At 38.9% G+C, this 144,179-nt stretch overlaps 1 long non-coding RNA gene across 1 annotated transcript; it reads left to right on the forward strand.

The window, feature by feature from the left end:
* The first annotated feature begins 5,562 nt into the window (after positions 1 to 5,562).
* LOC110695522 lies at positions 5,563 to 7,816 on the forward strand. Its single transcript, XR_002506090.1, has 3 exons — positions 5,563 to 5,935; positions 6,176 to 6,276; positions 7,525 to 7,816. It is a non-coding gene; the product is annotated as an uncharacterized LOC110695522 (long non-coding RNA).
* Positions 7,817 to 144,179: the final 136,363 nt, after the last annotated feature.

Genomic DNA, 144,179 nt, shown 5'->3' on the forward strand with positions numbered 1-144,179 from the left:
CCTGTAATGGAGGTAGTATATATATGGACTTTTATATAAATATAATTTCTAGTATATATAGTGAACTCTATTTAATTATAGTGATCATTTATATAGTTACCGATGTATACAAATGTTGATTCTTGTAATTACTTTATTGTTAGGGAAATTATATTCGGTAACATCGAAGCTTTAATTTTTCTTTTTGGTGAACTGCAAAAAAAAAAAAAAAAAAAAAGAAAAAAAAAACACTTATTATTGTATTTGATAATCATGAATTTTAATAATAAGTTAACAATAACAATAATGATTTATTTTAATTAAATATTTAGCTGTAGTTGGTTAATTATTTCTCATTGTTTTTATAATATAATTATTATAGAAATAAAATTTTCATTAAAAAAATTCACTTCTTTCTCCTCACTAGCTAGTTATCCCCCCCACCTTTGTCGTGCCTCTCCCCTTCCCGCATCCCCCCATCCTCGAACAACCTGAGTTGTATTTCTTGTATCATATTTTTTGGATATCCTACGGGAAAGTTATGTCACTAAGTATGTATCTGATGGGTGTCATAATTGGCACCCATTTGATGAGCATTTAAGTTGTTTTTACCTTTTTTTCATGGCTTTCATGCTTAATAAATGCTTAGTTTTATACTTTTGGTCTTAGTCTTACCTTTCCTCTCTTATTTTGTAGCTTTTTGCGCATTTCTATGGTTTTTCTAGTCTTTTCTCCTTTATTTGTTCTATTTTCGTGGTTGTAGGTATTGTACGAGGTTCCAGTCTTGATTATGGTGATTTACTAAGGTGGAGGAAGCTTTTGGAGCAAGCTCATGGTAATTGGAAAGCTCAAGATGCAAGGAAGTGGAAATTCCAAGTCTTAGCTCTTGCGCTCTCATGCCGTGCTCTCATGAATATGGGGTGTTGAACCCACAATCATGGTGTTTAGGGACTGCCTACCTTAGTGTTTATCATCATCATAATCGTGCGACCTTAGCGAATGCACGAAGCCGCGAGAAAGTTGGAGAAACCCAGGGATGCGCGGGCGCGCAACCCCTGTGCGCCGGCGCGCCACTTCTGCTCGCGGGGCCACGCCTCTCTGGGTACTTCCTTGCTCGGTTTTTGTTCGCGCCTCTTATATATACCTTTGTAACCCGATTTTTAAAGCAAGTTTAGAATAAGCTTCATTTCACATTTTTGATCATTTTACTTAGCTTAGTTGAGAGCTTCTCTCTCTAGTTTTAGGGTTAGTTTAGGAGTAGATTTTAGAGAGAGAAAGTGAGGAATTTCAATGGTGATTGAGAGATTGAAGATTCAATGTTGACAATTGTGTTAAAGATCATCTCTATTATCAATGAGCATTCTTAACTCCATCTCATTTTATTGCTTTGTTTGATTTCATATTTGTTTGGTTTGATTTTGATGTTTGATTGTCAATTAGTGTAGTTGTTCATCATATATTGTTGATTCTTGATTTCTTTAGTTGTTAGTTGATTAGATGATGATGTTAGAGTAGTTGTTTGCTAGGAATTGGGTGAAACTTGTATGATTGATTGATTGTGCTTAATTTGGGAAATATGTCGATTAATTGTTGAGATTAAAGTTGTTTTGGGTGTTTTTGTCCCTTGGGAGAGTTACGTCACAAAGACTGGTCCGGCTGAGTTGTACCTGCAAAACAACGGAGACTCCGGGTTTTTGGAGCTCCGCCTCCAAAGATCAAGTTAGTAACTTGAAAGAGAATAAAGAGTACGGAAATTTAGGTGGGGATCTGCTTGGATTCCAAGCTCAGGTGTTTCTCTGATGAGAGAGAATGTAGGTGTAATAAATGATTGAATGTGTCCCCAAAATGGGGAAATATCTCCCTATTTATAGGGTCATTGGAGAATGTGCCCCCATCTAGGTCACTTGACCTAGATTTTAGTGGGCTGCGCAGTTTTACGGCGCTTCTTATGATTTGGGCCCTTGAAGGCCGCCATTTCAGAGATTTATCCAAGGGGGCCATGTGTCAAGGGGATATTAAGCCACGTGGGCCATCCTGAACTCGACACGTGGCCTCCTCTCATTGGTCCACGTGTCTAGGGTATTTTTACCCTAAACATTTTCCCCTCACAGGGCTCACGTGCGTATCACATGGGTCCTGTGACACGTGTCCACCTATTAGAGGTGAATAGTAACGGATAGTAAAATTTAAATTTCAAACAAGAATTTTCCCCCCGTTTTCACCTTCTATAAATAGAAGTTTACCCCCCCTTTTTTCTCTCGCCTTGCATTCATTTGACTTTTTTAGAGAGAGAAAGAGAGAGCTTTTAGAGAGAGATTCTCTGCCTCCGTCTACGTCAGAGCATTTTCGAGTTTCCGTGTGCTAGCAGTTCAACACCCGGTTTACCGGCTGTAGCGGTTTTCAAATTTTTCATAGTTAAAGTAAGGTAACCGCCTGTACCATTTTAGCTTTTCTCTTTTTCAACTTGTATACAATTCTTTCTCCGTCTGTATACATAGTTTTAGAAAATATAAATGAGTTCTCAATCCACACACTCGGCACTGCCTAGGACACTCATCCGGTCCCCTAGGACGGCTGAGTCTAGAACAGGGGGTGCTTTTTCTGGACTTTCAGAACCGATGTGCTCATCCCCGAATTCCTCTCTCTGTGTCTGTGCAGGACACAATGGCCAGAACGAAACAGACGACCAAAAGGTCTAGGAGCCGGCGCACTATATCAGTGCCAGCCGATGAGGTTGTCCTAGATGAGGAATAGAGGGATTTGGAGGAGAGCAGGTCTGATGAAGAGGCTCCCTCTACTTCCGGGAGCTCGGGGGTACGAGAGGTAGGCGGCGAGGGAGCCGCCTCCTCTAATGAAGCTGGCGACGCTGAGGCCGGCGAAGGGTCAAGGGACGAATCTTCCGGCTCTGACCAAGATAATTTTGCGGCTGACTATCAGCAGCCGCCTAAGGTCGCCGACAACCCCAACCCCAAACGGACTAGGATGATGCCGGGTAACATTTCCCTACTAAAGAGCGGCTTTAAGGCTTTTAAAGAGAAGCACCCCTTTGGAAGGGGCTGGGATATCATCATTCCGTCGGCTGACGCAGTAATGACCTGGAGCGATGATATTGATAATGCAGACCATTACTTTTTCTGCTACGAGGCGGTCATCAAAGCCGGCCTCCGGTTCCCCCTCCACCCCGGGATTAGGAAAATCCTGAAGGGGTACGATGTAGGAGTTTGGAAGCTCACCCCCAACTCGTGGGTGAACATTCTAAGTTACATCGCCGCCTGCGAGCTCCTGAATATAAATCCAAGCTTCTCCGCCTTCGCTCACATGCATTATTTGAGCAAGGCCCCAGGCGGCCATGGGGCATGGTATACTCTGACTACCTTGCCCCAATATTTGATGAGTTTGGACGAAGTGTCCAAGTGGTCCGGGTGGAAGGACAAGTTTTACTTTATTTCTTCCCCAACTCTAAGGCATAATCGGACACTACGCCGGTACAACACAGAGCCGGCTCTTCTAGGCAGGAAGTGCCCTCTCCCAGAGCTGTCTACTAAGGCCCGGGAACAAATAATGGATCCGGGATTTTTTGAGACAACAACCGAGCCCATGAGGGATGGGACTCACATTATAGTTCCCAAAAACTGGATCCCCCATCCAGACTTCTTCAAGGACGAGTGCTTCTTGTCCGCCTGCGGGCTGAGTCCCATGTTTCCTATGGGTAGATTACCTTACATCCGGAGTATTTGTTATTTTGTTATTTTAGTAATACAAACTTTCCATAACTTCTTCTAATCTTGAATTCCATTCATGTAGCCGATGCCTTGAAGATGGTTGATCCGGCGAAGACTCCGGTTAAGTCGGCAGCGCTGCTGCGCAAAGAGGCTGCACTGAAAGCAGCCGTCGATACAAAAGAGTCTAAGAAAGGCGGGGGTAAGACCGCCTGACTTTATATGTGTATTTTATTTATTTATTTATTTTTTACTAAGGCAATTTGCCGGTTGGGTATACTTAACCTTGTTCACTTCTCAGGACTCTGCTAAGCGAGTGCCACGATCCTTCTCCAAGCTTCTCAAAAGGAAAGGAGAAGATCTAGAGAAAGCTTCAGCTGCGAAGGCCGCCAGAAAGGACCCCTCTCCCCAGACACATTCTGCTGCCAAATCCGATCGTCCAACGACCGGAGGCAAATCTCCTGCTGCGATGAAGATTTTGAGCGAAAGCTCAGAACGCTCACAGCAGAAAGCGTCGGATGCCTCTACGGCATCGAAGGGTGGCGAGCCACCTAATGTTGCAGCCGGTGCGGCAACAACTGGGGAGGAGCAGAAGCCTGCGCCCCATCCGGATACCCAAGGTAAGGGAAGGATTGAGATACCTTGGCCACTTGACTTTATGAGAGTCAAGACTAAGGTAGACCCCTCTAGGGGTTCAGTCAGCAGCCGACAACGGATGAGTGCCAACTATGCTGCCTCTTACTCACAGAGTACTACTTTTGGTGCAGATCTGACATTCGACGAGCCGGATCTTGTGGGTTTCGCAAAACGGATGGTGAGGACCCTCACCCGGTCGGAGAAGAACTCCATACCTGACCTGCAGGTGGTGGACTTCGACCAGATAATGGGCCAACTGGATGAGGTAAAAAATCCCACAACCCCAATAATTTTCCTTTATGTTAACTAAGCATATCATAATCTGGCTGCTCTTTTCTCAGGTAATGCTGAGAGTGGATGGCCTCCGGGGCCCCTTCAGGCGGAAACAAGAAGAGGTTAATGACGCCAAACGGAGGGCCCTTGAAAACCTCAACTCTGCTGAATATGCTAATTATATGTGTGATTTAAAGATTAAAGCAGTAGAGTTGAAACAGGAGGAGCTGATCCGGAGCTTGACGGCTGCGAACAACGAAGCTAACAGCCGGGCTGATGACCTTGAGCAAAAACTGAAGGATACCAAATTTGAGCTCAAGGCATTAGAAGATGCTGATCAAGAAAACACTCAACTCCGAGCAGACGTTTCCCGCCTCGGGGTTGAGCTTGTCACTCTGCGAAATAAGCAGTTGGACGAGCTCGCCCAAGAGCAAAAGAGGTTGATGGAGGAGAATGAGCGCGATAATCTGGCCCGACTGAAGATCACTTGGAGCCTCCTCTACCCATTTATAGACTTTGAGGTCTATAAACTATGGTATGATTACGCCACTGAGGTGTATGATGCCCAAGTACTGGGTCAGGCTCCTCCGCCTCGCTTCAAAGATTGGACTGCCGAGTAGGGATATGAAGTCTCTGATAACGAGGAGCCGGCGGGGGATGAGCAAAATGAAGGCCAAACCAGCCAAAATCAGCCGGACACTACTACAAAACACCCTACGAAGTCGCCCTTTTGGAGTCGCCTCAAATTAACAAGTGATGCGTAAAGTTTTATAGTCGCCTCTTACAAAGCATGTGACACATAAAGCTTGATAAAAAAACACCTAAAATAAAATTGAAAGGCATATGCAACACCTACTCTATAACAAGCGATACGTATACTATACACATCCCATCTTTCATCATGTGTAACTCATAAAGTATTACTTTACAAGTCGCCTCTAGTTCTACATTATTATAGGCGACACCTTTGGTCCTTTGCCAAGTTAAGAAAGCAGCTTAAAACAACAACCCTAGAATCCTCATTCATTCATTCCCTTGTCTTTTTTTGTTTCATCCTCGCCTCCCTTATTCATTCCCTTGGTGTTTTTGTTCCTTCCTCTCATCGCCTCTCACCGACAATGACTAGCACCTCCTACTTGTCTCCATTGTCAGCCGCGAATTTATTTCTCTTCTTCAATCTCTCATTCCTCTTTCTCACCTCAAAAGGATCAACAAAAGAGGAGAGACAAAATCCCTTACAACTTTCGCGTTTTCTCTAACTAATTCATCATTTCATCTTCACTTTCTTTCTCCTTTTCGACTACGACGATGACTTTCTTCAATTTCTGGTGATTTTCCCCTTTTTTGGTATTAATTTGTCAATTTCTAGGTTTTTTTTAGTTTTTTATTTTTTGTGAATTTTTTCGATTTTTTAGTTGAATTTGCTGATTGTATTGTGATTTTTTGTATTAGATGAGTTTTTGTTTGATCGGTTTGTTTGATTTTTGAATTTTGGTTTTGTTAATGGTGTATGATGAACAAAAATTTATGAATTTTTAATTAGTTTTGTGATTTTGGTGAAAATTTAGGTTACTTGAGTATGAGTTACAATCGTTAGTTGTGGCAGTTGAGGTAGATATGTCGTGGTTGATCTTGCAGCTGAATAATGGATTTGGTGGCTAAATGTAAGGTATACATTTTTCGCCGTCTTTGTGTATTTGACACTATATATTGTTTTATGTGATTGAAATTGATTGATTTTTATAAGATTGTAATATTTAATGGCAAAGTGACAGTAAGATTGTTGTTTTTTTTATGCTTGTATAGCATTTCTTAGCAGTCTTTTATGGTTAGAAATGCCGAGAAATCCCGCATTATGTTGTTGATGATTGTCCATGACTGGTGCACTTAAGTATAAATGGGTTGGTGCATTGAAATGTATTTAATTTTTCATATTTGGTGGCATGAGGGGTTATGAGAGGTGGGGAACATATCAAGCTGCCTAGTTTTGTAGTTTATTCATTATTAGCTTGTTTTTCTGTCGTATTCCTTTATTGTAATGTTGCCAGAATATATACAGGGAGCTAATGTAGAGAATGTGATTTGGCCTCTTGGTGAAGGGCTTATTGTTTGGGTATTATAGGGAGCTAATTTTCATTCCTAAAGGCAGGGCAACTGCACAAATGTACAATTGTATTAAAATTTAGTTTAGGGAGTTTGAATTTATCATGTTTCACATGAGTTGTGAAGTTGCTTGAATAGTAGTATAGTAGTGTGCCATTGTCTTATAATTTTGGTCTTTTAGAAAGGGAACATTGCAGATTTCACATTGGAATAAAGCCTCTTTAATGGACGTTCTTTGGTATGCTTTTGTATGTGTGTGTGTGTCTGTTTGTTTTGACAATAACATTGGAATAATGCCTATTTTTTCTTGTAAAAAGTTATTGCTCTTCTAGTTGGTTGTTGGGAAATTGGCTTCCAGAGAATTGAATGTGACACTACTATAGCATCTCCTATGAGTCCTTGAATTGAAATTGGTTGTTGGGAAATTGGTTTTCAGAGAATTGAAATGCAATAATTATAAGATAGGTGGAGGTTGTTGTTTAAGATTTCACTTGATCACTTGATGATCACTTGTAGTAATTATAATGTCTTTCCTTATCTTTGTGATACTTGTTTAATTTACAAGAAGGAAAGTATGAAGAATTTCTGAATTTTATGTTAAGCTTTGGAGGAAGAAGGATTTTATTGTTTTTATTGCTTCTATATGGACTTGGCTGCATAAGCAAATATTTACCTCAATGTATGACATTCTTGGGGTTTACATAACCACATATTTAATAATAATATTGAAGATGAATTAATTTACTTCATATTGAGTCATTAATTTTTCTATTGCTGAGAAGTGTAATTTTTTTTTAAGTTTATTTTATGACAGGACAAATCACAAGGTGAGCATGAAGCAAGTAGGAGACTTAAAGACTCATATTCTCATTGAGATTGAAAGATTTGATAGTTAAGTGATAAGATTCTGTTTATAGGTGATTGTTCATATTTTTATGGCAGATTCCTAGAAGTTTTACCATTTAAGTTTTTGAAAGCCTATTAGCTCAAATGGTAGAGCAATGTGCTATTGCACATAGATGTAGGTTCAAGTCCTTCATAGGTTGTAATTATATACAGTAGCAAGCTAAGTGTGAATTTAATGAGGAAAAAAAAAGTATTTTGTGCATCGCCATTGGAGAATTACAATTTTCGTAAAGTTACTTTACACGTCGCCTCTTTACAAGAAGGGGACTCATAAAAATACCTAATGTGTCGCCTATAATGAAAAAGATACTCATAAATCTACCTAATGTGTCACCTGTAATGAAAACGGTGACTTATAAAACTACCTAATGCATCACTTGTAATGAAAAAGGCAACTCATAAACCAACCTAACAAGTCACCTGTAATTAAAAAGGCGATTCATAAACCAACCTAATGCGTCACATGTGATGAAAAAGGCGACTCACAAACCAACCTAACGCATCACATTATAGGCGACACTTAAGGGGGTACCCTATTGTGTCGGTGCTTGTAGTGTCGCCCTTGAAGCGATGCGTAAGATGGTTTAGAGGCGACTCGATAAGGATTTTTTGTAGTAGTTGGAGCAGCAGCATCCACCTCAGCCTTAGGCGGGCCTCCCCACTTTCTGGGCAGTATGCCATTTTGTTTCTTTACCGGCTTGTATGCCGTGTATTGTTGTATCTTTACCAACAAAGGAGTTGGGTTAACATTTTATTTCTTTCCTTCTTCACCGGATGTGTCCGGTTAACACTTATTCTGGCCTTTGTGCCATTATTAATATGAATGAGGTATTTCGACTCAGTCGGTGTTTATATATGTTTGTGTTTGAATTTTTCAATTTGAATTTTGCGTATATTTGCAATTCTTTAATATTTTGCCTAACTTAAAAAAGCATGCGACAATTTGCAATCCGGGTGCTCTTGCCCTTAGACGGCTGGTGTGGTTGGTTTTATTTCAAATTGATTGATTGGCTTGAAAACACTTGATACTAGGAGAAGTATGGAGTGTTTTTAGGACAATCAATCACAATGGTGATTGCCCAAAACCAAGTGCACAACCAGCCATTAGAGCGGGTGTTTTGAGCTTCTAACCCAGGCGGTTATATTCCGTCCGGGGTTATCACATAGCCATTACACAAAATCTTTTGCCCCAATAGGGAGAGAGAGTGCAACTTTGGAATAAATAACCTAAGTGAGAACTTCAGCTGGTGATCGACTGATGCCTCAGGGCATCCGGTATTCGGTAACTTAATTGTTCTTCATAGATTATTCTGGTCAGACGGCTATGAGTTGACCAATTCGGTCGTCGACTTTCGCCGTCTGCATAGGTACGTAGAACCGACGAATAGTCTATTCTCTGCGACGATTGCACCCGGAGGGGTGTCGCCGGACGCCTTTGTCCATGTTGGGACAGGCGGCTTTATTAAATAAGCAACCATCCGGCCATTTTGGCCTTTGGTCTTGTTTGAGACCAGTTGTATAGCCACTAAACGTTTTTGTGCTTAGTTTTTAATCGGACCATTGGCCGAATGTTATTACAACATTGAATTTACACTAAATTTCGAACTTTGTTGGTTGAACGAATAGTCCGTCTGAGTATTACCCAGGCGGACATGCAATTATTAAATTACACTAAGTATCAAACTTAGTTAGTTAAACAAAGAGTCCGTCTGAGTATTACCCAGGCGGACAAGAAATTATAACATTAAATTACACTAAGTATCAAACTTAGTTAGTTAAACAAAGAGTCCGTCTGAGTATTACCCAGGCGGACAAGCAATGAAAATAGCAAAATAAGTCTGTAAACAAAGTCTGAATTCTCATTAATTGACTTTCTGTTTACAAAAATTTACATTTCTCAGAAATAGTACTTTTTTTAAGTTATCTACATTCCAAGTTCTAGGCAGACGCCGGTCGTCTGGGGTTTCCAGATGGTAGGTGCCATCCCTGACTTCTTCATAAATCCGGTAGGGGCCTTCCCAATTAAGGGTTAGCTTTCCAGCCTCATTGGCCCTACCGGTTGCCTCCATTTTCCATAACACAAAGTCGTCGAATTTCAAAGGACGCATGTGCACTTTCTTGTTGTAGGCTCTGGTCATTCTTAAATGGTATATCTCTTGGCGCAGGGCAGCGTTGCCCCTGTGTTCCGGGAGAGATTCCAATGCTAGCCGCATGGCCTCCCAATTTGCCTCTTCATCATAAAGCATGACTCGTAGAATCGGCTCGTAATGTTCAATGGACAAGACGGCTTCAACACCGTAGACCATAAGGAATGGGGTTTCACCGGTTGCCCCTTTGGCAGTAGTCCGGATGGCCCATAAGACATGAATTAGCTCTTCTGCCCATAAGCCACCGGCTCTTTCGATTTTATTTTTTATGCCGTCTGAGATGAGTTTGTTGAAGGCTTCAACCTGACCGTTTTCTTGGGGTCGACCGACTGATGCAAAACAATGTGAGATAACCTGGTCTCCCAACCAAGTGTTAAGATGAGGGGTTTCAAACTGAGGGCCATTATCAAACACCATAGACATAGGTACCCGAAACCGGGTGATGATGTTCTTCCAAATGAAAGAGATGACATCCTTTGTCTTGATATTCTTGATCGGCTCAGCTTCTACCCATTTGGTGAAATAATCCACAGCCACCAAAATGTAGCGCTTTCCTCCTGGAGCAGGCGTATAAGGACCCAAGATATCCATGCCCCATTTAGAAAACGGGACTGGGCTGTGGATTGCCATCAGTCAGTAGCCGGGTGGTGAAAAAGTTTGCCAAACCTCTGGAATTTGTCACATCTCTTCACCAACTCTTTAGCGTCTGCTTCAAGAGTAGGCCAAAAGTAATGTCGCCTGGCTCTGACGGCTAGAGACCTACCGCCTATATGAGAGGCGCAGTACCCAGCATCAATTCTTTGAGAACTTATTTCCCCTTTTCTGGGGTAACACACTTCAATAGAGGTTTAAGGAAACCCGCCTTGAATAGCTCTCTGTTTCTCAACTCAAAGTTTGCTGCTCGCTTCTTCATGACGACTTCTTCTTGTGGTGAATCAGGAAGTATGACGTCTGACAAATATGCCCGGATGCCGTCCATCCAGGTAGAGCTTTGGTCTAAAATTCCAATGGTCTCTTAATATATGCTTCTCTTTTCAAGAACTTCCCAAAAGACCGACCGAGGCGTATCGCAGCAGGCGGATGAAGCCAATTTGGACAACGCATCCGCCTAATTGTTATCCGACCTGGGCTCTCGATTCAGACGGAATTCCTAGTGCCCCAACCTCTTCTTTGACTGCCTGAAGGTATTTGATCATAGCCGGATGATTTGCCTCATATTTTCCCTCATACTGGCTAACGACCAACTGTGAATCAGAGTAGGCGTCAATTTTAGTTGCTCCTGCTGCCTTACAAATGCGAATTCCGGCTAGCAGGGCTTCATACTCCGCCTCGTTATTTGAGGCTTGAAACTTAAACCGCAGTGTATATTCGAATCTGTCTCCCTCAGGGGACTCATATATAATTCCTGCACCGCAGCCGTTCTTCGTTGAGCTCCCGTCTACATACACTTTCCAAACCTGGTCAATGTTATCTGGTTGCACCGGTTGTGTCATTTCAACAATGAAGTCGACAAACGCCTGACCTTTCACTGCCTTTCTAGGTTCCAAAGTGATTTCAAGACTTTGCATTTCAATAGCCCATTTTAACATTTTGCCGGATGATTCCAAGGTAGACATTGGCCGCTTGAGGGGCTGGTCGGTGTAAATTACCACTGGATGGGCCAGAAAATACGGTTTCAACTTCTTGAAAGCCATATACAAGGCAAGGCCAAATTTTTCTACCATGGGGTACCGGAGCTCAGCATTTTTTAGAACATGGCTAATGAAATAGACCGGGAGCTGAACGCCGTCTCTCTTAGCAAGGAGAACAGCACTGAGGGCATGATCTGAGACGACTAGGTACACGTATAACACCTCTTTAGGTAGTGGACTAACAAGCCTTGGCAAAGAGTGCAAGTGTTCTTTCAGCCGTTGAAAGGCCGCCTCAGCATCATCCCCCAATTCAAATCTGGTATTCTTCCTGATTGCTTGGAAGAAGTAAAGGCATTTGTCACCTGACCGGCTAAGGAATCTCCCTAAGGCCGCCAGGCAACCGGATTTCTTAGGATTTAACATAACCTTGACAGTGCGGGGTGACTTCATATCAATTACCGCCTGTATTTTCTTCGGGTTAGCCTCTATCCTCCTTTGATCAATCAGGAATCCGAGAAACTTCCCAGACTCAACACCAAAGACGCATTTCTTAGGATTTAACATAACCTTATGCCGCCTGAGTGTGGTGAAGGTTTCTCGGAGATCAGCAAGGTGATCCGCCTGCTGCTTGGATTTGACTATCATGTCATCAATGTACGCCTCTACATTCCTCCCAATTTGATTAATGAAGATCGTATTAATAATCCGTTGGAATGTAGACGGCGCATTTTTTAAGACAAGCGGCATCACAGTGTAACAAAATAACCCCTGATCAGTGACGAATGCCATCTTTTCTTGATCCTTCTTCCACAGGGGCATCTGATGGAAGTCGGAGTAGGCATCCATGAAACTCATCAAGGCAAGCCCGACTGTTGAATCGACCAAACTCTCAATCTTTGGAAGCGGATATCTGTCCTTAGGACATGGCTTGTTGAGGTATGTGTAATCAACACACATACGCCAGGTACCATTTGGCTTCTTTACAAGCACAACATTCGCCACCCAGTCGGGAAAATGACATGGCCGAATGAACCCAGCGTCCAACATCTTTTTAACTTCAACAGCTGCCGCCTGACTTCTTTGTTCGCCGTGATTTCTTTTCTTTGCCAGATGGGCTTCTTTTTAGGATCCACGGCGAGTTTGTGGACAACAAGATCCGGGCTGACGCCCTGCATCTCTTCCACTTCAAAGGCAAAAATGTCTTTGAATTCTTTCAAAAGAAGGTGCAAGTTTGCACCCAACTTAGCATAAGCAACCATCCCAACCTTTACAGTACGCTCTGGACGATTGTCGTCCAGAGGTATATCAAAATGTTCTCCGGCCGGTTGGGGACGGAGCTCATCTGACCGTTCACCGGTTAGTGATTGCTATTTTTTCTCTTTTTTCACCTCCACCAGCAGAGGTGACTTTCTTTTCTTTCCGGCTGCAGGTGGAGCTGGGGCTGGGTCACCATCCTTGACACTGTCAAGGTCTATTGGTTCCTGGTCGTCTGGGGCCATAGTATCTTTGACGGGTAAGAGATAGCACTCCCGAGCCGTCTTCTCATCCCCATTCAAGGAACCAACAGATCCGTCATCCCTCTCATACTTGATGAGCATAAGGGAAGGGATGATTACAGCCTTGGCTTCGTTGAGGGTTGGGCGACCCAGAATAATGTTGTAGGCGGTTAGCTCCTCAACGACCAAGAACTTGACGACCAGGTGCCGCCCTTTTCCTTTCTCACCCTGCCGGATTGGTAAATCAACCCTTCCGACTGGGTAAACCATTCCACCCCCAAAGCCAACCAAGGGGTGAGTAACCGGATGCATGCTGCTGACATTTTATTTCAGCTTTTGCAGGCACCGGAGGCTGATGATGTCTGATGAGCTGCCGGTGTCAATAAGGATCCATCCAACCAGCTGGTTGGCAACCTTACATTCAATGACGATTGGGTCGTCATGCGGACGGCGTACGCTGCCCCTGTCCTTCTCAGTGATCAGGACGTGTGGGAAGGAGGATCTAGCAGATGCCTGCTCATCATCATCTTTGTCCATCTTTCGAAGATGGCTCTTGGTGCCCCGGATGGTAGGGCCACCGCATGAGAACCCGCCTGCTATTGTGTAGACCGGTTCCTTGTCAGTGTCCGAACTACTAGCAAGATGGGGTGTCTTAGACGACTGCCCTGGATTCTTCTTATTAGTCCCTTTGGACTTAGAAATGTAGGACTTTAACATCCCCTTATCAGCCAGACGGTCCAACGCCCGTTGAAGGCTGAAGCAGTCGTTGGTGTCATGGCCAACTTCCTCATGGTATTGGCAGAATTTATTTTTGTTCCTTGATTGAATGGAACTTTTCATTGGAATCGGCTTCTCTAGGGACAACCGGTCCTTAATTTCCATGAGGATAAAGTTGCAGTCCTTGTTAAACTCGTACTTGGGAACGTACGGTTTAAATTCTTTCTTCTTCTTCTGGGACGGCTGGTCAGAGTCACTAACCGCCCAGATTTCTTTTCTTTTCTTGCTCTCTTCTTTCTTTTTGGCCGGCTGAGCAGGCCGACTGTCTTTCTGCTTGTCAGACTTCTTTGAGTCCGATTGATTACCAGGCGAGCAGAGGTCGGTTGCTTGAATGTAGCTTTCCGCCTCCCTCAGGGCCGCCTGTAAAGTGAAAGCCCCTTTTTTTACTAGGTCAAACTTAAAAGTCGACCCGTCTCTCAGACCCTTGAAAAAGTCTGTAAAAGCTACCTCATCAGACAGTCCTTGGATCTGAATTCTAATCAGATTGAACCGCCTTACATAGGAGCGCAACCCTTCTCTCTCCCCTTGCTTAATAGTGCTCAAGTCAAGACTTGTTTTCTTAGCATGGATGTTCATTGAGAAGTTGGAAGCAAACAGGAAGGCAAGCTTCCTGAAACTATCGATGGACCCGGCTGGCAGGTTGCCAAACCATTGTTGGGCAATGCCCTTCAATGTAGCCGGGAAGCATCGACACCAAGTGACATCATCCAACCCTTGCAAGTACATGAGGTTGGTGTATGCCATGAGGTGCTCTTCCGGGTTGGTGGTACCGTTATAGGTACCCACCAACACATTTTTAACCTTGGTCGGCTGTGCCGCCTCGGTTATCTCCCGGGCGATCGCAGAAGGTTGTTCACCCAGGCAGAGCAGACAGAGCTGCTAATCCAGTGGCTGGACATTGTTGTATGTCGCCTGACCTCCGAAGTAGATCGGCTGCATGAAATAAGGAGGGTACTAACCGTAGACCTGAGAAGGTACATAAGGTACAGTCCCAATCATCTGAGGGCTAGAATGGACAGTATTACCGCCTGTCTGGCTCTCATGCAGGGAGAGTGCATTCCCTGCAGAGGTGTTGTTGAAGTTGTCTGAAAAGTTCGACGTAGAAGCCGACTCAGACAACTGCTGATTCCTCATGCGGGTGATGATCTCCCGGGCATCAAGAGTTGATTTTTTGCTTCCCACCGGCTGTTGAGTCTGGTGGGGATTGTTGGTATTTGTCTTAGGAAGAAGAATTTTGGACCAATCAATGGTCCCGGATGTCTTCTCCTTTGGATGAGGAGTTGGCTGTCGATCTCTGACTGAATTCCCCTTTTCCAGAGGAGTCTTCTAGGCCGACTGACCCCTACTTGGGCTAGCCCGACTCTTAGTGATCGGCTCTTTGATTTCACCCTTGAAACTTGTCATGAACCTCATGATTTCGTCTCGGGTGACAGGAGCTGATCTAGCTGCCGTGTGGGTTTCCCCTTCCGGCTGCCCAGGAGGTCGATTTGTACCCGCCTGGGTGGCACCCCGCTCTAGAGTGTCTCTATGCCGGATGCGCTTGGTTATTAGAGAGCCATCATCGGCTGAATAGGTTTCAACCTGAGGATCTTCATCCTCTTGGTCTGTAAAAATTTTCGGGTCATCGCCCAGATGCTTAGGGGGTGGTACAGACTCTTGAACCATCTTCGAGGTACTTTCCCCACAGATGACACCAAATGTTTTGGGTGTTTTTTTCTCTTGGAAGAGTTACGTCACAAAGACTGGTCCGGCTGAGTTGTACCTGCAAAACAACGGAGACTCCGGGTGGTTGGAGCTCCACCTCCGAAGATCAAGTTAGTAACTTGAAAGGGAATAAAGAGTACAAAAATTTAGGTGGGGATCTGCTTGGATTCCAAGCTCAGGTATTTCTCTGATGAGAGAGAATGTAGGTGTAATAAATGATTGAATGTGTCCCTAAAATGGGGAAATATCTCCCTATTTATAGGGTCATTGGAGAATGGTCCCCCATCTAGGTCACTTGACCTAGATTTTAGTGGACTGCGCCGTTTTACGGTGCTTCATGGGATTTGGGCCCTTGAAGGCCGCCATTTCAGAGATTTATCCAAGGGGGCCATGTGTCAAGGGGATATTAAGCCACGTGTGCCATCCTGAACTCGACACGTGGCCTCCTCTCATTGGTCCACGTGTCTAGGGTATTTTTACCCTAAACAAAAGTGAATAATGGAAGTTTGCGTGTGTGTAATTCGATTAGGCCTTGAGAATTATGCTAGATTGCATTGTGAGTCTACATTGATACGGACCATTGATTTGTAGCTTGCAATTGTCGATTGAGCTTGATTAGTGATGCTCCTAGTTAGAGTCTCTCGTTGTTGGAACTAGTTTGACCTCTAGGAGATAGCTTGTTGACTCTTTTGATTGAGCTTGCCATTAGTCTTCACAACCATTGAATTGCATATTGTTCCTGAGTTGCTACAATTGTCATGATTACTTGTTGATCCCCGTTCCTAGTGCTTTATTTGTTTGGTTTCTTCGTTTGGTAGTTAGTTAGTGTACTCTCTTTATCTTTGTCTTCGACCTAGCTTAGGCGCATAATTGAGAGCGCTTGAACATTACCGTTCCTTTGGGTTCGACCCTTGACTTGCCTCTATACTAGTATATAGGTTTGTTAAGTGTTTAAAAATTTAGTTTTACCGAGGCAGGATTAGTTTCAATGACCTAGTTCCACCCCTCGTCAGTATCCTCGCTGTTTGTGCACCTGAAACAAATTGAAGCTCCGGCTTTTCGGAGTTTCGCCTCTGACGGTCAAGTTAGTACGTGTTCGGAGTGTAAAATGCGGAAAGTAAAAGTATCTTCTCGGATTTTGAGATCAGGTGTTTTCTTTGTTGTAAGAGATTTTATTGTAATGGAATAAATGAATGTGCCCTCAAATTGGGATAAATCTCCATATTTATAAGGTCAGCGATAATTGTGTCCTTACCTAGGTCATTACCTAGGTAACCTTGACCTAGGTTTGGTGGGCTGCACCGTTTTGCGGCTTTCTTGGGATATGGGTCTTGAAAGCCCTCATTTCCATTTGGGTTTTCCGTATGCCACATGTCAAATCCAGATAGGTCTATTTGTATTCCTTCTACGATGACATGTGTCACACTCTGATTGATCCACGTGGTCGGGGTAAAAATTCCTAAATCTCCTTTATTAAAATATAGTGAACAAATATAACTATCAATAATTAAATATAATGACCCATTATTTAGTGTTTACTCTTTAAAAGTAACCAATTTAGCATATACTCATAATAGCTATATAGGATTCAGACCTACGTTATTTTGACTATGTAGTTACCTAGCTAAGTTTTTTGTGGAATGTTTCAATAACTATGTCAATTAAAACGTGGTTTTAATTTTGGGAGAAAGGTTACTAGTTAAATTTTGTTAGAGAAATTAAAGAGTGACTTTCTTATTTTCAACAATTTTTACGTAAACCCCATTTATAACAATATTAGTGTACATCACACGAATTTAGGATAACTTTTAGTTAATTTGGGTTAACTTTTAACTATGTTTGGGAAACTTAATATGATTTTAATAGTGTATATAAACAATGGTGGAATTTTATAAATGATACTCCCTCTGTCCCCTATTGATAGTCCCTTATGGATATTTTTTATGGGAATTAATAAACACCAATAAAAATAGTAAAAGTACATTGAAAAAGTAATTTAACATTGGGTATGCAAAAAGTAGAGAGACAAAGTTATAGAAGTAAATGGGAAAACAAAATTTACATGGAAAATTTAAATTTGCACAAATATTTTTGCAAATTGGAAGGAATTTTGGTAAAAAATTAATATTAATGATTGTTGGAAAAAACAAAAGGGGTTAACATTTTAGGACTAAAATTTGCCTATAAGAGCTATCATTTGGGGACGGAGGGAGTATTAATTATTTCACTCATTTTAATTTTACTAGGTAACTTTATCCTTCCCTCCAGGTTTCTCCTTGGGAGGCTGTTTTCCTAGTTTTTTCTAGGTGCAGAAATAATTTCAAGCATCCTACACTTGAGCCCCATTGTGATCATACACTTAAGTATGGTGGCGTCCAAAAAGAAGGAAGCTAGAGCAAATGAGTCGCCGACAAGTTTTAGAAACTTGTAAATCGTTCATAAGGTGAAGGTTACACTCCTTCACGATCCATGAGATCGCTAACTCCATAATGGTTTGGATCCATGATTGGATATTTGGGGATAAAGGTACAAATCCAACCTAAAAGAGATTGAACCTGCCCTAAAAATAGTCCTCTAATTTATTCTTCTCATATTCATGTGCGCTTTCTGACTAACATACAATCAATATATTAATTCTAAACCTGTTTATCTATGTTGGTTGAATATTAATGCACGAACAAAACTATTATTGGAGATCACTTAAATTATAATCATATTAGCCTTAACAAGATTAGTAATTATCTTATTAAGCGTTATTACAAATACAAATTCCCTTTAAACATGCAAGAGGGTGTGATCCAAAATAACAATAATAATGTTAAGCAACATAACAAAAATCATTATCATCATAATATTCTCAAAGCATAATAATACTAGCAAGATCCTAGGCATGATACCGATAGAAAAGAAATCAAAGCATAATAATTCTTTTCCTAATATAATTAAGAAATTAGACTTCGCCTTTATCAATTATAAAATCAGATTTATCATAATACTTATTTTTATTCGAAATCAAATTCTTTATTTTTCAAAGATATAATTATTAATCCTAACTCTATTAGAACCTTCTAGATTATTCTAAAAGATTAAAATCAATTCTAATAACTTAAGGAATAATAATTAATGGGCCCTCCTCTAGATCATTGGGACATAAAACCATTTCAAGCCCAGCTTAGTATTTTGGCCATAACTTCCTCATTTTTCACCAAAATTGGGCTTATAATATATCATTGGAAAACTCTTTGCGTGCCCAATCCAACTACACTATTATTGGAACATTGTCATGGATCAAACTAAATTGTACATGCTATTTTCATAAATAGAGTAATTTTCAAAAACAGAAAGAAGGATATTTTATTAAAACGATTGCATCACAAGACTTTTCGCACTTTTACTTTGTTAGATAACCAATGACGTGAAAAATATTCATCACTTGGTTTGGTTTTTGGGGAGACACATTTGGGTGTCAACAGAAGCCCCCACTTTGACTGAGTTTGGAGAAACCCATGTTTCGAAAACAAAAGTCAAAGTAGCGTTGGGGACGGAAAATAATTCAGAACGTTCTGCCATCCCAAATAATTCTTCTAACGCCGATACCTGCAAACTAGCGTCATTTAATTTGATAAAATATTTAAGAAACGCGTACCTTGCACCGTCGAGCACACGTCTCTGAGGTAACCGATTTTATTGTTGTATTTGTTGTGGCGATCTCCATAGTGCCTCGTGAACACCATTTGAAGGTAAAACTGCCTCATTATCTTCATTTTACTTGTGACAATCCTCCACAGTACCTTGGGAGCATCGTCGAAGGTTACCGTACCTCGTCATCTTCAAGGCTGTGGCAGTACCTCGCCACGACAGTACCTCGCCGCTGTAGACAATTTCCTCCTTGCTTTGGGACATTTTCGAAGATTGCTGCTTGTATCTATCTCCAATTTTGTGGCAGTACCTCGCTACGGCAATACCTCACCACTATATAAGACTGCTGCTTGTAGCCGTCTCCAAAATATCGTTTATGCCTTAACTTGATTTTTTATTTGACAACTTTCTTATCCTAGTGAAAGTCGTCGAAAACCATTGCTTGTAATGATCTTCAATTTACCAATGCTTCGCTTGCTGTTCTTGGTTGTTGTGCCAGTACCTTGGCGCATTTTGTAAATAGGCCGGTACCTTGGCGCTTGTGCTAGCTTGTGAACCATTACCTCGGTGCTTGTAATGAGCCAATACTTAGGCGCTTTTACCTAAGTGAGACGATCGTTTCCAGGTCGATCACTTACTGCGATTGTAATCGAGCCGACTACAAATCATGTCAACTTGCTTATAGGGGCTAACTAGTGTACCAAGGAACCCAAAAATTCTGAAATAGGTCCGCATAAACCATTATTGGGGCCATAGGTTGCGTCGTCTAACCAGCGCACGCTGCTACATGTTGTCGCAGAGCATTAAGGCTGTCGCGATGTGACAAGAATCAAGCAGCGCGTGATTTCTATCGTTTTGCGCTGGAATTGGGTTTTCAGAATAAAACCCCTTCTCCTTCCTCATTTCGCTGTTTGCTGTTCTTCGTTCGAAATTTCGCAAAAACTTTGAATCATTCGTTTTCGCTCATTTGTCAACCAAATTCGCGCAAACGTTTTGCAAATTAAAGCTCTTCGTCTCTAATTTCCTTATCTATGTAAGTTTTACTCAAACTCACCTCGGTTTTTGCAGAATTTTTTGTGTTTTGTTCACGAGTTATTGAAAATTTCGAACACAAATATGCGTAATTTGATTTTTCGTAGAATCTTATCCCATGAATTTTCTTGTTTATGCTTGTATATTGTCTTGGGAATGATTTGAGACTTGTTTAACTCGATTTGGTGAAGAAATGAACACTTTGCCATTGCTGAACCCTTTGAGTTCGTGAGAACAATGTGGCTTGTTCTTCATGTTTTTGCTAGCTTTACATGCTTAATTTGTCACAATATTTACCATAGTATTGCAAGAAATTGTTTGATTGCTTGAAAATGCTATTTTTGCTTGAGTATAAATTATGCTCTGTTTTAGTACTACGTACTCTGTTTTTTTTCGAACATAGTATCATGCGGCTAGGCAAACCTTAGATTCTATGGAACCTTTGATTTATTGTTGCTTTGCATAATTTAGCATGTCTCGACGTCGTGGCTCTGGCTCTCGTTCTCACGAGGCTCAGACGAGCCTGTTGACGTAGGCGAGGAGGCTTCCACCGGTCTAGGGGAGTTCCCAGAGTGGGACGAGCGTACCCTCTACTTTGCGCTCGAGTTTCACATCTCGGAGCTGATACGGCTTGGGATGACTAGCGATTGGATTCAACGCCATGGTTCGGGCAACGAGACTATTGGTTAGCTATACGATCTTCACTTTCGCGACAACAATGTGTTGCGTGAGTTATGGGAGTCTTGTGGTCTGACTCCTTTGCTTCAGGCCACTCGAGCTCTGTACTCATTTTTGTCGAGTCGTTCTGTGGTGGGAGTTCTTTTGGGACACCACCAAGACCTTTCATCTTCCTTGGTGTGAGATGACTGTCACTCCTCTTGACTTCACTCTCATCACCGGACTGGATTTCCGGTCAGCTGCGGTTCCATTTGGCAGCGACATCACGGTTTTCTCTTCGGAGATAGAGGAGTTGATCGGCCCCATTGCTGTTCGAGCTCGCAGCGAGGTTCAGCCAATGCAGATTAGCACCTGGTGTATTCGTCGGACCATGCAGGCGGAGGCTTTTCAGGATGGTGCAACCACCCCTGGGGCAGTGGGTGCGCATTTTTGCTTAGATTCTTTGTCGGGGACCTTCTCTCCTGAGAAGGGTAGCCGTGTGCTACACTAATATCTGCCTACTCTTCGCGACCTTCCTTTGGTCGGATCATATGATTAGGCCAGCTTGGCCTATGCCGACTTCCTGCTTGGATTGCGACTCTCTTATCGCTATTGCAGGTTCGATGAGGAAGTCACACTTTCCAGTTTTTAGAGACTCTTAGAGGTATGCTCTATTTCTTTTAACCAAAGTTTTTCCCAAGTTTTGTGATAGCAATCGATGACGCTTCCCTATTTGATAGGTCTGGTTCTACGAGTTTTCCCCGTCTTTTTCACCAGCAAGGCCTTCGCCTCGAGGGCCCCCATTGCTGTCTGTTGGGGAGGCCACTATAGTGACGGACTGCTACTGCTCGTGTTCGAGAGTTGATTCTCTCGATATGCCTTCTTAACACTTTTATTTGTATTACCCCTTAGTAGGATTTCATCTTATGGATACTTGTTTTGTAGGAGCCTGATGTTTAGTTTCGACCATGGGCTGATTTCGATTTTCCCGCATTTGCTATTCACTACACCGCTCAGCGTTGATATTTGGGTGAGAGAGTTGCGATTCAGCACTCTTTAGAGTCCCTTGTTGTTCCTACTCGCCCTCCATGACACATTTTCGATCAGACGAGGCTGAGGGCTTTGGCGGCTAGGTTTCCAGTGGGTAAAGATTAGCGGAGTCATATCCATCAGAACCGGAGTCATGGGGAGAGGCTTTTGCCGCGTTTGGCTCCACCACCTTTCTTGCCAGAGAGGGCAAAGGTACCTTTTGTATTCATTTATTTTTCCCATTGATAGCCCCCTAGCAAATTCTAATCGCTCAGGTTTATCATCACAGGCTTTGATTGTAGAGTTTGTGCCTCCGCCAATATCCATCGTCTACCAAGGCACTTTTGGTTTGGTTGAGGAGATGATTCCCCTGGCTCCCGAGCCATGGAGTTTCATAGCGGAGTCGATACCTCGACATCAGACTTCGGTAAGGCGCTTTATTTATCATCTTATTTGCATCTATGCTTTTCTTAACTCTTATTTTGTGATCTTGACAGTTTTCTCGTAAGGTGCTGACGAGGATGACGAGAGGCATGGACACCTTCCATTACCAGCTCGTGAGGTTGAGTCACCGAGTTACCTGTCGTCTTGGTGATGATGGCATGGAGGTATTTCTCTTGACTTTCTCTTATGTTTGGTTACATTTTTCTTTCTGTATTTGACTTAGTTTGCTTCTTCTATTTTAGCCTGTTCCTCCTATGCGCACTCTTACGAGACCCGAGGCTAGGAGAGAGAGGTTTGGGTTTGACTCGAGGTGTCGCCGTACTTCAGCTAGGAGTCAAGACGGGCGAGCAGAGTCGGACCATAATACCAGGTGTATCAGGGAGGCCGATCGGCCAAGGAGGCATGACACCAGCTCCTTTAGCGGGTGGTTGGACGTATGAGGTTGGCTCGTCGTCGCAGTAGCCACAGCAGCCTCAGCATTTGGGAGCTCACCAGCAGGGTGAGCCTGGGTGGGCTGGCCCTACTCTTTCTATCCCGGCTACTGGTGATTTAGGAGCTAGTGAGGAGAACACTCCACGGAGTTCCTCGTCATCTGTGTCCTCTGCCGTCGTAGTTGTACCTGTGTATATTTTTATTTCGACTTTATAGGACTTTGTTTTCTCGACTTATCACTTGTGTTAGACACTTTGTATATATATCTTTGTGATTACTATGTCTATTTTAGCTTTGCATTTTTTTTTATTTTTCATTTTATGTGCATGTGAGTATCTGAAAATTATGATTAATTTTTGCGCAAAAATTATCCGACATTTTTTATTATTAATGGAGGGTATCTGACTTTCTCTCCCAAAAGAAGAAATGAAAAATAAAAGTCGAATTTGACTAAAATAAGCTTAAATTTAAACTCAAAATAACCAAATATGAGACAAGTGTTTGAAATAAGGTTGGATTTGAGTGGATAAGGCTTTGAAAAAAGGTACAAACCGTAAAATCATAGTTCAAAACCAAGTCGAAGTCGAAAAAAACGCGGTTAGCATAGCGCGTCAGGCTGTAGTGGCCTGAGCCCATTTGTCGCGATGCGACAATCATCACGCGGCGCGTGATTTCTGTCGCATGGCGCTGGTGATATTTTTTCGAATCCTTTCAGGATTCGGTTTGCGTCGATTCTTGTGCATAAATAGCCCTCAAATATGTCGATTTTGTATAGTCGAACAGATTAAAATTTATTCTAGCTATTATTTCTCATCAAGTAATCATGTCTAAGAGTTTTAATGATTCTACTCGTGAGTGGTGCTGGTCTTTGACCGGTAAGGAGAGAAAAGAGCTTGACTTTTTTCACTTGGGGGGTATATAAGGTATAAAGGGGGTAGATCTTGACATAAAATTTATTCAAACTGCCTTGGATTATTGGGATTCAGATACTCATTGCTTTAGACTAGGTTATGACAAAATTTGTCCTTTACTGGAAGAATTTGGTGCCATTCGGGGCTTCCCTTTCCTAAATCTTGCGGTAATTCCTAAAGTAAGAGAGTATTATTATAAAGATTTTGAGCGTTTACTTAACCTTAGGGATAGGGAATTGAAAGATATAGATCACGGGAATGTGGTTAATTTGAAGGAATTTGCTCGTTTTTATTTTGACAGATCACCACGCTTTGAGTCTTTCCATGTTTATAGGAGAAGAGCCTTCCTTTTTGCATGTTAAACTAATATTTTCTCACTAGTGGTAATATTCTAGTTAATGAAGAGATTTTAACATCTTTCATGGAGAAAATTGAATCAGGTAGAAAACCAATGCCATTGACTGTCGAAGAAACCATGCTTGGTTTAGATGAATTAAAAAAGGAATCCAAAAGCACCTGTTTGAGGTTTTCAAATTTTATTACAACTAGAAAACTAATACTTTTAATTACTGAAAAAAAAAATTTAATTTTGTATAGTAATACTAGTTATTTGCATTGAAATTTTGCGGCTAATGGAGAGAGTTGAATTAATTAGCCCTCCTGACAATGTTGACAAATATAAACCAAATTGCTTTGTAAGACAGAAGGAACATTTTTCCATAAAGATGGGCTGCCGGGAGTGGAGTAGGATTTTTGAAACTCTCGACTTTTCCATCAAGTGGGTTGTTCCTTGGTGGAAAATTTAGAAGATTGTTGGTGTCAATAGTAAAATTTTTTGCCGTCTTCCTATCTTGTTTAAGTTCACCATTTATTACCCTTCTAGGGTAAAGAGGCAATATCATGGCCTTGCTCAAACTTTTCCCTCTGATGGTGATCTTTGACGTCCCTATTAATTTCCTGTTTCACAAGATATGGAGAGATTTGATGACTATTGGTGTGCTAGACCTTTATGGGAAGTTGTTGCCAAAAAGGTCCCACTTTCTTTAAATAGGGATGTAAAGCACTGGATCCTTGATAGATCTCAAAAGGACAAGAACAAGGCCCAGAATCTGAGTAAGACCAATGTGAAAGATCGCCTAGGGGATAAGAAAATTCCTCCTAAAGAGCGCTTGGGTGAAAGAGTTGAATTCATCAAGACCCCTATAATGCCTTAGAAGAAAAATACTACTAAGGGTAAAGAGAAGAGAAAAGAAAATCCAACTCTGTAGAGAAGAAAGTGTGGGTTGAAAAGAAGCACGGTGTTATGGCTATTGGAGAAATTATCAACACTAAAATCGAGTGTAGATATTCTAAAGGATGTTTACTAGCAAAAGTGATAGATGATGAAGAAGAGGCAGACAAGAATTGGAAAAGGGCTAGAAAGGAGAAGACAGATTAGAGCATTGCTTTACTTTCAACTTATTAGACAGTTTTAATTTTAAGTCAGTATTATTTTTAAGCTTTATTTAAAATTCCATTTATAATGTAATTTTTATTTTATTTTATTAATGCAATTTTCAGCTTTTTAAATTAAACCAACTTTTACATTAAAAATTTATTAAAGAAATGAAAACGTCTTGAATTATTTTTGAAAATTATTCGAGAACTAAAGTCGAAAATTTCCGAAAACACCGAAATTTTCTTAGGTTGATGCAGAACTTTTGGCGCTACAAATTTGAATTTGACGCAGCATGACGAGCCTAAAGTGATGTGTTGCCTCCTATCGTTGTGCGACAGATGCAACGTATGGCGCTGGCCTTGATTTATGTGTGCCGTTTGTTCTGTTATTGCCGAATTTGATTTTTGTGAAGATTAAAGTGGCCGCACCCTGTAAAGGGTTTCCTACGTATCCTTTCCTAAGGAATTAGGCTAAATGTAGCTCTTTTGAATATCTTACTCAAGTGATTATGGGTAGTATTTCTTAAGTTGGTCAAGATTTGTCATATTTGAGAATTCATTGCCATCCATATCAGTTTGCTTAGCAGCACCTCCCGATAGGATGATTTTTACAATATATGGTCCAGACCAATTAGGCTTAAATTTGCCTCTTGGATCTCGAACATTTTTCCTTAATGCTTTTAATACCAAGTTTCCTACTTTGGTATTTCTTGTCTTGACCTTCTTGTTAAAGTGTCTAGCCATACGAGTTTGGTAGCATTGAGTATGATGTAGAGGTTCTTGTCGTTTCTCATCAAGTAAAATTAGCTCCTCATATCTTGCTCTACTCCATTCGACTTCATCGAGTTTACTTTCCAACGCAATGCGTAAGGAAGGTATTTCTAGCTCTATAGGCTGTACGACATCCATTCCATAGCCTAAGGAGAATGACGTATTTCCTATTGCTGAGAGAATTGACGTGTGATAACCCCAAAGAGAAAAATAGACTTTGTCAGGACAATCCTTGTAATTTTTGTCATTTTCTCGATGATGGTCATTAAATTCTTATTGGTTGCCTGTAATGCACCATTTTCTTGAGGTCTATATGGGGAAGAGTGATGATGTTGAATGTCATACTTTTGTAGCAATTCTTTACATTTTGCTTGAAAGTGAGTTCCATGGTCACTTACCATTTCATATGGGACTCCATATCAACATATAAGGTTCCTTTCGATAAAGAGTGCTACATGCTTTGTAGTGAGTTTTTCACATGATGCTGCTTCGACCCACTTTTTGAAGTAATCGATTGCTACTAGGAAGTATTCATGACCTCCTGTCCTAGGAGGAGTAATCTTTCCAATGATATTTATTCCCCATGTTGAGAATGGCCATGGTGATGTGTCGGTGTAAAGGAGTGACGGAGGAACGTGCTGCAAGTTAGCATATATTTGGAATTTAGGGCATCTTTTTACATAATGATGACTGTCCCTATTCATGGCAGTCCAATTATATCCTTCGCGCATTATATTTTGGACTAGCATCTTGCCATTCACATGAGTTCCACATACACCTTCGTTGACTATTCTCATTGCCCTTTGGGATTCCTTTTTGCCTACACATAAAAGAGCTCAACCTTTAGGTACCCTTTTGTGTAGCTCATTGTTTATAAGAACATATTGGGAAGCCAAAAGTCTTAAGGCTCGTTTTTCTCTCTTGTCAGCATGGAGCGGATATACTCCTTTTGTGACATAGTTGAGGATGTCCGTATACCAAGGTTCCTCCTCTTTTTCTTCTTCTTGAATTACTTCATCGTCTTCTATAGCTTGAATGTAAGTGGGTTTATGCCTCTTTTCTACTGTCAAAGGCATTTGCTCAATTTTCGTGGGAATTTTAACCATCGAGGCTAGTCTTGTAAAGGTATCGGCAAATTGATTTTCCTCTCTTGGTAGATATGTGTATTCTACCTTTTGTAACTGTTTAGTGAGAGTTTCCAGATATGTTTGGTAAGGGGCCAAGCTTTCGCTTCTTACTTTCCATCTTTTGGAAATTTGGATGATCAAATAAGAGTCTCCGAATGTTCGAAGTTTCTTTACTCCCAATGCCAGAACAGGCCTACCACGCATGCTTCATATTCCGCAGCGTTGTTGGTAACGTTAAAATCTAACTTTATGGAGATAGGGATATGTTCCACTTTAGGTGCTACTAATAATACTCCTACACTATAGTCCTTTTGGTTTGATGCTCCATCGAAGTATAATGTCCATGTATCATATTCTGTAAGCATTAAGTTTTCTTCTAGAAACTCATTTTCATGTATTGGCGTCGAATCTTCTATTGGGAAATCCGCCAAGAAGTCCGATACCACTGATCTTTTGATAGCCTTTTGAGGCATAAACCTTACATCAAATTGGGCTAAATTGACTATCCATCTTAATATTCGCCCATTAAGTGTAGATTTCTCGAAGAGATACTTGAGTGGATTAATTTGAGATACCACATGGACTGTATGGATGAGCGTGTAGTGTCTTAATTTGGTTGTGGCCTACACTAATGCGAGACACAATTTCTCAAGTGGTGTGTAGCGTACTTCATACTCAAGCATCTTTTAATTAATTAGTAGATGGCGTTTTCTTTTCCTTCTACTTCTTGTGTGAGCATAGCCCCCATTGTTTATTCTGTGACTGTTAAATAAAACTTAAGAGGATTCCCGAGAGCGCTCAAACTAAGCTTTTTATTAGATTGAAATTTTAACATTTAGTTTTTAACAAAGCTCTCTTCTCTCTTAGGCCTAATCAGGATGATTTCCTTGCTAATTAAGGGGTCCAAGCTGCGATTTTGACAAATTTGAAGTTGCTAATGCAGGTGAGCTCTATAATGTATACTTCTAAACTCATTTTTCAATGATTTAATGATATCATTTCATGTGCTTAAATGGCTCACCTTTACTGTGTGTTGCTGCCTTTTTGGATAAAAGAAAAAGTAATAAATTGTTTAGCTCAATGCTTTATTAGTTTTTTTTAACTTTGAAAAACTTGTTTTTGAACAGTGTTAAGTCATAGGTTATATTAATAGTTAGGAAAGATTTCAATTATGTCGTCAGTTTTTTATGTTTAAGAGAGATACATCAAAATATAATTTGAACGTGATGTACATAAATTTGGTAGAGCTATGGCGGTAAGAACTTTGTTTGCTAAGGCAATAGATGACCTACCATCAAAAATATTGTTTGATGAATAAATGGATAGTTAGGATTAAAAATCAGGTTTTAGGAGTGTAGCTTTACATTGAAAGAATCCATGCATTGCCTTTATAACAAATTAACAATTAAGATTGACTATCAATTTATCAAAGGCTAAAAAGAGTTACGCTAATCATTGTTTCATCTTGTATTAGATTACATGGATTACTTGATCGCTTATATTTGACATTCGTATAGCCTCTTATAATGCAAATTATGCAAATGTGCAATCAATGGATCTTGTGTATAAAATTGATATATTACCGATATGCAAGGATCTGGTAGAGCATTTCAGTATAACTGTATAAGGGATGAGTTATATCTTGACAACACAATGTGCAACTGCCTGCACTGTGAGAACATAAGCTCTTCTGCAGTCATTTTTCAATGGTAGTGTTTACTGAGCAGTGCTATAGTGTTTTTGCCTTAATTACATGATGACTTGTACCTGCTGCCCTAATTAAATGACTTAATGAAATGATCATTGGCTGCTTTCAAAACAGGATGATGAATTTTATCAGTTGTTGAGGTTGTTCTTGTGATTGTGGACCAACACACAAGTCTTGAAAAAGGGATAACTTATGTCTTATTCAAAACAAGGGTGTATGCCTTATTTTATGTCTGTGAAACAACTATAACAAGCGGTTTTGCCTCGCAAGGCTGCTACTGCTGGCTGCAGCTACTGGCTCGCAAGGCTGCTGCTGCAACTGGCTCGCAAGGTTGCTGCTGCCTTGCAAGGCGGCTGCTGCTGCAGCTGGTGCTCGCTTCTATGCTCTTGTTGTTCTTCTAGTCTACGCTACTGCTTCTATGCTCCTGCTATACTCTACGCCACTGTTGTAATGTTATTACAATCGATCTGTTACAATATAAAACTATATTCTTTTTTTTTTTTATGATTAAAATTGTAATGTTACAGCTTTATATTAATAAAAATTATAAGTTTATATATATGTAAGTGTTTATATATCAATTTAATTAAAAAAAGCAAAAAAATGCCAAAAAAAAAAAATTTTTTTTGGGGCATTTAGGGCACCGGTTCTGAACCGAACCTGTGCTAATAACTGTGTAATTAACACCGGTTCCAAACTAAATCTGTGCTAATAACTGTGTTATTGCCACCAGTTCTGAACTGGTTGCAAAAACTTTCACTTTTTGGCATCCTTCAAATAAACACCGTTTCAAAACCGGTGCTATAGGGGGGTTTTGACCCGGTGCCCTTTTACAATTTTCTACTAATGGTGGCTGCGCCACCCAGCCGCGGTTGCCGCTGCTTAAAACCTTTTTTATTTTATTTTTAATTTAAATAAAAACAAAACATATTTTGTTAAAAAATAAATTAATCTTAATATGGTCCAATTAATTTCAAAATTAAATCAAATTCAATCTTTAAATTAGGGTTCTTTATGAAATTAATCCCCAATTTAATTTAACTCTTAAATTAAATAATTTGATCATGAAAAATTCATAATTTAACATGAAATCAAATAGATTAAATTCTTTAAACACATAACTATCAAATTAAATCAAAACAAAAACACAAATTTCACAAATTAGTGTTTAGGGTTTCAAAATTTTCAAAAAAATAGGGTACGGGATTTGAATTTTTCGAGTGATTAGGGGCATAAATCGGATCTCTTTATGGGTAATTTTAAGCAAATTAAACAACTTTTAATGATTCTATATTGTTAAATCACATTTAAAATAATAATTGACCCATAATTAAATTATTCTCCCTCCTAATTTAATTAAAATTGTGGACTATCAAAGAATTAATATTTAATATATATACATGCATAGGCGAACTGATACCGCTGTAGGAGTTTATAGGTACGAATGCGGAAAACATGAATCATATTCATATAGCACCTAATCCCAAGATCGTACATAACACATAAAGAATTAGAGTTAATACCTTTGAAGCGTGATTCCACGTGTGATCGAACAAGAACAAGGGAGACAAAGAACCTCAAACGTGATTCCTCTACTTGGTCCACGGGCATGGATTAAGACCTCTACTAATGCTAGTTAGTTAAAATTAAACCCTTCAATTGACCTTCTAAGGAGAAGAGCGAGCAACGAACCAATCACGAACCACCATGAACCACCACACGCGCCACTAGGGGTGACCGGCTGTGAGTCCAAGGGGGTGGAGAGAGAGAACCGTGGGTTAGAGAGAGAGTGTGAGGGTTTTAGGATTTCTAGTTGCCCGATTCACAATCAACTGTTATTTGTGTTGTATCATACAACCCTAGGCATGGACCTTATTTATTGATCTCATCTCTTAATAAGGGTCCATGACAAAGCCCAAAACCTAACTCTAATCTAACTATGCTAGCCCAATCCAATTCATGATTGGTTACTTGTTCATGAGGCCCATAAATGGGCCTCTAACTTGCTTAACCCAATACCTTTGTGTTTGACCTCATAGGATCCATTCTAGTGGACTTTGGACTATTTAACTAGCCTAAAGATCATTTATCATAGTCTAGCAACATGTAATTACGACCCAAAAGAACGAACTTATTATCTCCATAATAGTGATCCTTGATATATCTAGTAATTGCACTTATCGAAGACAAAACTCCTTCAATATAATCTTCTAAAACGTTCTAAAAAGGGGCTTATATAGCCCATACAAAATTGGCTGAAATCGAGAAAAGGTCGGACAGAACTCTGGGTAGGTTCGGTCGGACATCAGGGTGGGTTTGGTCAAACCTCCTTGCTCCTGGTCTGGTCAAACTTTTGGGGTTCGACCTCTCCTGTAAAAATGCTGAAAACAGGTATGACACTGCCTTCGAGATTCGGTCGGACACTTGAGTAGGTTCGGTCACACCTCCTCTTGAACTTGCTTCCTTTGGCTCCCTTCAACTAAAACCTTCTCCTCTCTGAAGAGCCCGGTTCCTACAAGACACAAGCAAGGAAATCAAAGTAGAAAATAGGCAAATGAGGTAAAATCTAAGAAAGAAGACAAATAAAAGAAAAGAGAACTAAGTATAAGAAAGAGGGTGCAAACAAGCCACAAGTAGGGGAAAAAGCCGTTAAAATGAGCCTTAACCGTCGCATAAATGCAACTCATCAATTTTCCCCACACTTGCTTCTTGCTTTTCCTCAAGCAAAGAAGGCTAGAAGGAGCTAAAACTAACAAAGAAAAGCCGAATTTTCTTTTAGCGTAAGCAGCAAGCCATTTAAACCTCAAGGTCGCCTATGAGGACGAGTTGTGATCTTGTGAGGGTTTCCAAAGAGCTTACCCCACAACTCTCACAAAATTGCGTTGAAGACAAACCAAAAAGAAGAAAACAAAAGGATGGATCAACAAGCACATGCAAATCATAATCAAATCAAGCTTTTATAGACAATAAGCATAAGTGGATATCAAACTTTCTAAGTAGTTAAAGTAAGCACGCAAGGGGATGCCAATGGTTGATTGAAGGATAAATCATGCTAAGCATAGAGAACTCTAACATGCACAACTCCCCCCAAATTCAATACAATCATACCGCGTTCCCTCATGTACATTCAAATTCACCCTTAAAGGTAGTGTCTCATGACTCCACGAAAGAGCCGGAACAAAGGTAAAACAATACAAAATAGGAAAACCCGACATCTTAACAAGTCATGCTCTCTCCATATGCTTGAAATCTAGCTCCCTCCACCGACTAGTGACTCAAATTCCCTAAGTCAAAAGAGCATTAAGAGGTTTTTAACGTTGGCTAGTGGGTAAAGGTGTGGTAAAATTTGGAAATTGGTGCTTAGCCTCTTTTCCAAAATGAAACTTCTACCAATTTCAAACTATAATTCAACAAACTTGAATTACGTTGCCAGACATTTTCAAATTTTCATCATCATTAAACAACTCTTTGTTATTTCTCTTTTTTTTTTTCATTTTGCAAAATCTTCTCTTTTTCTCTTTTTTTCTTCCCTTTTTTTTTTATACATCCATGCCTTTTGATAACTATGGACGACTTTTTCTAGGATTTGCACTTGCTTTTATTTGAACAAATATTCACAACATCAATATTCACTTTCCATTAGAAACATTACCTCCTACACTTCAAATCAAAACATCAATAAGCTTTCGTGGCTTGAGTTTCACGATACTAAGAGTGAAAGCAAAACAAAAGACCATGGGCTTTTAATGTGCTATAGTCAAGGAGGGGAAGGCTCAACATGGCAAGCAAAAGGGGAAAATGCAACAATAATACAAGAGAAAATAAAATAAAAGTTAATCCTAGAAAACAAAATAGTTACCAAATGAAGAATTCTCTTTATCATCCCTAAATTCGTTCGGTTGCGATCTCAGGTTGATAAACGCCAAATTCTAGATCTAAGAATTCCTTGGTAAGGATCCTACGCAGCTCATACAAAAATTGTTGGAGGCTTGAACAATGAAACTCACATCGGATTACAAAAACCTACCTCTAGGGCTTCAAATCCCATAATAGGAGAAATACATTCTTACCACAAACAAGTGAAATTGGGTTTGATGGGCCTTAAGAGTTCTAAACTGGCTACCATTGCATGATCCTATCATAGAGTCAACCGACGGTTATCCTGAAGCGTGTAAACTTTTAGCACTTAGTAAGAAAGACATTCAATCAAGCAAGTTAACTTTTATTATGCTCAAAATGAAGATGAAACAGCTAAAGATTTTTTGGATTGTCTTGAACAAATAGAGCAAATCTTTTTCATTTTTTTTCACAATTTTTAATATTTTTTATTTTTTTCAATAAGGAAGGAGAATAAAAGTGATACGAGGCAAGTAAACATTTAATTCCCAATCGACAAACAAAGATCGTTTGACATCAAACTAACGATCACCAGATTCCGTAGAATCAAATGCATACAACTTCGAATAATCAACTCTCTCCTAATATAACTATATATGAACCCAAGAGAAAATAAAAGAGAGGAAATATCTTACCAAACGCTGCTTGAATTGGAATACAAGAAAATTATGCAATCTCACCGAGGGAGTTTGTGCCGATCCTTAGCTTTCCTTTGCTTATTAGGCAGCCTCGAAATGGTTCAATGGTCACTTACGATGATTTCAAAAAGACTTTGTCCTCATTCTTCAAGATACATGGAAATTGAGCCAAAACAAAAGAAACTAAAACCAAACAAGAAAAAGTTAGTAAACAAAGAAAAAATTAAAGTTATAAACAAAGAGAAAATGTAGAATCAAAAGGTTATCTACAAAGTTTGGATTAAGGGGACTTGGATTGTTAGGAGTTTGGATTTTCTCCTTGGGAGCATCTTTGTCTACACAAAACTTAAAACTCGTCAATTATCAATTAAAATCATCATAATAAAAATCATTATCATCATTAAAAGATCATCATCAAAAGCCAACAAAAAATCATCACCAACTACAACAAAATCATTATCTTCATCGTTCTCCATATGCACAAGCAACTATCCTACCACACTACCTACGTACACTTCAACTAACCAAAAGAAACATCCTCCCCTACACTAGTCTTTTTCACATCTCAAGCAAAATTTAAAGGCAAGGAATTTAGGGCGAAGAAAGAGAAGGGAGGGAACCCTTATTGCGGGTTCCTATCTCTTCGCTCCGGAAGAGGGTTATCAAAATCAAACCCAGGAGTATCTATGAATGGATGAAAAGATTGGTTGACATGCTCATAGGGCCATCCTTGACCACCCCAGCAACCATCAAATGGGTTTGGGGTTGATGTAGATGCCGGATCACACCCACCCGACCAATATGGGTTGTATAGTAGGGTACTAACACGTTAGGATGAGTTGATAGAACCTTCCCAATAGGGGTAGCCTTTGGGGGTGGGGTTGTTAGGGTCATAGGGACCCCAATGTGCAACCAGACCCTCTTGAAGCGGGTTTAGGGATAGTTAACATAGGGCGCTTGAACGCCCGCTTGCACAAGATTATCATAATTCATCCTTCTGTATTACCCCCATTGATCAATGGAAGCCTGAATATCACAGTGAATATTCTCAAGGGTACTAAAGAGGGCATTCAAATCAAATAGAGGAAGGGAAGAGGAAGAAGATGCCTTACCTCACCAGCTAGCGGGAGGGGACTGGTTACTCCATTTGGTAGACCAGCGGAGGGTGTGGAATTGCGCCATAGACTTGGTTCTTCCTCAAGTAATCGGGGATGAACTTCCGGGCGATCTTCCATCTTAGAGGGTTTGAATGATCTACCTAAGTGTGAGGGGGTCCGGAAGGATGCACCATTCATCCTCATTATCTACCAAGAGGATATACTTACGCTTGTTGGTGGTGTAGCTGATGAAGCATTGTTGGCGAAGAGCAATGATAGAGAAAGCATAAGGAGGAAAGCCTTCGACCGCTTCCTCTTTGTTTTGGAGCACATGGGAAAGCATTTCAATTTGGTCCTTGTATGACCCATATTTCAAGGAAAGGGCAATGAGAGTTATCATGCCCCCCATGTGAATCTCATCACTAAGGCGGTCACGAGTGTCCAATAGTCTCGAGATAAAAGAGGAGGAGCATTGGAACTTCAGGCGCTGGGGATTGTCGACCAAGAAGAGGCTAGCTACCTCATCTTTCACCATAGAGCCAAGGTTTTCCTTGAAGAATATGGCATATTGAAGAAGCCGGGAAAAGTATCTCATAGCAATTTGGATGATGTTGTTGACCTTTGCGGTGTTAGAGTGAAAATGGTCATTGGTGGAGATGCTCCGCCACCACTCTTGCTCATTTTACGGGATGCGATAAATCGATGTCATATCGGTGATCAAATCCGGTGGCATGCCAATGGAAGATGTCATTTAAATCACTCTCAGTTAGGGAATGGTCTTCGTTAAACATGCGAAAGTGAAGAACAATTTGAGCTTCATTCCCATCATCAACTTGCTTAATGACCTCCTTGTGAAGAGAAGCAAGGAACTCCAATGTGACTCGATCATAGGTGTGAGTGTGAATATCAATGAACTCGCCCCAACCAAAGTTTTGTGCTAGCCGGATGAATTCATCCTTGATGCCGAGTCTCCTTAAAATTGTGGCACACATGAATCTTGTCGATCGAATAGGACAAGCTATGAGAGATTTGTACACATCCCAGATGTGCTCATTCGGAGCAATGATGCCATGATCGTTAATGCCGAGTGGAGGCGGGGAAGATGGTGTTGAAAATTAACCTGCTCTCTTCCTCTTAGATTTTCCCTTGCCAAACATTTTGACTCTACAAAACAACCGAGCTATCATTAGGAAATTTCAAGCCAAGAGGTGTCATAAGAAGCTTATCAAGAGAAAAAGTGTATTCATGAAAGTAATAGCCATGAGTTGTGAAGTAGATGTATAGGATAACAACAAAACAATTCAAGGCATTAATTAACACTTATAAACCAAGGCATGAGCGAAAAGCCCTATCGCGATCAAATGAAAATCCAAAGAAAATTTAGGTGAAAATGGGCATGCTGTCCAACAAAATTCATGATAATCACTCACAACCCATCAAAATCAAACTTTGAACAATGAGTAACAATCACAAAATTACATCCAACTCATGAAATTCTCAATCAAGAAGTAGCATGAACAACCTAGTGAAAAATCAACATATTTAAGCAAATACATTGAAATCAAGTAAAATCAATTTATACATGCATAATCATCATAAAAAAAGTTCTACTATAAACAACCAACCAATTAAAACAAGGAATCCCCAAGAACCACAAAAAAAATCAAACAAGCCATTACTAACAATTTCAATAGTACCACAATTCATACTTTAACATGTAAAACATGGTAAAACTAAGAGAAATTGAACAAATAAACTTGTAAAAGGTTGAATAACCATACCACAATTGATTGGAAGCAATTAAGTAGAAACCCAAAAATAGCAAGTCACTCAAACCCTAGAAATTGGAAAAAATTGAAAAGATCGATTATTGTGCGGAATTTTAGGTGGAGATTGTAGAAATTGAGTAAAGGATGGAAAATAAATGAGAAATATAGAAGATTGGAGTTATTTTAATGGAGGTTTAAGGTTGTAAGGGGTATGGCAATGGAGTTTTAGAGTGAGAAGGAGAAAAGAAGAGAGAGAGAGAGTGTAGAATGAATGAATGAGAAGGGCTACGACATTTCAAGTTTTTTTTTTTAAAAAAAAACTACATGACAAAGGTTTGGTCGAACCTACTCTCAATCTCTAATTTCAGCAATTCTGGCAGAATGTTTTTAGATTTTAATTCTAGAAAAGGAGCAGTCAAACTCTAGAAGGTTCAGTTAATCCAAGGTTTGGTCGAACCACACCAAGGTTCGGTCGAGACTGCTCTAGATCTCCAATTTCAGCAATTTTGGCAGAATGTTTTATGATTTTAATTCCAGAATAGGAGCGGTCGAACTCCCGAAGGTTCGGTCACACTTTTTCCAAGGTTCGATCGAACCTTCATGGAAATCGGTCGAACCACCCAATTTTTTCAACGAAAATTTCAGTAAATGCCCCTGAGTTATATTTATATTCACCATATACCTATAAGAATTTTCAAATTCACCATATACCTATAAGAATTTTCAAAGTCACCAAATGCCGTTAATGACTAACGACAGTTAACTCCGTTAGTAATTAAGGCTAATTATGCCACGTGGCGACTTCTAATTGGTTCATTTTTATAATTATTATATTTAAAAAAAAATTTAAATTTTTTTTTAAAAAAATCCCAAACCCAGCCACTCTTCTCCCCACCGCACCACCACCCTTACGACAGCCCATCCCTTTGCCCCCCGCACTACCCCCACCGCCGACACCGGCACCGGAGGCCACCCTTTCACTCCTTATCTCATGTCATCGCCGCCCCTATCCTCCCCAGAACCACCTTCCCCCCACCCAAAAACCCCAGCCTACACTCAAAAAAACCCAGGCCTGCCCACTTTTCCCGCCCCCCTTAAACCACCTGAGCCGAAAACATTCGTTGGCGCCAAGTTCCACCGCACGTCGCCGGTTCGCTGTCGCTCACCATTGCCAAAAATAACCACCCCATAATCCTTAAACCCCAAAATCAAAAACTAAAAAATCTAAACCTAGGGTTTCGATTTTGGGGGTTTTTTTTTATTTTGGGGTTCGGTGTGGTGGTTCGGGGGTGGATACGACTCGGGGGATGTGCGGTTTGGGTTCTTCGACATGGGAATGGGAATTTTGACACCGGCGGTGGGAGGGGAGGGGTTTTCTAGAGAGATATGAGGGGTTTAAGGATTGTGGAGTGATGGTTCATTGGCGGTGACGGGTTTGGGGTGGCAGTGGTTTGCGTCGAGTGCCGGCTGATGCGGTGTTTTCGTTGGGTTTAGGATGACGCCGGCGTGAGGGATGTATCAGAAATGGCGGTCTGACCGACGGTGGTTGGGGCTGGGCTGTGGTTGTGGTGGGTGGGTTATTTTTATTTTTTAAATTTATTTTTTAATTTTTTGATATTATTTTTTGAATCATTTTTTTTATAATTAATTAAGTTATTTTTTTAAAATTTAAATAATATAAATGGTAACAAATCAAAGGTTGCCACATGGCAAATTTAGCCTTAATGACTAACGGAGTTAACGTCTGTTAGTCATTTCGGCATTTTGTAATATTTTTGTTAAATTCAGGGGCATCTGGCGACTTTGAAAGTTTTGATGGGTATTTGGTGGATAAAAAAATAATTCAGGGGCATTTGGTGAAATTTCCGTTTTTTCAAAATTCTCAGTTTGCAGCACAATTAGAGTGGTTGAATCTTAATGGAAATCGGTCGGACTTCCCTAATTAAAAAGCTTCAAATTTTGCACAAAAACTTCTCTTCAAAACAAACTAAAACACACACAATCATGCTAAAACCATGTAAAATGTACTCTCCGTAAAGGCAAGACGTACAAAAGTGCCAACACAACCAAAACACTCGAATCCATCAATCCAAAGTTGTAGATAGAAAAATTAAAGCATCAAGAAAAGAGAAGAGTAGAAAAAGGTTAGAAACTCGGGTTGCCTCCCCGAAGCGCTTTAGGTTTACGTCTTTAGATCGACGTTCCTTGAACTAAATCAAGGAGGATCATATGGATGATGCACATCAAGAAGTATTGTAGAAGTCGGATCATCTATTGGAAATCCTTCATAATAGGATTTGAAGTGGTAACCATTGACCTTGAATGGGGAATACCCGTCCTGAGAGATCTCGTAAGCACCATATGGGAATAACTTTGTAATAATGTATGGCCCACTCCATCGTGACCTAAGCTTGCCCGGGAATAGCTTCAAATAAGAGTTGTAGAGAAGAACTCTTTGGCCTTCGACAAATTCCTTCTTAAATATTTGAGCATCATGCTAAGCTTTAGTCCTTGCCTTGTACATGCTTGCACTATCATAGGCAATTAGGCATTCATTCTCAACTCTTCTAACTCATGTAACTCAAGATGTCTTCGCTCAACCAAACTATAGAGATCGAAGTTGATTTTCTTGATAGCCCAATGAGTCTGGTGCTCCATCTCTACGGGCAAATGACAATTTTTTCCATAAACAAGCTTATAGGTGTAGACATCTACTTTTGGCCTCCTGTCCCGACAGGAAGTGCAATGATGATAAATAAAACCATCTTCGTGTTGGATTGAAGTGAAGAATGCTTATGGATGGCTGGTTAAACCGCAAAGACACAAAAAGACTAGCCTAACTGAAAACAAATACAAAACAAGGTCAAATTAACTAAACCCGATCATAATTATGCTTCAGCCCGTGCTTAAGACCCAATAATGACGGATTTAGAGTTGCCTAGGTTAAATTTAAAGCTGCTGTAGAAAAATTCGCGCGCTTCTCAATGAGTCGCGCCAGTCTGGCTGGCGCAACTAATTCAGTTGCGCGCAACACCCAGCGCAACTTCTAGAGATGCGCTCTCAGAAGATTCAGAATTTTGTAAAAATATAAAATCGATTCTTACCCTAAAACCGCACGTAAGACTCTTACCCTAAAACTTGCGCTGGGATGTCGCGCGCAACTCATCCAGATGCGACATCTGGTGCAGCAGAATGTTTAAACCTTAATTGCACCCATTCCCTATTGTTGGGGTTTGGTGAGTCCGTCTCACCGCGGAAACAACCCCGACCTAAAGAACCACTCGCAATTAATAAAACCACAAAGAATAACAAATAAACATAAAAGGATAAAATAGAAATTTACCTTTGAAGCGTGCTTCGACCTCAAAGTCGAACTCTTACATGAAAGCTTAAGCTCCGAAAATACGTGAGCCTCCTACGGAAATCCACCCGCAAAAACTACTAGTGACTTTTAGGTCCGTTACCTCGAGGTAGCGAGGTCCGACCAAAACTCGAGTATTATATAAATTTAAGAGTTTTTGCTAATCCAATGCTCTATTGAACTCCTACTCAAGCAAGGAATTCCCATGCCATGCTTTGGCTATTTATAAGGAAGGATAGCTTGTGAATTTCACTCATCTTTCAATGTGGGACTTTTCACGAAAAGATCTCACATGGAAAGATTGATGAATTCAATCCTTAGTTAAATAAACAAAGGAACAAGTAACAAGTGTCACATGGTTAGGTGAGAACCACTTTCCCACTTGGTCCCCAAGGCATTTCACATGCAATGTGAACTAACCATGTGTTTCCCAACCTTCAGCCCCAAGTTGGGTTCGGGTGGGCCATTTTATTTTGGCCCGTGTCCATGTCCATGACCCATCACCCTGGATCCACAACCCTTTCCACATGTGTCGCCACAGTGCCGCGCTACCACGTGGCGCGCTGCCTACGTGGCACACTGCCACTTGGTGGCTGCCAATGTCACGGCTGCCAACGTGGCTGCCACGTGCTACCACATGGCGTTTTTCCATGTGTGCTGCCATGTGGCACGCTCCAATTGGGCGCGCTTTCCTAGCCTTTTGAGTGGCTAGGATTTTACTTGTTACTTGAAGTATTTTCCCGTCTCGCCAAATCCTAAATTTTGGCTTGACATTTGAGATTCTCTGACGCTCGGTTTCGACGCTTCAAGCTCGAATTACCAACATCTAAATATTTAATACTCGGGTGACGAATTAATTTCTTTCGAATTAATTCGTTAAGTCGGTTCATTTATTGCTAAGGTTTTGACCCGAAGGGTTCAGTCAAGATTAAGCTGTAATATTAATTATACATTAATATTACTGATCGGAAGCGGCCTCCACCTAGGCATTCCGATCACTTGACCTTACTGAATATATTAGCTTTCTAATAATTCAAAATCCACTAACAGAATAGTACACTTGTTCGAAGGACACCATTCCTTTCAATCTCCCACTTGTCTTTCCGGACAAGTGCGCATTTAGTGTACAACCTTTTTCCTATGTCGCGTAATGTGTCTTCATGAACTATAAGGTAAGATTATTTTGTTATCCTTATTACGTCCAGAAGTGTTTCTCAATTCCTAGTCCGACTGTCTATAAACAGATGTTTTCTAAAATCCATCCGAGCACGGCCATGCATTTTGACAGTCTCGCTCTACGAGAGGCCTTGTATGCAACAAAGACATCTTCCCTATTTTAGTAGGGGGACATTCCTAGTCTTGTACTGTAGCTCCTCTTACCGAGAGGACCTAGCCGCCCGAGTGTTGCCGTTATAATCCCCTATTACGGCAGACGTTTGACAACATCAAAGCGGACTAGTACACAAATAAGAGAACTCGCAATACTCATGGTCGAGGAAATAGGTTCCGATAGCCATAATGAGAGGTATACTTATGACGATTTTTAATCTCTTAAAGTATTCTCATAGGTCGATCCAGTATGGTTCTAAAACAATACATGTGCAAATGATTTATGACATTCATGTCCTCGTAGCACAAGAAACAGTGCTATAAATCAGACTACACACTAATCTGAATTAGTCATTAATCGTCCATCATTTAAATGACCTCGATTAGGGACAATTTTCGATTATAATATTCAATGTTCACATAATAGGTGTTTCCTTACCAAGACTGGTCTTGATACCCTATTTTGAATATTCCAAGAATCGAATGGACTCATTATTTAATCCTAAACCACAATTAAATAGCTAACAGAGTAATAAAATATTGCATGAAATTTATATTACTCCAAAGCTTGAATGATTTTTCTTATGATAAATGGTTTTTCCGAATGTTTTAAGAGTATCACTCTTTATAAAACATTATAGAAATTACACTCATATCTAATATGTTTGATTTCTTTCATGCAATTGTGAATGTTGTCGTTCACTCATTGCATAGGTTTAGTTATAATTACTTTGCTAATCTTAGAATCTTCATTACTGATTACTTTCATAATAAGATGATAAAATTTGATAGTGTCATGGAATATATGTGATTTAGGATTTATTGTCCAAGTGATGGCTCCCACTCATTTTCATGATTGAGACCTTCAACTTGACGACCTACAATCATTAACGTTCAGCAACAAACTTTCCATAGAACATCTTCTTTATTATCTCCATTAAGGCAACAATATTCTCAACATATATTTTATTAGACTTCCTGATGATGCTTTGCTTGGGTTTCATTCAAAATGGTTCACAATGATTTGGAATACCCTAATCACTTGTGATCATGGAAATTTTCCTTAAATTCCTGCACATTACACATGGATCCACGTCCATATTACCATTCTCAAGCCACGACTTATTGTTAGCTCGTGCTTATAAACGGCTTCCTTGTTAAGGATCTAATACTTGTTAAGGTTTGTGCTTGCAACATCAATTCTCAATTTGTATTTGTTTTCCAAAAGTCAAGAACTCATCCTGTTACTTATCCAAGTAGTTTTGATGTTCTTGGCCATAATCTAACGATTTATTTTATAGATTCGGGTTGATTGGTACTACATACATACTTCAGATGCTCTAAGAAATTAAGTCATGCGACGATTCCATATCATAGAGTACATGATGGATTAAATTGCAGAGTAATTCTTAATCTTATTCCATCAATTTGTATTTTTTAGCTCATTCTGTTTCACTGAGTCTTTGCTAAACAGTTTGCTATGTGATATGGTTGAAAGTTTCTATTAGAGTCTTTCATGTTTGACTTAGTATTTAGCCTAGCTTATACTTAGTTCAAACATTTACTTAGTTTTATACATATGGGTCAAAAGTCTTTCAAAGTCCTTCAATTCATGTTTAACACGGTAAACTCCTTTACACGTTCAAACATTTTATTAATTCTATGCAATAGAACTTAATACCCAATACGTACTAAGTATCGTCTTTTGCTTGGTCCATTGTCGAAAATACTTTCAAATCTAAGAATTTAGCATTTGATAGTTATTTCACAATAGAGTTCATAAACTTCTCATTGGACCTTTACTTTTGCTCCCACTAAACTTCTTATTCATGAGAATTTCTATGTTTCTCCATAAGTCAATCCTCTTATTAACTTTATGAGAAAACACGTTCCAATTCTTATATGCAATGCTTTCTTTAATCCCATGACAGATTCCTTGAGCTTGCTTTCAAATATAGCATTATTTAGATTTTCAAAACCCCTTAGACTATTCCATAGTCACTTCCAAAATCCTATTTTGGGAAGGCGGTTTTGGTATCTATTTTGCAATATTTCCTATGAGCAATTTTGCTAAAACAATCACGAAAAGACTTTAGCATTCCAATTGGTGAATATGTTTTTATTAAAATCAACCCCGTGAATTTAATTGTATCCTTTTCATCCAATCTAGCTATGTATGCATATACATTTCCACATTTGTTAGTTTTCTCCTTGAAAACTTATTTGCAATCGATGGATCTTTCACCCTTTATGCAACTTAATCAAGTTTCAAACATGATTTTCAAACATGGAGTCTATCTCGGATTTTTATGGCCTCTAACCATTATTCGGAATTTGGATTTGTCGTAGCTATGTTACAAGACATTATTCCTTTACTATCTAATAGTAAATAGTATGCTTGTAAGTCTTAGGTTTATTTCTAACTTAATAGAAAATTTATAGGATTCAACCCAAGCCTTTGGTGAATTCTATACCTATACGGGGTTATTGCATCAAACACTAAGTTTCAAAGCGCTTCCAAAGCCCTTTGATATTCTTGATCTTACTCCAACTTTTCAAAAGTTTTGTGAGAAATAAATTCTCTTTTAAGGCACTTGTAAAGTCCTTTTGAGTATTCTTGATCAAGTATTCTCATGAAGCCCTTTTAAGGTCTTCCAAGATTCTCAGTTCTAGTTTGTTGCTAAGCTCGATGGTCATTAAGTTCATTTTCCTCCCACTTGTCGTTTTGGAAACGTGTTACTTTCCAGAAAGACACCACTTAGAGCAACAAACACTATGTTCTCAATTAGGTTGTGGAGGTAATGATGATGGTCTCACTTGAATGCTTACAAAGAGACATGTATATTGTCTTTGGGTAAAAGGTCGTTGTGATGAAACAAACAGTTAGCTCCCACTTGAGCTATCTTAGCCTTTAATGAGCCATTAAGCTCCCACTCAACCACCTAGCTCTTGCTAAGCTGGTGAGTTCCCACTGAGCCAATGAACACCCACTGTGGCTAAGAGTTTTAAACATATACTTGAAAAGACATTTAGAAGATAATTTTATCCATAACTGAATATGGCTTCCTTTCTTAGCTTCGACATTTTGTTTAGTGTAACATTAGTCCTTCGTGAAAATCTTAAGAACTTTTATAGGAAGGGATGTGATCCATCATTGTTCGAGTCTTTTTAAATGGCATCGAGGTCTTCGTGAAGACACACTATTTTCTTTATGGAGTTATTTATGAAAATTTCAATTTCATAACTTTGTGATGGTCACTCTTGGCTCAAGTAAACATCGCTCGATCTAATCTAGACGTTTTTATATCTTGCCAAGTCAATTCTGTGCTTCACTGAACTCTTGAACTATTCATGGTCAAGTTTGTTCACGTTTGATGAATATAGCCGTAGACACCTAAAAATGTCTCCCCAAAACCAAACCCAATGATGAACAACCTTTCACCGCCATTATTGGTCGGGTTGAGTATTTAATATTGGAGTGCTTAAATCCATATTTCCATTTCATAAACCAACCCAATTTCTAGCCAATTTCCCCAAACCATAACTTATTTTCCTCTTTTCGTGCCTTTAAACCCAAAATAATTCATTTCGTGTCCTCTTTATAAAAACATTTATTTCAGTTTATTTTGGTCCATATGATTTAATATTTGGATGGGGCTTGAAAAGAGCTTTCCAATGATATATTATAAGCCCAAATCCGAGTTATAACGATTAAGTTATGGCCAAAATATTAAACTGAGCCCAAACCGAACCTAAGCCCACCTTACCTACGACCCAATGATCATGTGGAGGGTCCAAATGATTTAATAAAAATTCCTAAGACAATTAGGATTAATTAGAAACTTTTATAAGTTTCTAAAAGATCTTAAATATCCTTTTTGAAAAGATAAGATTAAATAGTTTGAAATTGAATAAAACTTTTTTTTTTAAATCCTATTTATATCCGAATTGAAAGACGTTCAAAGATAGACAGATAATATTTTCGTAACTCATATTTTTTATCCAAACTTTATATGGTTGGATAGATCTTGAAAGTATCTTTCCAATGATATATTATAATATCAATTCCGAGCTATAATGGAAAAGATATGAATAAAATGTCAAACTCTATCCAAAACTGACACCGTCTCACTATTTCGTCCATATATTTTATTCTATGAAATATTTTAATTTGATTCTAATTGGGTTAGAAATTAGACTTCAATATCTTTCCAACTATATCTTATTCATCTTATTCCAATTTTTGGATCAAAAGATATGATAAAAACAAAAACCGCAAAAACTGCTGTCTATCGCAAGAGTTTTAATCCGATTCGAACTCGATCTTTTCTTGATTCTTCGACCCTCTTTTTTCCCTATAAATAGAGGTACTATCTCCCCTTTTTAAATCATCAATAAGCTTGATCATAAAATAATTATCTTCTCCCTCTTTAGCCTTAACACTGGCCTCCCCATTCTTTCACTATTTCTTCCTTTAAGCACTCCAAGGAGTCCATACAATACCTGAACTTCTATACTTTAACCAAGGCGTGATAGGTAGAATTAACTGAGGGTTTGGACCAAATCAAATCTACTTTTAATTTAATTTAATTTCCATTTAATTTATATTTTTATTGAAGTTACTAACAGTTTATTCATGATGTAGCAATTTAAAGGAACGCGCGAAATGTGAGTAATTAATTAATTTAATTACTCTTATTTTATTTTAGTATTGCTAGTATCATGATTAGGGTTATTTTATATTTGATTTGACTAACGTTATTATTGTTGAATTGCTTCCAATATTAATGTTTATTCTATTATTGTTATGATCACCATATTACACGTTTAAAGGGAATATGTAATTGAAAATCACGCCTAATAAGATAATTTGGACAACCGGTTTAGGTTCCCTTTTAATCTTGTTGTTTAATCAAGCGATCACAATATTTTAAAATAATCTGTTGCATTAATATTAAACCAATTTAGCATAATAATAGTTTGGAGCGAATTGAATATTTTGTTTGTATGCCTTTGAGATCGCAGGAATCACTTTTCACTATAAGAGTCGAGTAGAGGCCAATACGGGCGAATGTGACTCCATGACTCACTTCGTACCATCATCCCCGATCCTCCTTTCGTGGTTCCGAACCATATGGAGTTAGTAATCTCATGGATTATGAATGGGGTGTAACCTTCACGGGTCAATCGTTGTTGCCTATCGTTGTCCCTTAATCGTGGTTGCCTTTTATGATTTGTGAACGGTTTACAAGTTCCTTAATAACTTGTTGGCGGCTCCCTACTTTGCTTTGTCCCTAATCGTAATGTCAATTCCCACTTCCTAAGAGTGCCAAGCGTATTAACACATGCTTTTAACGTAGGCGCACTTCGAGCGACACCTACAATAGCCATATTCTTTCAAATTCGTTGTGAAACTTTGAAGTAAATGGATCGTCTTTAGCTTTTGGAGTCAATTGTCTATATCAACAACAATAGCTCTTTACTTTGTCAGTTTCAACAAGTAAGACTTTCTTGTCTTAGAACGATTCCGAATCGATCAACTGTCAAGATCCTATCTAATAGAGCCTTGAGTACGTTCTTGTCGATGTGAAATTGCTAAAGATTTTCGCAACGCAAATCATGCCTATGAATTTGAGCTTTTGCTAGTTTATCATGTTAAGATAATGTCTGTTTATAATCAGGTATTCTTGACTCATGGTTTAGACAACCATACCATTCAAATAAATTTGCAACTATTGCTCATTGCTTTGAATGCGAGTCTTTCCGTGTGTAAACGGATCAATTGCTGATTATGGAACACAATAACCATTTATTTGTTCCATTCTTAGCTTAAAGGTCTTTAAACAAAGCATACGTCCTTACAACTGATGTAGCACCACTTGCTTCATTCTTAGCTTGTAATTCGATAACTTAGCTTATCTTCAATAGTTTGAGGTCACTTTCAAAGTGGAACACTCAAGCAGTATCCGATACTTGTGAAGATAACAAATTGCTAAGTTAACTACAATAATATGAACTCATGGTTTGAAATGGAATCTTATTCCTTTTCTTCGTTCCTCGTTTCCTATATTTCTTATCATACTTTATCTCATAATCTTTTAAGAACCGTTTCTTTATGAGTCTTTGACTTTTATAATTTGTTAGGCATAATTAAGCATCTAATGCGCCGTAAAACAAAGTTCCATCTTTTCCTTTAATTCACGCTTGAATTACTACATCAATGAGTCCTACTCATCTATGTATTAAGCGAAAAGATATGTTGGTTGTCAATATTGACAATTTGAGTTTGCAACTCAATACTTCATGTTTTATCAAAACTACCTAGTATTTTGAATACATGATGTCCAACCGTCCTTTCGGACTTTGTTATGAAAGTCATTTATGAGAATTGTATTTTATAAATGCTTTACTTTTCTATGAGAACCATTCTCACAGATTTCCTTTACCAATCATGGAAAGCAATACATTTTGATTTGGAATTCTACAAATATAAGTGCAAAGTATAACCATTTATCAAGTAAATAACATAATAAGTTTAAAAATTAAAAGGTAATCATGCAAATCTTCAATTTTATTAAACGTCTTATCCACGCATTAAAATTGTCCTCATTTGGAGAGAATAAGTCGATTCCAAGATCCAAAGAAACAAAGAGTGGTTAAGCATGCTTTCGCTTGTCTTAACACTCAATCTCCTAAGGTAAGCAACACTTTGCTAATGGCTCCAAGCCACTCTTGGTTGAATAAATCGTCGCATCTAATGCTCTCTCAATAATTTATTCACTTTGCCACGACATGTTAGGACTCCATCACTCATATCGTTGAGTACAAACAAAACCAACTTGCATACCCGGTATGCCTTACGTTCCTTGGAGAGGTAGTGATGCCTCGCTTTGGCGTAGCCCACCACTACCCTCGTTCGGTTGGTAAGTGTTGTTTTGAAATGACAAGTTTTACTCAATATTTAGGGACCTAGGGTTTCTATGTTGGTTGATTTTAGTGAACTTAATTAATCATCAAAAAATTCAAAATCCTAAACATGCATCTAACATATAATCCATATAAATAAACATATATATATCGAAAAACATAAATAGAGATGCATTTGGCAAGTAGCATGACCCCTTGAGATCTTCAAATCTTCAAAAGGTCTTCATTTGCAACTTCATGGCTTCGTCTTCCAAGACTTGACCAAAATAAATGCAACTACTAGTATCTACGATTAGGACTAATCTAAATATTAAGGTACAAAATACTCAACGGTTCGCATACCGTATTTAGATTTACAAAAATAAATCACGGATCACAGTCCGTATTTTCTATCCTAATCGGGCCCCACTAGTTGCCATTTCTTAAAACCTGTGAGAGAATATACATTCCATTCATCCATTCACTCTTTGTGAATGACCCATGCATTTTCAACGATAAACAAGTAACAATGCATAAAACACATGCCTGCACTAGTAACTAATGTAGGTGGTTAATTAATCCGATTAACACACCTAATTAAAACTAGTCAAAGTTGTTTTAACCGATTATGTAAATAAGCGCAATTAATATTTGAAGCTCCCACTAAATTCCGCATCCAACTCAATTAATCCAATTAATTAAGCCGGTAAAACCCATAATTTGTCAAAATAAATTTTCCCAATGCCGCTCAAAAAACCGAGGCCTAGCCTCCAAAATTTATTAAAATAATTAAAACCAAATTAGATTAATAAAATAATTAAAACGGCAAAATAAGCAAACACGAAGCCAACCGTACTCCAGTGGTTCACGCACTACATACGTGCCACATGAAAGTTATGGTGTCGAACAAACCCCGCACTATACGACTTGGCGCACGTGCCTTTACCACCCCACGTAGAACTAGCTAGGTACACCCTAGTAGCATTTGCTACGGGTTACAAGGTGCTAGACACAAGGCCACGACTGCTTGCCCCTTTACACCAAAACACCAAGTGCATACACGCACTAAACGCTCGCACGCCCCACGCACATGGTCGCACGCATCAAGCATGCCCTTGGCAGCCACATGTGGGATGCTATGCAGCCCGACTAGCCAAGGGAGGCTTTGCCTCGATTTGCGTGCCATAGCCTCGGGATTTTAATCATGAATTTCGCGTGACAATTTATTAATTCTAAATTAATTTTAGAATCAATTTTCGTGAGCAAAAATGACAATTTAAACAAGTCTAACTTAAATAAAAAATCATCCAAGTGCATGTAACCAAAATTATTTCCAAGAACCATTCTTTAATAAAATTTGTTTAACTTGGTGCAACTAAAATAAGTAGGCTATTACTCACTATCAATTTAATTAATTTAAATTAATCTTGAGTTTTTGACAAAATAAAAGGTAGATGGAAAATTGAACATAAGTTCAATAAAGATTCCAACTTTAATACTTGTGAATCCTTGAAAAAATTATATCTTCCAATATGAAGATAAACAAATTTCTATTACAAGTTTCAAACTTTATGATTCCAATCATCTAAAAAATGATTAAATCAACAAAGTTCAACAAAAATTCATGGAATTTAGTAACTTTAAGTTTCAATCACTTAACAAAATTAAAGATTGAATCTTTAGTACTTGGAAGCCTCAAAGAACAACAATTTCACACTTAATTCAATTAGTTTGCGATTATGTGAAAAATAAAACCAAGCTTTCAAACACAAATTGCCACCAAGTAATCATGCCTAAAGAGGTTTAAAATTGCATATAAAATATGTATTGAACCAATTACATAACCACCATAAATATGCAATTAACTTTCAAGGTTAGAAAGACTTAAAATTTTTCGTGAAAATGAAAAATTCTTCAAAAAGTGCATTTCTAGTCGTTTTTTTGGCTAAAATTCGAGTCCTAAAAGGGTAAAACCATTTCCAGAACGACTTTTCCACCCAAAATTAACTACTTTTGGGTCAAAATCTGGGTTTGGGAGCTGAAGACAGCTCTAATACGAGGTTAGAATAGATAAAACGAGCTACTAACCTAATAAGCAACTTAATACCAGAAAAATTAAGCCATAAACACACCTTAAAAATATTATGATTTTAAAAATAAACGAGCAAGGCTCCGATACCGCTGTTGGGGTTTGGTGAGTCCGACTCACCGCGGAAACAACCCCGACCCAAAGAACCACTCGCAATTAATAAAACCATAAAGCATAACAAATAAACATAAAAGGATAAAATCGAAATTTACCTTTGAAGCGTGCTTCGCCCTCTAAGTCGGGCTCTTACTAAAGCTTAAGCTCCGAAAATACGCGAGCCTCCTACGGAAATCCACCCGCAAAAACTACTAGCGACTTTTAGCTCCGTTACCTCGAGGTTAGTGAGGTCCGACCAAAACCCGAGTATTACATGAGTTTAAGAGTTTTTGCTAATGCAATGCTCTATTGAACTCCTACTCAAGCAAGGAATTCTCATACCATGCTTTGTCTATTTATAAGGAAGGATAGCTTGTGAATTCCACTCATCTTTCAATGTGGGATTTTCACAAAAAGATCCCACATGGAAAGATAGATGAATTCAATCCTAAGTTAAATAAACCAAGGAACAAGTAACAAGTGTCACATGGTTAGGTGAGGACCACTTTTCCACTTGGTCCCCAAGGCATTTCACATGAAATGTGAATTAACCATGTGTCACCCAACCTTGAGCCCCAAGTTGGGTTCGGTTGGACCATTTTATTTTAGCCCGTGTCCATGACCCATCACCCCGGGTCCACGGTGATTTGGTCGGACCTCGCTAACCTGTTAAAGGCTAGGAAAGCGTTTTTATTGCTACAAAACCCTATTGTCCTTAACACTCACCCCTCTTAATCTTTATTGCTACGGTGGAGGTTCCTGAACACGATGGAGTCCATAAGTGTTCTAAACGAAGATCTAGGAAAGAGAAGTGGTAAATTCCTGAGAACTTAAATAAATCACATTTAGGGCCTGTTCTCTAACGTTGAAATTCAGTTAATTTTAGTTCAGTCCAATTCAATTCAGTTCAGTTCAGCTCAGTTTAGTTCAGTTCAGTTCAGTTCAGTTCAGCTCAGTTCAGTTCAATTCAGTTCATTTCAATTCAGTTCAGCACAGCTCCTAATTTCCTTCTCTTATAAAATATTCATTTCAGTTTAGTTCAGTTCAGTTCAGTTCAGTTCAGTTCAGTTCAGTTCAGCTGAGTTCAGTTAATGAGAACAAACCCTTACTGTTCTTGTTTACAAGAACTTTAATCAACAAAATAATGTTGTTTGACCACTTTAAATGGAAATTTAATTAATTCCACATAGTATCTTGTGTTTAATAAGATTAGAATTGAATAATTAATTTATTGATTGATCACCTACGCCAAGGCGAATCTTGTTTACTTTTGCTCTTTTCACGAATTTGAATAAAATAAAGAATAACGACTTTGCAATGTAATTCCTACGTGATTAATGCTTGTAAATAAAATCAACTATTTTAGTGTTAGGTATCGTGTTGCATATATTGCTTGGTGATGAAATTGTAAAAAAAGGAAGAGCTAGTAGAGGCCGCACTAGGGCTAGAATAGCGAGTCTCCTTTAAAGGGAACGTTATTTTCGTACCCTCGCTTCCGAACTCATTTCTGGTTTATGTAGACCAATTTGGGCATGGGTGAACTTACGATTTTTGCTAATTATCCCATGAACTCCGCATGGGAGAAAGGCATGAACGAGGTTTATGGGTTTTCCCAAAACTCATTGGCGACTCCTACTTGTTTCTTACAAAAGAGCGTGATGATAAAATCAATTCTAGTCCCAAAATCAATAACAATCATCCCACTCATATCGTCAGCAAAATGTTGAGAGAGCGATGTCATGAGTCAACACGTTGAGTGATTGATTTGTGCATTGTTTCTTAAGATATGGTACCCTTGAACACTCAAGACTTTGACTTTAGAATGACATTATCTATATCTTGGCTTATGGCATGCTTATGTGATTACGTGACTTTATGCAACGTGTTAGGATAGCTTTCTTTTTTTTTTCCTATAGTTTGGTATAGGTTCCCAATTACGAATTTGTCTCTTCGTAATTTTGAGTCATATTCAAAGGGTGACAAAAAAAACATCGAAAAAAATGATGGCAAATAAAAAAATTGATCGAATTAAAAAAAAATTACGAGAAGGTGGCGCGCGTAACTCGATGAGTTGAGCGACCCCAGCTAGCGCAAGTGATTTGAATGCGCGTGCCAGCCTCGCGCAGCTTAGTCACTTGCGCACGCCTAGTGTTAGGAGCCATTTTGATTTTTGCGAAAACAAATTGGCTCGTTCAAACAATATCTTCATTGAAGAATTGTTTAAGGGTGATTGTTATCCATTCGAATATATTTTGCGTTCTTTCTTCTTCTTTTTGGTCTCCTAAACAAGCGTATCGATTTACTTATCCTTTCGTACTTCTTTTAGGGCCGGTTTTCAAGCTTGGGAATGAAGACTCCCAGGCACTCGCATTCTACGTTTACCATAAAAAAAATCCTCCCCTTTCAAACCACCTTCCCTCAACAACTAGTTCTAGTCCAACAACAATGTCAACCATTGAGCAACTTCAAGAAGAGATTGCTCACTTGAGAAAAAAATAGGCTCAAGAGGCCGAGGAAAGAAGAATTAAGAAACTTGAAAAGGATGAAAATAAAAATGCCGAGACTCTAGCCTTGAAAAAAAAATGGAACAATTATCCTTCAAAGAAAAGGGGTTGGAGAAACTTGTTCTTCGTTCTACAATGGGGAACAAGTACCTCGACGTAGAAAAGTTTTCTCCTCCTGCGTGACTTCCTTTATTGGAAAAGTTCGTAGCTACGGACTTGCCAATGTTTAAGGTGACCAATAATCCACAAAACCACTTAATGTGTTTTACTGGCACCATGACATTAAAGGGAGTTGATCCTAAGCTTTATGCTTTGACTTTCCCTTTATCTCTAGAGCCAACCGCGAGAGAGTGGTACTACGGGCTAGATCCAAAATTCAAAACAGCATGGGAAGATGTAGTTTCGGCTTTCATTACCCAATATGAGAGTAACGTAGAGTTCAAATCGACTCTACGTGAACTTGAAATGCTTAAGCATGGTGACGATGAAGGTTTCTTTTTGCTTTCAATGGTAGATGGCCAGAAAAGACGGCTCACCTTGCCCAAAGGCCACTTGAACTCGAGTTAGTACAAAAGTTCATTGACAATTGTCATGAAAAGTACAGCAAGCATCTACGTTACCCTGGTTTAGACACTTTTCAAAAGGTCTATTCTGTGGCTGCTACGCTTAAAGATGATCATGCTAAAGAAAAAGAAAACAAACCTCATCATCATCAACCTAGGAATAACTACAAAAAGGGGAATGATAATACGTCATCCTCTATTGATGTATTTGCGACCTCCACGCAATATAATAACAGTAATGATCCTCGGAGAAGATAAACAAAAGAAAGAAAATTTACACCATTTCCTATGAGCTATAATGAATTATTAGAAAAATTGAGTGAAAAGGTCTACTTACACCAACAGGGCCAACACCACCCACTCCACCAGAAAGAAGGTACACTTAATGGGATCATAGTGCTTATTGTTCTTATCATAGGGGCATTGGGAATTATACCAAACGTTGCTATGTCTTAAAATACAAAGTACAAGATCTAGTAGACGATGAGAGAATACCCACGCCTAAACCTAACCACAATGTATCCCCACGCCTAAATCAAACGTTGCTATGTCTTAAAACACAATGGAAAGTGCACGCAAATGAGGGGAGAGATGCCAAGAAAAAGAAGAAGAATCAAAAGAAAACTCAACAAAATAAGAAAAGGAAAAAAGAAGAAGGCAAACTCTCCTTAAAATATTTTTGGGTGGAAACATCACCCTTTTCCTCAACAATAGACGAATGAAGGAAATTAAGATCATCATAGAAAAGGGGGTCCCCAATAGGCTCATCAACAAAGGAAGGGAGGGATATAGGAGTGTAGGAGATATGGTGAAAATTCCTTGAAAAAGGAACATAAAAGTGGTGAATAGGGGCTATGGTCTCGCAAATGAACTCTTCCTTACCACCATGCCTCAAATAACCAATAAGAGCATGAAAATCAATCATAGAATCCTAAAAAGAAGAACACTCATGATCACCATCTCCCTCAAACAGCCAACTTCCTAGAGGAACTACATAATCTCCTCCACTACATTCATGAACAACAACTCCCTCAACCTCCTAAAAGCCTAAAGTCTCGAAACCATGCATGAATGGGTGCAAATTACTTTCAAAATCATCTCTCTCCCTGTAGGGAATATTTAAAGCATTATCCCTAGTTTGAACCCCATTGTGATCATACACTAAAGTACGGTGGCGTCTAAAGGGAAAGAAGATAGAACAAAAGAGTCGCAAACAAGTTTTAGGAACTTGTAAACCGTTCACGAGGTGAAGGTTACACCCCTTAACGATCAAGGATATCGTCAACTCCAATAAGTCTGGAACCATGGCCGGTAGTTCGGGGATGAAGGTACAAATCCAACCTAAAAAAGATTGAACCTGCCCTAATAATAGGCCTCTTCTTTATTCTGATCGTATTCATTTGCGCTTTCTGACTGCAATCATTAGGTTTAACCCTAAAATTGTTTATCTATTTTGGTTGATTATTAATACACAAAAAAATCTATTATTGGCGATCACTTGAATTACAACCATATTAACCCTAAACAAGATTATTAATTATCTTATTAAGCGTGATTACAAGTACCAATTCCCTTCAAACATGCATAAAAGGCGTGATCAAGCAATAACAATAAATAAACAACATAATAATAATCATCATAAATAATAATCAAAATTATAATTATAACAATTATAAAAATAATCATAATTAAAATAATCATGTTAAAGCATAATAATAGCAAGATCCTAGGCATGATACTAACAAGGTTAATAACAAACCCTAGCATGTCACTAAACATCAAAGATCAAATATATAGCCCTAACATGATCCTAATATGAATATTAGGAAAGAAATAGGAAGCATCACAGAAATCATAATAAGCATATTTGATATTAGAAATTATAGTTATTACCCTAAACATGATACTAGGAAGATCAAAACATCTTAACATGACACTAGGAATCATAATAACAATCTAAGACATGATTTTTATATCATAATATCAATAAATAAATTAAACCACTTACTTAGATGCCTCGTACCTCTTTCTAATAACAAAATTAACGCGTTAGTAACTTCAAGGAAAATAATAAACAACAATTAAATTAAATAATTGAAATAAAGATTTGGGACCAAACCCTCATCAATCAAAACCTTTCACGTCTAGGGCAAAGACAACTTCGAACTAAGCTAGGTTTTTCTAGTGCTAATGTATGAGGAATTGTGTTTGTAAAAGGCTATGCTTAGAAAGAGAGAGAGAATCGAGAAATTCTTGATGAGAGTTGATGTTATTTGATGATTGAAAACGGAGGTTTTAGGAAGCTAATTATAGAGACAATAAGTCAGATGGATAAAAAAACAAATCAGAGTTTCGATGAGAATAAAACTCAATTAGCGCCAGACGCTGGTCATTAGCGCCAGGCGCTAATGCTTGTCGTCAGGCGCTAATAATCAGTTTCACGCGTTTTTTTGTTTTTGTCTTATCTTTTGATCCGGAAGTCCAAATTATTCATATAATATGTCTTTGGAAAGATCTTGAAGTCTACTTTCTAACCCAATTAGAATCTGCTTAAAATATTTTTTAGATAAAAAGATATGGCAAAAATAGTGGAACAGTATCAGTTTTGGATAGAGTTTCATATCTCATTCCTATCTTTTTCGTTATAACTCGGATTTAATATTATAATATATCATTGGAAAGATAATTTGAAGATCTATCCAACCATATAAAGTTTGGATAAAGATTATGAGGCACGAAAATAAAATCTGAATATATTCCACTTCGTACAAATACAAGGATTCCAAAATGGAGTAGTTTTATTCAATTTCAAACTCTTTGAAATATAATTATCAATCCTAACTCCATTAGGATTTAAGAGAAACTTCTAAAATATTCTAGAAGACTATAATCAATCCTAATAGCTTTTTGAATGATAATTAATAATAGGCCCTCCTCTACATCATTGGGCCGCATATAAAAACTAAATTGGGCCCAGTTTAGTATTTTGGCCATAACTTCCACATTATTTATCGAAATTAGGCTTATAATATATCGTTGGAAAGGTCTTTTCAAGCCCCATCCAAATACACCATTATTTGACCCTTATCATGGACCAAACTAAACTAGAATTCACTTTTTCATAATTAACGTAAGAAAAGAAATATTTTTAAAAACAGAAAGAAGAGATATTTTAATTAAAACATCCTCATCACTAGAGTTTTCATAGTTTCACTTTGTTCGATAATCAAATGACATAAAAGGTATTCATTACTGGGTTTGGTTTTGGGAAGACACATTTGGGTGTCTACAGAAGCCCCCACTTTGAGTGAGTTTGGAGAAACGCAAGTTTCGAAAACAAAAGTCAAAGTACGATAGGGACGGAGAATGTTTAGAACATTCTGCGATCTTAAATCATTCTTGCAACGCCGATACCTGCAAAATATCATTAGTTAAACAAATAAAAGAGTTAAGAAAATCGTATCTTGCACCGTCGAGCACACGTCTCTAGAGGTAACCGATTTGTTGTGACGATCTTCTGCAAGCTAGAGAATATCGCCTGAAGACTGCTACGCCTGTAACTGCCTCCAATTTCCGCTGTGATAGTCTTCGAAAAGATCAATGCTTGTTGATCCTTAATGCTGCTATGCTAGTACGTCGGCGCTTTGCTGCTTGTAAACCAGTATGTCGGTGCTTTTGCTGTGATGACAATCCTCTTTTCTTTGGGAATAGTTGCCAACACAACTCTTGTATGATGTATGACAATCCTATTTAGGGAAAGTTGTCAATGCTTCGTAACAATCCATCCTTGGAAATGTTGCTATGATCAAGCGACAATCCGTATCTCAGAAAATTTGCCAAAATCCAATTTTTTGGGAAAAGTTGCCAATGCTTTGTAACAACCTGTCATAAGAACTTTGCTACAATCGACAATCCACATCTTTGAATATCACTCTTGAAAGCAATCCACCTTGGAAATTTGCAAATGCTATGCGACAATCCTTTTAGGAAAATATTGCCACAATTGACAATCTGTGTCTTGGAACATTTTCCAAAAAAGAGTCGATCGACAATCCTTTTCGGGAAAATTTTCCACTTGCTGAAATGAATGACAATCCTCGTTGAGAAACTTTTGTCGAAATTTATGATGAGTAGAGACCTACGACAATCCTTTGGGAAATTTTTGTCATAGGGAACTATGCGTATGACAATCCAATCTCGGAAAACTTGCCAAAGATCAATGAATGTATGACAATTCGAACTTAGAAAACTTGCCAAACAAAGAAGGAGCACGACAATCCACACTTGGAAACTTTACCAGAGATGACAATCCAATCTTGGAAAAATTGTCGTATAAGTGATGTGCTTGCTTTTGAACCGATGCCTTAGTGCTTGTAATGAGCTAGTGCTTAGGCGCTTAAGCTAAGTGAGATGATTTTTTGTCAGGTCAATCACTTACTACGATTGTAATCGAGCTGACTACTAATCATGTCAGTTTGCTTATAGGGGCTAACTGGCGTACTAAGGAACCCGAAATTGCTGTATGAGGTCAAAATAACCATTCTAACAGGCTTCGATCTCTGTCGCTGCTGAAATATCGCTGGCGCCAAGAATTGGCTCTGTCACCAGACGCTGGGATCTAGAGCCGGGCGCTGAAATCTGTTGCCAGACGCTAGATGTTGTCGTCTGGCACTAGGGTAGGGTCTTCCCTATTCTGCTCTTGCTGCCGCTGGGATGTGAAGGAGTTATGTCTTCGTCGAGTGCAATTACTAGATATATAAATAGATCAAATTATGGAGATAATTAAGTTCATACATTTGGGTCGTCGTTTTGCCATAGCTAGAGGTACTAACGATCTTTAGACTAGTAAAATAGCCCAAAACCCAATTGGATGGATCCTATAAGGTCACACAAAAGGGCTAGATCAAGCTTTAGAGGACGAGGCCCATCATAGGCCTCACCACTCTAGGTGGTCGGCCATATGGAGTGGATAAAAGAGTTTTAGGCTTTGTGCCCTAGTCTAATTATAATGAGATTATAAATAGACTAGGTGCCTAGGTTTGCTAGTATGCAATTACACTGATCAGATTGATTAAACCCGAATTAGCAACCACGAAACCCAACCCCTCTCAAAGTCCTCTCTCACACGGCTCTCTCCTCCTCCTCGGCGCCGGTGGTGTCTCGTGGTGGTGGTGGTTCGTGCGGTGGTCGGTTGTCCATAAAGGTGGCGATCGCGGTTTTCCTCAATCACTCAACTAATCTAGTATTGGTGGATGGCTCGTTTGAATCTCGTGGACTAAGTAGAGGAGCAACTCTTGGGGTTCTTGTCTCTCCCTGATTTGCCTGTCGAATAGCTTCGTGGAATTCACGCGTCAAAGGTATGATTATGTGTCTTGTATGTTATGCATGTGATTCTTGGGATTGATACTTGATTTAATATGATTCATGTTTATCCGTTGCGTAGTAACTATAAACTCCTATAGTGATATCAGTTAGCCTCTTGCATGAACGCGCTAGATCATAATAATACGATTATTTGATGTCCACGTTAATTTTATAATCAATTAAGAAGGAGAAATTAATTTAATTATGGTTCAATTATTATTTTAATGTGATTAAACTGTTAGAATCGATTATATGTGATTTAATTATGCTCAAATAGCCATGAAGATGACCGAACTTTAGCCCTAAATTGTTAGAAATTTTCGAACCCCCTAACCCAAAATTTTCGAATTTTTCCAAACTTATAGCCCTAAAATATGATTTTTGTGCTTGATTTTGATTTAATTCAATTTATTTTATAATTCATAATTTTAATTGGATTGATTTATGCATAAAAGTGTTTTTTGTATGATCGTCAATTTAATTTTAAAACTTAGAATTAAATTGGGATTAATTTTATGAAGAACCCTAATTTTAAGATTGAATGTTGATTTGATTTTAATCTTATGGACTGATTTAATTTAATTATAATAAGCGTTATTTTAATTAAATTAAAACACAAAAAAAAAAAACTTATTTTGGTCGGCAACCGCGGCTAGGTGGTGCAGCCACGGCGGCTGCCGACCAAGTGGCAGTCTGAGAGGGAGGGAGGGAGGGCAGGCGGTCGGGGGTGGCTGTGGGCAGCACCGTGCAAGCGTTGCACGTCTGCTGGTGTTGTAGCCACGCTGCTGCCCTTGCGGAAGTGGTTGTTGTCAAGGCAGCCAGCTACCGTGGCTAGCTTTGACTAGCCAACCACGTTGGCTGCCGATGGTGGCTGGCGATTTTTCAAAAAAAAAAAACAAATCTGTTTTGAAAAATATTTCAAGATAATTATGAATTATTTTGGGATAAAATCAGTTTTATTTTGGATAAGTTAAAATATTTTAAAAATATGATCTTTTATTTTTAAAGATAAAATTGGTTTTATTTGGATAAAATCTTTTATTTTAGGATAAAATAAAATATTCAAAAGTTGTTATATTTGATATTATCCATATTGAAAGTTGTTAAATTGGTAATTATCCTAATTAAAGTTGTTAATTTTTGATAAGATTGATTAGGATATTCTGAGCATATTCCAAAAAGATAATAATTGATTTAAATAATGTGATTATTCCATAATTAGATTAGGATATAATTGATTTTAAAATTATTTGATTGGCTAGTAATTAGGATAGAATCTCCTAAATTTGTTAGGGTAATCATGGAAGATTAAATATGATTTTTCTTTCTAGATTAAAATATGATTTGATTCTATCTCATGACTAAATTAAATATATGATATTTTATAAATGGTCATGAATAATATATGATATTATCTAATTATGATTAAAATATGAGATATTTTAGGAAATGCGTTGACTTTATTATGAATATTCGATGTTGTAGTTTAGATAAGTATGTTGAGTGATTTATTATATGTCACTTTTATAATATATGATATTATGTTGCTATATATAGACTAGTATTACCCATAGATTCTTAAATACGATATGCGCATCGTGATGTATTTTTGTAATCTAAATACGGTCTGCGTACCGTTAAGTATTTTGTAACTTTTATTTAAAGTAAATAGAATAGTTATTTAAATAGTGTTAGTTCAAAGAAGCCCATGAAGTGAAGGCCCAAAGGAGCAAGGTGGATAGAGATCCATAATGATTCAAGTGGGAGCATTTTCATTTCTAGTTTTCTTAGGACTAAGGGGCCATACTATGTCATGCTTTATTTTATTGCATTAGTAGATTATGCATGTTAGATTTTATTTATGTTGATTGATGATGCGCTAGAATTCACTAAATAATCACAACATAATAAATCTAGGTCCCAGTAATATTGAGATTGCTTTTCCAATTAAAAACTCGATGAAACCTTTGATATTTTATGATGGGTCTTACCTCAGCTGAGTGTCATATTATATCTTTGGGGAGTGGGGGTAAATCACGTTTTACACTTTTAATTGGTTATTCTCAACAAGGTTACCTAAAGGGTTTAGAACCTTAAAGCTAAGGGTAATAATTAAGCATGTGACGATTAATTATTCAACCAAGAGTTACAAGAGTTGTAATCAGTAAAGAGTTTACTCACCTTGAAAATGTAATGGTTGATGGTAGGGCCTCATTCCGGTCAATTATTGCATAAATAAAGGATATTGGAATCACTTAAAATTCAATTGGGATCAATTAATTATTGAATAAAGTGTATTAAAGTTACCAAATGAATGCGTTTATGGTACTTTAATTTAAATTAAACATAATTATTAAACTTTGCCTTATTATGACATAGATGGGTAGCCGTAATCACAATGACAACATCGTTTACAATCTTCGACCATTCCTTGAGAAGGATAGGTTGAAAGGGGATAACTTTTCCAACTAGGAAAGAATGCTAAGGCTTGTTCTGAAATCTGAAGGTAGAGAGGATGTCATTGACACCCCATTGCCAGGACCTCTGCAAGAAAATCCAACTGCGGCAGAGATCAAGAAGCACAAGGAAGCTCATGACAGAGCTATACCTATCACTTGCTTAATGATTGCTACCATGGAGCCTAGTCTTCAAAAGCGTTTTGATGACCAGGATGCCTACTCAATCATGTAAGAACTCAAAGCTTTGTTTAAGAAACAAGCTAGAGTTGAAAGGTATGAGCTCCACTTAACAACCTACAATCATTAACGTTCAACAAAGAACTTTCCATAAAACATCTTCTTTATTATCGCCATTAAAGGCAACAATATTCTAAAATTTAAACATATATTTTAGTATACTTCCTAATGATGATTTGCTTGGGTTTCACTCCAAACGACTCACAATAATTTGGGAAACCCTAATCACTTGTGATCATGGAAATTTACTTTAAATTCCCGCACATTACACATGGATGCACATCCATGTTACCATTCTCAAGCCATGACTCACTGTTAGCTTGTGCTTATAAATGACTTACTTGTTAAGGATCTAATCCTTGTTAAGGTTTGTGCTTGAAAAATCAATTCTCTAATTGTATTTATTTCCACAAGTCAATAACTAATCCTGTTACTTATCCAAGTACTTTGGATGTTCTTGGCCATAATCTAACGATCTATTACATAGATTCAGGTTGATTGGTACTACATATATACTTCACATGCTCTAATCAAGTAAGTCGTGTGACGATTCCATATCATAGAGTACATGATGGATTAAGTTGCAGAGTAAGTCTCAATCTTATTCCATCCGTGTGACATTATCGCTCATTCAGTTTCACCGAATCTTGCTTAAATTGTTCGCTATGTGATACGATTGAAAGTTTCTTACTAGAGCCTTTCTTGTTTAACTTAGTATTTAGTCTAGCTCATACTTAGTTTAAACATTTACTTAGCTTTTTACATATGGGTCGAAAGGCTTTCAAAGTCCTTTATGTTTAATTTGGTAAATTCTGTTACTCGTTTAAACATTTAATTAAGTCTATACCATAAAACTTAATTCGCAATATGTACTAAGTACCGTCTTTTGCTTGGTCCATTGTCAAAAGTTTTTTCAAATCTAAGAATTTAGCATTTGATAATTAATTTACAACAGAGTTTGTAAACTTTTCGATGGACCTTTATATAATTTACTTTTGCTCCCACTTGAGCTATCTTAGCCTTTAATGAGCCAGTAAGCTCCCACTAAACCACCTAGCTCTTGCTAAGCCGGAGAGCTCCCACTGAGTCACTTAGCTCCTACTGAGCTAGTAAACTCCCTTTGTGGCTAAGAGTTTTAGACATATATTTAAAAAGACATTTAGAAGTTAATTTTGTCTATAACTAAATATGGTGTCCTTTCTTGGCTCCGACAATTTGTTTAGTGTAACATTAGTCCTTTGTTCAAATCTTAATCACTTTATAGGAAGGGATGTGATTCATCATTGTTCGAGTCGTTTTTTAAATGGTATCGAGGTCTTCGTGAAGACAGACTATGTTCTTTTTAGAGTTATTTATGAAAATTTCAACTTCATAACTTTGAGATGGTCACACTTGGCTCAGGAAAACATCGCTCGATCTAATATAGACATTTTGATATCTTGCAAAGTGAATTATATACTATACTAAACTCTTGAACTATTCAAGGTCAAGTTTGTTCACAATTAATGAATATAGCCATATTCTTCCAAATTGTTTTTGAAGCGTTGAAGTAAATGAATCCTCTTTAGCTTTCGGAGTCAATTCCAGCACTAATGCACCGGATCCCATCTGAACTCCGTAGTTAAGCGTGCTAGGGAAAAAGTAGTACTTTGATGGGTGACCTCGTGGGAAGTCCTCAATAGCTCTTTACTTTGTCGGTTTCAACAAGTAAGACTTGCTTGTCTTAGAAAGATTCTGAATCGATCAACTATCAAGAGCCTATCTAATAGACCCTTGAGTACGTTCTTGTCGACGTGACATTGCTAAAGATGTACGAAACGCAAATCATGCCCATGACTTTAAGATTTTGCCACTTTATCATGTTAAGAAAATGTTTGTTTATAATCAAGCATTCTTGACTCATAGTTTAGAAACCATGCCATTCAAATAAATTTACAACTATTACTCTTTACTTTGAATGTGAGTCTTTTCGTGTGTAAACGGATCAATTGATGATAATGGAACATAATAATAACCATTATTCGTTCCAGCCTTAGCTTAAAAGGTCTTTAAACAAAGCATTCGACCTTAAAATTGATGTAGCACCACTTGCTTCATTATAAGCTTGTACATCGATAGATTAGCTTATCTTCAATGGTTTGAGGTCACTTTCAAAGCGGAATATTCAAACAGTATCCGATACTTTGTGAAGATAATGAGTTGCTAAGTTAACTACAATAACATGAATTCTTTAGTAAAATGGAATCTCATTCCTTTTCTTTGTTCCTTGATCCCTATAATTCTTATCATACTTTATCACATAATCTTTAAGAACCATTTCTTTAAGAGTCTTTGACTTTTATACTTTGTTAGGCATAATTAAGAATCAATGCGCCGTAAAACAAGGTTCCATCTTTTCCTTTAATTCATGCTTGAATTACTACATCAATGAGTCCTACTCATCTATGTATGAAGTGAAAAGATATGTTGGTTGTAAATATAAACAATTTCAGTTTGCAACTCAATACTTCATGTTTTATCAAAACTACCTAGTATTTTGAATACATGATGTTCAACCGTCCGTTTGGACTTTGTTATAAAATTCATTTATGAGAAATGTAATTTAGAATTGCCTTTCCTTTCTTTAAAAACCTTTTTCAAGGATTTACTACCAATCACCTAAAAAAATATATTTTGATTTGGAGTTCTACAAATATAATTGCAAAGTATAACAATTTATCAAGTAAATTACATAATAAGTTTGAAAATTAAAAAGTAGTCATGCAAATTTTCTATCTTATTAAACGTCTTATCCAAGCATTAAATTTGTCCCCATTTGGCGAGAATAAGTTGGTTCCATGATCCATAGAAACAAAGAGTGGCTAAGCAAGCTTTGGCTCGTCTTGGCACTCCATCTCCCAAGGTAAGCAACGCTTTATGCTAATGGCTCCAAGCCACTCTTGGTTGAATAAATCGTCGCATCTAATGATCTCTCAACAATTTATTCACTTTGCTACGTGTAGGGAATATTACAAGCATTAATCCCTAATCTTAAACCCCACTGTGATCATACACTAAAGTACGGTGGCGTCCAAATGGAAAGAAGATAGAGCAAAAGAGTCGCTAACAAGTTTTTTTAGGAACTTGTAAACCGTTCACGAGGTGAAGGTTACACCCTTTATCGATCCAGGAGATCGTCAACTATAATAGGTCTCTGGAACCATGACTGGTAGTTCGGGGATGAAGGTACAAATCCAGCCTAAAAGAGATTGAACCTGCTCTAATAATAGGCCTCTACTTTATTCTGATTGTATTCATGTGTGCTTTCTGACGAACATGCAATCAATAGGTTTACCCTAAACCTGTTTATCTATGTTGGTTGAATATTAATGCACAAATAAATCTATTATTGGTGATCACTTGAATTATAATTAAATTAACCTAAAAAAGATTATTAATTATCTTATTAAGCGTGATTACAAATACAAATTCCTTTTAAACATTCATAAAAGGCGTGATCAAGCAATAAATATATATATATCAAGAAACATAATAAATCATAATAATAATAATCATAAATCATGTTAAAGAATAATAATAGCAAGATCTTAGGCATGATACTAACAAGATTAATAACAAACCCTAGCACGTCACTAAACAAAAAAAATCAAAGCTTTAACCCTAACATGATACTAACAATCATAAATATTAGGAAGAACATAAAAGGCATCATACTTTTAATCATACTTGATATTAAAGTTACCCTAGACATGATACTAGGAAGATCAAAACACCCTAACATAACACTAGGAATCATAATAACAACCTAAGCATGATTTCTATGTCATAATAATAATATAAACCATTAAATTACTTACTTGGATGCCTTGTACCTCTTTCTTATAACAAAATACACAAGTTAGTAACTTCAAGGAAAATAATAAAAAATTTAAACTAAATAATTGAAATAAAGATTTGGGACCAAACCCCTCAGAAATTAAAACCTTTCACCTCTATGGCGAAGGCAACTTCGAATTTTACTAGGTGTATCTAAGTCTGGCGAATGCGGAATTTTGTATTTTGAGAAAAGGCTAGTTTAGAAAAGAGAGAGAGAAAAAGAGTAATCAAGAATTTCTTGATGAGAGTTGGTGAAAATTGGTGAATGAAAACGGAGTTTTTAGAAGACTATTTATAGAGAAAATCAGCCAAAAAGATAAAAAATCGAAACAGATTTATGACGCGCAAAACGAGGTTAGCGCCAAGCGCCAAGGTTAGCTTCAGGCGCTAATGCTGGCGTTTGGCGCTAACTTAATTATTGATATGTTTTCTAAAAATCAGATAGAAATTGCCGTACAGGAGGATAAAATCGTATTTTCCTCAAAAAATTCTTTTATTCTGATTAAAACTCTAAAAAGTCAACAATAGTTAATTTACCAATACTAATTGAATAAGGAATGAAAAGAACCTTCTAGAATAATCTATAAGACTAAAACCATTCCTAATTGCATTAGGAATGATAAATCCATATTAGGCCCTCCTCTAAATCATTGGGCCGCATATAAGGCTCAAACCAGGCTCAGTTTAGTAATTTGGCAATAACTTCCTTAATATTCATCGGAATTGTGCTTATAATATATCGTTGGAAAGTTCTTTTCAAGCCCTATCCAAATACACTACTATTGGACCCATATCATGGACAAACCAAACTGGATTGGATGTTTTCTTAAAATAGGTTTTCAAAAACAAAGATAAGAGAAAAGAAAATAAAACAATCCGCAACACTAAACTTTCCACACTTTCACTTCATTCGCTTATGATTCGACGTGAAAGGTACTCATCAGTGGGTTTGGTGTTGGGGAGACACAAATGGGTGTCTATAGAAGCCCGCACTTTGCCTGAGTTTGGAGAAACACAAGTTTCGAAAATAAAAGTCAAATTAACGATAGGGACGGAGAATGATTCAGAACGTTCTTCGATCCTAAATCATTCTTGTAACACTGATACCTGCAAACTAGAGTTAGTTAAACAGATAAAAGAGTTAAGAAACGCGTATCATGCACCGTCGAGCACACGTCTCTGTGGGTAACCGATTTGTTGCTGCATTGCTGTTGTTTTGACAACCTTCCACAATCTATGGAAAAATATCTATCTGTTTTAATGTCCACTCGTCTCTGAACAATGGATCTTTTGAATGAAATGTCCACGCGTCTCTGAACAAAGAGCTTTGAATGATATGTCCACGCGTCTCTGAACAAAGAGCTTTGAAATAATATGTCCACGCGTCACTGAACAAAATAGCTTGAAAGAAATGTCCACGCATCTCTGAACAAAATAGCTGTGATGATATGTCCACGCGTCTCTGAACAAAAGAGCTTTAAAGAAATGTCCACTCGTCTCCGAACAAAATAGCTTTGATGATATGTCCATGCGTCTCTGAACAAAATAGCTTGAATTTTTATTGTGATAATATCCCGAAGAAAAATTTTCGAAGACCAACGCTTGTCGATCTCTAAAGCTCGCTTGAATTTTGCTTCCGCTATGCCAGTACGTTGGCGGTTTGCTGCTTGTGAACCATTATGTGGGTGCCTCTGCTGTTTATGAACCAGTAAGTCGGTGTCTCTGTTATTTATGAACCAGTATGTCGGTGTCTTTGTTATTTATGAACCAGTACGTCGGTGTCTCTGCTATGAGCAAATGCTTAGGCGCTTTAAGCTAAGTGATACAATCTTTAATCAGGTCGATCACTTATTGCGATTGTAATCAAGCTGACTACTTAATCATGTCAAATTGCTTATCTGGGCTAACTGGCGTACCAAAGAACCCAAAAAATTTTCAGAGTGGTTGAGCATTTTGTCGCTGCTGAAATATCTCTAGCGCTAATAATTGGTTCTATCACCAGACGCTGGGATCTAGCGCCAGGCGCTAAAAACTTTTGCCAGACGCTAGATGTTTTCGTCTGGCGCTGGAGTACGGTCTTCCCTATTCCGCTGCACCTTTATTTTTTACTATAGGATTTTACTTATCTTTCTTTAGGGTTGACCTAAGACTTAGCGTTGCTTGACTCATTGACACGACACGATTCAAGGTATAAACTTGACTTGCTGTGATTGATTCGAGGTTGACTCAACTCGAAGTGAAATGACACGTGTGACTCATGACCTTTGTGTGCATTGTATTATCATTGTGCGACTCGAAAATGCAAAAAAGCAAAAATTTTCCGCCATATTTGTGGAGGGTATCGACTTTCTCCCGAAAAAGAAAGATGCGGAAAATAATAGAAGTTTTTGAAGGTTCATGTTGAATGAGCTTAGTCAAATGTCATTTGATACTATCTCTCAAGGTGCAAGGATTAACCCATCCTAGGCTATCTCAATTGTTGACTCAATGATGAAAGCATTTGGGTAACTTAGGCACGGAGGCTAAGCACTTCATACTTCATGGTGCAATGACAATTATGATTGATGAGGGATGTTGATATGACAAGGCATGCTTCAGCGTTGTGTTAAGATTCCATGACAAAGGGTTCCTAAGGGAAGTATATTTGGTCATGTATCTGTGATGTGTGTGATAGTGACACTAAAGTTAGGCCGCAAGGGCTAAGTGTGTGGGAAAAAGATATTATTTCAAGAAGAATCAAATGATGGTGACTCTTAGGCTAAGTAAGCTAATGATGTAGGGATCAAGCCCCCAAGCCTAGCTCTAAGTAAATAGGGATGAGCATAGGAGATCCCTTTATATGATCATGGTGTGAGTGTGTGAATGTGAATATGATTACATTTTCATTACGGTCGCACCTTGATGTGAGGTTGCCTACGTATCAGTTAGGAATCAGGCCGAATGTAGCTCTAGCCGAACCTCGCACAACTGTGTATACCTCAAAAAGGTCTTTTTAAGGGTTTTAACGTGGTTAGGCTAAAAGTTATAGAAGAAGGGGATAAAGCTCAAGACCCTCGATAAGCCCCCAAGGTGTGCAACTTTGCTATTGAATATTTGTATTTTCATTCTTGAGGTTTTTGACTCTTTTTTAGCTCTCTCTTTTGCTTTAGCATTTATTTCATTTAATAAGTGTGGGCAATCCCGATCACGCGGTCTATCACTCACTTGGAATTCATGTTTCTCAGGCACGGTAACGAGTACTCGATAAGAGACGCAATCTGAGACGTGTTGATATCGAAGACATTTTCATATCAAAGACATTAGAACACTTGCCCTTTCGTACAGTTTTATTATTTTTTTATTGCTTATTTATTTATTTTGATCTTTAGAAATCAATCAAGCTATTTTTTTTTAAAAAAAATTGCATAAGTTGCACACTGTCCCATCCCAAGGTTAGGTAGATGTAGGTTGAAGAATGATAGGTCTATCATTAGACTAGGCTCAAAGTGGTTTATCAAGAAAGGATTGTATATTTGAAGGGTGAAAGGAGATATGATGTGGCTACAAGGGGTGCCTCAAAATTGGTAATGAAATGATCATATGCAAGAAAATAAATGCTCATTTTATTAAAAGGATAAATAAAGAATCTACAAAATTAATCTAAAGGGAATAAAAAGGTGCTTATGCTAGACTTATTAGGGAAAGGGTAAATAAAGAAGAATTAGAAAAGGAAAAAGAGGTCATGAAATCTTGTCGTTGAAGCTCGCCTCTTGTCTTGTGTCGTTTGCTTTATCATCACTCGCTCTTCTTGTTAACTGGAGGCATGCGAAGCTTGTTATTATCAACCAAATGTTGGATAGCCTCCTTTAGTTTCCAATAGCTCTCAGTAGCATGACCCCTACCTTGATGGTACTTTCAATGGGGGTGAAGTCTTTCCTTAGTTGCTTCTTAGATCCTTGGTTATCCATGGCTAAAAATTCGCTGAGATCAAAGGTACTAACATTGTTACTAGAGTGGGCGTTTTCGGAAGAAGAAGGATTGTCGTTCTTCTTTCCTTTCCAGCCACTGTGGTTACTATTGTTAGTAGCTTTTTTCTTTGCGAGGTCGTCTTCGATCTCGATACCTATATCATAGACGGCTTCGAAACTATTCAAGTTGTGTTGATATTTTAAGTGCTTTGAATACTTTTCTTGGAGATTCTTGATAAACATCCTCACTGACTCTTTTTCGGTGGGGACCTCAATCATCTTAGCGGAAGTTTTCCACCACTTGTTGAAGAAAGAAGTAAAGCCTTCATTCTCTTTTTGTCTTAGCATTTCAAGTTGTCTATAATCAGTTTCGACTTGGATATTGCATTTATACCTATTAATGAAAGCGTTTACTATCGATTCCCAGGTAGAGGTTTTCTCTTTGTCCAGGGAGAAGAATCATTGTTGACAAATGGTTTCAAGAGATAAGGAAAACAAGGAATGAAAGACTTTCTTATCAATCCCCTTAATGTTCATTATAGTTTCAATGGCTCTTAAGTGAAAGTAAGGATTATCTGTTGCCTTGAATTTTGGGATGTCGTTGGCATTGAACTTATGCGAAAGAATTTCTTTGTCTACCAAGACCCCTTGTGAACTAATGCCTTGAAATTTGTAATCACTAGATAGCTTGCTCAAGCTTTCTTGCATAAGGTCCTTTTTTGTTGCTTCACAGGGTCATTGATTTTGAGAGCTAAAGCCTTCAACGCCTCAGTCACGTTAGTCAATTGACTTCTAAGTTCATTAACTTCCTCTTGAGTTTCCATTATCTTTTTAGCTTTCCTTTTTTAACGAATTGGTTTATCAAAAAGTATAACTTGAATAAAGAGGTTGTCCTTGATTAATCTCCCTTCTCTCCTCGACCAAGTAATGTGGAAAAGGAATTTGGGGATATTCATTGTTAATTGTTTGACTCAAACTTTATTGAACATGCAATGGATGGAGGAAGTGAAGAAAGATGATGTCAATGGAGAGATATGAAGAATTAGGAATGGAATGTACCCCTAACTTAAATGACGGAAAAAAACCGACTCATGCCTGAACCTAAGACATGGTCATGGTGATATATACTCAAAGTGTGTGCTAAGACTAGTGAGTGTAGGTGACATGTTAAGACTCGTGTCATGACCATGTGGCTGGACTATGTGACTAGACTCAATTAATGACTTAAAAAGGTATAATTAACAGAATTAATTAGCAAATTGTTTAATTAGACACAAATTGATGACTCGAGCAATAAACCGAACTGTCGCCAAAACGACAAGACTGGTGTCGCACTGTGCAATGTAGCGCTAGACGACAGAATTGTCGCCAGACGCCACACTCCACAGAGTGGCGCTACAATTCAAACTTCAGCGCCATTGCTGGAGCGTTGATCTGAAACTGTTTTCGGTATTATTGATCAACAGCGGTATGCCTAAAGTCGTACTAAGTCCACTCTGATTAAATTATTAGACTCTAATAACCAAAATTAATTAATTAATCAAGAGAAGTCTTTTTAGCCATTAAGCAGTTTATTTTGTCTTAACACAAGTCAAACAAACGGTTAGGAAAAATCACATTGAGTATGCACAACAAATAATGCACAATTAGTCAAGTAAGCACAATATATGCAATGAGTTTGCAACCTAACCATGGCTCTATTTCTCTAAAGTTCGGGATATGATTTAGTCAAAGAGGGTCCATGGTTAATTGTCCGGATGCACCGCGCGGAATCCTAACTGTGAAGGGTTTGCGCGAGTGGATGGGACACCCCGAGTTTTAGAAAAACTCGCTTCCATGGTTTGGTGAATTCAACATTCTCGGATGTACCCTTTGTTGCTTAGAGCGTTCAATCAGGTAGATGGAGCATGAATTCCCAGAGGGTTATGTCCATATGTAGAACACATATGGGTTTCAGAAATGTGAGAAAAACTCAATCAGGAAGTAGGATCGAGCAAACAGTGCTGAAAACTGGTCAAAATTAGAACGCATATTTCTGGCTCGGTATTGGAAGAACTTAGCGCCAGCAAAAAGAGATTGGTGCCAACTTTTGGCTTTAGCGCCTAGCGACACAGCTATCGTCTGGCGCTAAAGTCAAAATGCAGGCGCTAAATTCTGTTCGCTGACGCTAATTCATACATGCCTCAGCAGTTTTCTGTGCTCGATAAAATTTTCCAGTTTCGCGCAGTGTTATTTCGATCCTAGTTGTGAAAGATATTCCTCAAATTTCCTACGTGTAAAAATCCTATGTTTTTCATTACGGAAGGTCTTTCAAATGAGATCTTTTTTATGCATATGACAATAACGTTAATCAAAATTACCCACATGAAATACTTAGAACTTTTCGAGTCTCATCCACTCATTCTAAATCATTGCCGAAATAAATTTCAGGAATTAAAATAGAAATCCTCCCTAGTGGATTCGACAAAAACTGTAGGGAATATTTCAAGCATTAATCCCTAAGCTTGAACCCCACTGTGATCATACACTAAAGTACGGTGGTGTCCAAAGGGAAAGAAGATAGAGCAAAAGAGTCGCCAACAAGTTTTTTTAGGAACTTGTAAACCGTTCACGAGGTGAAGGTTACACCCCTTAACGATCCAGGAGATCGTCAACTCCAATAGGTCTGGAACCATGACTGGTAGTTCAGGGATGAAGGTACAAATCCAACCTAAAAGATATTGAACCTGTCTTAATAATAGGCCTCTACTTTATTCTGATCGTATTCATGTGCTCTTTCTGACTAACATGCAATCTATTATTGGTGATCACTTGAATTATAATTAAATTAACCTAAACAAGATTAATTATTATCTTATTAAGCGTGATTACAAATACAAATTCCCTTTAAACATTCATAAAAGGCGTGATCAAGCAATAAAAATATATATCAAGCAACATAATAAATCATAATAATAATAATCATAAATCATGTTAAAGCATAATAATAGCAAGATCCTAGGCATGATACTAACAAGATTAATAACAAACCGTAGCATGTCACTAAACATAAAAAATCAAAGCTTTAACCCTAACATGATAGTAACAATCATAAATATTAGGAAGAACATAAAAGGCATCATACTTTTAATCATACTTGATATTAAAGTTACCCTAAACATGATACTAGGAAGATCAAAACACCTTAACATAACACTAGGAATCATAATAACAACCTAAGCATGATTTCTATATCATAATAATAATATAAACCATTAATGTACTTACTTGGACGCCTTTTACCTCTTTCTAATAACAAAATACACACGTTAGTAACTTCAAGGAAAATAATAAACAATTAACTTAAATAATTGAAATAATGATTTGGGACCAAACCCTTAGAAGTTAAAACCTTTCACGTCTAGGGCGAAGACAACTTCGAACATGGCTAGGTGTATCTAAGTCTTGCGAATGTGAAATTTTGGATTTTGAGAAAAGGCTAGTTTAGAAGGGAGAGAGAGAAAGAGTAATCAAGATTTTCTTGAAGAGAGTTGGTGAAAATTGGTGAATGAAAACGGAGTTTTTAGAAGACTATTTATAGAGAAAATCAGCAAAAAAGATAAAAAATCGAAACAGAGTTCTGACACAAAAAACGAGGTTGGCGCCAGACGCTGACATTAGCGCCAAGCGCTAACGCTAGCGCCACGCGCCAAGCTTAGCGTCAGGCGCTAATTCTGGTGTTTGGCGCTAACTTCATTATTGACGCGTTATCTAAAAATCAGATAGAAATTGTCGTACAGAAGGATAAAATCTTATTTTCCTCAAAAACATTCTTTTATTCTAATTAAAACTCTAAAAAGTCAATAAAAGTCAATTTATCAATGCTAATTGAATTAGGAATGAAAAGAACCTTCTAGAATAATCTAGAAGACTAAAACCATTCCTAATTGCATTAGGAATGATAAATCCATATTATGTCCTCCTTTAGATCATTGAGCCGCATATAAGGCTCAAACCAGGCCCACTTTAGTAATTTGGCCATAACTTCCTAAATATTCATCGGAATTGGGCTTATAATATATCGTTGGAAAGTTCTTTTCAAGACCTATCCAACTACACTACTATTGGACCCATATCATGGACCAACCAAACTGGATTGGCTGTTTTCTTAAAATCAGTTTTCAAAAACAAAGAGAAGAAAAAAGAAATTAAAACTATCTGCAACACTAAACTTTCTACACTTTCACTTCATTCCACTATGATTCGACGTGAAAGGTACTCATCACTGGGTTTGGTTTTGGGGAGACACAAATGGATGTCTACACTACGACATGTTAGGACTCCATAACTCTTATCGTTAAGTACAACAAAAACCAACTTGCATACTCTGTATGTTTATGAGTCTAGGGAGTAATAATGATGCCTCGCTTTGGCGTAGCCCATCACTACTCTTAATTGGCCGTCAGTGCTGTTTTGGAATGGCAGTTTCACTCAATATTTAAGGACCTAAGGTTTCTATGTTGGTTGATTTAAATGAACTTAATTAATCATCACAACATTTGGAATCCTAAACATGCATCTAACATAAAATTCATATATAAATGATCATAAATATGTTAACCACAAGCATTTTGATGCATATTTGGCAACTAGCATGACCCCTTGAATTCTTCAAGTCTTCAATTGGTCTTCTTCGGCAACTTCATGGCTTCGTCTTCCAAAAACCTCCGTCTTCAAGACATGACCATAATTATGCAAACAGTATTATCTACGATTAGGACTAATCTAAATATTAAGGTACAAAAATTCTCAACGGTTCGCAGGTCGTATATAGATTTACAAAAATACATCACGAATCGCAGTCCGTATTTTCTATCCTAATCGGGCCCCACTAGTTGCAATTTTATAACAACCCATTAGAGAATATACATTCCATTCATCCATTCACTATTTGTGAATGGTGTATGCATTTTACAACGCTAAAACAAGTAACAATGCATAAACACGCGATAACTAGTAACTAACCTAGGTGGTTAATCCAATAAAAAGGCCTAATTAAAACTAGAAAGTTGTTTTAAATGATTATTTAAATAAAAGCAATTAATATTTGAAGCTCCCACTAAATTCCGCATCCATCTTAATTAATCCAATTAATTAAGCCGGAAAAATTGAATTATTTGCCAAAATAAAATTTTGCAAATGCCACTCATAAAACTGAGGCCTACCCTCCAAAATTTATTAAAATAATTAAAACCAAATTAAATTAATAAAATATTTAAAACATCAAAATAAGAAAACACGAAGCCAACCGTACTCAAGTAGTTCACGCACTACATCGTGCCATATGAAAGTCAAGGTTGTCTAGCAACCTCGTACTGTACAGCTTCACGCACATGCCTTCACCACCCTACGTAGCACTAGCTAGGTAAAGTCTAGTAACGTTTGCCACGGGTTACAAGGTGCTAGGCACATGGCCACAACTGTTTGCCCCTAGCTGCGTGAGCTAGCTCGAGGCTTCTTTGGCCTCGATTTGTGGTGCTCATACCTCAAGAATAATCCCGATTTTCTGTGACATATTTAATCGATTTTAAATTAAATTTAGAATCAATTAGTTTTGAGGAAAAATTAAAATATAACAAGTCCAACTTAAATAAATTAATCGAACTGCAAAATACCAAAAATTATTCCAAGAACCATTCTTTAATAAAATTGGTTTAACTTGGAGCAACAAAAATAAAAGGGCAATTACTCACTATTAATTTAATTAATTTAAATTAATCTTAAGATTTTGACAAAATAAAGGGGTGTTGGAAAAAAAATGAACATAAGTTCAATAAAGATTCCAACTTTAATACTTGTGTATCCTTGAAAAATTATATTTTCCAATATGAAGATAAACAAATTTCTATCATTAGTTTCAAACTTTATGATTCCAATAAACTTAAAAATGATTAAATCAACAAAGTTTAAAAAAAATTCATTGAATTTAATAACTCAAAGTTTCAATCACTTAACATAGTTAAATATTGAATCTTTAGTACTTAGAGCCTCAGAGAACAAAAATTTCAAACTTAATGCAATTAATTTGCAATTATGTGATAAATAAAACAAAGCTTTCAAACACAAAATACTACCAAGTAATAATCATGCCTAAAGTGGTTTAAAATTGCATATAAAATAAGGATTGAACTAATTACATAACCACCACAAATATGCAATTAGTTTCCCAAGGTTGGAAGGACTTAAAATATTTCGTAAAAATGAAAAATCCATCAAAAAGTGCTTTTTTGGTCGTTTTTTGGCTAAAAAAAGAGTCCTTGAAGGGTAAAATCATTTCAAGAATGCCTTTTCCTCACAAAATTCACTATTTTGGGTCGAAATCTGGGTTTGGGAGCTGAAGTAAGCTCTAATACAGGATTAAAATTAATAAACCAAGTTCCTAATCTAATTAGCAGCTTAAGACCAGAAAAATTAAGACATAAAAACACCTTGAAAAATAATATGATATTACAAATAAACGAGAGAGGCTCCGATACCGCTTTAGGGGTTTGGTAAGTCCTACTCACTGTAGAAACAAACCTAAAAACAAGACCGCACTCGCAATAAATAAAACCATAAACATAATTAACTTCATCACCAAATTAAGATAATAAATATACCTTTTACGCGTGCTTCGCTCGACCTCGAGGGGCTCTTACTTCGAAAGCTAGCCTCGAAAATACGACGACCTCCAACGTAAGTCCACCCAAAACTCAAACACCGACTAGGTCCAATGACTTGGAGTTAGCAAGGCCTGACTGAAACCCGAGTAATTGAGTTCAAAGGTTTTCACAAAGGTGATGCCTTTTTCAGCTCTTGAGTTCAAAGGCTTTCACTACTAGTGATGCCTTTTCCAACTCTTATTCAAGTGAACAATCCCAAGCCATCTCTTGGCTATTTATAAGGAAAGCTTCCTTGTGAATTCTACTCATCTTTCAATGTGGGACTTTTTCACAAAAAGATCCCACTTGGAAAGAATTATGAATTCAACCCTTAGTTAAATAACCCAAGGAATAAGTAACAAGTGTCACATGGTTTGGTGAGGACCACTTTCTCACTTGGTCCTCAAGGAAACTCACATGCATTGTGATCTAACCATGTGTCACCGAACCTTGAGCCCCAAGTTTGGTTTAGTTGGGCTACTTTCTTTTGGCCCGTGTCCATGACCCGTCACCAGGGTCCACGGCCCTCATATGCCACATGTCGCTGCCGCCTTAGCGCACTGCCAACGTGGCACGCTGCCACTTGGTGGCTGCCAACATGGCTGCTGCCACTTGGCGGCTGCCAACATGGCTGCCACATGGCGTTGCCACGTGTACTGCCACATGGTGTGCTGCTATGTGTGCTGCCGTGTGGCACACTACTATTAAGCGCCCTTCCCTAGCTTTTCGCTAGGATTTACTTGTTACTTGAAGCATTTTCCCGTCTCGCCAAATCCTAAATTTTTGCTTGACCATTGAGATTTAGTTCCGACGCTCGATTTCAACGCTCCAAGCTTGACGTCTACATATTAATTACCCAGGCGACTCATTAATTCCATCCGAATTAATTCGTCGCTTCAGCTCGTTAATTGCTAAGGTGTGACTCGAAGTGTTCAGTCAAGATTAAGCTGTAAAATTAATTATACATTAATATTATTGTCGGAAGCGGCATCCACCAAGGCATTCCCATCACTTGACCTCACTGAAAAATTAGCTTTCTAATAATTCTGAACCCCTTATCGGAATAATACACTTGTTCAAAGGACATCATTCTTTCAATATCATATACTTGGAAGAGACATTTGCTACCCTGAACAAGGACAATATTAAGCTCAACGTAAAAAAAATTCATTTTTGCGGTATGCTCTGGAAAAATTCTTAGTTTTCCTAATAAGTTACAGGGGAATCGACGCTAACCCAGAGAAAGTGGAGGTATTCCTAAGCCTCCCAGAGCCCAAGCGCACAAAAGACATTATGCCGCTGATAGGAAGACTGGCTGAACTGACTCAATTCATCAGCACGTCCGTTGACAAAGCCCTACCATTCTACCTGTTGTTCAAAGGGAACATGGAATTTAAGTAAGGCGTAGCAGAAAAAGAACTTTTGAGGGAATCAAGGAGTATCTAATCAAACTCCCAACCATGATCAGCCCGGAGCTAAACGAAAAACTATAACTATATATCTCTACCGCAACACAAAAAATTACGTCTGTTCTCTTGATCCAAACGCAAAAACAACACAAGGCAATATACTTTGTAAGTCACGTATTGATTGAGGGAGAGTAGCGATACGTGTTGGTAGAGAAGCTAGACTTCGTAGTGGTAACAACAGTGAGAAAGTTAAAGGCTTACTTTGTTACGTATACAACCCAGAACCTCAAAAATCTCTTGCTTGAGAAGGACTTGCAAAAAATGGACGCTTCGGCAGGGTCATGAATTGTGCAAGAGAACTCTCTGAGTAACAATGTGATGTTAAACCTAGGGCATCCGTCAAAGCTCAAGCCTTAGCAAACTTCATAGTAGAAGCCTCTTATGAGGATAAAGAGGATAAAGTTGGAATTTGGAAAGTGGCAGTGGATGGATCCTTAGCCAAAACAGGATGTTGATCAGGAATTATAATAACATTGCCAGAGGGAAATGTATAAGAGTACGCCATTAAGTTCAAGTTCAAGGCTTCAAATAATGAGGCACAGTATGAAGCAAGTCTAGCACGCTTGAGAATGAGTATTGTAGCAGGGGCCAGAAAGGTGCACCTGCGGACTGGCTAGAGAGCCCATAATGCTAAGGTACACAACCAAGGTGAGAGAATGGGTGGCTCAACTAATGCAATTTGAGATATACGTGGTCCTCGGAGGGGAAAATTACCAAGCTGATGCGTTATCAAAGTTAGCCAGTTCCACCCTACAAAGCCTCACAAGGACAGTCATGGTGGAAGTCCTAGAGGAAAGCAGCATTGTAGAAGGCAAGCAGGTGAATTACACTAGACAGCAGCGAGCATGGTTCACAGACATACTAACCCACAAGATTCATGGCTCGCTGCCAAATAACGTGATTCAAGCCAAGAAAAGTAAAAAAAGATGCCAACAGGTATGTGGTAATGAACGGGGAGCTCAACAACAAAGGTTTCCCAAAACCACTAATTAGGTATATCCCAGAGTGAGATCAAGAGAAAGTCATGGAGGAAGCACACTCAGCAATCTGTGCCAACCACATTGGTGTAAAAGCCCTGGGAATTGAAATGCTTAAAAGGGAAGCGTACTGGCCAACTCGGACACAAGGCGCATTAGCATACTTCAAGAAGTGCAAAAAGTGCCAAACGTATGCCTGGTCATAAACCCGCCAGCAAACAATCTGATCATTATTCTTAGCCCGATCTTGTTTTCCTAGTGGAGAATGGACATATTAGGAACCATCACCACCGGGTCAGCGGGCTAGAAGTATCTCAAGCTAGAACAGCTCAAAAAAGCAAAATTTCAAAGATTAAGAGCAGCTCTCAAGCTAGAAGCTCAAAAAAGCAGAATTTCAAAGGTTTTCAACAAAAGAGTCAAGCACCAGGAATTGCTACCCAGAGACCTTGTTTTTAGAATGACAGCAGCAATGGGGAAAGTTATTAGCTAACTAGGAAGGCCCTTTCATCATTCATGAGCAAGTGGGGCCAGGTTCTTTCCTCCTCACAGATCAAGAAGGTCAAGACTTAGGGAATAGTTTCAATGCTGAAGTGTTAAAGAAATACTTTGTTTAAAAAGGAAATAGTTAAGCAGAAATGGAAAAACTTTACTTCAACCATGCAAGAACTCTGTTTAGTTCATGTTATGTTAATCAAGGCAATTAAGGCCATTTAAATTCAATGAAATACAAGCCTCTACATGAGGTGTATGTTGCACATCCTTGTTAAAAAAATGTTATGTTATGCTTTAGCATCGTACACAAACATGTAGAAAATACCATATCAGAGTTAAAAGAAAGAAGCATCATAATATGGTGCAGCAAAACAACGTTAGGCAAAGGAGAACACGTTTCACAAAGTTTAACTTACCTGCTCAAAATAAAACAGGGCACCTCCTTGAAGACACCTGAGGGGGAGGCCTAGCACGTTTAATTTGAGGTGGAAAAGGATAAGTTGAGTTGGCAGCACCAAGGTTCTCTTGGTCCCACCCAACTCACCTCTTTTGTGGGAGGAGTAGAAGATGGATCATCAATAAGCCGCATTAGAACAAGCTGAACGACATAAATAAGTCACAACACCAAGGAGGCATAAAGCAGTAAGTCGCAGTAGGACAAGCTAAACGACATAAATAAGTCACAACAAAACAAGCTAAACAACATAAATAAGTCGCATTAGAACAAGCTGAACGACATATGTAAGTCGCAACAAAACAAGCTGAACGACATAAATAAGTCACAGCAGAACAAGCTGAACGACATAAGTAAGTCACAGCAAAACAAGCTGAATGGCATAAAAACGAGCAGTTAAAAAGCTGAACGACATGAACAAGTGATACCAAAACAAGTGGAAAAATACACAAACAGTCCACAACCAAATAAGCTAAAAAGTATGTAAGCAAGTCTCTACAAAAACTAAGTAAAGGCCAGAGTACATAAGCCTTCATCATAAGCAAAATAAAAGGCGTGAAATTTGGCAAATTCCTACTAAGTGCAGAAAAAGGCCAAAAAATAGGAAGGGCTCATACAGCCAGGTCAGGAAGCAAAGTGAGAAATCAGTTCAAATAAGAGAAATAGGAAAGCCCAACCTACGAGGCTCCACCTAGCATGGCAAAGGAGTTTCTGAGCGAAGGTTTAGGTACTACTACACCATGGCTCAACCGCTTATCAAAACAAGCATATAGACTGCGAGACAAGCAATAGATGAAATAACAGAGAAGTTATCAAATGCATACACTAACAAGCTATACCTCTGCCCACCAAGACAGAGTAAACATTCAGCAGGAAGTTACAATATTCATAAAGTTGAACCCTCATCCACTAGGATGAGGAAACATTTAGCAAAATAGTTAAGGAAATAGTTACAGAAATAAAAAAATCCAAGTCAACTGGACAAGCCTGGTAGTTAGAAAACAAAATGTTATAAGACAAACATGCACAAAATACAATATTCGGCGGCTATACATCCCAAAGATTATAACAAAAGTTATCCAGTGACAAAATACCTAGGGGTAGGAAACTTTGATGAACCGCTGGAGTAAAGGGGAGACGGTAGCCAAAACCTTTATTGCTCATCAGCCAAAGTCTCCACCCCAATGGTTGCAGCAACATCAGTGCATAAAGGCACCTCCAAGTTTTGCACGGCATGGTCAGGGACTTTGCCGCTAGCAACGCAAGGATAGTTAAAAGGCGGATAAAAAAGGCTAGCCTCTCTTACAGCCTCAACTTTATCCCAAAAGGCATTAAAATGAGCCTGCTGCTCCTCACTCCCACCATAGAGGGTGCTAACGCATTGGGATGCGGTCTTCCAGCCCCATCATGGTGATCAGCAAGCAACTTGGAAAAAGCGAGAGAAAGTACAAAAGACGTAGGGGCCTCCTTTTTAGCAGCTCCAAGCTCATTCTCTCGCCCATTCCGCAAATTAGCCATCTCAGCCTCTAGCGCCAACACCCTAGCTAAAAGCCCCGAAGGGCTCATCACGTTCCGCCAGCTTTGTCTTGGTGAGCTGTAATTCTCCCAACTGAAGTTGTAAGGCATCCGCCTTCTCTTTCAAAGGGGTCACCTCACAAGCCATTGCATCCCTCTTAGATCGATAAGCCATTGCATCCCTCTTAGACCAAATTCTAATTCTGGTACTCCTTCTCTTGTAAGCGGCATTAGCCAAGTCACCCACAGACTTGCTAAGCTGCAAACAAATGCAGAGACAAAGATAAGCCAAGGCAAAAGCAAGAAAAGAAAGTTGAGGTCGAAAATGAGGAAAAATGCCGATTAAAGTAAAGGTAACAAAAAAGAAACTAAAGCTAAAAGTAAGAAAACAGGCAGGAAGTAGAAACCAAAGCAATAGAAGAGTTAGAGATAAAATCTCACCTTCTATAGATCATGGCACGCACTGGTAGCAGGAAGACTGACCGAGCTACTAGTAGATTTAACAGGGAGTCGAACTCCATCGATAAGGCGGTATCCCAACGTGCCACCATTTTGCGGGTTGTCCATTAATAGAGACTCATCAGCCCTAACTTTCATTAAATGGTTAAACGAAGCATTCTGAGCCCCAACAGGGCATAATATAGGGCAAAACGTGGCATCAATAGGAACCTCTAAAAACTTTATAGGTCTAGTGGGACGAAAAGTACCTCTAGCAGAAATTCAGGTCATAGAGAGCAGATTCTCTTAGGCATCACCTCAGAACTGGTGAACGCAGTGATTGACACTGGAATTCTAGGTACCATCATCCTTATCAATATCTTCACCAAGAAGCCCAGTGTTGGCAAAGTGAGAAGTAAGGGGATCAAGAGGAAAAGAGTTACGGGCCCTCTAAGCACAGGGCTAGTCAGCATCAGCTCAGGTGGAGACCATAGGATAACCATCTAGATTAATAACTATATGCTCCTAGTTTTGTGAACCACCAACCTAAGAGTACCCTCCCGTGCTGGCACTCCGTAGAACAGCTCAGGAGCTCTAGGACGACGAGGTGGAATACTTAGGAGCTCCATGATAGTCTCATCTAAGAGCTTGAAATCATAAACATCAGTAATAGAACTCGTAGCGTCCTTGGCAGCAATAGTATTATCAATACTTGGAGAATAGAGTAGAACATGCTCAGCCAATGTTACGGGTTTTTCACCAACCGCAACAGTAGTCTCAGCCTCCTCAATAGGAAACTTAAGAATGCGATTAGCAAAGTCATCAACTTTATTTTTTGAATCTTCAATAGCTTGATTCAGTGGCTCTTTCGCCACAGAGATTTGAGTTGCCACCCGGGCGAAAGCCGTTAACACCTCTAACCCTTAAGTAACTTCATTTCGCGCAGAACGCGAGAGTCTCGCTGACCCCCCACTGTAGACGAGGAAGGCTCTGCTTCTGCAAGACTAGACCCTGCACGATAAAAAGCGATCACAGTGCAAAAAATAGCTCTCAACTCAATCAGAGCCAAACGCACCTTACCCTTCAAATAACCTGCAAGCCTAAGAATACTCATATCCAGCTTATCGTAGCCTATAAATCAGGTAGTTAAAAAAAAACACCTCATAAGGACGCAGCGCAGAAAAAAGCAAAAAAAACAAGACAAATACTTAGAAGTATATAAGAGGCAAAGCAAAGCGTACCAGACTCGTGAGTAGAGCCAGACCTTGGGAAACTTGGCATCACACGTGCCAACTCCCTACAAAATATTGAAAGTTTCATTTTCGTGGGATTGCTCAGAAGGGGGAAATAGTAGCTCAAGCCATATTAGTGTGAATCTCTCAAAAATTTCATGGCATAGTGTAGACACCCATTTGTGTCACCCCAAAACCAAACCCACTGATTTCTACGTTTCACGTTGAATCATAATAGAATGAAGTGAAAGTGTTGAAAGTCTAGTGTTGCGGTTTGTTTTTAATTCTTTTCTTTCTCTCTGTTTTTAAAAACCTATTTTATGAAAATTGCCAATCCAGTTTAGTTTGGTCCATAGAAAGGGTCCAATAATTGTGTAGTTGAGTCGGGTTCGAAAAGAGCTTACTAACGATATATTATAAGCGCAATTCCGATGAATAATGAGGAAGTTATGGCCAAATTACTAAACTGGGCCTGGTTTGATTCCTGTATGCGGCCCAATGATCTAGAGGAGGGCCTATTATTGATTTATCATTCCTAATGCGATTAGGATTTATTATAGTTTTATATAATCTTTTAGAAAGTTGTTTTGAATCCTAATTTGATTAGCATTTATAAATTAACTTTTAAGAGTTTTAATTAGAATAAAAGAAGTGTTTTAAGGAAAATATAGTTTTACCCTCTCGTACGCTTAAATTTTATCAAAACAAGAAAATGCGTGGAAAACTAATTGCAACGCCTTACGACAAGTCTGTCGCCTGGCGACAGACCTGGCATCTGGTGACACGTCTGGCGACAGCCCTCACGTCGGACAACAGGCACGTGTTTGGCTAAAGCGTCGTGTTTTATTCTTTTTGAAACTCTGATTCGTTTTTTATCATATTCGTGCTTTGTCTTCATGACACAATCATGAAGACAAAGCACGATGCAAGCTTCTCACCAAGATTTCATGTTTTCTTCTTCTTTTGTTTCAAACCCTCCCCTTAAAAAGTCTAGCATAGGCTCTCCTCATCCATGTGTCTATGTGTCACATTTCTTACCTTCTTCATAAATGAGCATCTCTTTCTTATATTCGATCACGTAATTAGCAAAAATAAAAAAAAAAAATCGCCGAACTAAACACAAGGTACACCAATGACTTGAGGCACCTTTGGAACCCTGTCATTCCCTATTAACCATTTAAACACATATCCATTTCTTCGTCAACCACTTTGAGCCTCGTCTAACGATTGACCTTATTTATTTAACCCACATTCACTTAACCCTAGGATGGGAAGGTGTGCAATTTGTGTAACAGTCAGAAAGCAAGTTCAAATTAAAAAAAAGGGGGAAAAGAATAAGTAAATAAAATAAAATAAAAAATAGAAAACAATGTCTAAAGGCAAGTGTTCCAATGTCTCCGATATGAACATGTCTCAAATTGCGTCTCTCATCGAGTGCTTGGTACCGTGCCTGAGAAACATGAATGCTAAGTGAGTGATGGACCGCATGATCTGAGATTGCCTACATTGATTCACAAGAATGGAAAAATGAAAAAAAAAGGAAATTCAAAGAAAAAAAATGTATGAAAAATAAAACTTGCAAAGTCTAATACATAATTGCATATCTTGGGGGCTTCTCTCGGATCTTGAGCCTTTTACCCCATTCTTCCTTAAACCTTCAGCTTAACCACATTACAACCCTTGAAAGACCTCTTTGAGGTGTACACACACTTGTGCAAAGTTCGGCTAGAGCTACGTTCGGCCTGATTCCTAATGGATACGTAGGCAACCTCACATCGAGGTGCGGCCACATTCACATTCATATTCACATTTATATTCATACCCATGCTTGATTGAGTCAAAGAATATCCAATGCTTACCCCTACCTATTTAGAGCTAGACTTGGGGGCTTGAACCCACATCATTTAGCCTACCCAGCCTGAAGAGTCATCATCTTTGACTCTTCTCACATCTATTTCCATCACCATAACCCTTGCAGCCAGCCTTAGTATCACATTCACACACCTCACTCACACATCCATATCCATATAAATCATCCTTCCCTTTAAGAACCCTTTATCATGGAATCTTCAACACTGTGCATGTTTCATCGTCTTTCGGGACAACATTCATTACAAGAAACATTGTATACTTGCTTAGCTTCCTGACCTGAGCAATATTCATTGTTTCACACATCGCATAATGTGCTGAGCAAGATTTATATATCAATGATTTTTAATCATACAAAGAATATCGTGCTTAGCTCCTTGACCTAAGTAACGTTCATTATGCAATAATCACTTTATCTGTACACGTGCTTAGCTTCCAGACCTAAGTGACGTTCAAGATCGTTTCTTTACACCGTACATGATGCTTAGCTCCATGACCTAAGTTCATTCATCGTGTCACATGATGTAATTGTCCTTAGCCTCTTGGCCTAAGGACATGCATCATGCATACATTACTTTCAAGCAAAGCAATTCAATCCTTGCGATTCATTTTGTCTTGCTCAACGAGGAAGTTCAAAACTTCTTTCCTTTTTTTCGCGTCTTTTCTTTTTGGGGAAGTTTAAAAAAAACTTTTTCAAAATTTTCTCATCGAGGGAAGTTCGAAAATAAAAGTTCAGTTTTCAAATCTTTCTTTTTTGGGAGAAAGTCGATACCCTCCACTCATGACAAAAATTGACGGAAAATTTTGGCTTTTGCATCTTTGTTTGCTTGTGTTTGCACACACAAATATACACACACACTCACATGTCATGCACATGTCATGTCACATCAAGTCAAACTTGGTCAAGTCAGTGGTCAAGTCAATCACAATATGTTTGAGTCCATTGGCAAATTTATTTTTGCAGGTCTCATATACAACCCACGTCCAGGGACATGCGAACCATATACAGCCCACGTCCGGGGACAAGCGGACCATCTACAGCCCACGTCTGGGGACAAGCGGATTATCTACAGTCCATGTTCGTGGACAAGCGAACCATTTACAGCCCATGTTCGGGGACAAGCGAACTAACTACAGCCCACGTCCGGGGATAAGCGGACCATCTACAGCCCACGTTCGAGGACAATCGAACCACCATCATTTCATGACGCAAGGTTCTCGATACACAGAGACTTGCAATCTCATCATCTGTCGACTTTCCTCAAGCATGGAAAGTATTATCCGGTGGGTTTCTTCAAGCATGGGAAAACGCCAAATTCATATGTAGACTTTCCTCAAGCATGGAAAGTGTCATCTGGTAGGTTTCTTCAGGCTTAGAAAGCTACCAAACTCATTTGTCGGCTTTCCTCAAGCATGGAAAGCATTTCAACAAACGTCATCCGGTGGATTCCTTTAAGCATAGGAAAATACCAAACTCATTTGTCACCAATACACTAGTGCCAGATAAGCGTTCCATCCCTTTACTATTTTATCTGTGGAATTAACATTTTTTGCAGGTATCGGCGTATACAAAGTGATTTAGGATCGCCAAACGTCTTAAATCATTCTCCGTCCCTATCGACTACTTTGACTATCGTTTTTGAAACTCACGTTTCTACAAACTCATTCAAAGTGGGGGCTTCCGTAGACACCTAAAAATGTCTCCCCAAAACCAAACCCGATGATGAACAACCTTTCACCGCCATTATTGGTCGGGTTGAGTATTTAATCTTGGAGTGCTGAAATCCATTTTTTCATTTCATTAACCAACCAAATTCCTAGCCCATTTTCCCAAACCATAACTTATTTTCTTCTTTTCGTGCCTTGAAACCCAAAATAATTCATTTTGTGTCCTTGAAACGTTTAATCCATTTTATTTTTGTCCATAATCTGGGTAAAATGATTAAATAGTTGGATGGGTCTTTGAAAGAGCTTTCTAACGATATATTATAAGCTCAAATCCGAGTTATAACGAATAAGTTATGGGAAAAATATTAACCAAGCCCAAACCGAACCTAAGCCCACTTTACCTACGACCCAATGATCATGTGGAGGGTCCAAATTATTTAATTCCATTCCTAAAACAATTAGGATTAAATGGAAAATTATATAAGTTTCTAAAATATCTTAATTATCCATTTTGAAAAGATAAGATTAAAGAGTTTGAAATTGAATAAAACTTTTCTTTTTGAAAATCCTATTTCTATCCGAATTGAAAGACGTTCAAAGATAGACAGATATTATTTTCGTGCCTCATTTTTTTTATCCAAATTTTATATGGTTGGGTAGCCCTTGAAATTATATTTCCAATTATATATTATAATATCAATTTCGAGCTATAACGGAAAAGATATGAATAAAATGTCAAACTCTATCCAAAACTAATACCGTCTCACTATTTCTGATATATCTTTTGTTCTGTGATATATTTTAATCTGTTTCTAATTGTGTTAGAAAGTAGACTTCAAGATCTTTCGAACGATATCTTATTCATCTTATTCCAATTTTTGGATCAAAAGATATGATAAAAACAAAAACCGCAAAAACTGCTGTCTATCGCAAGAGTTTTATCCGATTCGAATTCTTATCTTGTTTTTTCGACCCTTCTTTTTGTTCTATAAATAGAGGTCATATCTCCCCTTTTCCAATCATCAACAATCTTGACCATCAAATAATTCTCTTCTCCCTCTTTAGCCTAAACACTAGCCTCTCCATTCTTTCATTATTCTTTCCTTTATGCACTCCAAGGAGTTCATACAATACCCAAAGTTCTATACTTAAACCAAGGCATGAAAGGTACACATAACTGAGGGTTCGGACCAAATCAAATCTAATATCTATTTAATTTAATTTAGTTTATATTTTTTTATTGAAGTTACTAACAATTTATTCATGATGTAGCAATTTAAAGGAACACGTGGAATGTGAGTAATTAATTAATTTAATTACTCATTTTATTTTTAATATTTCTAGTATCATGATTAGGGTTATTTTATATTTGATTTGACTAACGCTATTATTTTTAAATTGCTTCCAATATTAATGGTTATTCTATTATTGTTATGATCACCATATTACATGTTTAAAGGGAATATGTAATTGAAAATCACGCCTACTAAGAAAATTTGGACAATCGGTTTAGGTTCCTCTTTAATATTGTTGTTTAATCAAGTGATCACGATATTTTAGAATTATGTGTCATTAATATTAAACCAATTTAGCTTAATAATAGTTTGGAGCAAATTTAATCTTTGTTTGCATGCCTTTGAGACCGCATGAATCACTTTTCACTATAAGAATCGAGTAGAGGTCAATACGGGCGAATGTGACTCCATGACTCACTTCGTACCATCATCCCCGATCCTCCTTTTGTGGTTCCGAACCATATGGAGTTAGTAATCTCATGGATTATGAATGGGGTGTAACCTTCACGGGTCAATCGTTGTTGCCTTTTATGATCTGTGAACGGTTTACAAGTTCCTTAAAAACTTGTTGGCGGCTCCCTACTTTATTTGTCCCTAATCATTGTCCCTAATCGTAATGTCAATTCCCACTTCCTATGAGTGCCAAGCATATTCACAACATGCTTTAACGTAGGCGCACTTCGAGCGACGCCTACAGGCGTATTTCCTGTTGATGTGCAAATTGAGGTGTGATAACCCCACAATGCGAAGTGGAGTTTGTCAGGCCAATCCTTGTAATTTTCCGTCATTTTCTCGATGATAGTCTTTAAATTTTTATTAGCCGATTTGACTGCTCCGTTTGCCTGAGGTCTATAAGGAGAAGAATGATGATGTTGAATACCATAATTTTGTAGCAATTCTTCACACTCGGTTGAAAGTGAGTTCCATTGTCACTTATCATTTCATGTGGGACTCTATATCGACAAATAATATTTCTTTCGATAAAGAGTGCTACATGTTTTGCAGTGAGTTTAGCGTATGATTGTGCTTCGACCCACTTTGTGAAGTAATCAATTGCCACAAAGATATATTTGTGACCTCCTGTTCCTAGGGGAGTGATTTTACCAATAATGTCAATTCCCCATGTAATGAATGGCCATGGCGAAGTGTAGGTGTAGAGTAGAGATAGAGGAACATGTTGTAAATTAGCATAGATTTGGCACTTAGGGCATCTTTTTACGTATTGATGACAATCCCAGTTCATGGTAGACCAATAGTATCCTTCTCGCATTATCTTTTGGACTAGCATTTTTCCATTTACGTGAGTTCCACAAATTCCTTCGTGGACTATCCTCATTGCTCTTTGAGCATCCATTTTTCCTACACATAAGAGAGCTCGACCCTTAGGTACCCTTTAGTGTAACTCATTGTCTATGATTACGTATTGGGAAGCCAAGAGCCTTAATGCTCGTTTTGCTCTTTTGTAAGCATGGGGAGGGTATTTTCCTTTGGTGACGTAGTTGAGTATATCCGTATACCACGGTTCTTCTTCTTCTTCTTCTTCTTCTTCTTCTTCTTCTTCTTCATCATGGATCACTTCATCATCTTCTATAGCTTGAATATAGGCTGGTTTATGCCTTTTTTCTATAGTTAGAGGGATTTTCTCAGTTTCCGTAGGAATCCTAACCATTGAGGCTAGTCTTGCCAAGGCATCAGCAAATTGATTTTCTTCTCTAGGTAGATACGTGTATTCCACCTTCTCTAACTGATTAGTGAGAGTTTCCAGATAAGTTTGGTAAGGGGCTAGGCTTTTTCTCCTTACTTTCCATCTTTTAGAAATTTGATAGATGATAAATGAAAAGTCTCCAAATATCCGTAGTTTTTTCACTCCCAATGCCAAAGCTGTTTGAAGGCCTACCACGCATACTTCGTATTCAGCAGCGTTGTTGGTAACGTCGAAATCAAGCTTTATGGAGATTGGAACATGCTCTTCTTTAGGTGATACTAGTAATACTCCAACGCCACATCCCTTTTGGTTTGAGGCTCCGTCGACGTATAAGGTCCAAGTATCGTCTTCGGTGACCATCAAGTCTTCGTCTGGAAATTCATTGTCGTGTATTGGTGTCGAATCTTCTATTGGAAAGTCTGCTAGAAAATCCGAAACCACAGATCCTTTGATATCCTTTTGAGGCATGAACCTTACATCAAATTGGGCTAAGTTGACTATCCATTTTAATAAGCGCCCATTGAGTGTAGATTTCTCGAATAAATACTTGAGTGGATCCAATCGGGAAACTACAAAGACCGTATGCACGAGCATGTAATGTCTTAACTTGGTTGTGGCCCACACCAATGCGAGGCATAATTTCTCAAGTGGTGTATAGCGTACTTCATACTCGAGCATCTTTTTGTTTAGATAGTAGATCACATTTTCTTTGCCTTCTACTTCTTGCGCTAGCATGGCTCCCATTGTCTCTTTGGTGACTGTTAAGTACAACCTAAGAGGTATTCCCGGAAGTGCTGGTGCCAATACGGGAGGATTTGCGAGATAGGCTTTGATCTTTTCAAAGGATAATTGACACTCGTCATCCCATATTACTGGTACATTCTTTTTAAGCTTTTTAAAAATTGGTTCACATATTGTTGTCAATTTTGATATGAGCCTGCTTATGTATTGTAACCGGCCAGTGAATCCTCGAATTGGCTTCTTGGTTTTGGGCGGTGGCATTGACATGATTGCCTTGATCTTGGTTGGGTCTATCTCTATTCCTCTAGAGCTTCTGACATAACCCAAAAGCTTGCCTGAGGTGACTTCAAAAGCACACTTAGATGGATTCAACCTCATATTGTATTTTCTTAGCCTTTCAAAGAATTTTCTCAAGGCTATTTGATGGCCTAGGCGATATTTAGATTTCACAATCATATCGTCCACATATACTTCAACTTCTTTATGCATCATGTCATGGAGCAAGGCAATCGCTGCTCGTTGGTAAGTAGCACCCGCGTTTTTCAACCCGAATGGCATTACCGTTTAGCAGTAAGTACCCCATGGTGTTACGAAAGTTGTTTTCCCAATGTCTTATTTTTCCATGAGAATTTGATTATAACCCGCGTATCCATCAATGAACAAGAGAAGTGCATGATTCGTTGTGTTATCTACCAGAATATCGATGTGTGGTAAAGGGAAGTCGTCCTTTGGAGTTGCCTTATGTAGATCTCGATAGTCGACACACATTCTTACCCTTCCATCCTTTTTCGGAACCGGGACGACGTTAGCGACCCATTCAAGGTCTTTGGATACCTTGATGAAACCTGCAATTATTTGTTTTTGAACTCCTTCTCTTATTTTAAGAGTTATGTCGTGTTTCATTCGACGTAACTTTTGTTTTACAGATTTCATTCCTGGAATTAGTGGTATGGTGTGTTGAGCTATTTCTCTATTAATGTCTGGCATATCGTCATATGACCAAGCGAATACATCGATGAATTCTTTAAGCAAATTGATTAAATCGGTTCTTTCTTGTTCATTAAGTGTTAATCCGATTTTAACTTCTCTTTTATTGGTTGAATCATTTGAGATATCAACCGTCTCAGTTTCCTCAATTATCGGTGTTTTCTTTTCAAGTGTTTCCATTGCTTTAATAAGTTCTTTGTCATTTTCAATGTTAGTTAAGAAATGCTCATCATCTTGGGTTAAATAAGAACACAAGGAGTAAGAAGAAGAAGCCATGTTATTGAATTTTGAAATCATTACATCACAGAAAGGTATGTCCTCAAGGACTTGATTGTTAACTATCCTAGGGGAAGAGATAGAAGAGGGGGTTCTACAACTAAAGACTTAGATGACTTTATAGGAATAGACTCTAACTCTGACTCTGACTCTGCCTCGGATGACTCTTCAAACATTGGTCCTTGCCCCCGTTGTGATGGAGATTTTCCTTCCGCTTGGAGTAGTCACCTTGACGGTCTTACGCTACCCTTGTAGTGATCCTTCCGCTAGAGTGATGAGCTTTGAGGGATCAAAGCTTTCCCTTTGTAGGACTGTTTGGATGAGCGAGGAGTTATCTTCTTTGTATGTTGGCTCTTCTTTTTCTCGCCCAAATAGTAATCCCATGACATTAAATTCAAAGCATGGGGGTGCTTTCTCCTTATGAATAGGACTTGGGATTTCATCTATAAAATAGCAATCTAGGAATATTTCGAATCCCGGTTTCCTTATACCATTTACAACAAAAGGTTCGGGAAATTCGTAACATGGATAATCCTCTCCTTCTTTTACAAATTGTCCATAGGGGGTAAGAGGATACTGATCCATTTGGATTGCTTTCTTTTGGATGCGAGCGTCCCTACGTGCTTTTGACTTTTCCTGGGCTTGCTTGAGATCTTCCCGAGTGGGTTTAAAAGCAAGTCCGAAAGTGTCTAACTTAGGGAGGCCAGGTGATTCTAGCGGTTTTGCTATTCCTTTCTTCTTTCCTAGGGTCATCCCAGGAAAATGTCCTTGTTTCTTTAGAATAGCGTTCTCTATCATATTGGATTGGGGGTCGTGGAAGAGAGAGGTCCTTTTATCTTTCTCGATTAAGGAGACCTCTTCATTAAAGCCCCACAAATATTTATCATTTTCATCGTGCTCCACATTAATTATTGGATTTTCTATGGCTTTAATCCTCATGGGTGAAGCATCGATTATAATGGGAATTCCTCCAACTATGGCCTTTACCTGTTGGTGGAGAGATGAAGGGACGACCTTTAGGTCATGAAGCCAAGGGCGTCCCAATAATAGATTGAATGAAGCCTTAATATCTACTACTTGGAATTTAGTAGCGGGTTCTATTGCTCCCGCCGTTATATTCATGGTAATCTTACCTAGAGCTTGACGACGAGTGTTGTCATAAACTCTTATTCCTTGCATTGACTTGGTTAGGTCTTCATCCCTTATGCCTAGCATCTTTGCAGTTCTGAGTGGACAGACATTAATGGCCGATCCATTGTCTACAAGAGTCATAGGGACATTCATTCTCTTGCAAACCACTGTGAGGTTTAATGCCTTATAATGCTTGTCACCTTCAAGAGGTAAGTCCTTGTCAGAAAAGGTGATCAAGTTAATAGGACTAGGGAGATAACTCAAAAGGAAGTTGGCCAGTGCCTCAGGAGTGGTGTCATAATCTATCCATATCTTGTCCAAAGCATTCATTACTGCCAACCTATAATCACGAGATGTTTCTAGAATCTTCCATACATTCATTTCAACTTTGGTTTTTCTTGAACTGTTTGACAATATCATTGTCTTCTATGATAGGTATGGGAACTTATTGCGTAGTTTGCATAGGTTGTGTCGAGATAGGAGGTTGCGTTCTCCCGGATCTTGTGAGGACGTCTATGGATCAATCTTCTTCAACCCAGAAGTCATCCATGGCATATGACACTGAAGTTGGAGGTCCTACCATGTCTTTTAAATAAACGCCGTCTTCATCGCTGTCCCAAACTCCATTGATACTTATGTCTTCCTCTTGTGGAATTTGGACTAGCCTTTTGTCATCAATCATTTTTTGAATTAAATCCTTAAATTAAAAACAGTTTTCAACAGTGTGACCCCCTGATTGATGGTATTGACAGTAGAACCTATCTGTCCTTTTTAATGATTCAAATGGTCTTCATTCGAGAGGTTTGACTTCGCCAATATCAGAGATCATTTTAAACATTTGAGCATATGGAATCCCAATTGGAGTATAGAGTCTATTACTCTTCTTGGATTTATCAATTACTTGTAAAGAAAAGGGTTTCATCTTTGTGGATGGGATCTTGTCACCCTTTTCCTGAATCTCTTCTAATTATTTCTTCGCACTTTGAGAGCTTCACGTAGTAAGTTTTATCCCTCTAACATGGATAATGTAAGCAACCGTACATCCTCTTAACTTGCTGATTTTGGAAAATCATCCGTGGCATCGAAAAAGATCTCCTCCTCTTCTTCAATAGCATGGATTTCTTCGACAGGCTTGATGAGAGATGAGGGATCAACCTTGTTTTCCTCATCGAAGATGGCTAAGAAGTGTGCGAGCGGTGCACTATAAATACTCGGCTTCTTACTGGCAGGAGGCAATGGTAATTTGTCGTTGTCGATTTAGTCTTGGATAGCTTCCTTAAGCTTCCAACAATTTTCGGTAAGATGACCCCTACCTTATGGTACTTTCAATGTGCATTGGGGTTCCAATTAGTCGTTCTCTTCTCGACCGGTGGATCCCCAAATGGTCCAATAGGAGCTATAAGACCTTTTGCATTTAATCGATCAAATGCAGTGTCATAACTCATACCTATAGGAGTAAAGTTCCTCGTAAATGGTTTCTTTTGTCCTTGATTATTCATAGTAAGGACTTCACTTAAGTTAAAGTTACTAACATTGTTTGAGTGGGTGGTTTTAGAAGAAGAAGGATTGTCGTTCTTCTTGCCTTTCCAGCCACTGTTGGAGTTATTGTTAGCAGCTTTCAGCTTAACCAAGTCGTCTTCTATATCATAGACAGCCTTGAAGGTATGAAGATTATTCTGGTAATTGAAATGCTTGGAGTACTTCTTTTAAAAGTTTTTGATGAATAAACTTACAGACTCTTTTCACTTGGTACCTCGATCATCTTAGCTGAGGTTTCTCTCCATTTGTTGAAAAAAGAGGTAAAGCCTTCATTCTCCTTCTGCTTGAGGATTTCAAGTTCCCTATAGTCAGTCTCAACTTGAATATTGCATTTACCTATCAATGAAAGCGTTTACTATGAAATCCCAAGTACAATTTCTTTCTTTATCAAGAGAAAAGAACCATTGTTGGCAAACGATTTCGAGAGATAGGGAGAACAAAGAGGGAAACACCTTCTTGTCAATACCCTTAATACTCATTATTGTTTCGAAGGATCTTAAATGAAAGTAAGGGTTGGTAGTCGCTTTAAATTTCGGGATGTCGTTGGCATTGAACTTCTGCGAAAGAAGATCCTTGTCCACCGAGACCCCTTGTGAGCTAATTCCTTGAAACTTATAGTCACTAGACATTTTGCTCTGACTGTGTTGCATGAGGTCCATCTGTTGTTGTTTCACAGGATCATCAATCTTGAGGGTTAAAACCTTTAACGCCTCAGTCACGGTAATCAATTAGTTCCTGAGTTCATTAACTTCCTCTTGAGTTGCCATTATTGTCTTAGCTTTCCTTTTACAAGCAATCGGTTTGTCGAAAAGTTGGACTTGATTAAAAAGGTTGTCTTTGATCAAACGCCCTTCCTTTCTTGACCACGCGCTACAAATTAAACCATTTTTGTTTTATTACTTGACTCAAATTGACCTTGACTTTACGGTTTGAAAAAAAGGAAAAACAAAAATAGGTGCATTTTTTTGGCAAAAATAAGGTATATATTTTTGGGAGTTAAGTATAGGGTTCAGACAAGTGATTTAATATGTGGATTAATATCCGACTTACCCCACTAAAAAAAATGACGGAAAATACGCGCATACAAGACTCCCTTAGACATGGTCAAAGTGTACATTAGTGTGCTCTTTATGTGGTGAGTGTAAGTGACATGCTTTGACTTTTGTGTAATACCATGAGACTTAGTTCTTAGACTCGATTAATGACTTGACAAGATATTATTACCAGTAAAAATTAACTGAATTGACTAGAAAACTGTTCAATTAGACATAAGGTGAAGACTCGAGCAACAAACCGAATTGTCGCCAAAACGACAGGACTGGCGCCCTCTTTGTAGTGTAGCGCCAGACGACAAGATTGTCGTCTGGCGCTACACTCCACAGAGTGGCGCTGCAGTTTAAATCTTGGCGCCATTGCTGGAACATCAATCTGGAACTGCTTTCGGTATTATTACTCTACAGGGTATGCCTAAAGTCGTACTAAGTCAACTCTGATTAAATTATTAAACTTTAATTACTCAAATTAATTAATTAATTAGGCAAAGTTCTTTAAGTCATAAATTAGTGTATTTAATCTTAGCACAAGTCAAACAAACGGTTAGAAAAACACATAAAGGATGCACAATCAATAATGCACTATTAGTCAAGTAGGCACAACATGATGCAATGAGTTTCCAACCTAACCATGGCTCTAGTTCTCTAAAGTTCAGGATATAGGTTAGTCAATAGAGGATCCATGGTTAATTGTCCGGATTCAACGCGCGGAAGCCTTACTGTGAAGGGTTGGCGCAAGTGGATGGGACACCGCGAGTTTGGAAAAAACCTCGCTTCCATGGTTTGGTGAATTCAACATTCTCGGATGTACCCTTTGTTGCTCAGAGCGTTCAATAAGGTAGATGGAGCATGAATTCCGAGAGGATTATGTCCATATGTAGAACACATATGGGTTTCAGAAAAGTGAGAAAAACTCAATCGGGAAGTAGGATCGAGCAAACAGTGCAAAAAATGGTCAAAATTAGAACGCATATTTCTGACTCGGTATTGGAAGAACTTGCGCCAGCAAACAGAGGCCAGCGCCACAATTTGGCTTTACCACCTGGCGACAGAAGCTGTCGTCGGGCGCTAAGGTCAAATAATTGGCGCTAGACTTTGTTCCCTGACGCTAGTTCCTACATGCCTCAGCAGCTTTATGTGCTCGATAAAAATTTCCAGTTTCGCGCAGCATTATTTCGATCCTAGTTGTGAAGATATTACTCAAATTTCCTACGTGTAAAAATCCTATGTTTTAACTCATTACAGATGGTCTTTCCAATGAGATATTTTTTAGGGATATGACAATAATGTTAATCAAAATTACGCACATGAAATACTTAGAACTTTTTGAGTCTCATCCACTCTTTCTAAATCATTGCCAAAATAAATTTTAGGAATTAAAATAGATTTCCTCCCCTGTGGAGTCGCCAAAAACTATAGGGAATATTTCAAGCATTATCCCTAGCTTGAACCCCACTTTGATCATACACTAAACTACAGTGGCGTCCAAAGGGAAAGAAGATAGAGCAAAAGAGTCGCCAACAAGTTTTAGGAACTTGTAAACCGTTCACGAGGTGAAGGTTACACCCGTTAACGATCCAGGAGATCGTCAACTCCAATAGGTCTGGAACCATGAATTGTAGTTAGGGGATGAAGGTAAAAATCTAACCTAAAAGTGATTGAACCCGCCCTAATAATAGGCCTCTACTTTATTTTGATCGTATTCATGTGCGCTTTCTGACTAACATGCAATCAATAGGTTTAACCCTAAACTTGTTTAATCTATGTTGGTTGAATATTAATGCACAAATAAATCTATTATTGGCGATCACTTGAATTATAATCAAATTAACCCTAAACGAGATTATTAATTATCTTATTAAGCATGATTACAAGTAAAAATTCCCTTTAAACATGCATAAAAGGCGTGATCAAGCAATAACAATAAATATATATCAAGCAACATAATCATAATAATAATTATAATAACAAATTATAATTAAAATAATCATGTTAAAGCTTAATAATAGCAAGATCCTAGGCATGATACTAACAAGATTAATAACAAACCCTAGTATGTCACTAAGCATTAAAAATCAAATATATAAGCCTAACATGATACTAACAATCATAAATATTAGGAAAGAAATAGGATGCATCATACTTTTAATCATACTTGATATTAGGATTTTTTAGTTGTTACTCTAAACATGATGCTAGGAAGATCAAAGCACTCTAACATGACGCTAGGAATCATAATAACAACCTAAGCATGATTTCTACATCATAATATCAATAAAAAAACCATAAAAGCACTTACCTGGATGCCTCGTACCTCTTTCTAATAACAAAATACACGTGTTAGTAACTTCAAGGAAAATAATAAAATTAAACAATTAAATTAAATAAATGAAATAGAGATTTGGGAACAAACCCTCGAAAATTAAAACCTTTCACGTCTAGGGTGAAGGCAACTTCGAACAATGCTAGGTGTTTCTAGATCTTGTGAATGAGGATTTTTGTTTGAGAAAAGGTTGGTTTAGAAAAGAGAGAGAGAGAATAAGCTTTAGCTTCGAGAGAGAAGAGAATTAGAGAATTCTTGAGAATTGGTGATTGTTGATGATGAAAAACGGAGATTTTAGGAGGCTATTTATAGAGAAAATCAGCCAAAAAGATAGAAAAACAAATCAGGGTTTCGACGAGGAAAAAAAGAAGTTAGCGCCAGGCGGTAATGTCTGGTTTTAGGCACTAATTAACTTTTTCACGCGTTTTCTAAATTCAAATAAAATTTAGCCGTACAGAACTTAAAAACACTCTTTTATTCTGATTAAAACTCCAAAAAGTCAACAAAAATCAATTTATCAATGCTAATTAAATTAGGAATGAAAAGAACCTTCTAGAAGAACTTAGAAGACTAAAACGAATCCTAATTACATTAGGAATGATAAATCCATATAAGCCCTCCTCTAGATCATTGGGCCGCATATAAGGCTCAAACCGGGCCCAGTTTAGTAATTTGGCCATAACTTCCTCATTATACATCGGAATTGGGATTATAATATATCGTTGGAAAGCTCTTTTCAAGCCCCATCCAACAACACCATTATTTACCCATATCATGGACCAACAAAACTGGATTGACTGTTTTCTTAAAATAGGTATTCAAAAACAGAGAGAAAAAAAAAGAAATTAAAACTGTCCGCAACACTAGACTTTCCATACTTTCATTTCATTCGATTATGATTCGACATGAAAAGGTACTCATCACCAGGTTTGGTTTTGGGGAGACACAAATGGGTGTCTACACAATGTAATTCCTACGTGAATTAATGTTTGTAAATAAAATCAACTAACATAGTTTTAGGTATCGTGTTTCATATATTGTTTGGTGATGAAATTGTAATAAAGGAAGAGCGAGTAGAGGTCGTACTAGGGCTAGGATGACGATTCCCCTCTAAAAGGAACGTTATCTTAGTACCCTCGCTCCCGAACTCATTTCTAGTTTATAGACCAATTTGGGCATGGGTAAACTTATGATTTGTGCTAATTAATCCATGAATTCCACACGGAAGAAAGGCATGTACGAGGTTTATGAGTTTGTTCTAAAACCCATTGGTGACTCCTACTTGTTTCTTGTTAAAAAGCGTGATGATAGAATCAATTCTATTTCAAGGTCCCTCAAACAGTCAGGAATTCAAATCCTATTACACCTTAACCAGTGTAAAGTCCTAGGCTTTTAAGTGGCCAAGGGCATTTAAGGAGAGTACCCCTTACGATTGGATCACCCTCCTTACAGAGGTTACATGATTAATTCATAGTTATGGTCCAAGGTATCTAACACTAGGTTTTATATGGGTTGTAACGAGAATTAACTTGGATAATCTCTAGTTAGAGAACGAGACTTGAACGCATAATATCTTCCTTTTGCACAAGAGTAAAAACCAAACAAGCAACATTGCACCATGCATAAGCATAGCACTTAAACCATTGGGGATTGGCTCATTGACTAGGGGTCGCCAACACTAGGCGTCTATCCCTAAATTAATAAAAATCATCCCACCCATATCACCAACAAAATTTTGGGAGGGCGATGTCATAGGTCAACACGCTGAGTGATTGATTTATGCGTCGTTTCTTAAGGTATGGTACTGATCAGTGGCCATTTGGCCCACTTTTCTACTTCGTTTCTTCCCCGATTGAGCCCTTTGTTTGCCCTTTTTCCTCTATTTTAGCTTAGTTTTGTTATTATTGAGCATATTTGTTACTTGGAGTGGTTTTGAGTCATTTTTGGCTCATTTCCTAAGGTTTTATTCCCTCTCCTTTAACCCATTTCAATTTGCTCCTATTAGAACCTTTCCTATGATTTGTGTTTTCCATCTTACAGGTCCTCCCGTGGCTAAGAAAGCAAGGATTGGATGCAAGGATTAGGCATGCTTTGGAGTCAAAGGGATTGGAGCATTAGAGCCCAAAATATGAAGGAAAGAAGAGTTCAGAGCGGGCGCTCTAGATATGGAGCGGGCGCTCTGTATTCCTTGCTGCAGAAAAACCAAGTACCCAACCCTCAGAGCGGGCGCTCTAATGTTGAAGCGGGCGCTCTAGCTCCCAGAATAAACAGAGCATTTTCTGCGAGACTTCAGAGCGGGCGCTCTGGCCTTAGAGCGGGCGCTCCGTGTTCCCCTGACCGATTTGAACTCTGCTACACGCGTAGGCCGACGGCTCTAATTATTTTACTCTGCACGTGATGCCTAAAATTTTGGGCCTTGATTTGGGTTAGGTTTTAAAGGAGGGTATAAATACCTCTCTTCCTTGTAATTGGAGAGGGGTAGGTAGAGAGAGAAATATTAGAAAATCAGATTTCAGCTTATTGTTTTTTTTTTCTTTCTTTTGCACTTTAGATTAGTTAGGGTTTAGTTCCTCATTAGTTCTAAAACACTACTCTTTGTTACTCTCTTTCATTTTCAATCCAAGATTAAATCTTTTGGTATTATTTCTATCCCTACTCTTTATTTATTGCTTTATTTATCTATTTTAATTAGTTTTAGCTTATCTTTAGTTGTTATTTCAAGTCAATAGAATAGTTTAATGTCTTAGTTGCCTCCTTGTTTAAACTTGCAATTTCTGGTTTTGATCCTTTATTTTCTTGCTATTAGTATAATATTATCCTTATTTGCTTAGATTTCATGCTATTTAGAATAGATTACAAGTAGACTTAACATATTCTCTTCAAAGTTAACTTCTTTAGTAAAGTTTAATCATCCTATTTTCTGGTTTTAGCCATGTTTCTCTCATTAAACTTAGTTTTTGCTTTTGTTAATGTTCTTGTGTGCTTTGGTATGACCCTTCCTTCTCTAGGCTAGGTTTCTAGCTAGGGGAGGGGGAAATGATGAACTAATGATGAAATGAATGATATGTGGTGCAAGATTGGGTAGGTTGAGAAGTTTTGCAATTGATTCCAACCTAGGTTTTAGTTGTTAGGAATTAGAGATTGATCACCTCTAAGACCCTATTTTGTGTTGCATGCTAGTTGCGCGAGAGTGAGCTTGTATGTGATGATGACTAGGTTAGGGATGACCTCGACCACCGAGGCGGGGTTGGGTAGGCGGTGTTTAGGTGAGCCCGAGAGGGAATCCTAGATGTTGGACCATAGGCCCCAATTGTTTGGTTGACCGATTGAACCATTCTTGTTGCCTCTAATTGTTGAAATCATTGTTAGTTAGGAATTCTCCCCTATCCCCTAGTGTTTGCTATTCCTTGATTTTCGAAGTTTTATACCTCTGCTTGTTGCTTGTTAATTTAGTTCTTAGTTTATTTGTTTCCCTAGTAGCTATAGATAAATCCATCAAAAATTTATTTCTCCCTTTTCAATTGACTTATAAGTGATCTAAGCAAGAGACGTTTGACCTTCCCTGAGGATTCGACCCCTCTTCCACTATGCTACCTTTGGTTAGTTTAGGACGTGGGTTTTCTTTTTATTCTTGACTCGACCTTTAGGAACTAACGACACCTAGGGGGCCGATCAAGTTTTGGCGCCGTTGCCGGGGAACGGCAACATTGTTTATTGCTTAGTTATCTTGTTTTTCAATTGTTTTCTACTTCTATCCTTCTATTTTTCATTTATTTCTCCGTTGTTGTCATTCGCTAATTGTCTGCTTAGCTGTGTTGAATGCTTAGAAGATCACAGGGACCACCTACTCACGACCTCGATCTCGACATTGACCGCACTCTAAGGCGAGTGAGGAGACTATTTGTTGAACAAACGGGCGAGGAGGAGGAGTTCTTTGATTCTTCTAGTGATATTTCTTCAGACATGGGGGATGCCAATGGCGCTCTTTTTGGTGACTTTGGTAATCCGGGTAGTCATGAATTGCAATGTGGGATTCTACTTCCTACAACGGAAACAAATTTCACGATCCACCCGCACTACACTCAAATGGTGCGTGGAGATCAATTTTCTGGAGCAGCTCATGAAGATCCGATAGAGCATTTGGACAAATTTCTCGAGACATGTGCTTTAATCCAAACCAACCAAGTCACTCAAGAATACATCCGGATGCACCTTTTTCGGTATTCGCTCACAGGCAAGGCTTATAGGTGGCTCAAAAACCTAAAGCCCAGCTCGTTGGCCACATGGAGAGACACGGCCAAAGCTTTCTTGAACAAGTTCATTCCCGAAGACAAATCAACCGAATTGAGGCAGAAAATTTCATCATTTAGGCAAGAAAGGTATGAATCTTTGGGGGAAGCTTGGGACCGGTTTAAAGAGTATGTGAGAGCTTGTCCACACCATGAGTTTGACAAGCAACTTCTCATCAAGTTCTTCTATGATGGTCTTGACGACATACCCAAGCAAAATTTGAATTCCGGATGTGGTGGACATATTAGCAAGGTGCCTCAAGCTCAATTGGAGGACACCATAGAGGAAGTTGTGAGGTACTATTCTACGAGTGGTGGAAGAAGAAGAGGTGAAGAGAGAGCTTCGGGCAAATTCGAGCTTGATCAAGGTTCACTCAAGGCTCTTATGGAACAAGTCATTGACAAGAAGCTGGGAAATAGCCAAGGGTCTTCATCTTCCTCCACCAATCAAGTACACTCTTTCTCTTGTGAGAATTGTGGGGGTACCAACCATGATATATCATATTGTGGTGGTCGAGACCCCGAACATGTAGCGGCAATGGGGTACATGAACAATCAACGTGATAATTGGAGAGCCCCCAATGCCAATTATGGTAATAGATTTCAAGATGCAAGTGGCCCAAGCCACAACACGGGTCAAATGGCTCCCTTTCCAAATCCAAATGCTAGCAATCACCCTAGAGCACCATTCAAGCAAGGACCACCCAACCAATTTCAAAATTTCCAACCCAACCCTTCCATGCAAAATGACCCTAATCAACAAATGATCATGGAAACTCTCAATAGAATCCAATCAAGCCTATCCGCCATGGATCAAAGAATAACCAATAGTGAGCGAAAAGCGGATCAAAGGCATCAAGAGGTCACCGCACATCAAAAGATGATGGATAATCAAGTGGCTCAACTCGCCGAGAGGGTGACCAATCTAGCCAATGAGAAGCTCCCGGGCCAACCTACTACCAACCCGGCTACCACCCATCATATCAAAGCTATCTCTCTTAGGTCCGGAAAGTCTTATGAGGGGCCTAGGAGTGATCAATCGGAGCACAACAAGGAGGGTGAAGAGCAAGAGGTTGAGGAGGTCCATGGAGATAACCAAGGTCAAAGAATTGAGAATAGTGTTGAAGGAGGCATTGAGAAGAAGAAGGGTGAAGGTAGTGAAAAGAGTAAGGAAGTTGGGAAAGACAAGCAACCATCAACATCTTATCAACCATCAAGGTTTGAACCACCACCGCCTTATCCCGAGAGGATTGTTGAGAGGAGATTGAATGACAAGTACAACAAGTTTATGGCTATGCTCAAGTCACTTCACATCAACATTCCATTCCTTGAAGCCATGACTCAAATGCCACCCTATGCAAAATTCCTCAAGGAACTCCTCTCCAACAAAAAAAAGCTAAGTGATGAGTGTATCACTCTTCCTCATCAAGTTAGTGCCCTAGTGCAAAGAACCTTGCCTACCAAGCAATGTGATCCGGGAAGCTTCACTCTTCCGGTCAGGATTGGTGATATGGAGACCACGGGTGCACTAGCCGATCTTGGGGCAAGTGTGAGCCTCATGCCACTATCCATTGCAAAGAAGCTCAAGTTCGAGATGATACCTTCAAGAAAGGTGATTCAATTAGCCGACCGGTCCACAAAATTCCCATGCGGTGAGTTAGAAGACGTTCCTATCAAGATTGGGAATTTGTTTGTGCCTTGCGATTTTGTGGTGATGGATATGGAGGAGGACCCTCATACTCCTCTTATCCTTGGAAGAGAGGCACTCAAGACCATGGGAGCGGTCGTCAATTGCAAAGATAATACCATTACATGTGAGGTGGCCAATGAGAAGTACAAGTTTGAATTCTCAAAGACTTTGAAGCAACCTATGGTAGAGAAGATTTGGCGGGTGGACTTGGTGGACTCCGAACTTGATGAATTGGTGAAGTCTCATGAGGTAATTAAAGACAAGGGTGATGAAGACCTCCCATGTGAGGAGGTGGGTGAAGGAGAATCTTTGTGTGCCTTGGAGGTTGAAAGCCTTGAAGGTGAAACTCATCCCGAGACTCAAGGAGCCGTGGATGAGCTCCCATCGATCCAAAGTGAGTCTAAGGAGGAGAGTTCCACGCCTCCTCCCAAGGTAGAACTAAAACCCCTCCCTCCTTCTCTCAAATATGCTTATTTGGATGATGATTGCTTACATCCTATTATTGTCAATGCTAACCTCGATGACACCTCATTGCAAAAATTAATTGAGATTTTAAAAAAATATAGGAGTGTTATCGGGTATAGCATTGATGATATTAAGGGGATTAGCCCTAGCTTGTGTATGCATCGCATTCATCTTGAGGATGATCATGCCTCTTCCATTGAACCTCAAAGGCGGTTGAATCCGACTTTGAAGGAAGTGGTTAAGAAGGAAATCCTCAAACTACGTGAAGCGGGGATCATTTATGCTATCTCCGATAGCAAATGGGTGAGCCCGGTTCATGTGGTTCCCAAAAAGGGAGGCATGACCATCATACAAGATGACAAGGGGAATGATATCTCCACCCGCACTGTCACGGGGTGGAGAATGTGCATTGACTATAGGAGGCTTAATAAAGCCACTAGAAAAGATCATTTCCCCTTGCCATTTATCGATCAAATGTTGGAAAGGTTGGTGAAGCATTCACACTATTGTTTTCTTGATGGTTATTCGGGTTTCTTTCAAATCCCAATTCACCCGGATGACCAACATAAAACAACCTTCACTTGTCCATTTGGGACATTTGCCTACCGAAGGATGCCCTTCGGATTGTGCAATGCCCCATCGACTTTCCAACGATGTATGACAGCAATCTTTTCTGATATGATCGAAAATGCAATAGAAGTTTTCATGGATGATTTCAGTGTTTGTGGTTCGTCTTTTGACCTATGCTTGCACAATCTCGAAAAGGTTTTAAAGAGGTGTCAAGAGACGAACCTTGTGTTGAATTGGGAAAAGTGCCATTTTATGGTCGAGGAGGGCATTGTCCTCGGGCATAAAGTGTCCATTAATGGTATTGAGGTAGACCCGGCAAAGGTCTCGGCGATAGAAAAGCTACCCCCACCATCATCGGTGACCGGGGTACGTGCCTTCTTGGGGCACGCCGGCTTCTATCGCCGATTTATCAAAGATTTCTCACAAATAGCGAGACCTTTGACGAGTTTACTTCAAAAAGAGGTGGAGTTCAAATTCGATGATGCTTGCACTAAGGCATTTGAAACCTTGAAAAATGCTTTAGTGAATGCGCCTATAGTGCAAGCACCGGATTGGGAACTCCCATTTGAGCTAATGTGTGATGCGAGTGATAATGCAGTTGGAGCAGTCCTTGGGCAAAGGAAAGAAAAGAAATTGAATGTGATCTCTTATGCAAGCCGGACTTTAGATACGGCACAAAAGAATTACACCACCACGGAGAAGGAAATGTTGGCGGTGGTCTTCGCTTTTGACAAGTTTAGACCCTATTTGGTGTGCAACAAGGCCATTGTCTACACCGACCACTCCGCGGTGAAGTATTTAATGAGCAAAAAGGATGCTAAGCCGCGTCTAATCCGATGGGTCCTTCTCTTACAAGAATTTGACATTGAAATACGGGATAAGAAAGGAAGTGAGAACCTAGTGGCTGACCACCTCTCAAGGTTGCCGTTAGACCACCCTTCTTACCTTGACAAAGAGGATCCCATCGATGATGAGCTTCGAGATGACTCTCTTATGGCGATCGTTACCAACACCATCCCTTGGTTCGCTGATATTGCAAATTATTTAGCAAGCGGGGTGGTACCTCATGACTATGATGCTCGACAAAGGAAGAGGTTCTTCAAGGAAGTTAAGAGGTATTTTTGGGATGATCCAAGCTTGTACAAGAAGTGTAGTGACGGTTTGTTCCGGAAATGTGTGGCAAATCATGAGATGGAAGGTATTATGGAACATTGTCATTCACTTCCTTGTGGAGGTCATGGAGGTGTCAACAAGACCGTGGCAAGGATCCTAGGTTGCAAGCTTTGGTGGCCAACTATGCGCAAAGATGTTCACAAGTTCATCCTTCGATGTGACCGATGCCAAAGGATGGGAGGAATCACAAAGAGAAATGAAATGCCGCAACAATCAATCTTAGAAGTTGAGCCATTTGATGTATGGGGAGTGGACTTCATGGGTCCGTTTGTCTCCTCATGTGGGAATTTGTATATCCTTGTGGCTGTGGATTATGTGACTAAATGGGTGGAAGCGATACCATCACCCACAAATGACCACAAGGTAGTGTTGAAGTTGCTCAAGAAGATCATCTTTCCTAGATTTGGGGTGCCACGGTGCCTAATTAGTGATGGCGGATCTCATTTCGCCAAGAAACAACTCGAAGCACTTTTGAAGAAATATGGGGTACATCATAAGGTTGGACTCCCTTACCATCCACAAACCCAAGGGCAAGTGGAGGTGTCCAACAGAGAAATTAAGAGTTTGCTCGAGAGGATGGTCAACAAGTCTAGAAAAGATTGGTCCCTAAGACTGGATGATGTACTATGGGCCTTACGGACCGCTTACAAGACACCGATTGGCACCACGCCATATCGACTTGTCTATGGTAAGGGATGCCACCTTCCGGTGGAATTGGAGTACAAGGCATGGTGGGCTGTAAAGGAACTCAACATGGACCTTCACTTGGCCGGAGAAAAGAGGTTACTCAAGCTCAACGAGTTGGAAGAGTTGAGGTATGATGCTTATGAGAGCTCTAGACTCTACAAAGAACAAACCAAGAGGTGGCACGACAAAAGGATTCGAGATCGTGACTTCGAGGTGGGTAACAAGGTTCTTCTCTTCAACTCACGTCTCCGACTCTTTCCCGGGAAGCTCAAGTCCAAATGGGTGGGGCCGTTTACAATCACCAAAGTAACCCCCTATGGCTCGTTCGAATTGGAAAATCATGAAGATGGGAGCCGGTTCATGGTGAATGGGCAACGGATCAAAAGATACTATGATGAAGGAGATATTGGAAAGATCGGTTGCCTAATGCTTGGGACGGTCCACACCGTTCCTCCCCCTTAGCTTTATTGCTCGTGACGTAACGTCAAGCTAGGGACGTTAAACTAGCATGCTTTGTAGTATATTGTGAATATTTGTCTTTGAACTATCTCTTTAGTTACTTTTTGTTTTAAGTACTTTGCAAAAATCCGGAGGATTTTTCCCCAAAGAGGGGATGGTTTATGTTGGTTATCGTTAGCCAAAATGCTATAAACCGAAGGGCACGACCTCTTGGCTCAACCAATCAATGGTTGAGTCGGGTACTTAGGTCGCATCCTATAGAAGTACTAACGATTTTGGTTTGAGTGATATTTGAGTGTTTGCAGGTTTGGGAAATAATGCTTTTAAAGCCAAAAATCTGACAGTCTAGAGCGGGCGCTCTAAACGGAGGGCGGGCGCTCTGCATCATTGGGAATTATTCAGAATACTTGAGGCCAAAATCCGAGAATTTAGAGCGGGCGCTCTGGGTGTAGAGCGGGCGCTCTGATTTTAAGGGGGCTAAGGAAGGAAAATTTCGAGAATTTAGAGCGGGCGCTCTGGGTGTAGAGCGGGCGCTTTGAAGGTCCCTCAGAAATTCTACATTTTTGGTGCTAAAATCCGAGAAGCTAGAGCGGGCGCCCTGGTCTTAGAGCGGGCGCTTTGCTTCTCAACCCAGAAACCTGAATTTTCAGCGAAATGTTAGAGCGGCCGCTCTACCCTTAGAGCGCCCGCTCCGTCCCTCATTTCAGACTTTGCGTTTTATCCCCTTTTAATTTTGAGCACCCAAATTCTCACATCAAACTCCCTATCCCTATCCCTTCTCTCACCTCAAACTCCCTCAACTTCTTCCTCCATAACCAAACCTTCATCTCCTCCAAATCTCCACCTTCCAACTACGAATTCCTCTAAAATTCACAAATTATTCATCCCCTATCTCCAAAAATCATACATCTCCATCAAGAATTCAGCACCTAGTCCGGATTTCATCAAGAATTGAAGCGGGTTCTACCGGGTTCGCGTCGGGCCAAGTCGGGTTCTTCTTCAATTTCAACTCTAGGCTAATTTGTCTCCAATTGTTGGTATAATCCTACTCTTACTAAGTTAATTTTCCCTATTTCTTTGGATATTTGCTTATTAAGGTTGGCTTAATTGGAGAATTGATGGTGAATGAATGGGTTTTGTGTTTTATGTGGTGAAAATTTGTTGTGAATTGTAGTGTGTTGTTTGTTGTGGTGCTTTGGCAAGGGAAAATTATTGTGGATTTTTGCTAGGTTTTGGTGTGTAGAAAGTTTTGGTTTTAGAATTGGTGGTTGTGCAAAGTTTTGGAGAGTTTTGTTTTTGTGATCATTGTGTAGAATTGTTGGAAATTGTTGGGTTGTTGTGGTGTGTTGCTTTGGAAAATTGCTATATTGTTGTTGTGAGAAATGGCTGGTGGTTCAAAGAGGCAAAGAGCCGAACCAAGGAGTGGTAATGTAGGAGAAAGTAGTGGTGCCGGTAGTAGTGGTGGGCATGCTCAACCCACTCAATTCAACATTACCCTGCCACATGCGGCCCAAAGGGCCAAATTGGCCGCATTAGATAGGAGGGCAATTAATCCAACTCTCTTCTATTCCCAACACGACTGTTATATGATTGGAATAGACGAGAAGGTTAGGGAGCTTGCAGTGAATCTGGGGTTTGATGCGTTCTTGGATTGTAGATTGCCAAATGATTACATCACCGCAGATACTTCCTACTACTACCCCACCCAACCGCCTCTAACTTACCGCCCCCTAACATTGGAGTTTCTTGCTAGCTTCGAGTTAAATCAAGAAGAGGGTATGGAAGGCATTGATGCATTCAAAGTAAAATTCCGGTTGTTCAACAAAGGCCGCCACATTACCCTCCGTGCTTTCAATGAATTATTTGGTTGGGACCCAAATGCTCAAATCTTGGATACCTCCGGGCTTGATGGTCAAGGCTACGTAGATGGGTACAATCCTCAAGAATTTTGGGCCCGAATCACAAGCGGAGCTAGAGAATTCCAATCCAACTCCTCAAAGGCCTCTGAGATCCACCATGCCGCCTTACGGTACTTTCACCGGATGCTTGCATATATTTTCTTCTCCAGAAAAGATCTAGGGAAAATGAGCGATCAAGAGTTATATCTTCTTTGGAGAGCTACCGAGGGTGCGCTTCTTTACCCACCCACCACCCCGGAGCACAAGATCAATCTAGGGTATCTATTTGCCAAGAGATGTAAGGCAATAAGGGACTCCCCCCTCTTGACTGGTCCTATCTTTATGGGAGGGATGGTCACTTATATCGCCTTCAAGTACAGATACAAGACCCAGCTGCAACAGATGGAGAGTTTGAACATGGCAGCCGAATTGAACATAGAGAAGATGAAAAGAATGCAATTCATTTCGGATTCCACGGGAGTTACGGGGAAAGCCTTCATTTGGCGTATCCGGGACGTCCCTTGGTGCTACATGCCGTGTCCGTTCATGATGAATCCGCCCCCGGGAACTGAGTTACCATGGCGAGTCCCTATGGAGCAGATTCACGAGACTGACCTCTCCCAGCCCGAGATTGATCATAGAAACGAAATCAGGCAAGCGAGGCGGCAACAACGACATTTCCAGCAACAACAAGAGCAACAGCAGCAACAGTTTCAGCAGCAGCAACAAGAGCAATTTAATCAGCTTATTTCTCAAGCACAGCAACATCTTCAGCAGCCCCCCCAGTTTCCGGGGGGAGGTGAGCCCTCTTCCTCTTCTGCATTTAATATTGAGCAAGCTTTCGCTAGCCTCACTCTGGAGGTTAGGAACCTTGCTCAAACCCGGCCTAGGGAAAGAGAGGAGGCCCCTGCTCAGTCTCCTGGTCCCACTTTTGATATTTATCAAAACCATATTTATGATTACCATGTGGACCAGGGACATTTTAGCCCATGTGTCAACTACCCCTACTACCCTCCGCAACACGGGCCTGTCCCGAATTGGGAGCCCCCTCAGGTAGATGACAATGGGAACCCCATTCCTCGTACCGGCGGCCAATACCCCTATTGGCAAGGCCCAGGTACCCTGCATGACCCTCCCTGCTCCTTTCCCCCCTACAACTACCAGCGCCCAGGTGGGTGTGATTACCTCGGTGATCCCGCCTATCCTTATCAGGGTGACGGCTTTCCCCCCGGTTATTACGGTGGGTGGGAGCCATATGGGCCGCCAATCGATGTTGATTATGATTGGGCGCCCCCTGTAGTTGTAGAGGGAGAGGGAGAGGAAGAGTATGATTCTGAGGATTAGATGATCATTTCTTTTGACCCACCCACCCACCCTTGACTATTACATGCTTTATCGCACCGAGACGGTGCCTGGTTTTAGTTGGGGGGGGGTGCCTTAGCATTTTCATATCTAGGGGCAAATGAAAAGATCATTTTGGGGATGAGCAGCCTTTCCTATGCTTGCTTGTGCTTAATAATCTGTTGGCTTGTATCTGTTGGTTTGTATTATACATGATCACTTTTCCTTTTTCTTCTTTATTTTGTTTTCTAATCTTTTTGCTTTGGAGTTTTGGTATTTCTCACTTTTTGGCAGGTTGTATACTACTTTTGGAAGGAGCCAAGGTTGGTTGACTTGGAACCCATCATTCTTTTTATGTTTTGGATTGGCATGGCTCCGGTGAGATCTTTCCAAACTCTCTTCTATTTATTTTATCTTGCTTAGTTCCTAGGAGCGGAGTTAGGATTAAGTTGATTGATTCATGGATGTTTGCATACTTGGAATTGTGTACTGAGAATTGTGTGAATTGATGCTTTCATTCTTGAGTTCCTCTTCTATCCTTCTATCCCTTCCTTTCTATTTTTGTTGAAGAGTAGCAACGGGGCGAGGTTCACACCTCGTGAGAGGCGCCCGGCTTTATGCCTAGGAGGACGTGCATTCAATTCACGTACCTTCTACCGCCCCCACTTATGGAATTTATTCCAAACGAAGTCCTACTTCTCTTGTTGCTCTTCAATGTTTTCTTTTTCTTTTTCTTTCTCTTAGTGTTATCCAAGGCAAGTGTTAAAACTTTGTTTTGTGTTTGGCTGAATTAGTAGCTACAATGTATGAACATATATGAGTTGGTTCCTTGGTTTGATAGGTTTACAAGGTCTTTAATGTTTTGGTTGAAAATCACATAGCTTCATTGCTCAAATGACTCCTATTGGACATATCTTGGGCTATTTAGGCCTTGATCCCTTTTGTCCTCGGTTTGTGGTTGTGGGCGTAGCTCATCTTGTGAATGAAAGCTAGGTGGCTAGAAATTTGGAGACTTAGTGTTTTGCTACTTGATCTAAAACTCGCTCCATTTGACTCTTGAGACCGCGACCGAATCGACTCATAGGATGATAAAGGCATTCATTTCGGGATAAGGGCATAATTTTTCGTTCTTTTTAGATCCTTTTTTTTTTATTTCCTAGGACACCTTTACTTTCAAATTTCAGGTTTTTGGGTTTACATTCACCTTTTGCGTACCCCCTTGAGCCTTCCACTTTTTGTCTACCCGCATTACAAGCCTTATGAACCTAATTTTATTTTCACCTTTATAGAAATGAGTGAAACTCGAGCTTGGCTTTGTATCTAAGTTAAAAGTTTGGCATAGTGGATGTCTATAATGTAAATTGCAAGGGACGTGTTTGTTTCCCCAATTAAATCTTTTGGTATTAAAAAAAAAAAAAAAAAAAAAAAAAAAAAAAAAAAAAAAAAAAAAAAGAGAGTTGGAATAAGAATGCATAAGTAAGGCATCGATCTTGTATATAGTTTAGAGTTAGTTGGGGGTATAATACCCACCAACTAAGGTTAGTTGGCCTTGGTTTTGCTCGATTCATTAATGTTTCACTCTTAGGAGCTTACACCACTAGCCAAATTTATTCCAACCCTTACCCCAAGCCATTTCATTGCACCTTAAAAGCCCTTTGGACCTTGAGTGATTGAGTCAATGTCGGTGGAGAGAGTCATGGGTAGAGCTTTTAGATTGGATTTGCATTTACTAAGTTAGGGCAATCCTACCTTGCCCACCTCCTTGTTGTTCTCCTAATTCTCTTGTGGAATTCGAGACGACTAGCCGCCTAGTGTACATGATCGAGATGAGGAAGGTTGCCTTGGTGAGGGACAATTGGAGGATAGGATCTTTATAGTCCAAGCTTTTGAGCATGAGCTATGTGGCCTTCAACCAGGAGCATTAGCTAGCTTGTCCACCTATCTTGTCAAGAAGCTTGCGCATCCTTGTGATTGCATTGTAGTGAAAGTTCAACCATTCATGTTTGTGTTTCTTTCCCTTTTTTATTTTTCTATTTTTCTATTTGTCTCTAAAAACCTTGCCTTGATTTAGTGCGAAGTTGTGGGTTAATCTCTCTCGAAAACCCTCACGAGAGCATACTCGTCCTCCTAAGTGACTTGGGGGTTTAAATGGCTTGTCGTTTACGCTAAAAACGACCGTGATTCCTACGAAAGTGAGTTAGTGTATAGACTTATGCTTTTGGTTATTTTTGTTTGCTTATTTTACTTCGCTCGAGGACGAGCAAAGGACTTAGTTGGGGGGAATTTGATCAGTGGCCATTTGGCCCACTTTTCTACTTCGTTTCTTCCCCGATTGAGCCCTTTGTTTGCCCTTTTTCCTCTATTTTAGCTTAGTTTTGTTATTATTGAGCATATTTGTTACTTGGAGTGGTTTTGAGTCATTTTTGGCTCATTTCCTAAGGTTTTATTCCCTCTCCTTTAACCCATTTCAATTTGCTCCTATTAGAACCTTTCCTATGATTTGTGTTTTCCATCTTACAGGTCCTCCCGTGGCTAAGAAAGCAAGGATTGGATGCAAGGATTAGGCATGCTTTGGAGTCAAAGGGATTGGAGCATTAGAGCCCAAAATATGAAGGAAAGAAGAGTTCAGAGCGGGCGCTCTAGATATGGAGCGGGCGCTCTGTATTCCTTGCTGCAGAAAAACCAAGTACCCAACCCTCAGAGCGGGCGCTCTAATGTTGAAGCGGGCGCTCTAGCTCCCAGAATAAACAGAGCATTTTCTGCGAGACCTCAGAGCGGGCGCTCTCATGTTGAAGCGGGCGCTCTAGCTCCCAGAATAATCAGAGCATTTTCTGCGAGACTTCAGAGCGGGCGCTCTGGCCTTAGAGCGGGCGCTCCGTGTTCCCCTGACCGATTTGAACTCTGCTACACGCGTAGGCCGACGGCTCTAATTATTTTACTCTGCACGTGATGCCTAAAATTTTGGGCCTTGATTTGGGTTAGGTTTTAGAGGAGGGTATAAATACCTCTCTTCCTTGTAATTGGAGAGGGGTAGGTAGAGAGAGAAATATTAGAAAATCAGATTTCAGCTTATTGTTTTTTTTTCTTTCTTTTGCACTTTAGATTAGTTAGGGTTTAGTTCCTCATTAGATCTAAAACACTACTCTTTGTTACTCTCTTTCATTTTCAATCCAAGATTAAATCTTTTGGTATTATTTCTATCCCTACTCTTTATTTATTGCTTTATTTATCTATTTTAATTAGTTTTAGCTTATCTTTAGTTGTTATTTCAAGTCAATAGAATAGTTTAATGTCTTAGTTGCCTCCTTGTTTAAACTTGCAATTTCTGGTTTTGATCCTTTATTTTCTTGCTATTAGTATAATATTATCCTTATTTGCTTAGATTTCATGCTATTTAGAATAGATTACAAGTAGACTTAACATATTCTCTTCAAAGTTAACTTCTTTAGTAAAGTTTAATCATCCTATTTTCTGGTTTTAGCCATGTTTCTCTCATTAAACTTAGTTTTTGCTTTTGTTAATGTTCTTGTGTGCTTTGGTATGACCCTTCCTTCTCTAGGCTAGGTTTCTAGCTAGGGGAGGGGGAAATGATGAACTAATGATGAAATGAATGATATGTGGTGCAAGATTGGGTAGGTTGAGAAGTTTTGCAATTGATTCCAACCTAGGTTTTAGTTGTTAGGAATTAGAGATTGATCACCTCTAAGACCCTATTTTGTGTTGCATGCTAGTTGCGCGAGAGTGAGCTTGTATGTGATGATGACTAGGTTAGGGATGACCTCGACCACCGAGGCGGGGTTGGGTAGGCGGTGTTTAGGTGAGCCCGAGAGGGAATCCTAGATGTTGGACCATAGGCCCCAATTGTTTGGTTGACCGATTGAACCATTCTTGTTGCCTCTAATTGTTGAAATCATTGTTAGTTAGGAATTCTCCCCTATCCCCTAGTGTTTGCTATTCCTTGATTTTCGAAGTTTTATACCTCTGCTTGTTGCTTGTTAATTTAGTTCTTAGTTTATTTGTTTCCCTAGTAGCTATAGATAAATCCATCAAAAATTTATTTCTCCCTTTTCAATTGACTTATAAGTGATCTAAGCAAGAGACGTTTGACCTTCCCTGAGGATTCGACCCCTCTTCCACTATGCTACCTTTGGTTAGTTTAGGACGTGGGTTTTCTTTTTATTCTTGACTCGACCTTTAGGAACTAACGACACCTAGGGGGCCGATCAGGTACCTTTGGACACCCAAGCCTTTTTTGACCTTACAATGGCATTGCGTGAATCTTGACTTATGACATGCTTATGTGATTATGTGACTATGTGCAATGTGTTAGGATAGTCTTCTTTTTCTTTTTTTTTTAAGTTTGGTCTAGGTTCCCAATTACGAAGTTGTCTCTTCATGATTTAGCGTCATATTCAAAGAATAACATAAAACAAAAAGTCATGTAAAAAAAATCGAATAAAAAAAATTCTCGAATAAAAAAAATATTACGAGCAGGTGGCGCGCGCAACTAAAGAAGTTGTGTGACCCCTCTCAGCGCAAGTTATTTTGTTGCGCGCGACCGCCGCGCGTAATTGAGTCACTTGCGTGCGCCCACTTGACAAGTAAGTTTTGATTTCGTAAAAAACAAATTGACTCATCCGAACAATATCTTCATTGAAGAATTGTTAAGGGCAATGTTATCCGTTTGAGTATATTTTGCGTATTTTTTCTTTTTCTTTTTCTTTCAAAAGCAAGCGTATCGATTTACTTATCCTTTCGTACTCCTTTAGGGCCGGTTTTCAAGCTTGGGAATGAGGACCCCTGGGCACTCGCATTCTACGTTTACCACCTAAAGATCAACCCCTTTCAAACCACTTTCCTTTGACAACTAATCCTAGTCCAACAACAATGACAACCGTCGAAGAACTTCAACAAGGGATTCTTTGTATGAGAGAGGAAAAGGCTCAAGTGGCCAAGGAGAGAAGAATTAAGAAGAGGGAAAATGCTGAAAAGAAAAAAGTTGGAGCGTTAGTCTTACAAGAAAAGTGGAGCAATTATCTATGAAAGAAAAGTCGTTAGAGAAACTAGTTCTTTGTTCTACAATGGGGAACAAGTACTTTGACGCAGAAAAGTTTGCTCCTCCCCCAGGACTTGCTTTACAAGAAAAGTTCGTAGCTACGGACTTGCCAATATTTTAGGTGACCAATAATCCACAAAATCATTTAATGTGTTTTACTGGCACTATGGCACTAAAGGGAGTTGATCCTAAGCTTTATGCTTTGACTTTCCCTTTATCACTAGAGTCAACTTTACGTGAACTCGAGATGCTTAAGCAAGGCGACGATGAAGGTTTCCTTTCTTTCTATGGTAAATGGTGAGAAAAGGCGGCCCACCTTGCCCAAAGGCCTCTTGAACTCAAGTTAGTACAAAAATTCATTGACAATTGTCATGAAAAGTACAAAAAACATCTACATTACCTTAGTCTAGACACTTTTCAAAAGGTCTATTCTGTGGCTACAAGGATTGAAGATTATCTTGCTAAAGAAAAAGCAAACAAACCTCATTATCATCATCAACCTAAGAATAACTACAAGAAGGGGAATGATAATGCATCATCCTTTATTGACGTATTTGCAACTTCCACGCAATATAGTAACACAAATCGATATGATGATCCTGGAAAAAGATGGACAAAAGAGAGATAATTTACTCCATTTCCTGTAAGCTATAAAGAATTGCTTGAAAAATTAAATGAAAAAGTCTTACTTGCCCTAACAGGACCAACACCACCCACTCCACCAGAAAAGAGGTTTCCTCAATGGAATGGTAGTGCTTATTGTGCTTATCATAGAGGCGTTGGAACGATACTGAACGTTGCTATGTTTTAAAGCACAACATACAAGATTTAGTAGACGATGGGAGAATTCCCACGCCTAAACCTAACAATAATGCATCCCCCTTAGGGGTGTCTCACATCGTGGAAGACTATATGGGAAGTGATATGTTCAATCCTTTGGACTATATCACAACCATAGGAGAACCTCTATCCACAATACTCATAGGGGAAACTAATGAAGTATGTGGACTGTGGGACGACGACTTTCATGACTTATAAGTCTCTAAGTATGTCGTCGTCCCACCTCCATCTTGTTTGCAAAATGAAACAAATGGAGCGCTTGATTGGGATCATTTCTTGGTGAAATCGCAAGATTTATCGAATCTCTCCTTAGATGAACAATGACATCAAGCACAACTCATGGAGCATCTTGAAACGGAGGCACATCCAAAGCATCTAGAAGAAAGTTGGTTTATGAGTCCTTTGAATAACCAAAATGAAATAGATCATTTAACTAGTTCTGGGCGAGTCTACCAAGCACCACCATAAAATGGATCTTCGACCACACAAAATAGAACTAAAGGTCAAACAAAATATACAATACCACCTCCACTTGAAATGGAAGATCCATTGGTCAAACATCTTCGCCAATCCAAGGCGAATGTTAGCATTTGAGAACTCCTAATTGCTTCTAAAGAAAATAAGAATTATCTCATGAACGCTCTAACGGCTTTGTCTGTAAGCACAGACACAACCCCTCGTTAGCTTGCTTACTAGTGAGAAATCCGACAAGTCAACCGTTTTCACTAATGATGATTGTCCTTTAAAAGACACTACCCACAACAATGTGTTATACTTAATTGTTGGATGCAAGGGATACAATAAACCTCAAACTTTGGTAGACAATGGGTCGGCTGTAAACGTATACCCATTACAAACGGCAAAATACTTAGGCCTAAATCTAGAAAAAGATTTCCAATCAACAAAACAAAGCATAAGGGCCTACGACAGCTCGAGAAGATCGGTGTGTGAAACTGTTAAGCTACCAATTACCACAGGCCCAATTCAAAAAATGGTTGAATTTCATGTTATGGACATAAAACCTACATTCAACCTTTTACTTGGACGTCCTTGGATACATGAGCTTAGTGCAATACCATCCTCACTTTATCAAATGATTAGATTAAACTATCAAGGGCTTCCTATGACTATACATGCTTCTCCACTCAAAATAGCAATAAATGATCAATCACTCTTAGAAATAAACCATGATAATGATGAAGAGGACATGTGGAGATTTGCCGTGGAGCCAATCTTCACAAATGAAATGGATGAATACATGGAAGAATCATTCAAGCTTGATCCATATTCCACTCGGATAGTAAACAACATCTTGCTCAAGAGTAGTTACTTTCCTAGGATGCCTTTGGAAATAGGGATGAAGAAATCTCTCTTACTTCCTATCCCAAAGAAAAGCTTCTCCTTTGGATTGGGATATAAACCAACAAAAGAAGAATTGGAGTCTCACGATGCAAAAAAAAAAAAAAAAAACACGCAGAGAAAATAACAAGAAAGGAATAACCACTTTACACCCATCCTATCAACACACCCTTAATGGACAATTCATTAGGGAGGGAGAAGATTACCCACGCTACGAATTTCCGGAACCCTTAGTTCTGGAAGGAATCAAGAAGCCTGGATTTGAAATATTTCATGATTGCTACTTCTTGGATGACAATCTTAGTATCGTTAAATCAAAACACCCAACTCTAGGGTGCTATGACGGGCAAGCATTTAACTTGCTATTTGGACTAGAGCAAAATCAGGTCGCAACAATGACCAATAAAAACGCCATTCAAGATGAAGCCTTTGACCCAACCTCGTTGATCACCCCTTCAAATGAAACTTTTGACCATGGATGGAGGAAATCTTTCAAATTGATTAATCATAAAGACGATAAACTGTAGATCGTCACAGACGAAGGGAAGATGTTTGAAGAATCGGACGATGAATCTATTGTAGACTCTAGGGAAGCTGAAAATATAGGCCCTGTGGCCATTATTGAGTTCTAAGGACAAATATCCCAAAAAGGATTCTTCCCTTGATGTACTCTCTTTTGATTTTAATATTATGAGCTCTATTTCCGAGTATATGCCTTCTCTTGAATCTTTCAAATGTTATAACAATCAATCTAATGAAGATGATAACATTAATAAATTGGTTGAATTAATGAATGAACGAGAACAAAAGAACCCTATTGTTGAAGAAACTGAAATAGTTAATATAGGAACTAACGAAAATAAGGGAGAAGTCAAAATTTGCTTAACTCTACATCCGGAAGACCGATCGACCCTCATATCGACGCTCAAAGAATTCGAAGACGTGTTTGCTTGGTCATACAAGGACATGCCTGGGATAGATAGGGAAATCGCGGAACATACCCTTCCCTTGAACCCTACTTCTAAACCAGTAATACAAAAACTTCGACGAATGAAACCTGATGTCGCATTAAAATGAAAAGAAGAAGTACAAAAACAGTTGGACGCCGATTTTATTCGTGTATGTAATTACCCAGAATCGGTGGCGAACATCATTCCAGTTCCTATAAATGATGGACGAGTTCGCATGTGTGTCGACTTTAGGGATCTTAATAAAGCTAGCCCTAAAGACGATTTTCCTCTACCATATATTGATATATTGGTAGATAACACGGCTGAACATGCGATGCTATCCTATATGGATGGATACGCAGGTTAGAACCAAATTTTAATGGCAAAAGAAGATGAAGAAAAGGCATGCTTTATTACCCCTTGGGCTACGTATTGCTACACAGTCATGCCATTTGGTTTAAAAAAATGCAGGAGCTCGATCCTCGCTAGACAACAGGTCCGGACGCAGCATCCGGATCGGGGGATCCGCAGCTACCAGAGAACACGCTTGCCTAAAAACCAAGCGTCGGTCCTCTAGAACACCGAGAGTCCCGTATAGAGGGCCCGGAAAGGGAAACGAACCATGCTCGACCGGATAGCCTCAGGGACTCCTACCATCAAACTCTAAGGACGGAGATCAATCTATAAAACACAACCACATGAAAAATTGTTAGGAAATGAATAAAATCAAAAACAAAAAGTGCACATGTAGTTGGAATACTCACCGACGCACGAGTCGCCGAGAGAATCCTCTGGTGAAAGTCGCCGGCAGAAGTAGCTCGTCTCCTCTTAATCTCGACCAAATGATGGCCGACAGGAAAACGAGTAGCCCCAAGCACCCTGGGGGCTAAGAAAGGCAGGTACGAATATCCCTAAGCGTGAAATCGAGAAAAGATAAGCCTAAAGGAAAAAACGAAAGTAATACCGAAAAAAGCTTAAAAAACATGTACCTCAAGGATACGACCATGCCATGTAAGCGAGATCCGAGGCACCTTAGTAGCTACCGCGGAATCCATGACCCAGGTCGCCTTGCCCATAGCCGTAAGCATACGGGCGTACGACATATCTGCCCCATATAGGTCACCTACTTACCCCAAATCGATGAGGCAAATAAGTAATCCAACGGCAAAACGCTCTCCTCGATCACTCAAGATGGTGACGGAAAAAACGTGGGCAATGTATATCCGAGCTTGCTGCTCAGGTGTACACTGCCGGTCAAGCTCGTTAGCCGACAACTCGTCGACAAGAACCGAGTACGGACAAGATTGCGCGTACACGTGAAGGGCTGACGCAAGATGGTTCCCCACAAGGTCGCGCAATCTCTCGTCTGACCCCTTAACGAGCTCTATAACTACAGGATCGCCTCCGAAAGGAAAACCCGTAATCATAGAGAAATCAAAAGGGGTAATCGTCATCTCTCCCCATGGAAAGTGGAAAGTGTAGGTGGAATCCCACAAAAACTCTAGCAATCCACGAAGGAAAGCTGACGATGTAGACTAGCTCGATAAATCCCGAAGGGCCGCCTGCTAGGAGTCAATCCCAGAAATTTCTACAATCTCCTTTTCTACCTCGGGCAAACTCTCATAACGGGCTCGCAGGTCACCAGAGCCGTACAAACGCATGCAAGGCTCACTCTAAATAAAAAAAACGGTCATGGTTTAAAAAGAAGAGAAACAAAAGAAATGAAAAAGATAGAAAAGCGCGAAAAACTCACGATGTCGCGCCACCCTCAGATCAAAACATGGTGGTCTGGGTCCCACATAAGGACCCTAGGGTCCCAGTTGGGAGAAGCCTCCTAAATTACCTCCTCCTGGCGACGTCGATCGGCTGCAACGCGTCAATCTAGAACCTCTTCTCGAGGACGGGTCACCCTCTTCCGAGTGCAAACCGCCTCATCCGGACCAACGAGAACCACCTCGGCATCGACAAACGGAGGCGAGTACATGCTATGACGGATAAAATTTCTTTAATTAGTTTATTTTTTTTCCTAAACTAAACTAATATACGTATTCTAGACCCATTTCGGCAGCATAACGACAACCGATAGGGCAAAGCACGAAAATCGAACGCCACCCATACTTGGGTGCTACGATACCTGCCATTAAACTATGGAATTAATCTCAGTAAATGGCGACTTTTAACACCCACAAAAGCCATCCTATACCAGTTTCAACTAAGCATTCAAGGGATTATATTATAAAATCTCAATGAATCAACTAATTCTAGACAAATAACAGTAATATAAACATGATTATTGTCTACCAAACAATTTTGGAGTTCGAATATGGCAAAATTAGGCTAAGTATACACTTTGCGCCAATTTTTCGGGTTCAAAATTTTCAAAATGTTAATTATGGAAGCAAAGCTAGTTCCAATACTACAATTGTTGTATAATTAACAATTATTACCAAAATGGGCAAACAAAATAACAGAAAAATCAAGCAAAAATTCGAAAAAAGATGCAAGAACGAACTTGAAACAAGAAATGCTCATACAAGGTTCAATACTTAACCATTTTTAATGAAATTTGTTGCAAAACACTCCATAAACATAGAATAACAACATAAGGCAAACAATTTCAAAAAAAAATAAACCGAATCGAAAACCCCCAAATTTTAAATTTGGGTTTAACGATTCAAAAATTGTTCAAATTCAGCCGAAAAAGAGCAAATTTTAGCAAAAAAACTTACATTGGGTTACGGCAAATATGAATTGAGGACAAAATTAGCTTCCTTTAGCTTCAAAAATTACAAAAACCGAGCTTTTTAGAGAGAGAAAGGTTCAAAAATGGGGAAGGAACGAGAAAAATGTTGAAATGAAAAATCGCGTCTACGATTTTCATTTTACTGACATAAATGTCGCACGCAACTTTAGATGTTGCGCATGACATACCAGCGCAACTCAAAAAGATGCGCGTGCCTAGCCAGCGTGACGTTCTGTGTTGCGCGCGGATATTAATCAATAAAAGACCAGATTTATTTTTTTTTGTTCCGTTTGATCATTTTTTGAACGATTTTTGCTCGTTATTAGACGTAATGGCGCGCAAATTATCAAAACCTTTTTAATTTCTTTGCATATTGTAGTTTGTTTTCTTTTTCGTTAGTTTTTTGCATCATATTACATGCACACCGTGCTTTGTGCCTTCCCCAAGCATACGTTTTGAACGTTTTTTGTAAGAGTACCTTAAGACATTCTGTGGTGGTGCTTTACATAAGAGCACCCATAAACAGGTTTGTTATTTTGCTGTACTGACATTACAAATGTATGGGTTTTCTTCTTTTTTCACGTCTGAAGCAAAAAAGAAAGGCGTTTTCATGCAGCGTAAAAATGCAAATGGCGTATCGTACGACGCAAAATTGTACGGCGTAGGTGATGCGTAAAATTTCACTCAGCCCAAGCTTTGCGAGATCTACCTCTCGGAACTAAAAGGTAGAGAATTACTATAGGCGTTAGCTCAACGAGTCGACAGGCGCGCTAAACCTTCAGGATTAGGCACTTATTGAATGGATACGGTAGTTAGTGCGATTACTAACTTACCGGACAATTAGGTTGTCGAATCAACCCCCTGTATAAAGAAGCGACGAGACGATGTCGCGCCTATGTAATCATGTGCCCCCAGTCCTGAGACACGTGTACTCATCTTGTGGACAAAACTGATGAGTGAGTTGTTAATTTTCTTCCCTCTCACTGAATTTGGATATATGCCTCCAGTCCTGAGACATGTATTTCTATCTTGTGGACTTTCGGCTCGAATACTGTAAACCCCTTTTTCCTCTTTTACTTTTTTAAAGTCTGGCTAAATTTTCAATGACATAATGAGAGACTTTAGACCAACGATGACACGATTGAGAGGAAATCCTCCCCTTTTATTCTTTTAAAACTGATCTCTTCTCATGACCTGACATCACCCAGAATACTTTTACTTGTAAGAGCGTTATACAATTACAATGGATTAATCTAGATTCTTTTTCTAGCCTTAATAGCTACTTGTTTCAAACACTTAGCGAACCAAGGATTGTTTTGACATCCTTAAACATTACTAAAAGATTCTCTATCCTTAGAGAATTTCGCAGAATGTGTCTCAGATTTATTTCGTTGACTACTTTGATCATCGTCTATTCTAGACTCGATCAAAGTGGGGGCTAACTTTAGACATCTACTTTTGGCCTCCTGTCCCGACAGGAAGTGCAATGACAGTAAATAAAGCTATCTTCGTGTTAAATCGAAGTGAAGAATACTTATGGGTAACTAGTTAAGCCACAAAACACAAAAGACTAGCCCAAATTAAAGAAAAGCCAAAACAAAGGTCCAATTAACTAAACCCGATCATAATGAGGCTTAAGCCCGTGCTTAAACCCTAATAATGACGGATTTAGGAGCACCTGGGTTAAAACTTAGTGCTGCCACAGAAAAAGCCGCTCGCATCTCACAAAGTTGCGCTGGGCTGCCACGCGAAACTATTTCAGTTGCTAGCAAAACCCAGCGCAACTTAATTGGAATTATATGGAAAATATGAAATCGAATCTTACCATAAAGTGGGGCGCGAGACAAATAGTTGCGCTGCACATAGCAGCGCAACTCCATAACTTGCGTTGAGATGTCGCGCGCAACTTCACCTGTTGCGCGCGACACCTACTGCGACAGATTGCTTGAAAATTTAAACCTATTCATTCTCTAAATACCAGCTCAAACCGAGGCTTCAACAGACAGAAATTAACCTAAAACTCTGGCGAAATAACTTGTGAACATGTGCAACCTAGCCCTCTTGTCCAAAACACTCACCCTTTCGATACTTTGTTACTACGGTGGAGGTTCCCCAACAAGAAGGTGTCCATAAGTGTTCTAAACGGCGATCTATCAAAGAGAAGTGGTAAATTCCCAAGTACTTAGTTAAATCACCTTGTTTTTCTTGTTTAAAAGAACCTTAATTAATTAATTAGTGTTATTTGATTACCTTTAAAATAATTAATTAATCAATTCCACATAGTATCTTGCGTTAACTAAAGACTAGAATTGAATTAAATAATTGTTGGTTGATCACTTAAGCCAAGGCAATTCTTGCTTATTTATTGTTCTTTCACGAATATTATTAAATAAGAATAACGACTTTTGCAATGTAATTCCTACGTGAATTAATGTTTGTAAATAAAATCAACTAACATAGTTTTATGTATCGCGTTTCATATATTGTTTGGTGATGAAATTGTAAGAAAGGAAAAGCTAATATAGGCCGTACTAGGGCTAGAATGACGATTCCCCTTTAAAAGGAACGTTATCTTAGTACCCTTGCTCCCAAACTCATTTCTGGTTTATAGACCAATTTGGGCATGGGTAAACTTATGTTTTGTGCTAATTATTTCATGAATTCCACATGGAAGAAAGGCATGAACGAGGTTTATGAATTTTTCCTAAAACTCATTGGCGAATCCTACTTGTTTCTTATAAAAAAGCGTGATGATAGAATCAATTCTAATTTAAAGTCCCCCAAATAGTCAGGAATTCAAATCCTACTACACCCTAACAAGTGTAAAGTCCTAGGCATTTATGTTTCCAAGGGAATTTATGTTGCCAAAGGCATTTAAGGAGAGTACCGCTTACGATAGGATTACCCTCCTTACACGGTCATGTGTCGCCCATTGCCCTTTTCTCCCAGCCGGAAAGGGAGATTTATCTGTCCTACAGGGTGCACCACTCCTCCCCTAAATCCAATAAGAGGATGGGAGAAATAATGCGTTCTCTCCATCTTATACTTGAGGTTGGAAAGGCACTTGTAGCTGATGATGTCGGAGAAGCTAACTTTGTCAATAAAAATGCTGCTTACTTTTTCTGTTTGCCACTTGTACCAGAAAGTCATCATGCAGCTGGTGCACTTTGCCCAGTCTTTTTAGTTTTTACCACTTCTGGGAAAGTGGTAGTGCAAGATTCTTGTCCCTCTTTAACAAAATTGACCATCTTTCTAAGATGGTCCTTGGTGCCCCGTATGGTCGGGCCACCTCTAGCGAATCCACTTACTATAGTGTGGACGGACTCCCCGTCGGTGTCTGAACTACCAGTAAGCTAGGGAGACTTTTTGGAGGAATGCCTCAGATTTGCTTTGCAAGTCACTTTACACTTCAGCACTCCTTTGTCGACTAGACGGTCAAGCATCCGCTTGAAGCTGTAACAGTCGTCGGTGTCATGGCCGACATCCTCATCGTAGGGGTAGTGTTTGTTTTTGTTCAGACTTTCGGCGGAACCTTTCATGGGACTCGACTTCTCTAAGGTCATTCGATCCTTTATTTCCATGAGAATTGAGTAACCGTCCTTGTTAAACTCGTACCTTGGAACGTACGGTTCAAATTCTATTTTCTTCTTATAGGCCGGCTGATCAGAGTTATAAACCGCCCAGATCTTTTTTTTCTTCTTGCTCACGGTAGGCTTCTAAGATGGCTGAGAAGACCGACTTTCCTTCTACATGTCGGACTTCTTGGAGTTAGACAGCTTGTTTAAGTAGCAGAGTTCGATAGCCTGTATGTAGGCTTCCGCCTCCATCAAGGCTCCCTAGAAGATAAAGATTTTCTTACAAACAAGTTCTAACTTGAAAGTCAAACCATCCTTCAGACCCTTGAAGAAGTCTGTATAGGAAACTTTGTTAGAGAGTCCTTTAATATGGATTCTCACCAGATTGAACCGCCTGACGTAGAAGCGCAATCCTTCTTTATTCCCTCGCTGTACATTGCTCAGGTCGAGACTAGTTTTCTTTGCAAGGATGTTCATAAAGAAGTTGGAAGCAAACAAGAACATAAGCTTCTTGAAGTTGTTGATGCATCCAGCCGACAGATTGCCAAACCACTGTTGAGTTCTGCCCTTCAGGGTAGCTGGGAAGCAGCGACACCAAGCGGCATCATCCACCCCTATAGGTACATGAGGTGGGTTTTTTCTAAGGGGTGATCATCCGGGCTCGAGGTACCATCATAGGTTCCTACCAGCACGCTCTTAACCTTGGATGGTTGTTCGGCCTCGGCTATCTCCCTAGAGAATGCAGAGGGTTGTTCTCCAAAGATTTGCACCTGGAGCTGCTAGTCCATAAGCTACTAATTGTAGCCACTTTCCCTCCGAAGAAGGAAGGCTGGACGTATAGCATAGTACGCGACCTGTATAATGGTTGGGCCACATTCTGTGCCGAGTTGATTACTTGAGGACCCATGTGGATATAGGTTCCACCTGACGGAGTCCTATGTACAGATTGTGAATTCCTCACTGAGGTATTCTTAAAGCTATCTTGATAATTCGACATGTATGTCGGCTTAGACAACTGCTGGTTCTCCTTTTGCTCATTGTAATGTCGAGCATCAGAAAAGGTCTTTTTGCTGTCGTCCGGCTACAAATGTTGGATGGCTTTTTTCTTTGCCATTTCTGGGAAATAGAGTTTTGAGAGATCAATCTAAGGGCGAGCCTTCTTATATGGAATATTTCAAGAACTACCCCCAACTTGAACCCCAGTGTGATCATACACTTAAGCATGGTGGTGTCCAAAGGGAAGGAAGATAGAGCAAAAGAGTCGCCAACATGTTTTAAGAACTTGTAAACCGTTCACAAGGTGAAGGTTACACCCCTAAACGATCTAGGAGATCGTCAACTACAATAGGTCTAGAACCATGACTGATAGTTCGGGGATGAAGGTACAAATCAAACCTAAAAGTGATTGAACCTGCCCTAATAATAGGCCTCTACTTTATTCTTCTCGTATTCATGTGCGCTTTCTAACTAACATGCAAACATTGGGTTTACTAATAACTAACATGCAATCATTGGGTGCGCTTTCTAACCTGGTTTTGAATGAAAATGTTTGGTCTCGGCCCTGCCCCCTCTTGGTTTGTGTTTGTCTATGTTTTGCAGGTCTATTGACTCAATTTGGCAAGCATTCGATGCATGTTTTGTGTTCAAGGCAAGGAAATTAGAGAATGTAGAGGGCGCTCCAGCTAGAGCAGGCGTGCACCCCTCAGGAGTGGGTGCTCCAAACCTTATGCCAAACTTAATGCCAAGTGCACCCTGTGAGAAGCGGGCGCTCCTGCCCGTGGAGCGGGCGCTCCTAGCCGTGGAGCGGGCGCTCCTCCCCAAACTTTCAAAACTCTTTGTATTCTGAAGACAGCTGGAGAGGGTGTGTAGCATTCTGGAGCGGGCGTTCTTTCGCTAGGAATCCGTTTTCTTTTGACGTATTTCCCTACGTATTTCAGGGAGTATAAATACTTCCCCTTTAATTCATTTGTAACTTAGACATAAATAGCCTAGTTTTTAGAATCTCCTCTTAGTTTGAAACATTAATTTAGCTTAGTTTTCATCAAATTAATCATTGTAATAGTTGGTTTCAAGATTCATCCTCAAGAATTGGCACTTTGTATTTAACATTTCCAAGCTTCAATTAGTAACTTCCTTCTACTTTTCTCCATTCAATTTCTGATTTTATTTGTTCTTGCATGATACTTAAATCTTCTTAGTTCTTGATAATTTGTTATTGGATGATAGTTATTACAATTGTTAATCACTTTTCCCCAATTATTGAAGAAGTTTGAACCCTAATACTTGTTTTCATGTTGATAAACATGAGTTGTGAGTAGTCTACTTGCTAGGGGTTGGGTGAAGCTAAACCTTTTGGTTTAATTATGCAAATGTGGGAGAAGCATTGATATTTATATTGCAATTGAATTGATTATATGAGATTTCTTGTTAGTTCTTCATGATAGGATTAGCTACCATTGACTTTGAAGCTTGATAGCATGATATGCTTAGTTTGACATGGGAATGTAAATTGAGTATGTCATTACTTATTGCAATTTGATTATTTATTGTCTATTTCTAGACTAATGAGGAATCTAGGTGTAGTAGTGTGAGTTGTTTTCTAATTGCATGAGGTGTATTTTACATATTGTCCTTGCTTTACGTTGTCTAATTTACTCCCTGTTTGCCTAACTGCCTTGGTTGAGTGGATCCCATTCCTAGTGTCTTTAATCCATCGATTTAGAATTATAATTTGTTTGTCTACTTGATGAACCCCAATTAACCATAGACATCGAATTAGCTTAAGTGTTAAGATCTTTATCATAGTTTGGTTTGTTAGGTGTTTTCTAATAAATGTGTTTGATTGAGTGGGGAATGTGAGACCGTCCTAACGCCCATCAAAATGGCGCCGTTTCCGGGGAACGGTGTTGTTGGTTGCTAATTAATTACTTGAGTCTAATTCACCATAAAACAACAAAAATTCAAAAATAGTGTGTTACCTTTTGGCTACACTTGTAGCCTCGTTACTAATTGCAATTATTGAGAGTGTATGCGCAGAAATCATAACAAGATTTTGGTGCCTTACAATCCCGTGATTGAGATAACCTATAGGAGAAGAAGGAGAGTCGTTTCTAGGTCATTAACTACTTCCCCAACTCGGGAGGTCAATTCCGAGGAAAGACATGAACAAATGGCTGCCGAGGAGCAACCGGTCCAAAGACCCTTGAAGGAGTTGGGAACTCCGGAAGCTTATAGAGCTTCAAGTGGCATTGCTCCACCCGTTACTCAAGCCAATGATTTTGAAATATGCCCCGCAATGATTATTTTGATCTAAAGGAGGCAATTTAGGGGAGCAAAACATGAGAGCCCTCTTGCACATTTGAACGAATTTAAAAAATATTGCAACACGATCAAGGTAAATGGGGTAACTCAAGAATTTGTGAGACTAAAGCTATTTCCTTTCTCCTTGATAGGAAAGGCTCTTAAATGGCTTGAGAAAGAAGTAAGGCCGAACTCCTTGAGAACTTGGGACAAGGTCACCACGACTTTCTTTGGGAGATTCTACTCTCAAAAGAAGACGGCCGAGGAAAGGGCTTTAATAAAAGGCTTCCGTCAACGGGCTAGTGAAACCATTTATGAGGCTTGGGAGAGGTATAAAGAATATCAAAGGGAGTGTCCCCATCATGGCATTCTGACATACAAAGTGCTTCAAATCTTCTATGGGGGCTGGAGCCCACAAGGAAAGACAAGCCTAGATGCGGGAGCGGGTGGCCCAATTATGAACAAGACGGAGGAGCAAGTCATAGAGATAATTGAGGATGTGGTGAGGAACCACATGGATTGGCAAGAAGGAGAGAGAGAATCTCTAAACAAGGGAGGAAATGCGGTTTACTCCGTTGATCACCTTAATGCCATCAACAATTTGACGTCCCAAATCGCTAACCTTGGCAAGGAGATGACGTCCATCAAGGCAAAACTAGAGACCTCTAGTTCAACACCAGAGCATCCCTCCCAATCTAAGGGGAGAGATATGAATTCTAACTCTTCTCCCTCTACTTCTAATAACATGCCATATGGGTGTTTGTTTAGTGAAAATTGTGGGTCATATGACCATGATACCTCTTCTTGTAATTATGATTCCCAACCTCAACCCCAATATGAACATGGTAATGATAATGAAAATCAACAATTCAATGCCTTGCCTTATGATAATAGACATAGCAAGGACAATCAAAGATACTTACCACCTAATCGAAGAGAACAAGGGGGAAATTCCTATGACCAAAGAGGAAATGATTATAATTACCATAACCAAAACCAATGGGGAAATAGGAACCAAAGGGACCAAAATCCCCAAGGTAAGTACAACCAAAAAGGTGGTTATGGTAACCATAATCATAATAACCAAGGAAATTATGGGAATCAAGGACAATATCACCAAGGGGGAAACTCTAATAATCAGAACAATTGGAACAACAATAATAATAGAGGTTCTTCTAATCAAAATGCTTCCAATTCGAATGTTAGAGGTAATAGAGCTTCCCAAGAAAAATACTATGCACAAGCACCACCTAGTAGGTCTAGCTTGGAGGAAATGATTGAAATTTAAACTAAAATGTTCAATACTTTCTTGGCCTCCAGTGAAAAGAAATTTAGTGAAGTCATTACACATAATAAAATGCTTGAAACACAAATTTCTCAATTGGCCAATGCTTTGAAGGAACGGACTAGCAATTCTAAACTTCCACCCCAAGGACTAGATCCTAAGAGGCCCGTAAAATCTATATCAACAAAGAGCGGTAAAGTGTTGGAAGCACTAGTAGAAAAAAAGCATTAGCCACCCCCCATATGGCACCAGTTCAGGTTAAACCGGTGACCAAAACCGATCTAGAAATGGGCGGGTTTTTACATAAAGAGAAAAGGCACCAGTTCAGCCTGAGCCGGTGCCAAAATTTAAAAAGGCACCGGTTTGAACCGGTGTCATTCAAACCGGTGCCAAATTCAAAAAAAACCGCGTCTTTCTCTTTTCTTCCTCTCTTTCTCTTTCCTTCCCTTCATTCGTTCATCCCTTCTTTCGTTCTCTTTCAGAGTAATTGAAGTGCCTCCCCCTTTTCCCTCCACCACATCCGCCACCTTTACCGGCCACAGAGGAGTCGAAAACCACTTCCGTTAATTCTCTCCTGCCCTGCCCTTCTCTGTCTTTCACGGCCAGCCTCCACCGCCCTTCCCTGTTCAAAACAAAGTACAACAGCAGCGCGCACCGCCTCCACCTCCACCAGCGTGCACCGCCTCCACCTCTGCGCTGCCTCCGCTAGTTCGCACCGCCTCCACCTCCACCTTCTACAGCTTGCACCGCCTCCTCCTCCCCTGCCCTTGTACAAATTGTCGAATTGAAACACCAGCCTTGTATGAACTGAAACACCACCAGCATTGTACGAATTGTCAAAAACCACCACCGCTGCTACCTCCACCAGCGCGAGGGTCGTCCTCAATCTCTCATCCCCATAGCTTGTTCCACCTCCAACTGATTTAGGGTAAGTGTTTATTTTTTTTTTTTTGTTAAAAATTGAACAATTATTTTGAAATTGAAAAATAAAGTATTGATGTGCTTCCGTAGCAGGATATAATTGAAATGTACTAGGTCCTGATCCTTGATCTGTTTCTTGGTAAATCAAGCATTAAGCCCCTACAGCTTTTTCTACCTCAGGTTTGCTGCTTTTGTTGTTCTTAGCTTGGTGCTTGTTTTAATGGTCAGCCTACTATTAGGATAGGAGTTTACATTTAGTTGATGTTTTGTAAGACTTTTCACATGTTAACTGCTATATAAAAGAATTTAGCACCGACTATAAGTTTTACTTATATAGCAACCTAGAAATGATTATTGCTAATAATAACTAATTTAGTAACCATACGACTAATCAAATTTGAATGTACTTTTTTTTACTACAGTGTTATGAAGAAGCTACATTGTCGTGCTCCAAAGGGTCCAACATGGAAGTCACCGTTGGTAATTTACATGACATTGTGATTATCTTGAAAATCTATGTTAGTAAATATTTGCTCATTTCTTTTGCATGTTTCACTCATGTGATTTGTTTGTCATATGCTAGAGCGCACAACAAGAGAATGGACTTGATTGTGCTTTGTATGTGATGAGATTCATACTTTACATTGTGACTCATTGTACGGACACTCAACAGCTTGATGAGGTAAGTCCTAAAACTTATTGAAATACTATATTGATGTGATTTCACGCCTTAGACACCTAATATTACCCAACACTGGCATGTTATGAGAAACAAAAAGGCTATTTCACAAGAAAGGTAGAAAATGGGCTGAATAGAAGTCATATGGGCTATATTAAGGCCATGTTGTGTTAATATGCTCTTTTGATGTGATTTCTTTCCTTATACACCTATAACTTGATAATATTGACATGTTATGAGATAAATAAAGTTCATTTAATAAGAAATGTAGGAAATGGGCAAAGTAAAGTCATATAGGCCATATTCGGCCATATTTTGAGTAAAAAGCGTCATAAACCTTAATAAAATGATCTCCTATACAATTTTAGGGCTTACACACATATAACTACCCAACATTGACATGTTATGAGAAATAAATAGTTCATTTGATAAGTAATGTAGAAAATGGGCTACATAGATTCATATAGGCCCTATTTGGGCCATGTTGAGTAAAATGCGTTGTTAAACTTATTGAAATGCTATATTGATGTGATTTCTAGCCTTAGACACCTAATATACCCAACAATGACATGTTATGAGAAACAAAAAGGCTATTTCACAAGAAAGGTAGAAAGTGGGCTAAATAGAAGTCATATGGGCTATATTAGGGCCATTTTGTGTTAATATGCTCTTTTGATGTGATTTCTTTCCTTATACACCTATAACTAGATAATATTGACATGTTATGAGATAAATAAAGTTCATTTAATAAGAAATGTAGGAAATGGGCAAAGTAAAGTCATGTAGGCCATATTTGGGCCATTTTTAGTAAAAAGCATCATAAACCTTAATAAAATGCTCTCCTATACAATATTAGGGCTTACACACATACAAATACCCAACATTGACATGTTATGAGAAAGAAATAGTTCATTTGATAAGTAATGTAGGAAATGGGCTACATAGAAGTCATATAGGTAATATTTGATAAAATACATATTGTTTTGCCTAATTAATTATTTTTAAAATAATGTTTTTGTATTTCAAGTTTTGCAAGGTCCAAAAGGATGGTTCGTTGACAATCAAGGAGCTTAATGAAATTCGTGACATGTTGGCGTCTTTTATCACCTTCAACATGTAAATGGCATTGTAATTGTAAATTATTTATGTTAACTTTTGAAATATATAACTTATTATTCATTATATTTTTACTTACTATTATTTGTATATGTAAGCAACTTTTTTTTTTGTATTGTGTTTGGGAATATTTATATCTATATATATAATTGAATTCTTGTTTTTAATATTATTTTTGTATCCTATTGTAATAATTAATAATATTATTATTATTAGTTATTATAATAATAATATAATTAATTATTATATTTTATATAATTGCTGGAATTACATGTTATTATTATTGCTGGAAACACGTTTTTTTTAAAATATTATTGCACGAAAATTGGGAAAAAAAAATAAATAAATAAAAAATAAATTGGTGAATAGGCACCGATTAGGCAGCAACCGGTGCCTAAACTATCTACCACCAAAAAAAATTGGCGGGAGAGCATTATAAGGCACCGGTTAACTGGTGCCTAATTGGGCATATAGCACCGGTTAACCGGTGCCTATTTTACCCTATGGCACCGGTTTTGAACCGGTGCCAAAAAGTTGGTTTTTGGCACCCCTCACATAGGCAGCGGTTCAAACCGGTGCCTTAGACCGGGTTTGAACCGCTGCCAAAGGCCTTTTTTCACCTAGTGAAGAAAGTGTTCCTAAAAGAAGCAATGAGAGAATGAACATGAGTGAGCCTCCCCTTGAGAGTGATTTTGAACAAGAGAGAGAGCTAAACCATGAGAAAGAATGTGAGAAAGAGAAAGATTTTGAAAAAGAGAGTGAAGAAAAAAGAGAAAAAGTGAGAGAAACAAAACAATTGCGAAATCTACCATATCCTCACAAATTTGTTAGAAACAATTTATATGTGCAATTTGGGAAGTTTCTTAAAACATTAAAAAAAATTCACCTTTCAATTCCTTTTACTGATGCTATCAAGCAAATGCCTAACTATGCTAGGTTTTTTAAAGATATTTTGAGTGGAAGGAGAAATTGTGAATTGGTGGAAATGGTGAATCTCGCCGAGAATTGTAGTGCAATCATCATGAATAAAATGCCACCGAAATTGAATGACCCCGGTAACTTTTCTATCCCTTGTGTTATATATAATATGCAAATTGATAATGCTTTATGTGATCTTGGGGTTAGTGTTAGCCTTATGCCATATTAGGTATATCAAAGCCTTGAGATAGGATAACTTCTATTCACCAACATTACCTTACAATTGGCCGATCGTTCCATAAAATTTCCAAAAGGTAAGGTAGAGGATGTTCCTCTAAGGGTGAGAAAGTTCGTAATCTCGGTAGATTTTGTTGTGTTAGAGATGGATGAAGATGTGAACATTCCAATAATTATAGGAAAACCTTTTCTTTCTACTTCGGGCGCTTTAATATATGTTAAAAGTGCTAAAATTTCACTAAAAGTAGGAGATGAGGTAATAGAATTTGATTTGAATGAGAGCATGATATATCCAAGCTCTAGTCTTGATAATTGTATGATGATTGATACTATTGATTCTATTGTGACTTCTACGCATGAGAACTTGCTCACTACTAACGATGCCCTTGAGAATGTCCTTTTGAATAAGGAAAAGATAGGTGACCAAGGAAGGAGATGACATTGTATGAAGGAATGCTTGAAGGAAGTATGGAGGAAAGCATTGAGCAAGTATGCATGGGAATCACAAACGATGATGCTTTGGAAATAGCAACCTCAAGAGAAGGTAAGGGTGTTCCAATGGTAGAGTTAAAACCTCTACCATCTTACCTAAGGTATGAGTTTTGGGGTCCTAATTCAACTTTTCCGGTAATTGTGAATTCTTCTTTGAACGAGTGCCAAACTCAAATGTTATGTGGTGTTTTAAGAAACCGCCAAGGTGCTTTGGGCTATACCATTGATAAACTCAAAGGTATTAGTCCCGCTTTATGTATGCATCACATAAGAGTTGAGGAAGGTGCTAAGCTTTCATTGAGAGGCAAAGGAAACTCAATCCTCAAATGGGGGAGGTGTTGAAGAAAGAAATCACCAAACTCCTTGATGCCGGCATCATCTTCCCCATTTTGAGTTCTAGATGGGTTCCCCCGTTCATGTGGTCCCTAAAAAGGGAGGAATGACCGTAGTTGAAAATGAGAATGGTGATCTCATTTCAACTAGAACGGTTACCGGTTGGAGGATGTGCATAGACTATAGACGTCTATATGCATCCACTAACATGGATCATTTTCCTCTTCCTTTTATCGACCAAATGCTTGAAAGACTAACCAAGCACAAGTATTATTGATTTCTTAATGGTTATTCGTGTTTCTTTCAAATCCCCATAAACCCGAATGATCAAGAGAAGACAACTTACTTGTTCATATGGTACTTTTGCATATAGGAGGATGTCGTTTGGACTTCACAATGCATCGGAAAACTTTCAAAGGTGCATGATGAGTATCTTTGGAGACATGCTTGAGGCTGAAATGGAAGTATTCATGGATGATTTTTCGGGAGGGGGCCTTTCATTTGAAGATTGTTTGTCCAATTTAGGAAAATGCTTAGCAAGATGTGAGAAGGTCAACTTGGTCCTAAATTGGGAAAAATGTCACTTCATGGTTGAAGAGGGAATATTCCTTGGTCACAAGATATCAAGCAAGAGGATTGAGGTCGACAAGGTCAAAGTTGAAGTAATTGAAAAATTGCCACCTCCAATTAATGTGAGAGGAGTAAGATCCTTTTTGGGCCATGCCAGGTTCTATAGGAGATTTATCAAGGATTTCTCACAAATTGCTACCCCTAAATGCTCTTCTTCAAAAGAATGCCATCTTTATTTTTGATGAAAAGTGTCTTCAAGCTTTCAACAAATTAAAGGAGGCTTTGATCTCTACTCCAATCGTGCAAGGGCCAAGATGGGATTTACCGTTTGAAATTATGTGCAATGCTAGTGATGTGGAATTGGAGGGTGTTTGGACAAAGAATTGAGAAGAAACTTCACATCATTTACTACATGTCCAAGACCTTGAATGAAGCTCAACGGAACTACACCACAACGGAGAAGGAGTTTCTTACCGTGGTACATGCTTTAGAGAAGTTTTGGAACTACCTCATTGGTTCTAAAACTAATTTTTATACCGATCATGCGCCTATTAGGTACCTTGTGGCAAAGAAAGAGTCCAAACCTTGCCTTCTTCGATGGGTCTTTTCTCTCCAACAATTTCATGTTGAAATTCGGCATAAGAAAGGGGCCGAGAATGTGGTTGTGGACCATCTTTCCCGATTAGAGAATGTGAAATCTAGTAATGATGAGATCCCCATTTGTGATGAATTGAGAGATGATGTGATCTATATCTTGAATGACAAGGAGCTTCCATGGTTTGCCGACTTGGTATGGGATGACCTCATTCTTTACAAGAGAGGAGTAGATGGTTTGCTCCGTAGGTGTGTTCCGGATGAAGAAGTGCAAAATGTGCTCAAGATGTGTCATTCCGATCCTTGTGGAGGGCATATGGGAGAAAACAATACAACATTGAAGGTTTTGCATAGCAGGTTGTGGTGTCCTGACATCTTTAACGATGCTTGGGGGTTTGTGAAGACTTGTGACCGGTGTTAACGAACCGACAATATATCCAAGCGAAACGAGATGCCTCAACAACCGATTCTTGAGCTAGAGGTATTTGATGTGTGGGGTGTTGATTTCATGGGGCCATTCCCTACTTCTTATGGAAATCAATACATCCTTGTGGCAGTCGATTACGTATCAAAATGGGTTGAAGCCATTGCCTACCTAACTAATGACCACAAGGTAGTCATGATTATGTTCAAGAAAGTCATATTTCCAAGATTTGGAATTCCTTGAGCAGTGGTAAGTGACAACGGTTTACATTTCGTTCATACTGCTTTTCAAAAGATGCTAAGAAAGCACGGGGTTTACCAAAGATTCAGCCTTACCTATCATGCACAAACTAGTGGGCAAGCGGAAGTGTCCAACCATCAAATTAAATTAATCCTTGAGAAGACGATTACAAGGAATAGGAAGGATTGGTCGAAAAAGCTTGATGACGCTCTATGGGCATATAGAACGTCATACAAAACCCCAATAGGCACAACACCATATCGTCTTGTGTATGGAAAATCTTGTCATCTACTGGAGGAGCTTGATTATCGAACTCAATGGGAAATCAAGAAGATTAACTTCAACTTGGCTAGCGCGGGAGAGAAAAGATGGCTTGATTTACATGAGCTTGAAGAGCTAAGATTGGAGGCCTATGAGTGTTCTAGCAACTACAAAAATCGCACCAAGGATAGCCACGACCGCAATATTGAAAAGAAAGCATTTCTTAAAAGCGATAAGGTACTGCTCTACAACTCTAGGATGAAATTGTTTCCCGGGAAACTTTTATCAAGGTGGAGTGGTCCTTTTGTTGTCAAGGAAGTGTTTCCTCATGGAGCCGTGGAAGTTTGGGATTTGGACGGAAAAAGATCCTTTAAGGTGAATGGGCATCGACTCAAGCTTTACTACAAGGGTGCTCATGTCGGTGTAGTAGAATCAATTCAATGTAATCATACCTCCTGAGTGTGGAGGTCGTTAAGCTATTCACGTTAAAGAAGCGCTTTCGGGAGGCAACCCGAGTAAAAAAATAAAAAAAATTCGACAAGAGGTAGAAAATGAGAAATAAAACAATGAGTGAGCGAGAAAAGAAAGAAGAGTGTTGGTGAAATCTGATTTTGGCTAACATTTGATTGAATTATGTTCTTATGGTTTTGATTTAGGAAAAAAAAGGGGAGTAAAAAGATAGCAAATAAGTAAATAAATCAAGCCATAAGCAGTGGGGAGCGGGCGCTCCTCAACATTGCACGCCCGCTCCTCATAGGGTGACCAGTTTTGAAGGAAAAAACAAAAGGTTTTCCAAATCTTAGGAGCGGGCGCTCTAATAGTTGCACGCCCGCTCCTCACAGGGTTACCCATTTTGAAGAAAAAACAGAAGGTTTTCTAAAGATTAGGAGCGGGCGCTCAAAAGAACTACGCGCCCGCTCCGAAGCCAGGAGCGGGCGCTCAAAAGAACTACGCGCCCGCTCCGAAGCCAGGAGCGGGCGCTCCAAAATCTGCACGCCCGCTCCTTCACTACTCTAATTGGTAAAATCTTCTTCCCTACTTCACTTTTTCTCTTAAACCTTAGGGTTTGTGTTCAATATTCTTAAATTTGTTTATTTCATGAATGTAGTGTGATTATTTGCATGATTAGGTGATTTATAACAAATTAGTTTCTCTTGAAAATTAATTGGTGAAATATTGTAAATAATTATTAGAGAAGGAGAACTGTGATTGATTTCTTGTATAAGCTTGCTGAAATTGTGCATGAAATTTGTGTGAATTATGATGGAGTTGTGAATTAGTTGTGTTGGAATTGTTTGTTGGTTGTATTGGAATTATATTGAATTGTGGAAACAGGTACTTGGATTAAATCGGGGGTTTGAAGTTTCGGAGATTGTTTATGGTGTCTTGTGAGTTTGTTTGTGGTGTTTTGAGTTAACTTTTTAATCCAAACCTGAATTTAAAATGGTTCTTCGTTTATTTGGAGGTCTGGGAGGGAAGAAGAGGAAGACTACTTCCGGCATCCAAATGGACGAAAATCGTCATTCAGAAAGACCAACCGAAACCCCAAACGAAACAATAGATCAATCTAATCCTCCCCCTTTAATAAAATACCCGAAAAATCCAAAGGTTACCATAAAAAGCTATCCACACGAAAAATGCTTTCAACACGATTCTTTGACCAAGAGTCGTGCCAATTGCTAGGAATAGACAACGGAATTCATCAAGTGGCTGCAAATTTCGGATGGTTAGAGTTCCTTAAAAAATAGGGAGGAAACATCTAAATCCCTCACTCTCGAATTCCTATCCACCATAACCGTGAGAAAGACTAGTGGGGAAGGAGAGCCCATTGAGTGCGAGATTAAGTTTAACTTGTTCAATAAACCTCAAACCATAAGCTTAACTCGCCTCAATAAGATATTCGAATGGCCCGAGAACAACCAAATAACCAAACTCGATAGTTACAAGCTCACAAGTTACGACGAGTGTAACTGGTGGATCACTATCGCAGAGTACCCCACATTCACATCCCGGTCTAGCCACGCTAGCCATATCATCCACCCCGTACTCCGTATATTCATGAGAATTATATGGTATGCTTTCTTCACGAAGCAAGATCTCGGGAAGCTAACAAAAGAGGAGATTAAATGCCTCTTTATAGCTTCCTGATTTGAGGGGGATCTTGAGGGGAACGTGAATATGGGGTACATATTCATTAAGCGGTGCTACGATATCAAGATGAGAACGGAGTTGACGGGTTAGATTAAGTGTGGTGGGATGATCACTATCATCGCCAAGGCATTGGGTATCACCGGTTGGGTTAACCAATTAACCACAATTGAAGGCCCAAATGCTCTTCACCTTTCCGATTTTTCCACAATGAATATGATTGTGGAAATCCGGGGAAATGTGACCACCTATTCTTGGTTGGTCAAAGGGAAACACTGTTGCATTCTCCCTAATGCGGCGGTGATGAACACCGTGGGAACCACTTGGCAAGTGCCAAAGGAGCCACTCCTCGACAATGTTCCCCACCTTGAACAACCATTTCAACCCCGCCGCCATAGCATTTCTACCATTCCTAATTTTATGGGCGGTCAATCCTCCTCCGTATCTTCCTCCTTCAACCTTGAGTCGGCTTTCCACCACCTCAACCTATCTAACCAAAGAATTCTTCAAGAAAATGAATATCAAAACTATGTTTCCTAAATGTCCTACCAAAACCTCGTTAAAAGGGAGACTTTCTCCCTATGTCAACTATCCTTACCGACCCGTTCAAGAAGGATCGGCTGCGGGTTGGAACGACAACCAACCCACCTATCCATATTGGCAAGGACCTCGTAGCTCCATTTCGGAGCTACGTTCCTTCCCTCCCTACAATTATACACAACCCGGAGGTTGTGATTTTAGGGGGGACCCTACTTACTACCACGTCCCCGAGACATGTGGTAGAATGACTCCTGAGGACATCGATAGCAACCCCCAAAGGGGATACTTCGGGTTTCCACCCGGGTATGATGGTGGTTGGGGCACTAGTAATGCACCGGCTTACGGTCATTACCATAATTGCCCCAACTATGATCTTCCTCCCTATCTGGATCAACCTTCCTACTCCGGCAATGTAGATCCTAGCTACAATTTCTTGCCATCGCCGAGTAGGGAGGAGTGATTGGGAGTAGTCTTAGACTTTTGATTTTACCGTTCCCTTCTCTCCTTTCCCGTCATTTGTAACACCAAGGGCGGTGCCGAGTTCTAGCTTGGGGGGGAGAGTTGTCCTCTTTGTGTCCATCTTTTGTGGAAACGGTATTCAAATGTCTAGCTTGAGGGGGGGAGAGTTGTCCTCTTTGTGTCCATCTTTTGTGGGAACGGTATTCAAATGTCTAGCTTGGGAGGGAGTCTAGGGGGTTTTTGTGCCTAAAAGTCGGTTTTGGTTTTGGTAGGATATCTGCTTTCTTGTGATGCTTTTATGTGCTATGTATGGAGAAGTTTGAGTTTGTATGTTGAATGTTTGGCATGAAAGGCTTAGTTTAGCCTTTAGGACTTGTGGTAGGATTCATATGGTTTTATGTGCTATATTGCATTCCTATTTTAGGTTGGTTGTTGCCCTTTTCCCGATTATATAGCATGCCTAGGCTAGAACAATTGCATATTGATGTTTTTGTCTCACTTCTCCTTATGTGTGTGCTATTTGGAGAATCTTATCTATGGCTTTGATATGATTATGATTTGGTTGGTTTGTATGAGGGTTGGTATCATGGGTTGATTGGTATTGCTCTTGGTCTTTCATGATGATGATTTGTGTGGATTAATGATGATGGTTTTCCCTAATATCCAAATTTCTTTTTCTTATCCTCTGACCCCTCTAATATCCAAATTCCCTAATATCCAAAACCCTAATATCCAAATTCTTTAATTAGTTCTCCTTTCCCCCATTTTCAGCTTTCTAAAAAAAATGAAAAATGAGCTTTGAAAACAAATAAATAAATAAAATAAAAAAAAGAGAAAAAAAATGAGTTTGCTTGCTTTTGATCGGTTTGCATTGATGATATTGGATTGTATGTAATGGATTCTTGTTTTCTTTTTGTAATAAAATTTTGAGCATGGTTTAGATACCCTTGGTTGAACATAGAATTGGCTAGTTTAGGCTAGTGTGAGCATAACTTTCCCGAATGTGCGAGACTTAAAGTCTAGGTTTGTGGTAAGATGGTGTCGCTTATCTCAAAGGAATTTTATCCCCGAAAGGTAGTATTTGATCCCACATTGTTCCAAAAAAAAAAAGGTTTTAATATTTTTCAAGCCTACAACATTTTGCATGAGTGGCAAGGATCCTCTTTGATTTAGTACCAAGATCGAGAATTTGAGTTTCAACTCCCAAGACCGTGGCCTAAACTACTCTTAGCATTGATAAAAGGTGTCATGTATTGTTTATTCACAAAAGTTTAAGGCATTTATTTTTTTTCCCTTATTTCTTTTATTACCATTTCCATAGTTTTATTTTTTTTAGTTCTTTGTAATTAGTAGATAGTGATCTAAATACCCAAGTTTTGTTTACAAAAAAAAAGAAAAAAAAAGAAAAAAAAAAGAGGAAAAAAAACTAGAGAAAAAGAAAAAAAATGAATGAAGAATAGAAAAAATAAATAAATAAAGGGGAAAATGACAAGAAGTAATGTATTGTCACTTCCCTAGAAACCAAACAAGCTTAGGGGTGTACTCTTAAAAGTCCATTCATGGTTGTAACTTGGGTCAAGGTTAGGAACCTCTTAAGGTTTGCTCTTAACGATACATTCTAGTTGGCTCAAATTGCAAAACACATCTAGTTCTATATATGCCTTAGCTTTGTGTCATAGTCCTTGAGTTGTGCAATGATTAGGAGAGTAGTGGAAGCCTTTGTCGGTGGAGGGAGTTGACTCACAAGCATATGGAGAAGGTACTTTTTCATTGAGATGTCGAGTGTTTTGAAACCCGCTTTATCTATGTTTTTCCGCCTCCTTCGAGAAGTCACGAGGCACTACTATTAGGGGGGATTTGAAATTTTTGATAAGGACGCAGTAAGATGTGTTGAATAGGCTTGAGTTAAGTATTTTTGGGAAGGTTAGCTAGGCTTTTGCTAGTCATGACCGTGGTTGATCTTAGGCATATACCTCATGCTCGAGTTTTATTGCTTAAGGATTCTTGAATCTATGCATGTGCTTTTCTTTGAGCAAATTGATCTTGGGGTTTTTTTGGGAAATAAGAATTGCTTGAGGACAAGCATTTGGCTAGCTTGGGGGGATTTTATAAGTGGTTTATTTGACCACTTATTATGTTAATTTAAACCCAATTTTGCATTCATTTCTCCACTTTCTAACCTGTTTTTGAATGAAAATGTTTTGTCTCGGCCTTGCCGCCTCTTGGTTTGTGTTTGTCCATGTTTTGCAGGTCTATTGACTCAATTTGGCAAGCATTCGATGCATGGTTTGTGTTCAAGGCAAGAAAATTAGAGAATGGAGAGGGCGCTCCAGCTGGAGCGGGCGTGCAACTCTCGAGAGCGGGCGCTCCAAAACTTCTGCCAAAATTAATGCCAAGTGCACCCTATGAGGAGCGGGCGCTCCTGGCCGTGGAGCGGGCGCTCCTCCCAAAACTTTCAAAACTATTTGTATTCTGAAGACAGCTGGAGAGGGCGTGAAGCATTCTGGAGCGAACGATCCTAGCCGTGGAGCGGGCGCTCCCTCGCCAGGAATCCACTTTCTTTTGACGGATTTCCCTATGTGTTTCGGGGAGTATAAATACTTCCCCTTTAGTTCATTTTTAACTTAAAAAGAAATAGCATAGTTTTTAAAAACTCCTCTTAGTTTGAAACATTAATTTAGCTTTGTTTTCATCAAATTAATCATTGTAATAGTTAGTTTCAAGATTCATCCTCAAGAATTTGCACTTTGTATTCAACCTTTCCAAGCTTCAATTAGTAACTCCCTTCTACTTTTCTCGATTCAATTTCTGATTTTATTTGTTCTTGCGTGATATTTAAATCTTCTTAGTCCTTGATAATTTGTTATTGGATGATAGTTATTTCAATTGTTAATCACTTTTCCCCAATTATTGAAGAACTTAGAACCCTAATACTTGTTTGCATGTTGAAAAACATGAGTTGTGAGTAGTCTACTTGCTAGGAGTTGGGTGAAGCATTGATGTTTAGTATTGCAATGGAATTGATTATATGAGATTGCTTGTTAGTTCTTCATGATAGGATTAGCTACCCTAGATTTAGAAGCTTGATAGCATGATATGCTTAGTTTGACATGGGAATGTAAATTGAGTATGTCATTACTTATTGCAATTGGATTATGTATCGTCTATTGCTAGATTAATGAGGAATCTAAGTTTAGAAGTGTGAGTTGTTTTCTAATTGCTTGAGGTCGATTTTACATATTGTCCTTGCTATACCTTGTCTATTTTACTCCTCGTTTGCCTAATTGCCTTGGTTGAGTGGGTCCCATTCCCTAGTGTCTTTAATCCAACGATTTAGAATCATAGTTTGTTTGTCTACTTGACGAACCCCAATCCACCATATACTTTGAATTAGCTTAAGTGTTAAGATCTTTAGCAACCATATCTCATTCCTTATGGACCGAACTCTTACTTATCATTATGCTTGGTTTGTAAGGTGTTTGCTAATAAATGTGTTTGATTGAGTCTACAATGTGCGACCGTTCTAACGCCCATCATTTACCGTAAACCTGTTTAACCTATGTTGGTTGAATATTAATGCACGAATAAAACTATTATTGGCGATCACTTGAATTATAATCATATTAACCCTAAACAAGATTATTAATTATCTTATTAAGCGTGATTACAAGTACCAATTCCCTTTAAACATGCATAAAAGGTGTGATCAAGCAATAACAATAAATATAATATCAAGAAACATAATAATCATCAAATTAATAATTATAATAATATTAATCATAAACATGACAATCATCATAATACTAATCATGATCATAATATTCATGTTAAAGCATAATAATAGCAAGATCCTAGGCATGATACTAACAAGATTAATAACAAACCCTAGCATGATACTAAACATTAAAAATCAAAGATTAACCCTAACATGATACTAACATAAATATTAGGAATAGAATAGGAAGCATCGCAGGAATCACAATTATCGTATTTGATACTAAAAATTATAGTTGTTACCCTAAACATGATACTAGGAAGCAATAAAACATCCTAACATGATTTCTATATCATAATATCAATAAAAAAAATTAAAGCACTTACTTGGATGCCTCGTACCTCTTTCTAATAACAAAATACACACGTTAGTAACTTCAAGGAAAATAATAAAATTAAAGAATTAAATTAAATGTTTGAAAGAAAGATTTGGGACTAAACCCTCAGAAATCAAACCTTTCACGTCTAGGGCAAAGGAAACTTCGTATTACGCTAGGTGTGTCTAGATCTTGTGGATGCGGAATTTTGTGTGCAAAATGCCACTTTAGAAAATAGAGAGAGAGAGTAATCAATAGATTCTTGATCAGAATTGGTGATTGTTGAATTAAAGAAAATAAGAATTGATGAGAATGAATAGTTGTTGATGATGGAAAACGGAGGTTTTAGGAGGCTATTTATAAAGAAAATCAGCCGGATATGATTTTTTACATAAATTTCGAGTCTAAATAAATAAAGACGGGAAATAAAGTAACAAATGAATTTATATTAATATATGAATTTTGGGTACTATCTCTGTATAAAAGTTTATAATAAAATAAACTAAGTCCTCTGATTCTGTTCCGCAGCTTGACGATGACACGTGTGTGACACCTGTAAGTTGACGTTTGATGACGTCGACTTGGGTTTGAATGCAGGGTGACGTTTGATGATGTCAACCTATATTCAAGGGTTTTGTTTGAATACACCTGAACGAGGGCTTTGAAGCTTAGTTCCGTTCAAATGTGTTTGAGTGTATCTGAACAAGTCAGCACGAGTTTGATATGCTTGTTGACTTACTTCAGAGAGAATTCCGTTTGAGTTTTATGAGCTCTTGGAATAATGATTTCTGGATGCCTTCAATTGATGGAGGAATCTTGTATTTATAGGAGATGAGAACTCCTTGAATGGACTTAGTAAGTTTGGGCCTGGCCCATTTTATGACTTAGAAGTCTTTTAACCTGGTCCATTGATTTATTTTATAACCCGAATTGTATTTAATTAATTCAGATTATTTATTTAGGTGGGCCAAAATTAATCAAAATGGATCATTCATATGATTTTAACCCAAATTAATTTATTTAGTTTAATGTATGACACTCATAAAATTTTCGTGTCTACAAATTGCCCCCTCGAGACTGCGTCACATACACGATTTGAAGTGTTTGGCGTGACAAGGTCTCGATCCTTTTATTCGACTTAGAGTAACCCATACTTATTTTTATTTTTTTTTAGTATTGGTTTTGATTTAGGGGATTTCTTAAGCCCCAAGGTTAGACTCCTAGTTGTACTAGGTTTTAATCTCCTAAAAGATTATTGTCAACCGAAACCTATAAAAATAAGGAATTTAACCCTACTCGATTTCTTCATCACGGTGGGCTCACTTTGACAAACACAGGTAGCCGACTTTCCCCTGCAATTGCTTTTTTTTATCTGTTCTCGAATTTGTAGCTGCCAAGGGAACGACGCCATTTTGACGAGGGGAAAACTAGGTCGTTATCTAATCTTCCCTCGGTCAAACCAAATTTATAAACACTTAACAAACCTAAATACGAGTATAGAGGCAAGTCAAGGGTCGAACCCAAAAGAACAGTAATGTTCAAGCACTTTCAATTATGCGCCTAAGCTAGGCGAAGACGAAGGTAAGAGAGAATACTAACAACTAACAAAACAAGTAACCAAGGAAATAAAACACTAGGAACGGGGATCAACAAGTAATCATGTCAATTGCAACAACTTGGGAAGAGCATGCCAATCAAAGGTTGTGAGGACTAATGATAAGAGCAATCAATAGGAATCAAATAGCTATCTCCTAATTGTTAAGCTAGGGTTCACTATGAATAACAAACTAAGAGAATCACAATCAAAACCAATCGATAATTGCAATTCCTAAATCAATTGTTCATGTCATTAGCAATTACAATGCAATCTAGCATAATTCTCAAGGCCAAATTGAATTACACACATGAAAACCTTAACTACTCACTTTAATCTCAACAATCAA

The sequence above is a fragment of the Chenopodium quinoa genome, unplaced genomic scaffold, assembly GCF_001683475.1.
Source record: "Chenopodium quinoa cultivar QQ74 unplaced genomic scaffold, ASM168347v1, whole genome shotgun sequence".
Classification (NCBI taxonomy): domain Eukaryota; kingdom Viridiplantae; phylum Streptophyta; class Magnoliopsida; order Caryophyllales; family Amaranthaceae; genus Chenopodium; species Chenopodium quinoa.